The sequence below is a fragment of the Dermacentor andersoni genome, chromosome 1 (genome assembly GCF_023375885.2).
Source record: "Dermacentor andersoni chromosome 1, qqDerAnde1_hic_scaffold, whole genome shotgun sequence".
NCBI classification, from domain to species: domain Eukaryota; kingdom Metazoa; phylum Arthropoda; class Arachnida; order Ixodida; family Ixodidae; genus Dermacentor; species Dermacentor andersoni.
Window position 1 is genome coordinate 18,167,579 of NC_092814.1, and position 144,179 is coordinate 18,311,757.

A 144,179-nucleotide genomic window follows, 5' to 3' on the forward strand; every position below is an offset into this window, starting at 1 on the left:
TTCAGCCAAGGATAAACGTCTGCGTATCGTGAATCTTAATGCTCGTAGCGTGGTGAACAAGATAGATTCCCTAGAAATTCACTTGCTACAACACGATCCGCACATCGCAGTCATAACGGAAACCTAGTTGCGTAGCTATATAACAAATGAACTTGTTTTTCCACGCCATTACAATGTATTTCGTAAGGATAGACTGCGCAGAGGCGGAGGTATAGCGGTTCTAGTTAAAGGTCAAATCGGAGCCACGCTTATCGGTGATACTCTCGAACTAGAGTACCTATGCGTCAGGTTATCGTGCTGAGGTCAATGCTTTGTGCTCTTCGCATTTTATAGACCACCTGATGTTACACCAGATTACTTGAATAAACTTAAAGAGCACATGTCCCTCTACCAAAATAAGAAATTTTCTGACCGGCGATCTTAACTTACCCGGTGTCAATTGGGAGCTCCTCCAAGCGAACAATAAGGCTGATGCAAATGCTAACATTATTTTTGACATTATGCTAACGCATAATCTTATTCAAGTGGTTAATGAAGCCACGCGTGTGCAAGGGTCATCATGTTCTATATTAGATGCTATTTTTTTAAACCGAACCTTTTTCGAGCATACCGTGTCAATCGAAGATGGCTTATCTGACCGTTACCTTATTGCACTTTCCTTGCCCATTGTCAAAACTACTGTTCCTAAAACTTCGAATACCAAATGTTTTAAAGATTACAGCAGAGCGGATGACGCCAGCATAGTCGACTACATGGAAACTTGTCTTATGCGCTTTGCAGATAGTGGTAGTGATGTGTCTACACTTTGGACCGCGTTTACTACTATGTGCAGGCATTGCATAGATACATTCATACCCACTAAAGCTAAGAAAGTCAATAAAAGTACGCCTTGGATGGCGCGTGGTATAGTACTACAACTAAGACGCAATGGATGGATGGATGCAAAACTTTAATAAGATCCTGAGGTACGCAACTCAGCGCGCTGCGGGCCGCTCCCACGTTGGGACAGTCAGGCCTTGCCCGACCGCCGCATCGTGGGCCCTCTGGACGCAACTAAAACGCAAAATCAAACGAATATAAAAGAAGCAGCCACGCACAGTCGTTATCACGGAACTCCAAAAAAAAGCTGTCATGCGCCGTGCACGATTCAAAAAATGTTTATTTTTCCACAACATTGTCCAACTTTATAAAAAAAACGCACCGGATAAGTTTTGGGGATACCTTGGCAATAGCAAGAAGACTATTACGGAAATTGCTGTTAATGGAACCATTCCTAACGACTTGAGTGCCATTGCACAACATTTTAGCACTTATTTTCATAGTGTATTCTCCCGTGCACGATCACGCCCACCTTTGAGTTCCGCACTGTTTGAAGAGCATGAGGCGAACTTTATATCTTACCATGGCATTGTGTCTATGTTACTCAATTTAAAAACCAAAACAACCCCTGGCCCTGACAACCTCCCGAATGTGTTTCTTAGGCGATAAGCCGAAACTGTTGCCAAATTCTTAGTTGTATTATTCAGAGCATCTTTGTTATGCGCGAAAGTACCTGAAGACTGGAAGATGGCTCGAGTTGTTCCGGTCTTTAAGAAAGCCGATCGATTATTGCTCGAGAATTACCGCCCCATATTATTAACGTCATCTTGCTGCAAACTTTTCGAGCACATAATCGCAACGCGCATTATTGAATTTTTAGATGAACACTCCATACTAACAAGTGCTCAACATGGCTTCAAAAAAGGTTGTTCCACTACCACACAATTAGTAGGAATAATTGATTCAATTGCCAAAGCTTTCGATGCCAACGACCAAATTGATGCAGTGTTTTTGGACTTCAGTAAAGCATTCGATAGGGTAATTCACAAAAAAGCTAATTTTAAAATTAAGGAACATTAACCTTCCGGACATCATAATTACCTGGATTACAGACTATCTGGATAATCGCCAACAGTACGTTTCAGTTGACGATCACAACTCGGGATATCTACCAGTCACTTCAGGTGTTCCCCAGGGCAGTGTCCTGGGTCCATTGCTCTTCCTTCTATATATTAATGACATTGTTACCGTCGTCAAACCAGGAACACAAGTAAGGCTGTTTGCAGATGACTGCGTTGTATTCCGCACTATTAAGTCCGTGGATGATCAGAAGAAACTTAACTCTAGCTTCAATAATATATTTTTGTTGTGCTAAGAATACAGCATTGCTGCAAACATAGATAAAACTGTCTCTTTTCGCATAACACATAAAAAGAATCCCCTGGAGTACAGGTATCAAATGGGATCTGTTTCATTAAAGTAAATTGAGAGTTACAAATACCTTGGCTTAACGTTCACTAATAACTTTTCTTGGAACCTTCACATTGACAACACATGCTCTTCCGACTTTCGGAAGCACCCGCCGTGGTTGCTCAGTGGCTATGGTGTTGGGCTGCTGAGCACGAGGTCGCGGGATCGAATCCCGGCCACGGTGGCCGCATTTCGATGGGGGCGAAATGCGAAAACACCCGTGTACTGATATTTAGGTGCACGTTAAAGAACCCCAGGTGGTCTAAATTTCCGGAGTCCTCCACTACGGCGTGTCTCATAATCAGAAAGTGGTTTTGGCACGTACAACCCCATAATTTAATTTTTTTTTTCGGAAGCTAACCTATCTGTGACACAAACTAAGAAATGCCCCCTCAAACGTTAAGCTACTCACTTACCTAACCTATATCCGGCCAAAACTTGAATATGCTTGCGTTGCATGGGGTCCCTATACTAAACTAAATCTTAACAAACTTGAGAGAATACAGAGAAAATCTGTTGGTTTTAATTATTCTAAGTTCAAAAGTTCGGATTCCCCGTCAGAGTTGATGTTGGCTAACGACATTCCTTCGCTTGAACAAGGAAGACAGAAACACAGGCTAGATTTTTTTACATAATCTAATTAACCACAAATTGGCCCTGGACCCCTCACTATATGTAAGTCATCTCTCCACTAAGTATAAACGACACCATCGTCCGGATACACTGACACCTATCTATGCTAGGACAGACAGCTATAAGTTCTCCTTCTTCCCCTCGACTATTTCTGAATGGAATTCGCTGCCCGCCCCTTATAACATGTGACTGTGTTTTATGTAAGTTTTTATTGTCTTTTTTTGTATAGAATGTGTTTTTCCTGTTGAATCAGCGGGGCAGGTCCTCGGCTCTCAAACTCCCTTGCCTTTGATGTGCAGTTCCCTTGCCTTTATTTTAATCGTTCTGTTTGCACCATTAATTGATTTAGGTATTGTGTTTTGATCTTTTTCACTAAGTGTTTCTGCGAGCAATATACAATTGTGAAGTCTACATATTTTATGAATGTATATGAACGTATCTTGTATATATGTCTTGTACTCAATGTCTGCCCGTCCTGCAAGGACCACAATGTGGTCTGCAGTATGTACTAAATAAATAAATAAATAAATGTCCTGCTTCAATGATTCTTTTGGCCTCAATTATTAATCGAAACCATTTGTCATGGCTTCTGGCAACCACAGTGCAGGCGTGGAAGTCTGGCTTACATTAAAAATTTCTACAATGAATTGCCAGGTGGTCCTTCCTCCCATTGTTGACTTTGTTATTGTGTTGTCTCAGCCTGTCATTTAGGCACTGCTATTATAGCATGCCAGAACCAGAATTCCTTCAGTGCGTCCAGGAAGGCATTGACAGTATCGGCTCCCTGGCTTTTCAGAAGGAAGCTGGTATTCCGGAAGATAAATTCTTGGCCATGCTAGAACTTTACCGGGCTTCCACCTATATTGAATGGGACAGTCGTTTGTACCTGCAAAAGAGCGGCGTCTGCATAGGGTCTTGTTTAGCTCCGATCCTGAGTGACTTATTTTTAGGTCGTGCTGGCAGAACCATTTCTAGCAGTCTCGAGGGTAGTGGCGTAGTCAAAGTTTTTAGATTCGTTGACGACTTCCTAATTTTGGTAGACAAAAATTACAGTGACGCCGACATGGTCGTTAGTCAAACATTGACAACATTCAGGCAGATTTTATCTCCCATTGAAGTGACCCATGAAATTTCGGTAGATTCCTCCATCAGGTTTTTAGATCTTAGATTGTTTTTAGCAAGTAATCACGTCTGTTGGCAGTATGAACCTCGGGCTAGTAAACCTCTGCTACCTTTTAGTTCCTCTCACTCTAAGCTAGTAAAACGCAGCATTGCTAACATGTGCCTACTGAATGTTTTTAAGAAGTCCTGTCTACATCGAGCTGCGGCAAGTTTTCTTAAGCAGATTGACCGACTGGAAGAGGCAGGCTGCCCGCACCTGTTTTAGCGTCCGTAGCGGAAACAATCCTGAATAAGTTGCGAACTCGCCAACCGGACCAGGGGTCACCCCGCGAAAAAGAAAAGGTAGCTGCCATACCCTATATACACCGCATGTCGCATAATTTGAAAAAGGTTGCAAACTGAGCTAACGTAAATATCGTGTTTTCTGCCCCGTGCAAGCTCTCTAAGCTCTGTAGAATTACCAGCCCTTTTTCCCGCAAGGCACCGGCCTGTGTCACTAAACACGATAACAAATACGTAGATTGTCGGGCATGAGTTATTTATGAGATTCCTTTAGATTGTGGTAGGAAGTACGCAGGCCAAACAAAGCAGTGCCTGAATGACAGGCTGAGGCAACACAATAACAAAGTCAACAATGGGAGGGAGGGCCACCTGGCACTTCATTGTAGAAATTGCAAATGTAAGCCAGACTTCCACGCCTGCGCTGTGGTTGCCAGAAGCCATGACAAGTGGATTCGATTAATAATTGAAGCCAAAAGAACCATTGAAGCAGGAGATAACTGCGTAAGTGTTGCATCCATATCACTATCACGCAAAGAGCTGCTTTACTTGAACGTGAATGAGCACTGAGAAACTGTGATCGCGCTCCTAGTATAAATCAGTGGCATTTTTTCCTGATTAAACATTGTTGGAAGGGGCGCCCTGTGTGTGTGTTCCTTCTTCGTCCATCGTCTTTTAGCGCCTTCACTTCAGGTCATGCTAAACCAACACGCCCAACTATCCATCCTAACGTCCGACTTGTGTTAGGACGTTGTGTCGACGATTGCAACACAATCCCTTTGAGGAACAAGCAACAGCCCGGAAAAAGAGAATAGCACACATGTGCCCGAATGCTGAAGAGGGAGAAGGGGGAAGAGGGAGGCGCGTGAGCGTGCGCTGCGGGGCCTCGGAAGACTGGCGATAAGGAGGCAGTGCCGGTTCGTGGAGCGGAAAAAAGCGTGCCTAGGCAGAGCAAGGTGGCAGCCCTGCCATTTCAGGGGGCCGGACTGTTCCGGGTATGTCTAGGCACGACGGTCCACGGTCGAGCTGAGCCTGGTGGATGGAGCCAACTGGCCGGTCAGGCGAGAGGACCTGGGCCTACCGCACAACCTGGGCCCCCCTGACCGTTGCTGAGCGCTGCTCATGCGCCCCGCTCGGACCGACGCTTCCCGGAGAGCGCGGCTACGTCCCGAGCCCCAACCGTCCCTAAGTGCCGACCCAACACCCGGCATACTGACGTCTCCCGGAGAAGGCAGCTGGGAACCGTTCATGTACCGTGCTGGTCGCGACTACCAAGCGTCGCGTTGAGGCCAGCGTCGACAAGCGAGCCTGCGGTTCATCCACAGCCGCATCCTCGGCAACGACCCCGACATCTGGGCCAACGCAATTTTTCTCCGTGAACCCGCCTTTATACGATCATTGTGACTCTGACTTATCGCGTCGTAAATGGGTGAAGTAGTGAAACATGCCGAGCAACTCTATAGCTGTAATGGCGCCCAGCTTGTTGATTCTTGCTAGCTATAGGATAGGATAGGAATAAACTTTATTTGTCTAACGGTTGTTGATGGTGGTGCCCGGGGCTAGGCTGCCAGGGGTCCATCGCCCGAGGAAGATCTTTCGAGATCCTCAGCAACGGCCCTGGCCCGCTGGACGGCCCACTCCTGGTCTTCGGGTGCCTCGCTGAGGAGGGCGGCTTGCCATCTCTCAGCGAGGCGCCCCGCTTCAGAGGGTTCTGCTGTTGTATTCCCCCTTCCTCTTTGTCCTTGTTCCACGTGGCGTTGGCATTCCCAAAGCACATGGGCCATATCGGCCCATTCGTGCTCGCACCACGGGCAGCCGGGCGACGGGTGCAGCGCGGGCCACAGGCGGTGCAGTTGGTAGGGCTTTGTGAAATTGCCCGTCTGCAACCGTCTCAGGTCGACCGCCTGGGACCTGTCTAGACGCCCGTGGAGTTGTGGATATTTTCTTCGTTGTTTTCTATAGTGACCAAGCACCTCTCTGTACGTTGCCGGAAACTCCTTGACATCGAAGTCAGCGTCCGCGTGATCCCCAGCTCCGTCCGCCGCGATTTGTGTTGTATTGGTAACGACAGCGGCCGCGTCAGACGGGGTGCCAGCCGCCGTCGCCATCACTCCTCCGCTGGGGTCCCGCACAACAACGGCAGCGGCTGCCCTCTGGGTGACCGCGTCGCGGCGGGTAAGCTGCCTCGCGACGAGGTGGGCGCGCTCGTTGTGGTTGGTGTCATTATTGTCGTGGCTGTTGTTGCTGTTACTGCCAAGCTCCCCGACATGTGCGGGGAACCACTTGAGGGACTTGTTTGTAATGGTGCCGGATCCGAAGTCCCCGGCCCGGGCGTTGAGCATGCGCGCCACATCCGCGGACACCCAACCTTTGATGTAATTCCGAATCGCTGATTTGGAGTCGCTGATAATCAGGTTATCCTCCGCACCTCCGTGGAGTACCGCGAGGGCTATGGCCATCTCTTCCGCAGCTTCGGCCGACGGCAGCCTCACTGATGCCGTGACTCGGATCGTTCCCTTTGTATCTACGACTGCCATGGAGAAGGCGGGCGCCGCCGCCGTCGGCCGGCCGTGTCGATGTTGCCGTTGTTGCTGCTGCCGTTTTTGTCGTAGTAGCAGTAGTGGTGGTGGTGCTGGTAACTGCGGTTCGTCTCGCACATTCCCTTGTAGCGGCGGTGGTGGTCGACGTTCCTCGTCGCCATCAGAGTCACCGACTGGCCGCGGGTACCTGGCTGCATCGACGAAGAGGACGCCTTCTTGTCTTCCATGCTTCTCGAGGATTGCTACCGCCCTGCGTATACGTCTTTGCACGTCATGCGCCGGGTGCATATTCTTCGGCATGTTTTCCGTCTGTATGGCGTCCCTGACTTCCGGTAGCAGTGATTCTTTCAGTCCACGCGCCTCGTGATATCGAATCCCGAGTAAGTCCAGGATTCGTCTTCCCGTTACGGTGCTCGACAGCCTCTCCAGCTGCGCGATTCTCTGCGCCTCGGCGATCTCCTAGAGCGTGTTGTGTACGCCCAACTCGAGGAGCCTGTCGGTAGGCGTGTACTGGGGTACTCCCAGGGCAGTCTTGAACGCCCTGCGGATCGCCGCGTTCAGCTTGTACGTTTCGTTCCTGTTCCAGTCAGCGTATGCGGCGACGTACGCTATGTGGCTCAGCGCGTACGCCTGTATCAGCCTCGTAACGTTGTGTTCCTTCATTCCTTTCCTCCTGTTCGCGACCCGCCGCACGAGGTGTGTGGCGGCGGCCACCTTCTTCTGCAGTCGGGCAACCAGCTCGCGGTTGGCACCGTTCTCTTCCAGCCGCAGGCCGAGCACTCGCAACTTGGACACCGTCGGTATTCGGGTCCCCTCCCCCGTCGTGACGCGGACGCCCAAACGACGAGCGTCTAGCACGGCCTGCGGAAGGGGTCCTTTCTTGCGCGGCCTGTGGAGCAGGATCTCCGACTTTTCGGGTGAGCAGACGAGTCCCGTGTCTTCGAGGTGCCGTTCCACCTCCCGGACGGCCCGCTGCAGTCGGTCTTGCATTTCGCCGACGCTCGTGTTCTCCGTGGTCCACACCGTCACGTCATCTGCGTATATCGTATGATTGATGCCCTCTATCGCGTCAAGACGCTCCGGCAGGCCGATCATGACGAGGTTGAAAAGCATGGGGGAGAGTACGGAGCCCTGCGGCGTTCCCGCGCCACCCATTCGGACCGTTCGTGGTGGGGCCCCGTCGATCTTGACTGTCGCCTCGCGCTCATTCAGGAAGCTGCTGACATATCGGTGGAACCTCGCCCCGAGATCGAGTCGGCTGATCTTGTCCAGTATGGCCATGTGCTTCACAGTGTCGAAGGCGCTCTTGAAGTCTAGCCCGAGTAGGGCGCGCACGTGCGTGCTCGGAGCGTTCACGACCTGTTCCTTGATCTGCAGCAAGGCGTCCTGCGTTGAAAGGCCCTTCCGGAAACCGATGATGTGGGTGCCGAAGGCGTCCTGGTTCTCGAGCAGCGTCGTCACCCTGTTAAGGCAGGCATGCTCCATCACTTTCCCGACGCAGGACGTGAGGGAGATCGGCCTCATGTTTCGGACCTCCAGCGGTTTGCCCGGCTTTGATATCAGTATAACGTCCGCGGTCTTCCACTCTTGCGGAATTCGGCCCTCTTTCCAGCACGCGTTGATGTACTCGCAGAGCTTCTCGATGGCGTCGTCGTTCAGGTTCCTCAGGATTTTGTTGGTGATCCTGTCAGGACCGGGCGCCGAGTTGGTCTTCAGTAGCTGGAGGACCGTTCTAATTTCCTGCACGGGAAAGTCCGCGTCCAGCTCCTCGTCGGGAGCCCCGCAGTACTCTGGGTGACTCTGCCCTTCCGGGCGTGCGAGGTGCGTCTGCACGATCTCTCCCGCGAAGGCCTCTGGGTCGTCCTTGTACTTGTGTCGCAGCTTGGCCATCTCTGTACGGGTCGCCGTTCTGGTGCTTGCCGGGTCGAGCAGGTGCCTGAGAATCTTCCAGGTGCGTCCAACGCTCATGTTCCCGTTCATCGTGTCGCACAGCTCTTGCCATGCTTGCTCGCACAGGCGGGTACAATGCGTCTCGATCTCCCGGTTGATTTCGGCGATCTTCTTGCGTATCTTCCTGTTTAGTTTTTGCCTACTCGCTCTCCGTTGCATGGATTTCTTGGCCGCAACAAGATGTGCGAGCCGGCTGTCCATTCTGCTAGCTATAAAGAATTTTTATTCTGAGTGCTCCTGGATATGTGCTGTAAATATAGCTTGTTCAATGTTATGGGAGTGCAGTGAGAAAAGATCGCGTTTCGTCTGCAATCGGCTCTGTCTAATATTCGCGTAAACATGTCCTTGAGTGCACGATGTTCTCCCAAGAACCTAACATAACAAAGTGGATACATCTTGACTTGTCCTATGCCGAGTTTATTTCTCACTGATTTTATGGTGCGTCCATTTATAACTGCTTCACCAGTGTTTCTTAGGTTATAATTTCGAATATCCTTTATTTTCTCCTTTTCGATCGGTTAGCACAGCCAGACTGGAATACATGAGCGCGAACGGACACTCCAGGCCTGTCCTGCACATAGTCAGCCACTGCAGCTGCATTTATTTGCGCCTGCAGCGTGGCGTAGATACTGCGGCCGCGGTGGGGTGCCGCGACGGGCACGCTCCCTGAACTCGTTGTGGTCCGCTGGGGACAACAGCGTGTTCTGATGAGTCTCTGTGGGTGACGTGACTTAAGATCCGAGCGCCAACAACTGACAGATCGATGGTCTGCTTCCAGAGTCGCAGACCCACGAGGTGTCGCCATCATTTCGAAGGTCGTTACGTAAGGAACCCATTCAACGCGAGTGCAACATCCACCGCTTAGCCGATGTGCGCGCTGCCGACGTACACTCGCCCACAAAATATTGCGGGAAGCGCGTGGCGAAACGGCCCTCCTCCCCTTCGAGCGGCGCACCCGTGGCCCTGGTGCCGAGACCGACGCCTGCGCGCGTCCCTCTGAGACTGTAAGCGTTTCTGTGCTTCCGCCTTGCGCAGCCTTGCGCGCCGGCCGAATGTAGCCTCGAGGTGCCCCTTTTCCGATTGGCGCTGTGGCGGCTTCGACGGGCAAAACTTCCTTTATACAACGGAAATCAAGAGTTCATTTTCGTCTTGCCTTCCTCCTTTTATAGAGCGTGTTTTCTGCCACGCTCTTCTGTGGGAGAACGCCCCGCTCGTAAAAAGAAACAAACAACGAAGATTTGCCATGAAAAAAAATGACTTGTTGCGCTCGCCCCCGGGCCTTATGCGTCAGCGCTCGTGACTAGACAAAACGCAGCCGCAGCACCGTGCGCAAGCTCGCGCTTCACATAGCTTTGTCCGTCTAAGCCGCCACAGCGCATATCGCAAGGGGGGCACCTCGCGGCTACATTCGGATATCGCCGGGCGCGCAAGGAGGAAGCGCGGAAACATGCACGCTTGCAGTCCCGGATAGACGCGCGCAGGTATCGGTCGCGACACCAAGGGTGCGCCGCTAGAAGGGGAGGAGGGTCATTTCGATACCCACCCGCAATATTTTGTGGGCGACTGTACTCGCATGAGCGAACATGAACTTTGTTCGACCTTCGGAAACTGTGATTGTCGTAGATATACTCTTGAAACGTTTGCACCCTTTGGGGTGTATATTTGTCCCGCAGCAATAATTGTATCTGCCTTTCTTGCGCTTCCTTTCTTCAAAAGTTGGCGCTTGATACTTTCCTGTCGGCAATGCTATGTCATGCTGATAACGCGCATGCCGTTCGTTACTTGCAAGTACAGGGCTCGCAGCGTTAAAGAAATGAAATGCGGACAAGACAGATGGCGTTTATAGACGTTGAAACCATAGCACGGCCCCCTGACTATGCTACTCAAGAAGTCATTTTATTTTCCTGAGCTCTTGTGCAAGCTTTTGTCTTCTTGCCATTCATCAACTTCCTGATTTCCCTGTCACTTATATCCCATCTTCACGACTACAATCCCACGGAAGCTGGCAATGATGTAATGACCATCGGATTGAAGCCGTTCTACCGTGGACACTACAGCCACTTTTGCTCACTGCAAATGAAAATATTGTTTAATGAGCGCCAATCTTAAGCGTATAAATTCACAGCCTAAAAAAATATGCGGATCCCACGCACTGTGGGAATCGATGTAAGCGAAGCTTTTGTGTTGTTTGCTTTTATCGACGATAATTGCCTGTAATGCTGACTGCGAATGTATAATTTCTTCAGCGCTTAGTGCAGTACGAGAGTAGCGAGCTGATGGCAAATGTTACCGTGCGTGCACCACTGCTTTTTGTCTGCGTAGCACACAACACACAGCGAGACGTGTTTGCTTGAGGCGTTGTTGCGCGCCATTGTTTATCACTTATGAGAGGGTTGAGCATTGCCGTTGCTTCACATGGCACATCACATCGCGGCAGACCTGTTGGCAGAACTATAAGGCTCTACGTGCTAAAACCATATTAAGATTAGGAGGCACGCCATAGTGGCAGACTCCCGATTAATTTTCACACCTTGGTGTTCTTTAACGTGCACCTAAATCTAAGTGCACGACTGTTTTTGTATTTCGCTTCCGCCGAAATCCAGCTCCCGCGGTAGGGATCGAAACCACGACGTCGAGCGATACCATAGCCGCACAGCTACGCGGCGGGCAGAGAAACGTTGATTTGATGTGCGACCGCTTCCTTAGTGTTGCATAGACCCTACGGCGATTTAATGTGGCTTTGCATCGGCACGCCCTGCGTCAATAGTCCGCTTGACGAATTTGCATGGTGTTTGTTTTCGAGAAATAGCAAAAACGAACAGTACCGTACCTTCCATTTGGTCTCCAACTGGTGTCGTGTCTATAGTAGTAGGGTTTCCTTATGTGCGTTTGCTTAACGTAACCTTTCCCCTGTCACGACCTTCCCTCCTGTATGGGAACTACAAGCGAGGAGATGCAAGGCTGTTATTCACTTGTTTCGCGATTGCGCCGGTTTTACCCATTCTCTGCCTGACCTCGTTGCCCCCTCCCTACCATTCTATTTACCTCTCCTCAGGACTTGCACGTTAGTTGACCGGTAAGCACTGCAGCTTCTGCAATGCTTTTGTAGGGGGTCACAGATAATTTCAGCTATAGAGAGGCTAGTGTAACGACGCCCAGGGAGCCCCAGAGAGCACTGTGCACATGTGACGCGATGAAAGCTCCAAACGAGTGTCTCGAGTCGCCATTCCTTTCTGCCCCGTTCCTTCAATGCAGATGGACCCCCTGCTCCCCCCCCCCCCCCCCAACGCGGCGTGCAAGGTAGAAGCAGCAGCAGTGGAAAACTCGAAGAAAGAGGCAAAGAAAGCTTTGCTTTAAAAATGGATTTATTTGTTGGCGTATTGTCGTGTGTCATCATGGCGTTATCGCATACTTTGCGGGGTTTCATCACTGCGAGAGCCAACTGTCCGATTTGCCCACTAGACTTTCCATCTTCAGGAGCAACTTGTATCCCGCTGCCAAGACGCGAATGGTCTATCCAGTTTACTACAGACTTAAAATACGTTTTTTCTGTATGTTCATTATTTGCGTCATCCACAGGTATACTGTGCAGACACTTGCTTTTGACTGCACTGTAATAATAAGTGAACTTGCTTTCGAATTATATTCTCTTATAATGTTGTATTTTGCTATCACTGCCGTACGTAATCTATACAGAGTACTCAGGCACCCTCTAACGCTTTCACTTTTTGCCTGATTACACCCGCCATTCTAATGCAAATAAACATACTTTCAACTCATTTTCTCAGAGATAAACGCTGAATAAAATGCTGAGGTCATGCTGAACAAAATCAACAAGGGCTGTAGTACTCGATTTTCTGGTCTCCCTGTTCGCAAGCTCTTTTTTTTTCAGCATGTGATCTTCTACCAAACAAAAGTCCCTCGGACGTCTCTGATGTGCTCGTTTTTATTCCCAAGCACCCTGTGCAAACTGTCATCGCCGTAACTCCATGTTATCCTGGTGGCAGGCAACCATGGCGTGTCACGCAAGTATGACCACGCTGATTCATATGGGTTGGCATATACTATTTAGCTTGAAAAGGCCGTCCATTTAACCTGATTGTCTTCTTCAATCTCTTAAACACCACACGAGTTCTCGCACTAATCGATTTTTCAACTCACTCGGCCCTATAACTCTTTTCGTTTTCGCAAAGTGTGTGTCTATCGCTGTTTACCAAATACACCCAACGGTATGCGACCATTCAAGCATTTCTGGCGACCTGAGTAACTAAAGTCGCAGGCTTTCTTTAACACGGCGCTGACGTTCAGTATGGCTGTCCTCAACTACTTTTCACAGACTTCGTTCACCGCTTTCTGTTTAGTGTCACCTCTTACACCACTCGCTCGTGCTACACACAGCACAAACACGCATCGCCTTGAATGAACTATGACTTACGCTAGTTGACATGCTGTTGATGTACGTTTCCTCTAATTAGCTCTAATTACCGGGATATGAGCGCTACTCTGCATTTGGTGACATTATCGGCCTACAAGCTCGCTCAACAAGAGCGCTCGTTATTCATCACTTTTTTTGTCGATGGGAGCATACTGTATTTCCTCTGAATATACTTTCGGCTTTAGATCCGACTTTGCACGCCCGCTTATTCTGTTACGCTGACGGCGACCGTTGTCGTCAGGTCGCCGCCTCATTCTGAGCTTCGTCATCACCAGAGAGCACAGAAAGGTGTCTTCACAAACAATTACTTAAGCCACGCGATTCGAGCCCCTGCATCCGCAGCGTTCCGATATTTGGGACCTGGGCACGCTAACCACTACGCTACCGCCTTCCCCCGCCACCATCGATTTATCAGCCTTCCCACTTCTCGTTTTTGTCACTGACGCAGGCAGAATGGATGCAGAAACGAAAAAAAGTGAAGATTGCTTGAGCCGCTACGTAACACACGACTAACTTCGGTAGGCTACTCTCATCGGAACGCATGTGGACTTGCGGCTGCGTGCAGATCATCGCCTTGGCTTTATTGTAAATTTTCTTTCACTGAGTCTTTCCGGTTAAAACTGAAACGCTGGACAAAAATAAGGCATACAGTTGTATTAAAGCGTAAGCCTGTAGTGGCTCATGAGTGTCCAGGCGCAGTCTGTGGCGGACGCAGGAAAGCAGTGATTACCAGTGAGGGGAGCAAGGAGATGAGGCGTCATGCCAGTAGCGCTGTGTGAGTGGGCGCGTGGTAGAGTGAGGACATGCACGTGGGGCTGCGCGCACATCGGCGACAACCGTCGCAGCCGTATGACTGCGATTGCATCCCATGCTTGTGGCTACGGCGGCGCCCGTTCGTAGAACAGTTCAGACAACAGCAACAGAGGCAGTCATAGATGGGCTTTCGGCTATTGCAGTTTAGCTCAGCAAAGTGCCCATAGATTTTTTTGCTTGTTTTCTAGGTGTAAATCGGAAACGCTCATTCCAAACTTTACAGCAGGAACAGCTTCTTCATCAGCGACTTGATCACTAATTTAAAAAAATAAGAGTTTTTTTTAAGAAATGGCATATGGATACTATATTTCGAGAGCTTGTCGCTGCCAATACGGACCAGCACCACGTACCGACGAAAGGGCATCACACACTGCCGATACACGCAGCAGGTTACTGAGTGATGAAACAGAAAATATGACCGTTTTTCAGTTCTCGCAACTTATTAAACACAATGCACCCGTCACCATGACACTTTCTTTATTTATCATATACTTCTTCATTACTTCTTAAACACTTCTTAAAGGGGTTTAAGTTTAGTTTTCCTTGCAGAAACGCAAGTGCAGGGAGCGCCGCGCGGACACCGCGGCCACATATATGCTGGAGCCGCGTTCTTTTTCTTCTAGCAATTTGGCCGCCGGCGGCTTCACGCACTCCAGCAGGTGGCGGCTGGCATAGAGTTTCCTACAAAAATTACTAGAGGGAACTCTGGCGCTAGTGTCTACGGGAGCTGCAATGGCAGCGGTTGTCCCAGCATGGGAATTATGGGAAGTACATGGGATTTGCCTGAACTTCGTTCTTTTGGCTTCAAACGGCTTTGTAAACTCGTCATTTTGAACAGTGTAATGCGTAATAAGTAATTCAATAAACATCATTAAAATTGTCCTACGGCAGGATTCGAACACAGGGACTGTAGCACAGAAGCCTGATATTGAAACTATTAAGCCACGGACACATGTATCGACAAGCGAATGAAACGCCCTTATGAATTCATCGCGGGCATGCCTGTGCCTTGAGACGCTTGGCGCGTTTCGATTTGGCCACCTGAGCAAGCTCAATCGTTGCAACTAATAGCAATTGTACGCGTTCCCGGCGTCTTCTGCACTTCGAAGAATATAGATTGCGTGAAATATACGACAATAAGATTTGTATAGCGTAATATACAAAGCCATAGAACGTCTGAATCCACAAGCACGAAGATCAGACAAATCCATGTACTTCCCATCAGTCCCATGGTAGGACAACGACTGCAGCGCCAGAGTTCCCTCTAGTAATTTTTGTAGGAAACTATATGGCGGCTGGGACAGGCACTCCAGGGTTTGGATTGGATTTTGTAGCGAATGGACGTGCTTTTCGCGGTTCCGTGGTGGCGACGAAATCATAAGTTTTTGTGCATGCTTTGTGCTTGCTTCTGTTTTTGATTTACTGATTTTTTGCCTTTAAATAGTAAATGGGTTGTTTTTCTTTTTCTTCCTTTTTTTGTCTGCCGTATTTTGGGTGCGCTGGTGTGTTTCGTGCACATTTGGCAGGATTCTTAGAGCGTCCTTTCGCGCCACGTGCTTCAACACGTGCAGCCGGTTGGGACGTTGAGTGTTTGTAGTCTTTAAATGGTAGCTTGGAGGTGGCAAGATTAATAGCTATTAGGTGGTTTTACTGTGTGTGTTTTTGGTAGGAAAGTGAGAGCGTGGCCGCGTGGTTGAGCTCGTGCGAGAGCGTGCCATACCTTCGGTCTCCGCGGCATTGACTGCTTTTGAAACAGTGCTGAGAGTTGCTTTGCGACATTTTCAGGAGTTGGATACTGTGCGTATCGGTTCTTGCTAAAAGGCCCGTGCTGTGCATTGATATAGTGGTATAGTATTGTAGTATTTTCATCAGTAGTAGCGTTATTATAGTATTACAGTATTTGCAAAAAGTCGTGCAATACATAGCGAGAAGGCCGGGAAAGCAGGCAGTGCGCGGGGGGTCACTTAAGGCACATGAGGATACGGATGAGAATGGAGAGGGCATCGAACCAACCGGCACAGAATGTGATGTCGTTACTAGGCTGCAGAAAATGAAGACGTTCCAGGAAGAGCTTGTCAAACAGGTGCAAGAGCTCAAAAATGAGCTAAACAGGGAGCGTGATGTACGGAAGGTAGTTGAAAAGAGACTTGAAGCAGCCGAAGAAAGGCTGAACAGGGCCGCCATTGTGAACGAGAACGTGCGTGACAATGGAACGCAGACCTCCGACGCGACAGGCGAGGGAGTGTCACCAGGGTACATGGAATTCGTGCAGCGTGATGAAGGGTTAGCTGGAAAGAGCGGTAGCTACCTCGAAGCCGCCGCGCGGAAAAAGCTGGATCCCAGGGGACAATGCCCCTTGTCGAGTTCGAATCACGCGGAAAAGGACAAGGGGAAGCAGGGAGAGGTAGGAGAGAGTGAAAGGGTGATTATCGCCGGCGACTCAAACATGGCTAGTTGCTCAAAAGCAATTGTGGAGAGGGTGAAAAGCGATAAAAGAGTGGCGGTAGGGATATTTCCAGGGCGGACACTGGGTTCTGTAATGGAGCGAGCAAAAGAAAAGCTCGCTGAAAATGCAAACGTGCGCAACCTTGTCATAGTAGCATGTGGGCTAAATGACGTCCTGAACAGGAAAGGGACTGGACTAGCCCAGCGCTTGGCGAAGGGGGTAGACGACTTGCGCAATCTGTCCCCTCAGGCACAGATCGTGGTGTGCACGGTGCCGGAGGTGTCTGTATGTGACAGTCACGTACAAAGAGCCGTATTCGCTGCTAATGAGGCATTATGGAAAATGAGCCGACAGAAAGGCTTCGAGGTTGTCGAAGTAAACAGGGAAGTCAGAAGGTGTGGCGGTTTTAAACGAGACGGGATCCACACCAATTACAGGCTGCCACAAGAAGTGGGCTGGTGAATTGGTGCTCGCGCTGTTGCTTTTTAGGGGGGCGGTGGGCGCTCAGGAGGCCAGAGTAGATAGTAATGAAGGTCCCCTAGGGGAACCTCAGAAGAGCATCGCCGTCGATAGCAAGAAAAGGAGGAAAGCAAGAAAGAGAGCTCGCCATGCAATAGGATACATAAACATGCAGGGCGGCAGAAGAAAGGAAAAGTAGGCAGAGAATGAGGAGCAGTTACATAGAGAACAAATAGGGGTGTATGCGGTTACAGAAACGCACCTTAGAGACTCAGAAGAGCCGCCAGTTATTGAGAATTATGTTTGGGAAGGGTGCAACAGAACTAAGTCGGAAAGGAAGGGAGGGGGAGCCGGAACGCTCATCCATCAGGGAGCGAAATGGAAAAAGTACATTCACAATGTCAAGAGCATCTTTGGTTATCATGCACAATGAGTGGGAAAATAACTTGACTGGGCGTTACGTATTTGTGGACCAGAAATAATTGCACGGAGAAGAATAAAGACTTAGTGGAATGCATAAGCGCTGATATTAAGGGTTTCCGGAATGGTGCTGAAATTGTCCTATTAGGCGACATGAATACCCACATACAGGATTTAGATGGCTATACCGACAGCAACGGGAAGTAAATGCTAGATCTTTGTGAGCAACCTAACCTTGTTATCCTGAATACGGGGCCCAAGTGTGAAGGGCAGATCACGTGGGAAGAGGGAAACCGGCAATCGACCATTGAGTACTGTCTAATGACAAAAGGAATTTATGATAAGTTCAGAGAAATGGTCATTGATAAGGAAGAGTATAGCAGCATAGGGAGTGACCATAAACGCATCATTTTAAAAATGGGATATGTAGTTGGGAAAGCGAGCGAGGAGCGCAAAATGGCGAGTCTAAATTTGAAGGCTGAACAAATAGCAAATATAGTCACTTGAGTCCAGGAAGAAATCGGCAAATGGCCAAGAAAAGAGTGGGAATATGGTGAGCTTCTCAGCGTAATAACGACAGAAATACGGAAAGAGAAACAACATGTTCCTTGGAAAGGAACAAAGAAACCGAAAAGCTAGTGGAACAGGGAGATACGAGAAGCGATCGCAAAACGAGAGACAGCATCTCGAGAGCACAGGCAGGCAAAGAAGGCGCAGTTGCCGCAGGATGAAGGAACCAGTAAATATGAAATATACCGGGAGAAAAAGTCTATGGTTCAAATACTGGTGCAAGCGAAATTAAAACGTGAAATTGAACGTTGGTTGTCAGAAATACGTGAGAAAAAGAAGGCCGCACCTAGGATATTTTGGAACCACATAAAATTATTAAGCAGGATGTCAACAACAATACAACAACATATCCTAGACGAAGATGAAATCAGACTGGAAGGAGAAGCGGCAATAAATTACATCCGAAAAGCAACAGCCGAATCTTTCCAAGGCAATGACGAGGTTGCATTCGAAGAAAAAAAGAGCATGAAACAGACCCAAGTGGAAAAGGAGCTCGTGCTGACAAATTTCAACTGGAAGAAAGCGGAAGAGAAAATTCTTAAGCACACAGCCTTAGGGTGAAACGACGTTCCCGTTAGGCTGATTAATGAACTGGGACCAAAAAGTAAGGAAGCTCTGGTGAAAGCAGTGGAACAAACTTTAAAGGATAGACGAATACCAGACAGTTCGCGACAAAGTAGAATGAATTTAATTTGTAAAAGCAAGGGGGAGAAAGATAGAATTCACTCGTATAGACCGTTGACCATTACATCGGTAAAATACAGGCTAGCAATGCAGGCAATCAAATTAAAGCTTCAAACTTGGGCAGAGAATAATAGCATTTTAGGAGAACTTCAGAATTGCTTCAGAATAGGTAGGCATTTAGATGATAACTTATTTGTTCTTACTCAGTGTATTGAAATATCAAAAGTAGAAAGCAGACCATTATATGTGGCCTTTTTAGACATTACAGGAGCCTATGACAACGTAGACCGCAACATATTGTGGGATATTCTGAAAGGGGAAGGCTTAGGTGACAATTGTCTACAGCTTTTGAGAGAAATTTACCTAGAAAATACTGTTTGCGTTGAATGGGAAGGGAAGAGAAGCGAGGTGAAAGTTCATGTCAACAAGGGACTGAGACAGGGGTGTCCTTTATCCCCGCTGCTCTTTATGATGCACATGGTGGGGATGAAGAGGGCGCTAGAAGGAAGTATTATCGGGTTTAATCTCTCATCCAAACAGGCGGGTACAGTAGTGGAGCAGGAGCTCCCAGGTTTATTTTATGCGGATGACATTGTGTTGCTAACTAACAAGCATAGTGATTTGCAACGTCTGGCTAATATCTGTGGACAGGAAGGCAACAATTTAGGTTTTAAATTTAGTGTTAGAAAATCAGGTGTTATGGTATTCAATGACAACAGTGAACAGACAGTGGAGATACAGGGCGAGGAAATACCTCGGGTAACAGAATATAAGTACCTTGGTATATGGATAAACGAAGGCAATAGATATATGGAAACATAGGAAAAAACAATAGCAGTGAAGGGGAAGAGAAATGCAGCCATAATGAAGCACAGAGCGCAATGGGGATACAATAGGTACGAGGTCCTCCGAGGTATGTGAAAAGGTATAATGGTTCCAGGACTTACTTTTGGAAATGCGGTTCTTTGCTTTAAATCAGGGGTACAATCAGGACTCGATGGGAACCAAAGGTCAGTGGGTTGCCTCGAATTGGGCGCTGACGGGAAGACTACAAATCAAGCTGTGCAGGGTGATATGGGCTGGACTAGTTTTGAAGTGAGGGAAGCTCGCAGTAAAATTGAGTATGAAGAACGCCTGAGGAATACGGAAGAAAGTAAATGGGCTGGGAGAGTGTTCAGGTATCTGTACAGGAAAAACATTCATTCACAGTGCAGGAAAAAAACTAGGAAGCTTACCAGCAAGTATGTGGCGTGTAGGGTGGGCAACACAGCAACAAAGACGGTCAAGCGGAAAGTCAGAGAGGCTGAATTAATCTCATGGGTGGCGGCAATGGAAAGGAAACCTGCCATGAGTAACTACTTAAGAGGAAAAAACGAAATCAGGAAAGAGACAAGTTATGATAACTCAAAGGGAAGCTCATTGCTTTTCGAAGCGCGATCGGGATGCCTTAGAACACGCACCTATAAAGCGAGATATAAGAAGGAACAAGAAGCATGTGCTTGCTGCGGTAAAGCTAGGGAAACTATGGAGCATGTTTTATTAGGTTGTGAAGACGTCTACGCAGCGGTTGATTTAGGCACCACTGGCTTCCTTGAAGCCCTTGGGTTCAGAGGGAGCAGTGAAAAAGTAAACATGTCCCCAATAGGCATTAGTAAGAGGCGATTGGAGGATTGGTGGACGAAAAGTAGGGAAACGACAAAAAACGGACCAGTACAAAAGCACAGTTAGCAATAGGGGATCAGAAAATTTGGGTGTGAGAGTTCATAGTGTTTATTTAGTTTTTATTTTTTTATTGTTTAACTTAGGTAGGGCATTATGCAGTATAATAGCAAGAGCTTGGTGGCGCAACCCACCGCGCCGTTCCGAAGGGGGCGCTCATAACATCCATCCATCCATCCATCCATCCATCCATCCATCCATCCATCCATCCATCCATCCATCCATCCATCCATCCATCCGTCCATCCATCCATCCGTCCGTCCGTCCGTCCGTCCGTCCGTCCGTCCGTCCGTCCGTCCGTCCGTCCATCCATCCATCCATCCATCCATCCATCCATCCATCCATCCATCCATCCATCCATCCATCTGTTTAAGTATATAACCTCCTTGCATAGGAACGACTTGCTAAGAGATTGTTGACTTGGATATGTTTGGCATGAGGCTCAAGACGGCCTCCTGTTTTCTAACGCGCTCCTATGTTTGCGTACGCATCTTTGAATTTTAGAATTAATATTGTCAATGCCACACGATGCAGACACTTTAAAATCGCGTACCAGTTTCGAAATCGCTTCAACACCAATATTTATATAGGACGTGAAGCGATAATCATGGTCAGAGGCACAGGGAACGTAGGAGCAGTCTTCATTAGTGAACACAGAGAAAAAAAACGAATTGAAAGTTGAAGCACACTCAGATGGTGAGACAGGAACATTGTCAGCGTTATGTAATGTAACAGTATTACTGCTACGATCAGGAGAGATAGCTCGCCAAAACTTTCTAGGATTAGTGCGTAAAAGTGAGAAAAGATAGGGGGAAAAATACTTCTTTTTCACTTCAGATATTGCAAGACAGTAAGATATTAAACAATCTCTATATTTAGGCCATGACGAGGGACATTATAGCCGTTTAGCCGAAGCATATAACTTTTATTTTTATTTCTGAGTGACCCAAGCGATTTATTAAACCATGGGTTGTGTTTGTCATTATATTGACTAGTATCACATATTTATCTAATAACAGGGACATTATATTTCTAAATGAATTCCAATTTACTTCAACACACCTGTTTGTGAATAATGAAAGAAACGTTTTCGTAAAGAAGACCTCGAGTTCATAGTTCATTTGTTCGTAATTTGCCTTGTTATAATCTCTGATAACCTTACGTTCAACACCAGTAAATTTCAGTGGAATATCGTTTGAGAACTGCAGTAGGTGAAGCTCACTAAAGCCGCGAAGCTGCACGACAGTGCTTATGCTATGTGGCTTTGTTGTGAGAATACTGGGTGTTTCAGCGAACACTTTCAAATATTGTTAACATTAGGCTCTTCGAGAAAAAAAGAAAACCTCTTCAGAAGGAAACTGCAAGCTGCGGCGGATGCCAGGAGGTATCAAGAGACCGGCTAATTAGCTGATTAATAAAACTTCCCTAATTAACTTCTTAATTACCAAAATTTGGTGGTTATTGTCAATCGTGAGTTTGTAGCCCCGGAGAAGACGATGTCATATCAGTCTTTAAAACAAAGGAAAGGTCGTCGTCTAAAGCCCTGCAGCACGGGAAAACCCGACGTCTTTTTTCCGCTCAAAAACGAAACTCGGCGCTTGAGGAGCGCCGGAAATCTTGAGGGAACGCAACGTCAGCTGGGGCGCGATCGGAGATATTTTGTTCGATACGCGTTCTGTTCAGTTGCTGCAACGTCACAAAGTTGCAGTATGCAAAATTTGTGACAGCGGAGCGGAGAGAGCAGCCAATCAGGAAGCGGTGACCTCCCCGGAAGTTTACTTCCGTCGTTTGTCGTCTGCTTGCAGACAGTATACTACAAAACGAAATGTTTCTCGTCTTCCAAATGAATGAAATCGTTACCTAAAAAAACGTATTTTATCTTCTCAAGCCCAAACACGTTTTCAAATAGTAGTACGTGTCACTACTGCAATTTATAACTATTAGGTTCTTTGCGTCGTCCCTAGGTGGTGTCGCGCACAGCGAGAAGAAAAAAGAAAAAGAAAACGACGGGAGGAGTGGCGCACTTTTCAAGGGGCAGCGACAACATTGCAGTGGCTCGCTGGCACCAATGATGTTGTCGATTTATCTGTACAACCAACGAATTATTTGTTTCGAGAAACAAAAACGACGCCGGAATTCACTTTCTGCCATTTCTTCAAACGCGTTTCGCACCGCCACCCGCTCTCCTCCTTCCTCTAGAAACGCCAGCGCAACAACAAAAGTTCCCAACGGAAGCGCCATTTTCTCGAATTAAACTATGGATTGGATTCAAACGTGCTATTCCGCAGCCGAAAGAAAGCCGAAAAGGCCGCCTGTTGGATCCAATCCAATCCACCAGACGCGCCATGCGAAGCCGTATGATCGCTCCAAACTTCTCAACTCCCGTCGCGTTCGGACGAAATGCTCGGTGGGCGGATGATTGACAGGAGCGTGTCGTCATTTTGACGTCACCAAAAACGGGGCGGCGCCCCGCGGCTGGCGACGTCGGCGCGGAGTAGGCCAATCGCGCGCGCCGGTAACCGAACGAACGCGCCGAACAACCATCTCCGATCGCACCCCTGGTGACATGTTGCCGTGTCTATGGCGGCCAATTCGAAATGTACGTGCTATTTTCCCTAGCTAGGAAGCCTCGACGCTCAGCTGGCTATGGTGTTAGGCTGCTGAGCACAAGGTCGCGGGATCGAATTCCGGCCACGGCGGCCGCATTTCGATGGGGGCGAAATGCGAAAACACCCGTGTACTTAGATTTAGGTGCACGTTAAAGAACCCCAGGTGGTCGAAATTTCCGGAGTCCTCCACTACGGCGTGCCTCATAATCAGAAAGTGGTTTTGGCACGTAAAACCCCATAATCAAATTAATTAATTAATTCGACGCTCAGCAGAGGGAGGAGTCAGAGTTATTTTTTGGTTACTCACTCGGCGGAAGGCAGAGGCTGCTCATCGCCATCTACGCAGCTGTCGACTTTAATAAGATGCTGTTGGGCGCTGGCCTGGCGCTCTGCCAGTGCAGTTGCCTCCGGAAGCAGCCCTTTAATGTCCATTGCCATTATGCTAGCTTCGTTATAAGGCCACGCTTGTGTGACAGTGCATTGTTATTTTTAGCGGTGCCGGTAACGTGACATGCAACTCTCAGGAGTTATTTTTACGTGGTATGGGCTTGACAGCTAAAAGAAACGAAGGATCTGTAGCTGACAACTTCTTGGCAGAGTAGCGCGACATTATTTCGCATCAGCTGCCACCCCATTTGTTGTAAGTGCTGGCCTAGGATTAGGAAATCTTCACTTCATACTATGTTTAGTATATATTTTTGAGTCATGTAACAAACATGAATGAACAAAAATGCTTTATTTCAATCTTTCATTTGGTTGTAGGCCTATTCGGGCACTCCACGAGAGTAATAGCATTTTTGACGAAAACACAGAATATTTAAGGCGATCCCGATCTTCGTGCAATGGTGCGCCACACAGAAGAGAAAATTTAACTTCGGCGCTTGCGCAGTTGATTACGGCTTTATCACGCGATAAGAAGTCCCATCCGAGAATGACGTGATGCGAGCAGGTGGGAACAAAAATTCACTCGACGATGTAAACAATGCCGCGAATAAGCACACGTACAGTACAGGCTGCGTGCGGAGTGACGTGCTGCGTGCTTGCCGTACGTAGCGACAGTCCAGAAAGCGGCGTGGTCACCTTGCGCAGCGAACGGCACAGTTTGGCGGCTATCACAGAAACGGCTGCGCCGGTATCCACAAGAGCGAATGCAGGAAAACCTTCTACACAAATTTCGACCACGTTAGCAGGACAGCCGCGAGGACTTAGACAGTTCGAATGGGGCGCAGGTCTTGACTCTTGAACTGCGACGTTCAGTTTTCCTGGTCAGGTGGTGCGGGTCGCCGACGCATTGGGGAGAGCGAGCGTCGGCGAGGGGATGGCGAGCGACGCGAAGGAAATTCTGGGCAGTCAGCACGAGCATACGGTTGGGGGGAAGAAGCGGTGTACTGGCGAAAGGGCTAGCTGCCGTACTGCAAGGGCCGAGAGGCGTCGCCGAACGCTTGAAGGCGACGGCGGCAATATGGGGCGACGTGTCCGGGAGTGCAGCAAGAATAACAGATGGGACGATTGTCAGGCGTCCTGAAAGGATTAGGTCTCGGTGCGGTCCAAGATGCAGCATGGGCTTCCGATGGCACCGGCTGGGACTGGGTCGCGAAAGCCGCCGGTGGAGGCCTGCGTACTGCCTGCGCGTACGTAAGAGGCGCGGCCACAGGCAGGACTGGCTGTGCATAGGTGAGCGGCGTGGCAACAGGCTGCACTGCCAGCGCAGAGTTGAGATTGCTGGCTGCAGGCAGCTGATGGTGTGCGGAAGGGACAACTTGAGTGACCTCTTCGGAAATGAGGGTGGGGAGCGCGTTTGGAAGACGGGAGGTGGGCTCCTGACTGAAGGGGACTAAAGAAGGTTGGCGGGCAACTTCTTCACGGACTAAGTCCTTGGCCCGCTGAAAGAATGAGGATTTGTAGCACATGATGTCTACGGTCACTAACGAGTCGTCCCTTCGCGGAGGATGCCGAGTTGAAACACGTTGCTGCCTTAATTCATCACAGCTTTGGCGTAGACTGACGACTTCGGAAACGGTGCGCGGAATCCTGGCTGGGAGCATTTGGAATGTGCCGTCATCAATTCCTTTCAGTATGTGGTGAATTCTGCCAGCTTCGGGCATTGCGGCGTTGACTCGTTTACAAAGGTCCACGACGTCTTCAATGTAGCTCGTGAACGTTTCTGCCGTCTGTAATGCTCGGGCGCGCAAGCGTAGTTCAGCGCGCAGCTTTGGAACAGCGGGTTGGCCGAACACTTCCATAAAGGTTGTCATGAACACTGACCATATGGGTACGTCACTTTCCTGGTTGTGAAACCAGGGTTGGCCAACGTCAGGTAGATAAAAGATGACGCGGGTTAACTTAGATGGGTCATCCCACTTGTTTTGTGCGCTCACCCATTCGTCTTATGTAAACCAGCCTTCAACGTCTTCCAAAGTCTGCACCGCTGAAGATCTTCGGGTCCCGTTGTCGTGGAACGTCGGCGCAGGTGACGGACTGTGGCATCGGCGCCGTTTGGGATGAGCCATGGCGGGCGGTAGCGTTCTTGATCGCAGCTCCAAGGTTTCAAGCGACGAAGAGACGAAGCGACGAAGCGACGAAGCACCTCCACCAATTGAGAAGAGGTTTATTAACGGCTCCTTATGCAAAGGGTACAGCGACCGGGAACGGCAAGGCAGCCCGAAGCATCGTCCAAAAAGACGCCAGCAACCAGCAGTGCGAGCCCAGCCGAGCCGCGCGTTGGCGATGCGGCTGTAGAGCGAGACGCGTCTTCTTCCCAATCACAATGTTGTTCACATATAGTAGTAGAGAGTGCAAATGCAAACACTAGACTGCGTCGTGAGGCTGCGCAGATATTCAGTTTTTTCTCAGATTTCGTGTTTCGTAAAATTTTGCGGTTGACAGGACGTTCGTAGGAGCCAGTGCGTATCTCTACCGTTTCTTTTGTGGCCGTATTGATGGAGGCTATGGAAAGCTGGGTCGTAGTGTGTGTTTTTTTTTTGCATAGGTGCAATTGTGATATTGGGCATGTGAGTCGACATTATTGTTTCCTTGCCAAGAGGGCGTTTTTTTCCCCAGTTTTCGTGTAATGCTCGGTTTCGAGTACGTAGTGTATCCTGGAAGAGTTATTGCACCTATGGTTTCCAGCAAGGTAATAAAGTCTGGCTTGTGTGCGGGTGTGAGAATGAATTGAGCGAAATTGTTCTTTTTGCGACGATTGCCTGTACAGTTCCATTGCCAGACTGTTGTTTGGGGTGACGCGTGATTTGAGGTTGAATTTAATGTGTTGGGGACGTTCCTGTTTTACAGATGTCCATATTCGTGTGTGGACTCACTGTCGGTGTCGTGTATGGTCTTCTTGCTGGGACCTTCCGTTGGTGTAGTGTCTGTTCGCTTACGAGGGCATCATTGTTGCGTTTCGAGTGCATGTATAGATTGCCGCGTGCTTAAAAATTAAATATAGCGTTTTACGTGCCAAAACCATGATCTGATTATGAGGCACGGCGTAGTGGGCGACTCCGGAATTTTTGATCACATTGGGTTCTTTAACGTGTACCTAAACACGGGTGTTTTCGCACTTCGCCCCCATCTAAATGTGGCTACGTGACCGGGATTTGATCCCACGACCTCACGCTCAGCAGTCCAACACCATAGCTTTCTGCCATACGTCTGGCAGTAATGATCATCTCTGCTAGCATATTCATTTTTGAAGTGATCTCGGCATAAGATTGCTCCGAGCGCGAGGTGACTTGTTCAATGACCCCTGTGAGTTGGCTTGTGATGAGTTCATGTGATGGGGTCAATGTAATAGTCCATGGCCGTAGGTCTTGTTCTTACTCCTGATAAAAGGAGCTTTATGGATGTTCCTAGCAAATAGTCGAGAAGCTTTTTGCTTGGATATTATGGATTGTTTCCGAGGTCGTAAATATCTCGCAATGCGAGGACTGAGCTCATTGTCCTGATACCCCGGATGCTAAGTCCACCCAGGCTCGTTGGAAGCCGAAGGAGTGGACGTGCCACTAATTTCGTTTTGACTTCCCAGAGGAAAGAACCACAGAGTGAAGCTAGCATCTGTGAAGCCCTGCGTGGTGGGCGCGCTATGCATACAATGGAGTAAAAAGCCGCGGAAATGCTGGATTTTATTATGCAGCTGCGCTCGGCTACCGTCAACGAGAACTTTGATACCACTGACAGCTCCTTTGGTGCCTGCTTACACAGGTCTGACCACGCCTCCTGTGCCACCTCGCCAGACCTGAGGAAAACTACTCTCGGACTTTGGTACCTGCTACCCACTCAACTTCTCCGGCAAGGGCGGATGTAAACTTGCCAGAGGCCATCGCCTGCCTTGTTTTATCTTTATTGGGAAGGGCTCCGGATAATTCAGAGTTACACAAACGTAAGAAGTCATAGTAGCTGTCTTCGTTTCTTAAAAAGAGGGACACATCGTCTGCGTACGCAGACACCTTTATTTCTGCTTGGCCTGGAATGGGAAAGCCATATATCGCTGGGCAAAGTGGAATGCGGCGCAGCAGAGGATCAAGCAAAGAAGAAACAGGTGAGACCTCAGTGAACACCCATGTCAGAGGCCGCGTGTGACCGGGAAAAATCGCTTAGGCAACCGTTGACGAGGAGCTTGGCTGATAAACCCGTGCATAAGAGGCCGATCTTATCTACAAATTCGGCGGGAAAACTGAATGCTACCAGCACGCGAAATAGGTACCGATACTCAACACTATCAAAAGCTTTCATTCATTCACTCATTCATTCATTCTTTATTTACAACATATTTTACAAAATACGAAAGCATTACTGGACCCATAGCCATTGGCTAGTCCCGGGTCCATAGTGAACTTAGGCTATAAAACGCAACACGCGAACACACAAAAGCAGCAGACATATTACATAATAGTAATATAAGCATAGTTAACTCAGACATGAAGGTAAATATAACTCAGTGTTCTTTTATCCTCAACGAGCGCGAGCAACAAAACAGACATAATACTTAACAATGACATTGACATGCACAACTTGAGCAATTTTCATGTACAACTTAGACACGAATCTAAATTTAAAGAAGTTTCCTTTTATCGACAGTATTTTTCAAAAAAGTATTTTCTCACAGCAGACCTAAAGTTACGGGCTTCTTTTATATGTATTGGCAAAGAATTCCAAATAAATACGCCGTTAAATTCCACGAGCCTTTTCCCGCACAGATTTTGACATGGGGGCAAATTAAAACACTGATTACTTGCAGCTCTTGTATTTCGTAACGGGATTTTAAACAAGGTAATTGGAAGTGGATTATTGTTTTCGATAATACTATGAATTACCTCAGCAATTTTCAATTCATACAATGCCTGCACTGGCAACACATGCAATGAGCTATACAAGTACGTACTGGATTGTGTACACCTAGAAGAGGTGATAACTCTTAACGGGTGTTTTTGCAGACGGAATACAGGCTCAAGGTAAGTTATAAAGGTGTTTCCCCATGAGTCAATACAATACGATATGTGGCTCTGAATGAAGGAGAAGTACAGAATGCGTAGGACAGGATATCCGAAACATTCACGAGCCTTAAGAAGAATATAACATCCGTAAGCAAGCTTGGAACAAAGGTGTTTAATGTGAGTTTTCCAGTGCATGTCTGGATCAAAGAAAATGCCTAAATATTTGTAGGAGACAACTTGTTGTAGTTTTATGCCACGTAATGATATGTCCAGTATTTCAGTATTGAGCTTTTTCTTCCTGGAATGAAAAACTGTATACTTAGTCTTACTAAGATTAAGGGTCAGTTCATTGGACGTGAACCACTTAAAAACATTATCTAATTTTGCATTTATTTTATCCTGTATTTCGGGCATACTGTCTCCAGTAAATAGATGAGCGGTGTCGTCAGCATACATCAAAGCCTGTGAATGCCTAAGCGTTACAGGGAAATCATTTATGTAAAGTGAGAAAAGCATGGGCCCAAGAACGGAACCCTGTGGCACACCAGTTAGTACAGTTTGTAAAGTAGACGTATAATTTTTAAGTATTACTTGCTGCTTGCGGTTACTGAGGTAGCTTCGAAGCAGGTTCAGGATTTTGCCCCTAAGCCCTAGATTGTTAATCTTGTTCAGTAATTTCTGATGGTCAACTGTATCGAAGGCCTTTTTTATGTCGAGATAGACAACGACCGCAATTTTATTCTGCTGGAGAGCCGTATTAAGTAGGAGCGTCAGTGTGAAAACAGCGGAGGAAGTTGATTTCTGAGGTCTGAAACCGTGTTGGTGGGGGCTCATTATATTATATTTGGATATGAATTTGTTTATGTGCACAGAGAGTATCTTTTCAAACACTGTGTTGATCACACTAGTAATAGAAATCGGCCGATAACTTGATGGACTAGAGCGATCTCCGTCCTTATAAATCGGAATTACTTTTGCTATATTTAATTCTGAGGGATATGTTTCGGAATGAAGGGAATGATTAAATAGGGGAAGGAGGGGACCCGCTAATATGTCAATGTTGTCCTTAATTAGCTTAACAGGTATTTGGTCTAGCCCAGCTGCCTTAGTTCTTAGCCCATTAACAACTAGGTCCAACTAGGTCCAGGGAAACGAGGCATTAACACTAGGTCCAGGGAAACGAAGCAGCCTGGAAGTTTTGTCCTAGAAGTGAAGGTGAAAAATATCCCTTGTCAAAGCTAGAGATGAAAAAAAATTGATCAGCCTGGTACGCTACACATATCGTCTGGCTGATTATCTCTGGAAGAGCAGCACTTATTTTCTTCGTTAGCATTGACGAGACTATCTTGTAGTCCGCGTTTAACAACGTATTCGGCCGCCCAGACCATGGGTCCGAAGCCTGGAAGGCTAGTTTGGGAAGGAGAATAATCTGGCTATCACGGAAAGAATCTGGCCGAATGCCATCTAATATTAACCATGGACAAAAGCGTTTCTTTAAGGGCATCAAAAAATCGCACGTAAAATTGCATTGGGATGCCCCCCCCCCCCCCCCCCCCCCCCCATGTCCGGAAAATACATTCCTGCAATAAAAGCACGTCGACGGCCCGCGCCCGCGCGAAGTGCAGCACCTCTCTCTGTTTGTCGACGGACCGGAACCCCTGAACATTCAGAGAGGGGAAATGCACCACCGCAATTCTGCAAGCGAAAAACATCGCCATGTTTACAGGCCTAGTGCAAGGGTCCCGCCCACGGCGGAGCCCGATACGCGCAAATTTTTCGGGACTTTGGATTTGCTCTTTTTATGCGAACTGTTCGAGTCCGTTTTTGCTTCGCGTGCTCTCTTTACCTCTTGTTTATCTGTGTCCATTGCTTCTGCCATAAGGAGAAGGTCGGTAGCTTGAATTACTAGATTCTTTAATGACGAGTCTGTTGTTCGGGGCATACGGAATCCGCTGGTCTGGGCAAGTACCGTTTCTCGCGTGGTGGCAGGTGCCGGCGTCTGCCGGGACTTGAGGTCGTGCCCACGACCTACCGGATGACGCGGCTTGTCGGTGAACTCGCCGGCTGGCAAGTTGTCTTCGTGTGCTGTGAAGTCCGCTGAGTCGTCGATTGTGAGTTGTAGGGGAGAGGCCGTGTCGTTTGAGCTTGCCTCGGTTGCGCTGACTTCGGTACTGCTCTTGTCAGAAGAGGGGAGTGGTGCGAACTGCTCGTCTGCCGAGCTGTCTGAAGCCTCCGAGGAAGACAAGGGTCCTGAAAGTTCGTTTTGGCGGGGTTCTTCAGAGGAAGCCTAAACATCAGAGTCCCGGTCGTTTTCGGGTTTTTCTTTGGGGAGCTCATCATGCTCTGGTTGGTCGCCGTCTTCTTTACTGCTGACGGGAATGTTAGTGATTGCGGCTGCATCGGCACAGGATGTGGGCACGAAGCAGTCCAATGTGACGTGGTGACTGGTACAGCCGCGACAAGGCGACATGCACTTGGCAGTGTCGTGACCGAAGGCTTCGCATCTTTCGCAACGCGGTGTCTCGCATGCCATTCCTAGGTGTCTTTCCGTCCCACACCATGAGCACGCCTTCCGAATTCCTCAGTAGTCGAGCATGATGTGATGGCCTTGTATTGACATAAAATTTGGCACGGTCTTCGCCATTTCCATGCGAATGACCCTTACGCCGTTACCGATTTTGGGTCTTCGTTTAAACTATGATTCTTGAATTGTGAGGACTATTAAATATGGAGACAGGATAGCTGCAAGTGCGGCGTCTCTCACGAACGGGGGTACACGGAAGGCCGAAATGTAGAGGCCTCGTGCTCCGACTTGGGCGACTCGGACCAAGACACCATTCAGAAGGAAGGAGCACCGGGACGATAGTATGACAGCGGCTGCTGCGGACGCGACAACTGTGATGAATTTTACTCCTCCCTGGTGTTGGAGGATAGGGCTCCTGGCTCTACGGCTTCTTCGATGGCGTCGATTATTTCATCGGCGCTACTGCCCGTTGGTGCGCTGAAAGTGAAACAGTGCGCCTTGGGTGGGGTTTTACGGAACGCCATCCTCGTTGAGTTAGACGGTCAGCTGTAGCCCTGACTACCACGGTGGGACGTGCGGCATTTGGGCGTTACTAACGTTGGTCGATCGCTCGAAAGGCACGCTTATCACTGAACAAAACTTTCTGCGTTGGCGTCAAGCGTCAATCGTTGCTTCAGCGAAAATCATTCCAAACGATGCAAACCAAACCACGCATACGCAACCTAGCAGACCCTCCATGTAGCACAAAGCAGTTACTGAACTGATTTAATTTCTCGAAGTGAAATACGTCAGAAAAATCGTAAAGTACGACTTGCACACAATCTACAGACATTATGGCAGCCGATTGCAATTTGAATGTACGATAAAACATAATTCTGTTACGCGGAAACTCAAACAAACCCCTTTTCCAGCGTCTCTATCAATCATAGACAGGCCACGGCGTCCGCCATTAGCTGGCGCCAGCGCGCGCAAATCTTGGAGGCCACGAAGCGGCGCGCCCGGTTTCTTGCAACACCTGCAGATGGCGGACGCCTCCGCCACATTGCGGCCCAGGAAAAAGGCCGCGTTTCTTCCAGAAAGCTTGCCTTCGTGCATAGCTTTCGGCGCCAGCGTTTCCAGGGAAACATTACGGTTACATAAGCTGCAGTTGCCGGGAAGCATGATAAGCAATTGAGGATCTTTGAATGCTATCGCGTCTCACTGTTAAAGGCGAAGCTTAAGCGTCCTCCAAATTTTTTCACCAAGTCGGAGTGGTTGTTGACGTCCCTCTTAAAACGGCCTAATAAAAGGGAAAGAAGCAATAAGGGCAATAAAAGGGCAATAAAGGCAATAAAAGGGCAATAAAGGCAATAAAAGGGCAATAGAAGGGCAATAAATAATACTGAAAGATATCTATAGCGCTCCACAGCCACCGTAGTCCTCCATAAAGAAAGCAACAAAATCCCAATAAAGAAAGGCGTCAGGCAGGGAGATGCGGTCTCTCCAATGCTATTGACAGCGTGTTTACAGGAGGTATTCAGAGACCTGGATTGGGAAGAATTGGAGATAAGAGTTAATGGAGAATACCTTAGTAACTTGCAATTCGCTGATGATATTGCTTTGCTTAGTAACTCAGAAGACCAATTGCAATGCATGCTCACTGACCTGGAGAGGCAAAGCAGAAGGGTGGGTCTAAAAATTTATCTGCAGAAAACTAAAGTAATGTTTAACAGTCTCGGAAGAGAACAGCAGTTTACGACAGGTAGTGAGGCACTGGAAGTGGTAAGGAAATACATCTACTTAGGGAAGGTAGTGACTGCGGATCCGGATCATGAGACTGAAATAATCAGAAGAATAAGAATGGGCTGGGCTGCGTTTGGTAGGCATTCTCAGATCATGAACAGCAGGTTGCCATTATCCCTCAAGAGAAAAGTGTATAACAGCTGTGTCTTACCAGTACTCACGCACGGGGCAGAAACCTGGAGGCTTACGAAAAGGGTTCTACTTAAATTGGGGATGACGCAACGAGCTATAGAAAGAAGAATGATGGGTGTAACGTTAAGGGATAAGAAAAGATCAGATTGGGTGAGTGAACAAACGCGAGTTAATGACATCTTAGTTGAAATCAAGAAAAGGAAATGGGCATGGGCAGGACATGTAATGAGGAGGGAAGAAAACCGATGGTCATTAAGGGTTACGAACTGGATTCCATGGGAAGGGAAGCGTAGCACAGGGCGGCAGAAAGTTAGGTGGGCGGATGAGATTAAGAAGTTTGCAGGGACGACATGGCCATAATTAGTACATGACCAGGGTAGTTGGAGAAGTATGGGAGAGGCCTTTGCCCTGCAGTAGGCGTAACCAGACTGATGATGATGATGATGATGAATAAAAGGGCAACAGCGCAAGGCACTGATAGTTTGCGCGGCAGCTCTTGATCTAATCCGTCGCTAGTGGGCGAGGACAATTGCACCCGTGGATGCGTGTAGAGTAGGAGCTCATAGCAACTGCTTGCTAGTATTCACTGATAGCCACTTCGGTAGTCTGAAAACCGGAGCTGCTATCAAAGAACCTATCCGTTCAAGTAGCCTTATTGTTTTCGAACACGACATAATAACTCTTGAAAGACAACGACGTGAACTGTTGCGATAGGAGCGTCCTGGCTTTCGCGTGGTAAAGACTGTGGTAGCCATACGATGGTTGCCATGCAAAAACGGGTATTTTGTAATGAACTTTATTTAGCGCCCTCAAAAGACAAGCATAAGAAAATGAGTTGAGAGTGCAAGTAGTTATGCCAACAAGGGAAACATTCTCCACATGGTCGACAACGTGCTCTGGGCGCAAAAGTGATACAACGCTGAAGCTCGTTTTGCCGGCCAGGACGCTTTCGTGATATTTGTGAAATCGCTCGAAGCATGCTAAGGCGCAGAGAAATTGAATGACGAATAGAAGATACAGCTGGTACAGACACAGTTGACACAAGTTGGGCGTCTTGTCATTGATGCAAACGTATTATTGTGATAGCATGCAGGCGGCGCCAAAGAAGCAGGGAGTCTCGATGTCTGCTTGCTTTGTCTTTCGTGTTCTCCAATATGCAAGTCGTCTTTGATACAGTGGGACCTCATCTTTCTTGAGGTACAGGTATATGTCCCTGCCATGATTTGCTCTGCGTCTAAATTCCCAGAGGCCGTTGCTCGAGAGAGCTGCGCTGAGTCAGTTGAGAGAAGTTTGAGAGTTTTCCCTCGCGTGTTTTTTGGCGGAGCTTGAATGTGATCAAAGTGGGGTCATTGCTATCGCGACCACAACTTTTGTGCAGTGACGTTGAATCAAAGTAATTCATAGTTCCATGCATCGCGTGAGCCGCCCACGTTCATCCCTGTACAGTTGCTGTATTGCGATCGCCTCTCCGGGCTCCATAAGAAACGTGAATATGGGCGATAGTCCTCAATTATGCTTATAAAAACGAGTGGTGGAGGAGGAGGCACGCATGAAGGTAAAAGCAGAGCTTAATACACTGAATTGCACGAAAAGCGCTGGTCCGGTGATCGAGTAATTAGGAAGAGTAAAAACCAGGCTAGTTGCTCGTGACAACAGTGTGTGATATAGTAAACTCGGCCCAGTATTTGTGCCAATCGAATGGTCTTTAATGCTTTGATTAATAAACAAACCCAAGTGTTCCTACATGTAAGTGTAGTGAGTGAGCAGTCTCTACACATCATGTTAATGTGAGAAAACATTGTAAATGACATGCACATGATGATAAACCAATTTTGTAAACGCTTTTATCATAATGAGCGTAGCTGCCTAACGGCATCTTTATTGCGCTTACATTTTGTTCGCACTGAAAAGCCAAGAATCGCGGAGTTTTCTGAACCGAAGATGCAACTTTTTATGACGTCTGCCGCCATAGAGTTGAGCGACGGTGCTCGTCTTCTTTGCTGAAAGCGTGCCTATGGGTTTCTGCGCAAGTCGTCGCCGCTTGTCGACTCGTCCTCGTTGGTGCTCCGCCAATTGTGCAGCTTGATGGGATCCAGGATTGCGCTGTCAATGTAATCCACGCGCACCTTTCGGCAGGAGAAAGAACGGATGTGCTTTAGGTGAGAGCATTAAACGAATTTGTATTCAATATCACCTCCCCTATGGAAATAAAAAGCGCTTATGCATAGTAGGCCTCATATGGGAGTTCCATCTAGAAATTCATTTGCTACCATACGGGGTAAATCTCGTAGGCACCGCATGGGGTCAAGTCCCACCCGATGGCACGCATCGGCCCGCTGACGCGCCAATGCGCCGCGTCGCGCCGGTTGGAGGAAAAAGACACGCACCTACAGGACACAAGCCAAGACGCACGCCGACGCTCGCTCCTTGGCTGCGGTGCACTGTTGCTTGACCACTTTTTCCTAAATCGTTGAAGTACGGAAGTACGGCTAAAACAGCGTGCTGCAAACTGAGCTTGAAACAATAAGTTAGGGATCTGCATGCTTTTGCCGATATAAAAAAACATGGGTTGCATTAATGAATGTACGCCTACTGCTACAGTTATTTTTACCTTTGAAGTAACAACAGTGCACAAGAGAATGACATCAGCGTTCGCGCTCGCGTTCTATGCTCACGCCGTCGTCTGTCTGCGAGATCACCAAGTCGGCGCAATCGCATTGCATACACCTGCACGACCATGCCGCATCATAGCAAGAGCCATATCAGAAGCTGTCGTAAGATTTCCTTTTGGGAGGCTCATTGCAGTCAACTATGCAAGAAATAAGGTATGCATAGTATCATTAAAAAAACTCTGTTAGAAATATAGTTATGATGGGTGACGCACGCAAGAAAAGCGAAAAAGTGTGTTCTGAGAAGAACTAAAAGAGTGCTAGCGTTCACCAAAAAAAAAAAAAAACATTTAAAACAGCTAAAACTCTCCAAAGTCGAAGTTGTCTCCTCCTGATTCTTGTTCTTGCCTAAACTTTCCCATGAAGCACCTCATTCTTTCTAGGTTGTTTTGAAACATCAATAATGTAGCGAGAGCTCATCACATTGAGAGGCTAATGAATTGTAGGAAAAGCTTTCACTGTGCAAAGGTATGTTCCATTGTAGCTGGCTTCAACATGTCAAGCCCCTCTTTCTTCACATCAATGAAACGGCAGAGAGCATCAGATATCATAAACTACAGAAGTGGAGGGTACAAATAGGAGTCTTTGGTTGCGCTTTGCCAACTCCTAATATTGAAGCACCTGATCGGGGTAAGACAACGTGTGAAGGAGCACCAAGATCTGCATCTGTTTCCTTCCAATGTAGAGACGTATTCCAGGTTATCTCAGGCACACTACACATTAATTGCCAATTTTATACGCACCTTTCGAGTGCTTCTGTCACCGAGCCCTTCGCGCACGGTGACTTTCGTGTATCGATTCCCGAGAAACTTTTGTCTGCCTCACCTTTGCACTCCGATTCTTGCCATACACTACATATTAGCACAAATTAGACAAATACACTGTGTAAGCGTCACAAAGAAAGGCGATTTTACATTTATTCAACGCATAAAACGCCAGGATAGCGTAAACAACACGGCTTAAACATAGTGCGTCCCCCTTCTGAGAGTTCGTGTGTATCACAGGTGGAAAAATGCTGTAAATGCTTTTGAAGCAGCCCTATTACTTCATGGAGCATAACAGTAACGTTAAAATATGTAGAAAATGTCACACAATCCCAGCATGTTTATGATACGCACGAAACCGGCATCTTAAGTTTCCGTGTCACGGACGCTGCGTGGGGTTACAAGTTCCGCTATGACTTTTGAAAGAGGCTGTGCACGAACATAATTTTTTGCTGCCAACTGTTCTGCTATAACCCGCACGTTGAATTAAGCAAAAAACAAGAAGTCTAGGTTCTGGGAAAAAAAAAAGTTCCGTTTTCAAAATGGTGTTATACTTTAAACCAGAATCTTTCTGCTTTCAAGCATTGAAATACATAACTAAAGCTTTGGAAATAATTTTTGAGCGATGCTGTCCTAAGAAATGTACGGTGGCTGCTCATCGCATAATCTAAAGAAAGTATCAGACAGGTTAGTTTAACAATTTATACTTGTCGAGTCAACACACAAAAGATACCACGCTGTTCGCAGTTTGTCAGTCTACTATGATGTCTTCATTGAGAAAGACATGCAATTGGTTCTGTGAGGCACGCAATAATTGTTGTTTTGTATTACTTTATTCCGCAGCTTCTGACAAGTTGGCCAATCCTTATTAAACTTCAGGATTAATAGCACGATGCATACTAGTAGACACAGCATTTTACTGCACTTTTCTATTCACAGTTAAAAAAAGGCATTGTCACGCTGAAACAATATTGAACAGAAGGTACTGAACTTATATAATAAACCACATACTTCGAAACACTATCTTATACCACAATGTTATATAAAAGAACCATTCGGCATACTTTAAAAAACCAGTATTGTTTGCTTTTTATGTACCTGCATCCACTTTTCGGTCTTCAGCAGAAATGATTTGCCAGCAATAAAATTTTGATGCAACCCAGGGGTCGTATTCTAAGATGATCGCTTTCGGTGTTATCACGTTCAGTCCGTGCTGATTGGCTGGTTCAGCAAAACCACTCGAATCATCTCACGTGCCTTGTACTACGTCACCGAAAAGTGAAAGTATTGCAGAAAATAAGCGTCCGAGAACACCATCGCAGGACTCAAGTACAAAGGTGCATCATCACGACATCATGTACAAGGCACATTTTGAGACTAAACTTGGCAAGTTTATGGAAGGGCATGGAAGAATTGAAAATTAGCAGTGAATGACATGTAACCGAGAGAAGTTTACCCAATTGAAGAAGAAGCATAAACTAAGGAAGCACAGAGTGCTGTCATGGGACAGCAGTTTTCATGTGCATCCAATTTTTTTGGGTGCTACAAGCAGTTCAAGTAGTCTCCTCAATATGCAAAACACTGAGGACGTCACCAACAGCTGCAAAGTCGATAGACCCGCTTCAATATGCAGTGCATAAACGAAACATTATTAACGCATAACGGCAGCTAATGTCAACGTGCACAGAATGTCCCTAGCAGCTCCCACCCTAATTTGCGGTGCTGTGTACAGGTGATGCAGCAGTCGCGAAACTCCCGGCGTGTACTACTAACATCTCCCAGCAGTCTCCTTACGCCTTGCGGCAAACAATCTCGCAGAAAGAAATATCATAGCAGTCACATCACAACGACCCTCTGCGTAAATATAGGAAAGCCAATTCCATTGCATAAGTCTTGTAACAAGCATTCACAACTGGTGTTCCGTGCAAACAACGAGGCAATCTGCCCAGCCGTCACGTGGGTCTTAGCAGCATTGACACCGACGGACCACTGCTAGCCGATATACTTGAGTTACCTGATCTCGACAAAACGTCACGTGCTGCCAAGCTGTCCATGCACAAAAGTGGATCAGAGGGCCTTTCTTGTTCAGAAGCCGGGACGCCAATCAGAGACGATGTGGCCACATATTGGTAAGGCGGCAGTGCGAGCTTTTCTTTGATCAAAGCAAGAGACACCTGCGTCTGCACCGATACCTGCCTCTCTTTCGTGTTTAATAGGGGAATTTGGTCTGTATGGGCAGGTCTTGGGGCAGGTATGGGCAGGGTGATGCCCACAATCTTGTGGGCATCATTAAGAAGTGTGCAATAGAAGTCGGTGGTAACTCCGTTAGACAGGATACCAGTAAGCTATCGCAGGAGACGAAAGATATGATCAAGAAACGCCAATGTATGAAAGCCTCTAACCCTACAGCTAGAATAGAACTGGCAGAACTTTCGAAGTTAATCAACAAGCGTAAGACAGCTGACATAAAGAAGTATAATATGGATAGAATTGAACATTCTCTCAGGAAAGGAGGAAGCCTAAAAGCAGTGAAGAAAAAACTAGGAATTAGCAAGAATCAGATGTATGCGTTGAGAGACAAAGCCGGCAATATCATTACTAATATGGATGAGATAGTTCAAGTGGCTGAGGAGTTCTATAGAGATTTATACAGTACCAGTGGCACCCACGACGATAATGGAAGAGAGAATAGTCTAGAGGAATTCGAAATCCCACAGGTAACGCCGGAAGAAGTAAAGAAAGCCTTGGGAGCTATGCAAAGGGGGAAGGCAGCTGGGGAGGATCAGGTAACAGCAGATTTGTTGAAGGATGGTGGGCAGATTGCTCTAGAGAAACTGGCCACCCTGTATACGTAATGCCTCATGACTTCGAGCGTACCCGAATCTTGGAAAAGCGCTAGCATAATCCTAATCCATAAGAAAGGGGACGCCAAAGACTTGAAAAATCATAGACCGATCAGTTTACTGTCCGTTGCCTACAAAGTATTTACTAAGGTAATTGCAAATAGAATCAGGAACACCTTAGACTTCCGTCAACCAAAGGACCAGGCAGCATTCCGTAAAGGCTACTCAACAATAGACCATACTCACACTATCAATCAGGTGATAGAAAAATGTGCAGAATATAACCAACCTTTATATATAGCTTTCATTGATTACGAGAAAACGTTTGATTCTGTCGAAACCTCAGCAGTCATGGAGGCATTACGGAATCAGGGTGTAGACGAGCCATGTGTAAAAATACTGAAAGATATCTATAGCGGCTCCACAGCCACCGTAGTCCTCCATAAAGAAAGCAACAAAATCCCAATAAAGAAAGGCGTCAGGCAGGGAGATACGATCTCTCCAATGCTATTCACAGCGTGTTTACAGAAGGTATTCAGAGACCTGGATTGGGAAGAATTGGAGATAAGAGTTAATGGAGAATACCTTAGTAACTTGCGATTCGCTGATGATATTGCCTTGCTTAGTAACTCAGGGGACCAACTGCAATGCATGCTCACTGACCTGGAGAGGCAAAGCCGAAGGGTGGGTCTAAAAATTAATCTGCAGAAAACTAAAGTAATGTTTAACAGTCTCGGAAGAGAACAGCAGTTCACAATAGGTAGTGAGGCACTGGAAGTGGTAAGGGAATACATCTACTTAGGACAGGTAGTGACTGCGGATCCGGATCATGAGACTGAAATAACCAGAAGAATAAGAATGGGCTGGGGTGCGTTTGGCAGGCATTCTCAGATCATGAACAGCAGGTTGCCATTATCCCTCAAGAGAAAAGTTTATAACAGCTGTGTCTTACCAGTACTCACGTACGGGGCAGAAACCTGGAGGCTTACGAAAACGGTTCTATTTAAATTGAGGACGACGCAACGAGCTATGGAAAGAAGAATGATAGGTGTAACGTTAAGGGATAAGAAAAGAGCAGATTGGGTGAGGGAACAAACGCGAGTTAATGATATCTTAGTTGAAATCAAGACAAGGAAACGGGCATGGGCAGGACACGTAAAAAAAATTTAATTATGGGGTTTTACGTGCCAAAACCACTTTTTGATTATGAGGCACGCCGTAGTGGAGGACTCCGGAAATTTCGACCACCTGGGGTTTTTTAACGTGCACCTAAATCTAAGTACATGGGTGTTTTCGCATTTCGCCCCCATCGAAATGCGGCCGCCGTGGCCGGGATTCGATCCCACGACCTCGTGCTCAGCAGCCCAACACCATAGCCGCTGAGCAACCACGGCGGGTGGGCAGGACACGTAATGAGGAGAGAAGATAACCGATGGTCATAAAGAGTTACGGAATGGATTCCAAGGGAAGGGAAGCGTAGCAGAGGGCGGCAGAAAGTTAGGTGGGCTGACGAGATTAAGAAGTTTGCAGGGACAACATGGCCACAATTAGTACATGGCCAGAGTAGTTGGAGAAGTATGGGAGAGGCCTTCGCCCTGCAGTGGGCATAACCAGGCTGATGATGATGATGATGATGATGGGCAGGTCTCTGATAATAATGACCTCAGCGGTGTTGTTCTCACTGGCTTCCATCAGCGACAAATCGCTCAGCAGGGGGTGAACATCTGTGCATCCGGCCAACTAGTGCAATGAACTCCGAGTAGGTGCCTTTGACGGATCACAACATATCGCCTTGCGTATCCTGTCGACTGCACCATAATAAGTGAGACAAGCCAAGAGGCCGTTGCGCCGAACGCCTGCTTTACTTCTAACTCGCTGTCCTCTATTCCTTTCTCATTGCTTCGTGCACTTAATCCTTTACACAACGTATTTATTTCAAGCGCACCCGCTCCGTATCAGAATAATGTTGCTCTGGAAGTGTTAACTCAGTAATAATTAAAAAAAATTAAATTGTGGGGTTTTACGTGCCAAAACCACTTTCTGATTATGAGGCACGCCGTAGTGGGGGACTCCGGAAATTTCGACCACCAGGGGTTCTTTAACGTGCACCTAAATCTAAGTACACGGGTGTTTTCGCATTTCGCCCCCATCGAAATGCGGCCGCCGTGGCCGGGATTCGATCCCGCGACCTCGTGCTCAGCAGCCTAACACCATAACCACTGAGCAACCACGGCGGGTTCGGTAATAATTGACATTGTGGAAGATGCGTTACGAACTCGTTTTCTAGGTAACCTTTTACGTGACTACAGTTTATAGTCTGGCAGCGAGAAAAAGTTTAATGAAAGATGGAGGGATTTGGACAGTTCAAGCATACTGACTGCACTTTCGAAGCACTGATGACACATTTTGCTCTTCCCCGCACATCTCACACTCACACTATCCGCTCTTCAAATAAAGGAAAAACGAGATGAAACGCGAATTAAAGTTTCATTAAATTGAAACGTGCTGCTACTTACGCAGGCAATGAAGCAATTCTAGTATAGACCGTTTCATCGGGCGAGGAGGAAATGGCGCGCTGCGAGCCTTTCCTCCTCTCTGGCTTGTGCGATCCAGCGCAGCGGTGCTTGAAACTATTGCTGTCGCGTGTTGCGGAACGATTTCGAGACGTTTTAGATCGTACTTTGTAAAATTTACGCAACGTCCGTTCATATAAGGTCGTCAGGGCAGCCTTTCGGTGCATCGGTAACTACAGTACGCGGAAATATCTAATGGGGGCGCTAACATGTGACGCGCATTATCAGCCGCGGTGTGTGTATGGGTTGTGAACTATTTTGCGTACATCGGTTTTAATTGAACGAAGAGAACCGGTGTCTCAGCATTACCAGCATGAAATGGTAAATCGGTTCACCATCTGACCGCTTGGCGTAGGGACTAAAACATAAGAGCGCATGCTCGTGTACGGCCAACCTAAGGCAACCACGAAACACCTGAGCGGCAGTCGCTATCAAATATTTGTGCTACAACGGCATCGTTCTCACGCATTTCAAGTATAGTACGCTTCACATCACTGTACGTCTACATCTGCCTCCTGCATGGCGCCGATGGCGCTGCTCAACACAGCAATCATTGTGGTTGGTTAACCAGCATGATACATATATAGCTATGTGCTTCGGCCTTTCCTTTTTGCCCTGTAAAGATATAATACATGAGAGGGATCGCATAAAAAGAATGCGATGGCTATTTTTGAGGACAAAATTTCCGTAATATGTGTGACTGCGTTGTAAAGAACGGAACGAACACAACCGAAAAAAAAAAAAACCGTTATAATCCTCTTTCTCGAAAAAGGAGAAAACGGGCTAACGCCGCAATACGACCTCGCATAGTCATGCCGCACAATGTTTTTAGATCTATAAACGTTGATGCCGTCTGCTTGGACCACGTGCTATATTGAAGATATCTTTAGGATATATATAAGATAACTGTAATACCACACCTACCACTGCTTAGGATGCTCGCGCAGTTCGTAAACGGTTGCTTTGCTGGACAAGCTTAATTCACACTGTAAGGTGTGCTTTCATTACTAACCAAAACTATATTTTTCATGGGCGGAAACCTCCTCCACCGAACCAAGTGCAATGTAATGTAATCTGCAGCTAACAGTTTGGACGCTTGTCAATGCATAATAGCACAGCTGCTATAGTACCAGAACGGTACCTACGCTGTTACGATCGTCGGGTATGTTTCGTTGATCCTAAACTGCAGCTTAGAACGAGAGGATAATACTGCAATAAGATCACAATTAGTGAATGGAACTTTGAGAATTACACATTTGATCTCTGAGGTTGATTGTAGGCTCAAACATGCGCGCACACATCGCGCTGCGTGCTCCGTCCGCCTCAACGCCAGCAGAAACTCCGGCCATGCCGACTCAAACCACTTTAGCACGTCTCACAGAACCTTTATCACGTACAAGACGCACGTCATACTAAATAGACCGCTCGAGCGCGATAACAAGCGCCAGCAACTGCCGCCGAGCGTATACATGCCATGCAAAACGGTGCGCTCGCCCAAGCCAGCATGCCGACTGCCCATAGATGGCGCCACTGCTTAGCAATATGGTGGCGCCCATGAAAAAACGGTCTGTACGCGGCTGCATGCATAGGGGTTTTGTGACGCAGGTCCTCTGTTAGCCACTTCACACGGAGCCCATATTTCAAACAAATTTTTTGTCAGTGTTCAAGTACAAGGACACACAGACTCAACATGACCCAGCGCTGCTTCAGGTTTCCTTCTGTGTGTCAGTGTTCTTGAGTACTGCACGAGCGATTTATCACCAACTAGCCCATACGACGCCTGCACTTGAAAGAAGTGAGGGAAGGAGTACTGAAAACTTGCATACTGAACTGTACTACACATGCATATCGAATCGAAGAACGCACTGTCACCTGCAAGGGACGGAATGGCGGAAAATGTAAAAGGCAGATGACTATTATTGGTGTGGATAAAATATACAACCAAAAGGGTGCAACTGTTTTCATAGTCTTCTCTTGCACTTTTTTTGCTGCACTGTTCTGAAGGGCGGCATAATGTCAGGACTATTATGGAAACATTTTCTCTTTTACCCCTTAAATTCGCGTTATTGCATTTTTTTTGTGTGTCAACATAAGGACACAATGCTTGAAGGTTATTTCCTAATAACTCAATATAACCACTAACCTCCCAATCTTCATATATACCTGAAAATCCAATAATAAATAGTGAGCGCCGGTTATGTAAGGCGTTTTTTGTAACGTTTTCTATGCATATCATTGGTTTTCTCGGAAGTGTTGCTCAACAGTCAAGCAAAGGTACATGCGCAATGCTGCTCAAAATATATTCTCAACCATGAGGATATCCATTCTTTTATGGGGAATATTTCTGTACGAAAAAAATAGCTGCCGCTTTTGTTGCGATAGGAATTATATGGACAATCTAGGCGCATTTCTGCCGTCGGCGTTGCCGTGACATTGCGTAAAAGTGATGTTCCGGCGATGGCATCGTCGTCCGGTGCCGTATCTTGTATGTTCGAGTGAGAGCGTGCGAGGGTGAGCGGACGATGGTGGCTCAATCTAACGCCCACAAGGGAGGAACGCGGGGAGGAAGCGGGCCGTCTTCCGTCGCACGCAAGCCACCGGGGCGAGGAGAAAGAGGCGCGTTCTACTACGGCGGCTGCTGCCTATGGCGAAGTCGCGCTGGCCTTATCTTGAGAGCGACCTACGATGGGGAAACTGCGCCGAGTGCTGTGTCTTCGCCGCTTAGTTCGCACTGGGCAGAACGAAGGCGAATTCACTCGCTGCTGCTGCCGCGCTTCCAGCGTTTTGACAGCGAGTTTCCGCGACCATCGACGGAGATGTGTTCATTTCTGCTTCTGCGCGCGTGACACCATGCCTGTTAATTTAAATATAAGCAAATGTTTACAAGTTTATACACCCGATAAAACTACTATCCTTACTTTGTATAGCTGCCTACTAATTTGCTATCGCAATCGATGCTTCGCCTTTAGGGCGAAAATGGAAATTAGCTACAGCGATGTGGTGATATACAGTCAAAAGGAAAAAAGAATTCACGGTGCTCAGACTCGACAAGCTTAATATAGTGCGTCAACAGGCAACGCAATAAGGAAAACTAGAAAAGAGAACTAAAGCGAACCTACCAAAGAATAGCCTACACAAACGTAAATTATCAAGATGCGAATAACTTTTTCAACAGTCTATTTTTGCAAAGTAACAGAAAAGAAGTCTCCTAATAAAAGAGAAAAGTAATCGCCCAATAAATCATTAAAAATTTCAGGTATACGCACACATCTTCTCGCCTCACCATATCTTATGGGAGAACAAGGCCCAGTGAAACGGTGTTTCCCCCTCAACAGTCGTGGATCAAGATAGGCACTCTCTGGACCCTAACTTGCGTCTGCGCCTGCCACCTGGGCTCTCCCTCCATGAAACAACTTTACTGTGCCGCATGTGGTTGAGCGTCGCATTGACAAATTCCTATTAATTCCTGGTAGGAATGGCCAACAGTGCGGCGTGCAATTTGTGCGGGTGCGATGAAACTCTAGAGCACCTTCTGTGTCACTGCCCATCCTCTGACACTCAAAGACGTATTTTACAAGCGAAACTCAACCTGCTAGACAATAGAGCGCTCTCAGAAGACATGATCTTTGGACCATGGCCTATGCGTTCTTGCATGCAAAAGGCCAAAAAGGCCTTCTGCGTTTCTTGAAGGGCACTGTATTGTAGGAACGCTTGTTACTGCGGAGATTCCTCTGCGATTGACTGTGAATGACTGACTAGTACTTTTCTTTTCTCTCCTTATCAGTTATTTCATTTTCCCTTTGTCCAAGTGTAGGGTAGTCAATCGGGCAAGTCCTTGGTTAACCTCCCTTCCTTTCCCTCTTCGTTTCTCTCTCCCTCTCTCCACATATCTTTTAGTGAACTGTGAATTCGGTGTTTCCGGCGCTCTGTACTGAAGACGAAAACCGTGTTGCGGTATCCGAGCACGTTGTACGTCAGTGCATGTACTATCAGCGTCATATGAAACGTGAACAGCGGAGCTCGTGGCCCAAGCGTAAGTGAAGGTATAGTGCACGTCGTCCAGTCATCACCATTGACAGGCGCACACATCTGCTTTGGCTGTACTATGTGATCCCCCTATAGCGATTTATTTTCGCTTGTGTTCTGGTTGTTACGTTTGGAAGGGTGAAAAAAAAAACAGAGGCTAAAATATTGCAGTTTACGGCGAGTATCTATTCTCCTTCCCAAGCTGTTTTGCAAACATATCCTACCAACAAATATATTATTCTAATTGAAACTTAAGGGGAAGCTTCATCTCCGGGGCTCTGGCATGAGAAATCGGCAATCCTTACTTCTGAGCAGTCACTGCACCGAAATTGATGAGTTAGGTTGAACTTAGAAGAAACAGTTAAAATGTTGTGATTTCAGAAAGCCTATATTTTATTAAGGCTGGCTCCTTTTTCCCCACAAATTCTTAAAAATTGCGAAATTTCATGAAAGAAGACTTCAAGTATACAACTCTGTGCCTCCGCAAATAAAAACGATATCGCAGTTCTGTAAGCTGCACCTAATATTTCATCTAAAGAAGACAAAAATAATGTAGCATATGCCACCCTGAAATATACCTTTAACTTCTGAATATTACGTTTGCAAAATCTTTTCAAAGATTGTAACAAATTTTTTATTTATTGGTACCTCAAATACCCCATTTGTGGTTTTACATCACGGGTTAAATTCACATAAGTCGTAAATTCATACATGAAATTTGTCCTATTTAGTTGCTACAACGGATGCAGTTCATAGAAATGCGATATTTGTTTTTGATGCTGAGTTACGGATTTGTAAACTGCTTACTTCTATTTTTTTCAGATTTACTGATTCCCGGCAATTCTTGTAAAAAATGCCATGACCTAAATTAAAATTCTGTTTGCTGCAATCACTCTGATTTAGCTTTCTTTCCGCAACAATTCTCATTGAAACTGATTGACAGATTTTCTCATAAAAGCATTCTTGCGTTTTACATGTATTTGAGCAGCCAGCATCGGAGATAGGCCCGAGCTAAAGCTTGCTCTTAATGCATCACGCCGGTTCTACAGGAAACCCACGACACATAACGCTGACTATACGCAAGCCCACGTCCGCAGTGGTGCATAAAAAGTAAAAAAAAAAAGCAATCAAGGAAAAAAAAAACGGAAGCTTCGCGGGAGGAGGTATCTGTGATGTAGAGGTTTCACTGCACACCACCAATGTGTATTCAAGTTGGGGAAAACGTTTAGCCTGATACAGGAAAGGAGTAGGAGGAACTAGAAAGCGCCGGCCACCCATAGCACTGCGTGGTCTACGTTTACAACTAATAATGGACAAATAAGACTCACACAGCTAAAGTCTAGAACGAGTTAGCGATCGGCGTCAAGGATATAGGGACGAGCAAAAAGAAAATCAAAGCTCAAGTTACATAAATCCAGAACGTGAAGAAGGTGAAAGCCTGAAAACAGGCTCCTGCTTTCATCGTGTTCACGTTTTGCTCATCGTCTTCAATTTCCATCTCCCGCATTCCACGTGTTCTCCCTGGATAAATCCAGAAGAGGCCTTGAATCAAGAACTGAATATATTGATCTCCTAGGGCATGCTGTTGTTAACATAAAGGACTGACTGAGGTCGATTGACGCCCATCTTGACCACCGAAAGTCCTGTCTTAACAAGGAAAAGGACCGTTCGCGGCGCGGTAACATAATTCTTCGAGGCACTCCAGGTTATCGAGAACCGTGGGAACAATGTGAATCCTGGAAAATGTACACATGATAACGGGTGAGCTGACCCCTGCCAGACAGCGTGATCGAGTGCGCTCATGGCTTCGGATCGCATTCGCAAAGCAAATGCCTCCCTATCATTGTCAAATTGTAGGACTTCGAAAGTGAAAGTGCTTTCTGTAAGAACAATACTTAAAGAGAAAAATATAAGCGTTAGCCGATACATTTGTGTGGCTTCACGTGAAGAGAGGCGAACACTATTCCAGTTTGCTAATCCCCAACCTGGCGCACAGGCCCGCCATGTACGCAAGCAAAATTTAATCATGAATGAAAAGCAATATGTCTTCGATCCGATAAGCCGCTGTGTCAAAGAAGACCAGTCGTCACGATTTCCCAGAGCTGCAGACAATAGAGAGTATGCGCCTGGGCGCGCACCTATTAGGATGCAGTCGACGTTTAGAAAAAACAAATTGTGAGGTTTCACGTGCCAAAAGCACCATTTGATTACGAGGCACGCCGTATTGAGGGGCTCCGGATTAATTCTGACAATCTGAAGTTCTTTAGCCTAACTCACAGTACGCGGGCGCTTGCACTGTGAGATAGGAACGTGACAGGGTCACCAAATGCAGCCTGCTGAATACATCCTTTTTTCACTCGAAGCATTATCAACAAAGACGTTCGTTGAAATCGGCCATCGATAGATGCGTACGTGATATTATAGCCTTAAGAGAAACATGGCTTTATCGACAAATCGGAGACCAACTCGTGAAATTTTTCTGTTCACCGCTGTGATCGCCATACACGCCAAGGTGGCGGTGTACTGTTGCCGATAAATAAAAGGCTGCCTTAAGATTGCATTAAAATCATATTCAGTTTGGAGATTGCATGGGCAGTCGAAAATGTCGCTTGCCTCGAGCGACCTAAACCGATGAAAAAATCAAGGCATTTGGAAATTATGACAAGGCTGACGTTCATTCAATTAACACTGAACGCGCAGTATTTAGCGATGAATACTTACGTGAACTTGACCATCGTAATATTATTGAATTAAAAGATAAGCACACTCCTGTTTACGTGATCACCTCTAACCTAACAAATACCATGATAAAATTGACACTGTTTGTACACAAACCAAAAACAACTTTGGACAATAGGTCCTTGGCTGACTTCCTTTTCCTTAACTTTTCTAAAACTTTAGACAAAGTGTTACAACCTGCTCATTTATTAATTACGACTACTGAAGCTTGATGCCCGCATTTTAACCTCGATTGAACGTTTTCTTGCTAACTGCCCTCGGTTTGTTTCCGCTAACGGTACTAATTCAGAAGGACACACTTCTGATCTACGCCAGGGCTCAGTCCTCTGTCCGCTCGTTTTCCTCATTTATATTAACGATTTACTACTTTGTGTTTCCTCATCTGTTCATTCGTTCGGCGATGATTGTGTAATTTTACGAGAAATAACAGGGCCTAATGACGGCGCTCCTCTTCAATCTTAGAGTAACGCCGTCTTTTCATGATATAAAACGTGGTCAATGGAATCAAACATTCAGAAATGCGAATTAATGCTTGTGTCTAGGAAGATTACTAACTTTCCCATTGATCACTTAAATAATGCACAACTAGACAGCCTGCCTTCAACAGTTAAGTAACTCGGAGTTCACATTAGTAGCAATCTAGCATGGGACACTTATAACTTTCATGTTGTCTGTACCGCTGATCGTATGCTCGGATTCCTTCGTCGTAACCTCTCAAAATCACCTTCGTTTCTCAAACTGATGCTATATACGCCCTCAGACTTAGTCTTGGGATCGTCCATTTGGGACAGATATCAATAATTTGGCACATTCGCTGGAAACGGTGCAAATAACTCACTGCCTCTTATACTCTCTAATTACAATCGAATCCCGAGCATCACGTTATTGAAAGGTGACCTTAAAATACCTACTATTAGCTATTATTGCAAAAACATTGCCCTGCTTCTTTGCATATAAATTTTTTACCGTTCCCTACTGTAATGTCTGCTGGCTCTGAGGGTATTCGAGATGGCTGACTTCAGAGGCCCCACTCAAAGGAAAAACATACAGAGAATACCAGACCAGAATACTTTCTGTTTTGCGAGAAAAGGTCATAATTTTGGACCTACAGGCGTTGAGGCTAAGACCATCATTTTTGCACCATGCGGCAAACGACAACTAAGGGCCCTATAACGTAAAACTATTCCGATTTGCTTTATTACAATCTCCTGGCGTCAAATTCTCGCAGCCGCCGAAGCAAGCATCGGGCGGTGATCCGCAGCGTTGTTTCAACCGACCATTCAAACGCTCTCCTCGTTTATAGCAGGTTTGCTTTTGTTTGCTTTCCAGACAAATAGCATTGCCTATCTTGACAGATCTGATTGGTATAGAAAAGGCGAGAAGAACGCAGCTGTGGAGAGCGTTTCCGTGTGGCCGAGCTAGCGCAGTTAAAGTAAATAACCGGATGTGGAGGGTGGTGCCGGCGTCTGCGATTGTCCGCTTTCTCTTGCTTAGATTACGGTGGCTCGTCGAAAACCGCAGTGGTGTGCAACGGAAGAATCAAAATGCCACTAAAATGCATCCTGAGCAAGGAGGAGTAGGTAGAGCGATGTCATAAGCGTGCCGGGATGGCTCGACAACGTTATACTGCCACGCGAAAATGTTAATTGCACGCAAATAAATTCATGCTCACCTGCAGCTCCGAGTTCCATTGTCGGAGTAAATGGTAGGCAGATGTTTTATATTGTTTGTGGAAAGGGGGCAGCCTCCGGCTAATAAAAAAAAAGTCACTTCTGTTCGGCAAACTAGTGGCTCTTAATTGCGTACACATCACTTTGACTTGGTGAGGTTTCGCAATTTTGAGACGTCACATGACGGACAGGAGAAGTGGGCACAGCCCTAAATCTTTGGCCAATAGCGGAGGGATAATGACAAAAAAAGGTGCTTAATCGGAAGCAAATATTTTTCTTTTGTTCGGTCTAATCATGCACAAACAGTATGTATACGTCATATCAGATGGGGGGTGGGGCTGTTGGCGTTTTTCTTGTCGTCGCGTGACAGACAGCTGGAGTGGGGGTGGCCTGAAAAATTTCTGAACAATCGTGCAGAATTTATTGCAGAAATGCAATAGAAACTATTTGAAATAGCGTTGCGCTATAGGCACCATATGTGAGATTGAAGAATTTGACAGTCATCAATAGTGTGAGTACTTTTGGAAATCTTGATATCATCGTCAGACTGAAGAACAGACGACTTGCGAATAACGCAAAGAAACATTGAGAAGTACCAAGAACAGGAGTAGTGTTAAGACGCAGCTTTCAGGGACAGCGCCCTTGTGCACAGAAGATGACTGTTAATTGACGCTAACAAAACAAGGCCTCTCCTTAAGACAGCTGCGAAGGAGAGCAACAACTGAAGCATCAGCACCGTGACGAGTAAGCTTTACGAGGAGCATTGGATGGCTGAGCACATCAACAGTTTTGCTGAGGTAGCTGTACGCGGCCATCCACTTGCCCCCTCTGGAATGCTAGCGTAGAGACCTGTGTCGTCAAGGTCGCAAGATTGGTGACTGTTCAGCGACCACTGAGAAATGTTGGTTTGAAGTTAACAAGCACTTTCTACTAGAAGACACTATGGTTTGACGGGTGAGCTCAAAAATCGTGGATGTGGCAGTTAGGAGTGAAATCGGCCTGTAGTTCGATACATCTGTCTTGTAAACAGACTTGAATAAGAGAAAACACCAGCGGTTTTCCAAATGCGTGGAAATGTGCAAAAATTGAGAGTTTTTAAAAATAGGTGTAAATACCAACGAAAATATGTTGCGGTAATAATAATAATAATAATAATAATAATAATAATAATAATAATAATAATAACGTTCATTTCCACCAAAAATGCAAGAACAACACAAATAGGCCGGTCTAAGCCTCAGTTGGCTTGTAGGAGCATGCCTATGAATATGATACACATGGCGAAAAAAAATACATAGATTGAGGAGACATGTAGAATAAAGAAATAAAATGAATGACAAAACAATGGAAATGAACACGATAACATTTGGTTATTCTACTTAAAACAAAGGCAATTGAAGAAGTAAATATGATGCAAAAGTATTCTGGAGGTTAATTTCACCATAGCTCATTTATTAATTCTTTCAGCGTGCTTTTCAATGTGGCGTTAAAGATTTCACCTGATAACTTGTTAAGGATGTCCGGCACATATGCACAGCGTCTGGCCGCACCATACCTTGTGGCTGAACGAGGAACTACATAACGGACGCGTTTCCTAAGTTGTCGTGTGGCGGCACTTTTTTGTTTTAATGCGGAATTCCAAAAAACTGTTTTACGACAACTGTTTCTATACGCAATGATTGAAAATTCAGTAGACAAAGTTCATGGAAGATATTTGCAGCTGTTACTACTGGAAGTTGTAGGCAACACTTTTAAGAATATTTTTTATAATCCTGTCTCCCCTGCATCTCCGACGATCCGAACAGGAGCCGAAGACTGTAATGCCGTATCTCAACACGCTGTAACCCAGTGCATGCACCATAATCATTTTTGCAGACAAGGGTGCAAAATATTTGATGTTAAACAACAGCCAAGCGACTCACCTCAGATTAGAACAAATAATTGATAAGTGATGTTGCCACGATAAGTTACTATCGAAAGGTATTCCGAGATATTTCACACAATCCACGTATGGAATAGGCGCACATTTACATGAAATACAGTACGAATCATGTAAGTAGAGAGGCATGTTAAATAGAGTAGTTTTGAGTGGAGAGCGAAATCAAACAAGTTGTGTTTTTTGGGTATTAAAGGGAAGCTGAAGAGTCTGTCGAATTCAATAAGACGCTCATATACGGGCGCGGGAACCTTATAAACCATGAAGGTAAAATTTTGGGGGGGATTTTTCACTTAGGAGCGACGCAATCGTCGGTTAAAATTGCGCTGTAGCTCCGCCCCCCGTCGAGCGCCGCGTGCTGCTGCTGACGCTGACGATGCGAGCGGAGACCGGAAACGGCGGCGTAGTGACGTCAACACTGGTGTTCCGCTCCTTCGCAGCCTCCGCGAATGTGCCTGACCGGGCTTATTTCTGCGTGCGTGCCGTCCTAATCTGCTTCGCTCGACCCTACATTCCTTCATTTGTGCGTATATACGAGTGGTAGTTGACGTGCGCAGCATCAATTGAACTTGTAGGCCGATCATGCCGGCGATCTGTGCAGCCTACGCTTGCACGAACACCAGCGGCCGCGACGATGTTCCGATGTTCCATTAGTTCCTGCAAGACAAGACGCTTTCAGCTAAGTGGGAGGCTGCTGTGAAGCGAAACAACTTCAAGCGCTCAAGAACAAGTGTTGTGCTCTAACCACTTCCGTGACGATTACTACCGGAGTTTATCAGTAATGCGTGCTTTGGGCTCTCCTAAAAAAAAAAATAGTTAGTACGCTGAACGGAAGGTGCATGTTTATCGCCCACCCTTGACGCAGGTTTCATCGCCAAGCGCCGCGAATTTTCTATTCGCACGTGTGTTGTGAACCAGCCTGCATGCCGCTACCATAACGCAGTGCAAGCGTAAAGTTTGCATGTGTTGGAAAGCCTGCTCACGCCAAGACGCTGAACTCCCCCTTCTCTCGCACACATAGGAAACCGACCATCTCACGTAGCCCACGGAATTCGCCGGTTACGAGTAGCGTGCGGATGGCGCGCTGATGGAGGTTCTATACTACACGTGCTACAACAGCCGGTAAACTTTTCCCGCGTTTAAACCGTCTGTGTAGATTGCCGACAGCTTTGGGGCAGCGCACAAATGCTGAAGATCGCATCACCGCTTACGTTCTACGAGGAGGCATAAAGGAACATAGCACTACAGTTGTTTGCCCGGAAACGTAGTCACTGGAACGCTGAATGCAGCTTAGCAAAAAACATACTCGCCAAAGAACATTTCCAACACAAGGAGATGCTAACACTTCGCCTTCGTTCGCGTGGAAAGCAGTGCTTGTACCAGCATTTTTTGCTTCTTGGAGAGGCCGGCTCTTCGCAATCGGCTCGTACATGTAGTATGTACAAGTATGTACGTCCGTGTAGTATGTACAAGTACAAACCCCTGACAAGTGATCTTGCACGCGACAGCGACAGCGCTACAAGCGAGGCGATGGCTGTCGCGTCCACTCGTCGTCTGCAAGCCGAACTCCACGCGAGCGACGGCTTTGAGCGACGAATTCGCGGAATGAGGGCAGCAATATACGCGCCGAAACTAGCGTGACGCATGTTTTATCAATTTAAGTTGATGTATTTTACTGAAGGAGCATAAAATATTTCTGAGGGTCTTGCACTAGGTTCTTATTCTTGCACGTGCAAAATTCAATAGTTTGTTCGTTCCGTGCGACAAACAGCAGTATTTGAGTTATGTACATCCAGTTTCGGCTTCGCACAATTGCCTAGTCGCTCATAGCATTTCCTGGCGACGAGCGACGACTTCTAGATTTCTAGAAACGAGCGATCGAGCGACAACGCCGAGCGATTTGTTCAAGCGACGGCCCGTTTTGTCGCTTGAAGCCGTCGCCCGTCACTGTCGCGCGCAAAATTGCTCTCGTAGAGTTTGGACTTAACGTCGAACTCCTCACGAAAATTTCCATGACCGTCTCAGCAAAACACCACCAAACTACTTTGCACCGTCTTCGTGTGTAGCGGCAGCAGTCGGTCCGGACGAACACCATTGTCGACGTCACGAGGCGCCCGACCAATCACAGGCGGAAACGAAGCGCGCGAGCTGGGCGTGTCTGCTGTTGCACTTTTCGTCGAAATAAAATGTTTGCGCTTTCTTTCACTCAATTTCGATGCGATATTCGAATTCAGAGGGTTGAAAACCACGGCGTACTGCTCTTCACTCATTTTTTCTGGAAAACCTTTCAGCTTCCCTTTAACAACAATTCAATTATTTGTGAACCAAAGCATTGCATTGAACACGTCTTTTTGCAACATTTCAGTGGACATTTTGTAAGAAAGATGTTTTGCCTGTAACACCGTGCCGTCAGCATACTTGAACACGGAACATTTGGAAATTGCCAAATGCAAGTCAATGACGAAGTTGTCAAACGACAATGGCGATAAAATGGACCCCTGAGGAACTCCAGCTTTCAGCGACAGCGTAGAACTAAAAACGCCCTTACCAACGGCAGTGACCACTTGAAATCTGTTCCTCAAGTAATTTTCGAGATTGTTGTAAAAAGACCCAGGATATCCCCAAAAATAGTCTACTTAAGAAGATTTGGTGATTCAGGTTGTGAAACGCTTTCGCTAAATATAACGGCGCAAACGTCAAAAGATTCTGATCGAATGCCGAGAACAGTTCATCTGAAAATTCCTCAAGCAGTGCCACAGTACAATACGCTGAAACAAAGCCAAACTGTCGATCAGTCAGGATAGAAAATTTGTTAAGAAAAGAAGACAGTGTGGAAACGATATTTTTCTAAGACCTGAGCTATAATCGGCAATATAGAAATTGGCCGATAGTTTTCAATAACGACACGTGTACTTGTTTATCTTTTCCGGGTGACCGTTTGTCACCGCCTAACATGTTATCGCACAGCGCAGAACGCGCCTGCATGTATCGGAAGTTTCTGGAATGTTACCGATGGTTCCATGCGCTGTCTGTCACCGAACCATATGTAATCTGATTGCATGTATGCGCGACGCGAATAGCGTACAACTTTGTGGAAGGCACGCTGGTCCCAGCGATTAGTCTGGAACATTCAAAGGCTGATGTAAAGTCGACGCCCTTGACCTACTGATCAGATTTTCGACGATCGCCGAGAGTGTTCGTCGCTATCGTTGTTCTCAAGTGTAGCCTGTTTGAGGGCACAAGTTTACCCAATAAAACGCTAGTTTTGCAAATCACAGTTTTGCTGCCTTCTTCACCGTCACTACTACGTGACATCTGGTGGAGGTGCTAGTGCGTTCATATACCCAACGCCCCCGCAAAGCCGCGATCAAAGCCCCGCAACCCGATGACAACACCAACGTCGCCAAGGACCAACGAGCAAGCCGTAGGCAGCAAGGATTGCGACCGGAATACGGACCTCTTCCCGAGAAGACCAGAGGGATCAAGTCCAATGCAGAAACCCCAATGGCTGCGCCAGCGTCCCCCATTCTGCTTCAACAACCTCGAGACCCCCAACCTTTCATGGATCATCGTCTGAAGGTCCAGAAACCTGGCTCGAGACATATGAAAGAATCGCGACTTTCAACAACTGGGACTCCGACGACAAGCTTCGGCGCGTATACTTCGCCTTGGAAGAAGCCCCCCGGACGTGATTTGAGAACCGGGAGTCGACCCTGACAACGTGAGACCTGTTCCGTAGCGCCTTCCTGCGGACCTTTACGAGCGTCGTGCGTAAGGAAAGGGCCGAAGCTATGCTACAAGCCCGAGTACAACTACCCAACGAAAACATAGCGATTTTCACCGAGGAGATGACGCACCTGTTCCGCCACGCCGAACCCGAAATTTTCGAGGAGAAAAAGGTTCCCCTACTCATGCGTGGTATAAAGCAAGAACGTTTCACCAGAGTGATACGAAATCCACCGAAAACCGTCGAAGAGTTTCTTCACGAGGCCACCAGGATGGAGAAAACTCTGAAAATGCGGAACCGGCAATTCAAGCGCCGCGCAAGCCCAGCAAACTGCGCCGAAGTTCAATCATTAACCGCCGAGGACATACGCCAGACAAGCGGTCGTGCGAGAGAAGCTTCAAAGGTTGTTCCCAAGATCCCAGCCTCAGGTTACGTCGATCGCGAACGTCGTGAAAGATGAAATCGAGCGGTCACTGGAACTTGCCGAAGGCCAGCCCAAATCGCCACAGGCCCAGCATCAAGCGGTGACCTACGCCACCGTCGCCCGCCGTCAAAATAACACTTCGCGCCCGAGCGCTGTAACGACGGAGTTCCGCCGTCCGCCGCCGCCAGCTTGCCCACCCGTCGTCCAGCGAAGCGACCCAAGGAAGAGAGACGTCTGGCGCGCCGCTGACCACCGCCCGCTCTGTTGCCACTGCGGGGAAGCGAGTCACGTCTACCGCCGATGCCCATACAGGGAGATGGGACTGCGAGAGTACACCGTCAACGCGCCGCGACCACAGATAGGCGAACGACCTCGCGATATCGCCGACTACCTTGCCGCCACTCAGTGGAACCCTCGACGACCATCCCGTTCGCCATCACCAAGCAGCTACCTGTTGCCGCTGCGCCGTGCATACACTGGCCAAGCCTGGGGCCGGTCTACGAGCCCATATCTAGAAAACTAAAAGCAGCAACCGATGGAGGTGTGGTTGCTGTTCGTCGAACTGACGAAGATCCTCCGCCGCCGACGAAGACGCCGAAGAGACCACCTCGACGACATAACAACGACACGCCTCCGTCGCGACGATTTCTGGAAGCAAAAAATACGCCGACGAAAGACGACCTGATGATGCCAGATACCTGCAACAGGTCAACGCGACGCAGCCGTGATCCGACGCCAAGACCTAACTGTAACGCAAGACAAAGAACCACCGACCTCGACGTGCTTCTCGAGGGTCACAGGCGCCGATTACTCCGTAATGAGTGGGCACATCGCCGCCCAGTTGAAGTTAAAACTGCATGGGAAGGCCCTCAAATTCGGACCGCTGGAGGACACCTAATTACGCCGACCGGAATCTGCGCGGCAAGAATTACGGTTCATGACCGGACTTACCTTGCCACCTTCGTTATCCTCCAATAGTGTTCACGAGGCGTCATTCTTGGCATGGACTTCCTGAACCAACACGGCGCAATCATCGACCTGAATTCGAAATCGATAACGCTGTCGGAAGATCAAGCGACACCGCCGGAGAGCTCTCGTAGTCACCGCGCCTTGAGTGTGCTCGAAGATCAGGTAATCATCCCGCCGTGCTCCAGTATTATTATTTCCGTCGGCACCGAAATACCCGCTGACGTAGAAGGCGTCATCGAGGGCGACCAACATCTACTGCTCGACCATGAAATTTGCCTCGCAAGAGGGATCGCTCGACTGCACGGAGGGAAAGCGGAAGTGATGATAACCAACTTTAGCCAAGAGTTCAAGCACATCAGCAAGGGCACGACAATCGCGTACATCGAGGAAATTGCGGAAACCAGCAATGCCTTTGTCCTCTCGGATTCTGCCGCATGTACCCCGAAGACCATAGTCCCCGAACCAGACATCGACGTAAATCCAAGTCTCCCCATGAGTAAGCAGCAACAGCTCAGAAGTCTTCTCCGACGATACAAAGACTGCTTTTTGACGCCATCGAAGAGTCGACAAACACCAGTTGCAAAGCATCGCATAATAAGCGAAGCGTGCGCTCGACCACTCCGCCAGAGCCCTTACCGAGTTTTGACGCGAGAACGTGAAGCTATTAGGCAACAAGTCGACGAAATGCTGCGCGACGACATCATCCAACCGTGGAAAAGCCCGTGGGCGTTTCCTGTCGTTTTAGTGAAGAAAACGGACGAAACCCCACGTTTCTGCGTCGATTATCGTCGACTGAACAAGATCACGAAGAAGGACGTATACCCCCTTCCACGGATAGACGATGCATTGGATCAGCTCTGCAACGCTAAATACTTCTCGTCGATGGATCGCAAGTTTGTCTACTGGCAAATAGAAGTCGACGAGAGAGATCGCGAAAAGGCCGCCTTCATCACGCGAGACGGCCTCTACGAGTTCAAGGTCATGTCGGTTGGACTGTGCTCGGCGCCTGCAAGGTTTCAGGGCGTCATGGACATGGTGTTAGGAGGATTGAAATGGCAGACGTGTCTTCTTTACTTGGATGACGTCTTTGTCTTCGCCAGAAATTTGGACGATCACCTTAGGCGGCTTGCGAGAGTATTAGATGTCACCAGGGCTCACTCTGAAGCCGGAAAAGTGCCGCTTCGCTTACGATGAGCTTCTGTTCCTAGGCCACGTCATCAGCAAATCTGTAGTACGCCCCGAACCGCAGAAGATAGCTGCCATAGCAAAGTTCCCGCAGCCCATCGACAAGAAGGCAGTGCGTAGATTCCTTGGCATGTGTGCCTACTACAGGCGTTTTGTCAAGGACTTTTCACGCATCGCTGAGCCGCTAACACATATAACCACATGTGATGTCGAGTTCAAGTGGAAAACGCCGCAGGACGACGCAATTCAAGAACTCAAACGATGCATGCAGTCACCGCCGGTGCTAGCACACTTCGACGAAGACGCCGATACCGAAATTCACACTGACGCCAGTAGCCTAGGCCTCGGTACCGTCCTAGTCCAGAGGAAAGACGGACTTGAACGGGTGATATCTTATGCTAGCCGGTCGCTGTTAAAAGCGGAAGGCAATTATTCTACGACTGAAAAGGAATGCCTCGCCATCATTCGGGCTACAGCAAAATTCCGTCCTTACCTCTAGGCAGGCCATTCAAAGTCGTCAGCGACCATCACGCGTTGTGTTGGCTAGCTATCTTAAAGGACCCTTCAGGACGGCTGGCGCGGTGGAGCCTCAGACTGCAAGAATATGACGTCACGGTAATATACAAGTCTGGAAGGAAACAGTCAGACGCCGACTGCCTATCAAGCGCCCCCATCGATCCCCAGCCGCAAGACGACGAGGACGATGACGCCTTCTTTGGAAGAATAAGCGCGGAAGATATCATTAAACAGCAATGAGCCGACCCCGAGCTAAAAGGCTTCGTAGAATATTTGGAAGGGAACGCCGACGTTGTCTCTAGGGAATTTAAGCGTGCATTGGCTTCGTTCACGCTACAAAACAACCTGCTCGTGAAGAACTTCTCACCAGTCCGCGCCAGCTACCTTCTTGTTGTTCCGTCAGCGCTGCGTCCAAAAGTACTGCATGCCCTACGTGACGATCCGACCGCCGGGCACCTCGGATTCTCTCGGAGGCTGTCGAGGATACAGGAAAGGTATAACTGGCCGCGTCTGACCACCGACGTCGCCCGTTACGTCAAGGCATGCCGAGACTGCCAGCGACGCAAGACACCATCCACAAGGCCAGCAGGATTACTGCAGCCAATCGAACCTCCTTGCCGACCATTTCAGCAGATCGGGATGGATTTGTTGGGACCGTTTCCGACGTCAACATCCGGAAATAAGTGGATCGTCGTGGCGACGGACTATCTCACCCGCTTCGCTGAAACTAAAGCTCTACGGAAAGAAAGCGGAGCTGAAGTGGCGAAATGTTTCGTCGAAAACATCCTGCTGCGACATGGTGCCCCAGAATGGAATGGAAAACTTTATTGTTTCTTTAAGATATTAGCGAGTTGAGGACGAAGTCTTCATTCTTGAAAACTTTGGGTCCTCTTCAGCCTTGGGTGGGCCCCTAGTCCAGGGCACCACTGAGTCGGGCCACCTCGCTTGCGTGTGCTATGAGGGCCCTTTGGACCCCTAGCTCGCAGCTGGTGAGCCGGCTCTCCCATTGCTCCGCACTTGGTGTTGTATGTTTGTGGAATGTCTTGTTTCTCTCGCATTCCCATGTGATGTGATATAGTGTTGGCCTTGCTCCGCACCACGGGCATACGCCGCAATATTGTGTGGGGAACATCCTGCTTAGTACGTAAAGATTTGGAAAGGAACCCGTCTGCAGTCTACGCCATCCTGCGGCTTCCTCCTTCGTCAACGCTTTGTGTGGTGGGGGGTATTGGAATCTTCGCCCCCTATATAGGTTTAGCAGCTCTGAATAACTGTCCCCGCAAGTAATCTGAGGCTCTCCCGGGGGGACTGAGGCGCCCGCTCGGATGGTGAAGCCTCGAGCTAAGCTGTCCGCCCCTTCATTGCCCTGAATCTCTGCGTGGCTTGGTATCCAGATTATGTTGTGTGTAGGTTGTCCTTCATAGAGCGGTGCTCTACTAAGGATCTTGAGTGACGTGCTGCTTATTCTACCCCTGATATAGTTTCGGCACGCCTCTTGTGAGTCTGTTAGGATGTTGAGGGATTTTCCTATCCTGTATCCTTCCTCTGCTGCCAGTGCAACAGCTATTTCCTCTGCTTCGGTTATGTCTGATACCGCTGCCGTGAGACTCGTGATTAGTTTGCTTTTATTATTAGCTACTACCGCTACTGCGTGTTTCCTGTGTTCTTTTGGATAGAGGGAAGCATCTGTGTAGAATGTGTTGTCTCTCTGCCCCATCGTTCTTTCGTAGAATTCTGCCCTAGCCTGTCGCCTGCTGGTATGGAGATTGGGGTCCATATTGCGGGGGACAGGTTGTATACGTAGTTTCTTCCTTAGCAGGTCCGGTATTATTGCCCTACTACTTTGCGGTTTTTCTATTTCCCAACCCAACTTTGTCAGGAGCGCCCTTCCTGTTGTTGTGTTACTGAGCCTTCGCGCTTGTGCCTTGAGCTAGCATTCTTTTAGTTCTTCAAACGTATTGCTGATTCCCAGTTGCATCAGCTTGTCATTGGATGTGTTTCTTGGGAGATGAAGGGCTGTTTTGTATGCCTTCCGAAGGATTGCTTCGGCTTGTTCTCTTTCGGCTTTGATGGTTACATGGTACGGCAGGGAGTATGTGACCCGGCTGACCACCAGGCTGTTGACCAGCCTGAGGGTATCTTCCTCTCTCATGCCGTATCTCTTGTGCGCAACTCTGCTGATCATGCGGCCCACTTGTCCAGCTGCTTCTACTCAGCAGGCAGAGGGTGTGGCTGCACCTCCGGCTGCCCTGCAACCACATGCCGAGGATCCTGATCACCAGAGTCGTCATCACCGACAGATGAACGGCCTTTATAGCAGAGCTCACCCAAGCCATTCTGCAATACAGCCAGACAAGCCAGAGGAGGACAACTGCCTACCAGCCGCAGATGAATGGTGTCACGCAGCGCCTGAACAAGACCCTCGCCGACATGCTAGCAATGTACGTCGACGTCGAACACAAGACCTGGGATGCGGTCCTGCCGTACGTAAGGTTCGCTTAGAACAAGGCGGTGCAAGAAACAACACAGATCACGCCGTTTAAGCTCGTTTACGGCAGGAACCCGATGACGACTCTCGACGCAATGCTGCCGCAGGTCACCGACGAAGAGAATATTGACGTCGCTACCTATCTACAGCTCGCCGAAGAAGACCGATAGCTCGCCCGCCTACGGATCAAGAACAAGCAGCGTACCGACAGCCGACACTACAACCTCCGACGACGCCACGTCGAGTACCAGCCCGGCGACCGTGTTTGGGTTTGGACCCCGATACGCTGACGAGGACTCAGTGAGAACTGTTGCGACGCTATTTCGGACCCTACAAGATCATCCGACGTATTGGCGAACTGGTCTATAAGTCGTGCCAGACGGCATTTCGCATTCACAGCGGCGCCGCGCAAGAGCTGAAGTGGTCCACGTGGTGCGTCTTAAGACCTTTTACGCGCGCTGACGAACTTGCTTATTTTTTTTCTCTTTGTTACGGGTGTTTCTGTTTATTACTTTCCTTTATTTGCACCATCGGGTTGATGCTTTCTAAGAGGGGGGTATTGAAATGTGTACTTGTTTAATTACCCCTGTTACACGCCAAGATTTAATGTCATTCGAATCGAATAGCATTCGATCCATCGAATGCCAATCGGTCTCTTGCGGTGCTACACAGTAAAATATAATGGCATTCGCAAATGATAGCAACGACGAAGTGGAAAAAAGAATTTGAAATTCAAAGAAATTTTGTTCCTAGTAAACCCGTTTAAGAACTTTTGCGAGTACTTTTCAAACAGACGAAAACATTTTGACGCCAATTATTCACAACTAAAAGCACTTCGATCAACACGTCCAATATGGCCGACCGCCTCAACAGACTCCTGATGCAAAAGCAGAGCGCTTGCCCGTGGTGAAAATATCATCGCGGCAAAAATAATTATTCCTTTCTTTAAGTCTAAAAAATATCTTCTGACTTTGCTGATATACGCATTATGTTTTCGCGTTGCGTGTCGCTGTTCTATCTACGGTCAAGTGTATACATTCGGTTCGAAATCGAATGCGAATGAGTTCCCCTAACTCAGTCGATGGCAAATGTGATTTCATTCGAATGACATTAAATTTTGCAGTGTAAATCCCGATTAGTGGCATTATATGCGAATGCCATTGGATTCGAATGACATTAAATCTTGCCGTGTGACAGGGGCATAAGAAATGTTATCGCACAGTGCAGGACGCGCCTGCACGTATCGGAAGTTTCTGGAATGTTATCGATGGTTCCATCCGCTGTCTATCACCGAACCTTGTGTAATCTGATTGCATGTATGCGCGACGTGAATAGTGTACAACTTTGTGGAAGACACGCGGGTCCCAGCAATTACTCTAGAACATTTGACGACTGATGTATAAAAGCCGACGCGCTTGACCCACTGATCAGATTTTCGACGATCACCGGCTGTGTTCGCCGCTATCGTTGTTCCTTGAGTGTAGCCTGTTTTTGAGGGCACAAGTTCGCCCAATGAAAGGCTGGTTTCGTTTATCACAGTTTTGCTGCCTTCTTTACGGTCACTACTACATGACAATATTATCTTTCTTCCCTGACTTGTGTAGTGTTAGAACAACTGGCATATTTAGGCATTCTGGAATTTCGTAACCGTCCGAAAAACCATTCAGTATAAGCAGGGTAATATCTGACAGCGCATTGAAATTCCTTCTGGTGGTGTGTAAAGATATTCCATCATATCCAGTGGGCTCGTCTTCCAGATCACTCCTCGAAATAATAATAATAATAATAATAATAATAATAATAATAATAATAATAATAATAACAATAATAATAATATCGCACAGAGAAACAAATCTGGGAGCCCTTTAGGATCGTACACAGCTGTGTCAGATCGCCCTTTGTGGTACGTCTTTAATAGTGATAATCATAATGAATAAACATGTGCGGTGGAAACTGATTGCCACAATTTTTTTTACATCGCGATATGCACATTGTTAAATATGCGAATCAGCCGCCCGTATGTTGGATACTACTAACCTCGATGTCGGACACTTTCTGGAAAATGTTCATGATGGAGCTCGTGCCAGCGACGCTGGGATCTGGAGCGGCCACCGGTTCCGGGTTCTGCCGCGGCACCTTGTGCCCACTGGCCTCAACGTGCCCCGTGGACTCGCCCTCCGAGCCCATCAGGTGGCGCCAGCTTGCCAGGGACCTACAGAGTATTGCGGAGGGGCATGATGGCGTTCGCCCAGTGGGGTTGAATTGGTAGTATTTGTTTATGCCCTTTTAGCCCTTTTTTATGCTATTGTTGAACTGATGTTCGTTGTACTTCTAATGCGAGAGCGTTACTTGGCTCATTGTGTGTCCCCGCCATCATCAGAAAGCAGTGGCAGAAAAACGGCAGACAAATTACGCCATATTAATCGTAAAGGAAAGCGGCCCCTCTGAAAATTCAATCTCTGCTCCACCGCCGCGGCTACCGCTCCGTAGCCGAGCGCGCTAACCGCTGCATCACCGTTACAAGAGCCGACAGTGATTAATATCTTCGAGTCCGTGCACTGCTGGTTGGGTTCTGCATGGTGGGTGATTCACCAGATGGCGCAAGATAGGAGCGGCGCCTAAAACCCCTTGATAACTTGAAAGTAGCGACACTCTCCTCCTCACGGCGCTTTCCTCTTCGATTCTCCTCGCCCGCCGGCTGCGCACGGCGCGCTTTTCCTCCTGGGCCGCAGGATTCTATGGAGGCGTGTTATTTTGGTTCAGTTGTGCGCCCCAGTGGGGTTGAAAATTTTTAGAAATGCTAATAACAGCATCGATAATGCTGGAGGCAATGTTTATGAGGAGGTTGGTTTTTTCTTAAAGCCGTACGAACTGGGTATACCGATGAAAAGCGAGCTTTGAGGCGAGTTCTATACTCCAAACAATTTTTCTGCCACATGATTAAATGCTTTCTTCGTGCGTCTGATCTCGTATTGTTTGTGACACATCCCTTTGTGTGTGGCTCATTAAGCGAAAGCCTTAGACCTCTGTTTGAAGGTCCCGTTGTGAGCTACAGAAAATATCACGTGACCGAAGGAAGGCGGGAAGCGAACCAAAGCATGTGCAGCCGCGTATAAGAGATGATTAATGATTAGCAAAGTAATGATTGATTAGTGATTGGATTAAGATGAATTCGGGTTTGTTAAGGATGACTAAGGTGGATTAAAGTCGATGAAGGTGCATTAGGGTGAATGAAGGTGGATTAAGGTGCATAAAGGCCTAGGTTGGATTAAGGTGGATGAATGTGGACAAAGGTGCATTGAGGAGTATTAATGACGGTTATAGTGGATTAGGGTGCATTAAAGTGCATGAAGAAGCATAAAGGTGGATTAAGAAGGATTAAGGTGCATTAAGGAGGATTATGGTGGGCTAGGGGGAATTAAAGTGAATGAAGGATTAGGGTGGAATAAGGATTATTGGGAGGAACTAAGGTAGATGAATGTGGATTCGGGTGGATTAAGGAGAATTAAGGACGATTATAGTGGATTAGGGTGGATTTAAGTAAATGAGGATGCATTCGGGTTGATTAAGGAGGATTAAAGCGCATTAAGGAGGGTTAGAGTAGATTAAGGTCGATGACGGTGGATTAGAGTGCATTAAGGAGGACTTTCGGGGATTGTGGTGGAGAAAAGTGAATGAAGGAGGATTAAGGTCGGTGAATGTGGATTCGGTGGATTAATGTGCATTAGGAGGATTATGGTAGACTAATCGGTCTTAATACTCAATGAACCCTAATTCACCTTACTCCACCCTAATCCAGCTTAATGCTCTTCATCAACCTTAATCCAGCTTAATACTCACAATCCACCTTAATACAACCTAATCAACCTACATCGCCCCTGATGCACCTTAGCCTACACTATACGGTCTTAATCCTCCTTTATCAACCCTAATCCATCATAATCCGCCTTAATCCTTATTCATGCATCTTAATCCAACTTAATCCTGCTTAATAGTCCCAATCTACCTTAATGCTCCTTAATTTACCTCTATCAAACCTAATCCAGTTCCATGGCCCCTAATCCATCTTAATCTACCCTAATCCAGCCTAATCGGTCTTAATCCTCCTTTATCAACCTTAATTCACCTTAATCGACCTTAATTTTCCTTTATCCACCTTAATCGTCCCTAATCCGCCTTAATCCTCCTCCACCCACCTTAATCTTTATTCATGCATCTTAATCCTTCTTAATGCACTCTAATTCACCTTAATCTTCTTTACTACACTCTAATCAACCTTAATCCGCCCTAATCCACCTTATGTCAATCACTAATGATACATTAATTAACTTAGGTAATCATTAGAGAGTTTTAGAATTGGGGGCGCAAGGCACTGGGCCCCCAAGCCGCGTTGCGTCGGTTGCTCTTGGGTTTAGATGAGCAGCAGAGTTTGAGGATTGGGTCGAACGCAGACAGCGTTGGGTTGAGCGCTCGGGACGCCGCAGTGTGGAAAATAGAAAGGTGCTTGAAAGCAAAAAAAAATGAACCTCTTTTCATACAAGGGAAAACGAACAGAATGCATTTTTGAGCAAAAAGAGAGAACAATAAAATGTAAGAAACGTAATCACTGAGTTAGTACCGGTTAGTGTTACGACTTAGGTGTGCAATTATAAGCCAAGCAAAGCCAATCGAAGCCAAGTGCTTTTAGTTGGTGTTTTCTTGAGACCCACTGCGAAGCTGCGAGTTCACCCGCGTAAAATGGCAAAAATCAGTCGACGTACAGCAAGTTTGCTCTGCGACCATCTTCTGTACGCTGATTTGAGTTGGGCTGACATCGAAGACCTCTTTCTACCGTTGCTAGAAGTGACTTACCGACGACATGGCCGGCGGCAGTATACGTCTCGCAAAGGATGGCTCGACGTCGGAAGTATTGAAGATTACGTCTTTCGGAGAATGTTCCATTTTGAGAAGGCAAACATTGATGAATTGTCATCTGCTCTCTTAATTCCCGATACGATTGAGAGCATTCAGGGAGTAAAAGTATCCGGTAAAGAAGCTCTCCTGATTGCCCTCCGGCGACTCGCATATCCTAATAGGTGGAGCGATTTAGAAGACGTTTTCGGACGACATACCTCCGTGATGTCCAGCATAGTTGCCTCTGTCTTCGGCCACATTGAGACGACCTTCGGTCACCTCCTGTCTTTGACAAATCATCGTTGGCTGAACCTCGCCAACATCGCCCTGTTTTCCCAGATACGTATGTACACGCTGTTGCATTAAGGTTAAAACACGTACGTTATTACGATTAGGTTAGCGACTGTAGCCGTCGTAGGATACTGTAAAAACAATGTTTCTAGCTTCTTGGTAAATTCGCTATGAAAGATTTTGACAGACTGCCGTTAAAATGGAAGTGTACAGACAGCTTTTTACCTCGTTTCCTCTGACAAATATGCCATACGAGATAGGAAAGTCACCTATCGTGTATGTACTTTCTTGTTATGCATTTTCCAGTACAAGCAATTGTGACGCGCCTGTTGCCCTAGTTGTTGAAATCTTTTTAGTAGAGCAATATTGCAATAAATACTGCTGCAACAATAATCTACATTCTGAATTTCAGGCTGTGCATGATCGAGGTGCGCCTTTGACTAATTGCTGGGGTTTCGTCGATGGAACTGCCCGACCGATATGCCGACCAACGTACAACCAGCGAATGTACTTCTCCGGGCACAAACGGCAGCACGTTGTCAAACATCAGGCCATTATGTGTGCCAACGGCATCGTCTGCGACCTTGCCGGCCCATATTTAGGCCACAGGCATGATGCAGGTAAATCAAAGGCCCCTCATTTCTTCGTTCCCAGCTGCATTGTTGACACACTTGCGATATGATCACCCAGAAAAATAATTACACAGGTGTATTGAGTGCAGTTTCTGCGAAGCACATTTTAAGCATAACTGTTTTTGACATGCGACTCCATAAATAATACTTCGACTTTCATATTAAGGCGGTGCCTCAGTAAGAACACATTACTAACAAATGCACTGCTCCTAAATGTAACCTTCGCTTTGAAACAGCAAGGTGCAACATTCTATGAATACTTTGTTTAGCGCAAAACGACAGAGACAAGAAAGACGACAGGACAAGGCGCTTTGTCCTGTCGTCTTTCTTGTCTCTGTCGTTTTGCGCTAAACAAAGTATTCATGGATTCGCACCAACTAGCCCGCCAACGCATTGTGCAACATTCTGTGGCTCATTATGTTAATTCCTAATTGGTTCTCTTTTGCAGGAATACTTCGGGAAAGCGGGCTGTATGAGAAGCTTCTCCAGTTGATGCAGGGCAATACATTCACTATATACGGTGATCCTGCGTACCCCCTCCGCCCTCTGCTCATGCGGCCATATGCTGGTGCACGTCTGAATGAACAGCAGCAAGAATTTCATACTGCCATGAGCACTGTAAAGCAGTCAGTAGAATGGGGATTCGGCAAGACGATCAGTCTGTTTGCCTTCTTGGACTACAAAAAAAATCAGAAAGTCTTTCTCTAGAATGTGCCACAAATGTACAAAGTAGCAACGATTTTAACAAACTGCCACACTTGCCTTTATGGCAACCAAGTGGCAATGTTCTTTCACCTTCGTCCTCCTCCTCTGAAAGAATACCTTGTGTTACGTAACAGCTGAGAGAGAAAAGCTAGTATGAATATTGTTTATTTGTCCTATCGAAGCAATAAATGAACTTTGGCTCATGTGGACTACACAGTTTGAAGTTGTAGTGTAACCAAAATGGAATTAAGTTGCTGGAGCAGGAAGCTTTCCAAATGTACAATATTCACAAATAAACATCTTTTCTGTGAAGAACCAAAACTTTTAATTTCCTCTATTACCCAGCACTTCTTTCAAAACATCAAGCAGAGCATTTTGTTGTGTCATAAACATATTTCTTTCTGCTTCGCGTTGCCTTTGTAATGCAGCACGTTCTTCTTTTTGAATCCTCCTTTCTTCAGCGTGGTCTTCTACTTCCGCTCTCCATTCAGCAATATGTTGCTGTAGTTTTGCCTGCTCGTGAAGCAGTTTCCTCTCTTCCAGCTCCAGGCGCCGCTCTTCTATTGTGGCATCTCTTGCTCTCGTTGATTGTTCATACCGCAGCCTTCGCTCAAAAAACGCATGATTGCCTTCGGAAGGAGGATTGGCAGCTGTAATTGAAAGCACACAATTGTTACATATCCCTCTTCGAACAGCTCATAACAAGTATAAGACGCCCTAAAGTGTGTTAACGTAAGTATTCAAGTTCCCTTTAACGTTCACCCTTTGACATTAAGTTTACCTGCACAATATCGTGGAGCCCAATATCCCGCATGAAGTCATAAAAGCGGAACTGTTTTATAAGTGCACTCATGGACTACTTTTCAAGATATGTATGGGCTAATTATGAACACATGACCAAATGACTGTTTGCTGCAGCATCAAATTATTCTGAATAACATCATAAAGGTGACCTGTCAGGCATTAAATTATGAGGGAAAAAGGCTAACACTGATTTGCATAAGGCAGCACAGATATTCAGTGCAGAATGCTCCACACAGAGGAGAAAATTGAGTCGCCTGCCTCTTTTCCTTTGCTGGGTGCTACTCCTGGCGTGCATATGATTGCTTGGCTAGGTGTTCAATGGTGGAACTGTAATCCTCATTCCTCCTTGCGTCAAACTGCCTGTGTCGGGATTGGACTGTGGCCCAGGTGATTCGGTGCCATTTGGGAGGCTGGCAGCTGGAGGTTGCGGCTCGCTGTCTTGGGTTAGTGGAGAGGTGGCATCTCCTTGTGGGCTGCTTGGGTTAGTGTATATTACTACACTTGGAGTACTTGGAGGCGTCACATCTACATAATTGCCACTATATATGCTATTTAGAATTTGTGACGCCTCCGTGGGCTGAAAATCTTCCATGCCTGCAAGGAGAGCGAAAGCATGATTAACATTTCACATTGGTTTATTATTCATGTAGTCATAACTCCATAACCTTTGAATCGTTTAAGGTAAATCGTACTGGATGCAGTAGCTAAACAAACATTATATACAAACTGATAATTTGCAGGATACATGCTGCTGCTTAACAAGATTGCACAACATGCGATTAGGTACAAGCATATTACAGCATCACACTTCTCATTCCATCTTCATTATTTGATTGAAAAACATGCATTACCGTCCTCTTCTGCAACTTGGGTATAATGAGCTGCTGCTGCCGTATTCCTTGTTTGGGCTGCAGCCAATCGCTCAAAATTTGCAGCTCTGCGGTCAGTTGGAGTCCCAGGTGGTACGTCAGGTTGCGTTCGAGCAACTACCTTTTTCAAGGTGGTTCCTCTAATAACATATCCAAATTCCTTTGCGAGGGCTAAAATTTCTGTCAGAAGCTGCTCTTTTTCGGCATACTGCTCCTCGGTTCCAGACCTGCAATAACAGATAGTTAGCTTCCTATGTTTTCTGTGCGTCACATACTTTCTTTAGACTTGTTTCACTATTGTGTTAACCCTTTGGGAGTCACTGACGTAACATACGGCGCTGCGAACAAGTCTCAAATGGTCGATGCCGTTATTTACGGCAGTATCTGGATGTTTCAAATACGTGCCAATCTTTCAACTCTTTTTCTAACCCTTTGTAGTACCCTGTAGGGACGCAATAAATATTTTTCTGACGCCGTCGTCCTTGTGTTTCATTTCCCGGCGCGTCGACTACCGCTCATGTATCCGGCGTACGCGGGCGCGCGGCGATTATTGTCGAATTCGACTCACGGGCGGTTTCCCTTTGTTGCGCTGGCAAAAGCTGATATCTTACTGGTTTCTAATCCGTTAGAAACCATAGTGCCGTGATTACAGCTGTTCAGAGGTGGGTGCCAGCATATACAAGTTCCCTCGCCGCGGGTAGCTACACGTGGCAGGGGAAGCGGATTCGCGTTTACTCTTGCAAGATTACGGAGGCAGCATATCGAAGGCAAATAAACATTACATAAGGGCAAGCAAAGCACACAGCTAACCTGCGCCTACTGCAAGAGGAAGAAGTTGTGCAGTAAAAATGTACTTACTTTTTCAGATTTGCAGTATCTTTGTGCAAGAACTGTGCCATAAGCAACTCGCAGCGGTTGCGTATCGACCGCACCGAAAACGTCTTGCGTGTGGCCTCTACAAGATTTTTCGCAACCTGCGGCCACAGCCTGGCGTCTTGAAACGGATTGGTTCCCAGTACTTCTCGCAATATGCAGAGGTCATCGTCTGTAGTACAGTGCGAGCGCGCGTACGACGTCCTCGGAGCAGTCATGCTTGGCGCCTGAGAGACAACTGCTTTGGATGGCTGCGGCTCGTTCGGCTCTTTTGGCTATCTCGCGATATCTCGTCACCCGCGAGGGTGGCCCAAGACGGCTTGGGGGCCCACGCTAGCTTTCGATTTTTGGGTCTAGGGTTAACGCCAACGCAAGAACCCAAGACTGCCTTGGGTTCTGCGCATGCGCACTGGCGGCCCGCAATTTTCTTGGGTCCCCAAGCCGCTTGGGCCCCCAATTCTAAAGCTCTCTATTCTCTTATAGAGGGGTGGACATGCTTTGGGTCACATCTGGCCTTCTTGGGTCACGTGATACAGTTTACAACGCGACCTTGAAACAGAGATCTATGACAGGTGTTATAAAAACGACATAACCATCTTCAGGCTTCTTGCTGCAGTTATATGCGCAACAGCCCGGCATAGCGCAGCACATAGAGCAGGAAACACAGACAACGTTCCCTACGCCGAGCTAAAGCGCCGAGACAGCCGTGCTCAGGAGGAAATGGCGCGAACGAAAAAGAAAAACACAAGCGAAACTTAGGATCCGCGCGTTTCCGAGGGCGACGGCAAGGAGACCAATCGTCGTGCAGAAAAACGGGGGCAAAACTGGTTGCCGCGGGGGACCGCACAAGGGGCGAGGAGGTCGCGCGGCGGCGGCAAAGTTCAAAGAGTGTCGCTACCTTCAAATTATTAAGGGATTTGAGCGGCGCCTAAAACCCCTAAATGATCTAAAAGTAATGACACTCTTCCAAGCCGGCGCTCCTTCTTTCGGACTCCTCCCTGGCACCGACGGTGGCGGCACCTCGGCCGGGTGGAGCTAGTAGAGGCTTCCAACGTTCGTCCCTTTGGCGCGCAGTACAGTGCGCGCCTGAAGGATTTGGTTGTTGCGTTTATGACAGGAGAGGCTCGTAAATGAGTTACTTCAATAACTGCCGGTATCTACGTTGCACTGATTTATCGAAGCACCTGCCACTGCGATCACATCGATTTCGGTGTCAACGGTGGAGGTGGTGTGCTCAAGCGAGCTAGCGAAGTGTTTTTTCTCGAACGGCGCCTTTTGATCAGCTTCATTTGAACTTCAACGTCGCCAAGAGAAATTGGAACATCCGCTTTGTATGTAGATATTCACATTTTACTTTTCTTATAAGACAGGCGCGGGGTCTAGGCTTTATAAGAACCGATGGTGGTGTACTACTTCCATAATCTGTCAAAGCAGCGTTTGCTCGTACCACAAAAAGGCTTGGTAATGCATTGGGCCTTAATTTTTTTATGCCGTAATTCCGAAGGATTTGGCTTTCAAATTGACCTTCGGTGAAGTGATCCTAAGATGAATAAGCTAAGATTTGGTAAGGCATATCATTTTGAGAAATGACACAAGGCACGGAAGAAAATATACGACGTCCCATTTCACAAATAATTTCGAAAATAAGAACTGTTGATATGTCAGCCCACCGTGTGCGTGGCTATAAGAACTTTATCAACGTCCAACGTTGAAAATTGTCTGGGTCATTGCGCGCCCCTTCGTTAGAGGTTTGTTTTGCCCGACTTACCGGCGTTAAAGATGTTTCAACCAGCTTAGATTTGCACGACATTTTTGAAGCAAATATAATTTCGGGCGTGATTAGCCGATGTCTGTGTTATGATTTATTATGCGTGCAGATGTGGCGCACACGAGATATAGCTGCCGCTACGGTGCCTAGGCACAGTAACCGGCCGCTTTGGTAACAATGCCGCAAATACAAATACATGCACGAATGCGCGCTACGTAAAGGCTAGACCTGCACCGCGAGTAGCATAAACATCGGGGTCTCAAACGATGAGAAGTGCCGATTTAGTCTCGAGTTCGTCAGCGGAGTCCAGCTAAAAGAAAAGGAAAATACGTCTAGCAATGCGCGTCACTTCAGCATGCAATACGCGTCACTGAACGGCTGGTCGAACTAACATATTAAGCGCAACTTTCGCGTCTAAGCCTAGCAACGGTTTCAACTACAACGAAACGAGTGGGCCAAGCAATGCGCGCAACATCGTAACGTAGCCTGCCGAACCAGAAGCGTGAAGGGCGAGGCTCAGAGAACGTGTAGCATTGCTTTCGTAGCAGCGAGTGAACGTTTACAACTACAACCGTGCCGAACGTTATTTAGTGCGAAGAAAGGCTGCAGACGCTCGCGCTTCTCACCAAATCACCCGAAAAAATACGAGTTACTTCTGATGAACGGCCACTTTCCTCACAAAGGCGCGGATCCCGCGCATATTTAAAGTTTGCCCGGCCGATTCGCTGCAGTCAAATCTTTCGGCGAGCCGCGTTGCTTCTTGAGGATAGAATAACGAAAAGTCTTTTCTCCAAGGCTCCTCGGTTGTTGCACCTATAAGCACAAGATAAGTAGGCAACGCCGCAATACGTAAACGACGCCAGCGCTGGCGAAACGCTCCCCGCCAAAACTTCGCCGCCAGAAACCAACCGAAGCGCGATTTCGATACGCACCCGAGAATGGCACCGGCGTCTGCTACGGACCAAAAAAGCGCGCGACGTGACCACGGCGCTACGACCTATAGGAGGGTTGGCTCTCAGGAGGCGTGGCAGGCGAGATAGAAAGCAGCGAAGTTCAGAGGAAGTCGTTCCTTTTTGATTCAGGGACTTTAGCGGTGCCACTGTCGGCGCTATGTAATATTGGGGGTGAGCTCCACCACTGTAAATGCTGGCGCCACCATCGGCATGACATGGCATGAGGGATCACGTGGAAACAGCGGCCGCGTCGGCTGCTTCGGAAGCGCCGAAGCGAACTGAAAACGAAAGGTTAAAGACCTAGCTGCGCGGCGGTTCTGATTAAGTGGCGAGGTTTTCCCGCATTGGGGGGGGGGTATCTGCCTGACAGCATTTGAACGCACTATAATAGGTAGTGGCTGCTTTTGGAAACGTGCACCATGGCAGGCTACTGTCCGGTGCCCCGGCACCGGACGTATAGGCAACGGAGTCCGGTGTCAGACTTATTCACACGTAGCCGCAGGACAAGAAGCAGCTTGACTCGCGAAACTTAGAACCGGCAAACAGCCATCGGCTGCAACTCGGCTATGCAGCAAGCACAGTCGCAAGAAAGATTTATGATACGGCGTCGGGACTGCGATGTTAGGTAAGTAGCAGAAAACGTGCACTGAGACCCACGGCTAGTGACGTGATGCTTAATTTGGTCTATGAACTTGTTGATGCTAGAAACTGGCAAGTTCACTGGAATGGAAAGGGAGCGGTAAGAAGCACATTAAAAGAAGTCATGGCACATGGTCATCTTTGTGTTATGAATGAATGTACTGGATTACGAAAAAGCAGCAGCGGGAAATCGCACGGTGAGAAGACCGATAAACATACAGTGCGGCGCAACATGAGAAATTATGATACTGAAACATATAAGAATTTAGAAGAAAAGAAAGAAAGATTGGATCGGCGTGACGGCACATCACGAAATTATTTTTGGACAGCTCTGAAAGCGTCCACGCAACAATGGTTGCTTGTGTACTGTCAAACGCTCATATTATGCGGCCTAAAGCTCACGGCACGCTGCGAAAACGCGCTCGCAGCGAAAGCAAAACATAGTGTGCGGACGTGCGTGCAGACGCGCAGTCGTTTGCTGCGAACCCGTGCGATGGCTGCATTGAGGCTTCATTCTGTTATGCTCCATTTGGTTATACAGACATCCCACTATAAGAACGTATTTGACATAGTTTGCTCTCAGCGTTTACCTACCATTCACGCAAGAAGCCGGTTCGGGAAACTCCATCGCGACGACCGCACGCAGTGGCGCTCACTGTAGATATTCGGTAAAGCGATAGCGTCTGTAAACGATTTTGTGCTTTCAGTTTGCCGAAGATTATTATTTTGACAATAAAAACTTCCCTCGTTTTGAGAGTTCTTACAGAAATCTCCAGGAGGGCTGCCGCGTGGTGTTCTTATTGGGCGCCGTAAGTCAAACCTATGAGGAGCGCGCCGCGTTATCCCTCGATCTACGCAAGGGCGGCGCTTCCGACAGATGGCGACTCCGTAAGTCCTCGCCCCCAATGCAACCGTGTGCAACCGCTCGCTCGCTCTGCCTTCCGCGTTGTCAGGGGTTTGGATGGTGAACGTTGTCTCGATGCAGCAGCTCGCTTCGCACATTTCGCTGTATTGCGATGGTCTCGTACTTCGTGAGTGACCCAACTTAGCGACCCACTCAACAACAAGTAATTCTCTCGCATTTAAAGCGACACTAAAGCGAAACAATAAATCAGTTTAGACTCATGAAGCATTGTTTGAGAACCCTGCAGGCAGCCATTTAAAAAAAAATTCTTTGATTATCAGATGAGAAAATTAAGGTCCAAGTATCAGTATTTGAATTTCGCGCCGAAACCCCAGGGCCGGTACGTCAGCGTGACGTCAGTGTCTCCAAACTATGTTTTCGCATTTGGGCCGCGTTGGCTGAATAAAGGTTCCCGAAACTTGCCATGTTTAATATGTGGTTCCTTTAGAACCCAATTTAGTCAATCTGTGCCGCTATATATAATTGGTAGGCCCTAGAAGATGCCATCAAAATCCAAGACGTCACAGCCCCCACGTGTGGGAACTTAAGTAGGCGTCGCCACCCGTATTTCGCTCTTGCGCTTTTTCTAGCTTACCAACCGTCTTATCGTTGTAAGAGTGGGGTTTTCAGTGTTGTAGAACGGTAATTTACTGATGCAGAAGAAATAATTTTTCACTTTAGTGTCCCTTTATACATCATAAGAATCGCCTAAGCGCCCGCATATTTTTGTAGCTTATACCGGGTGATTTGGTCCATCTCATTTGTATTTTACCTATTCTAGCCTTAGTGCTGATGTGACGTTCATTGCGATATAGTGTACTCATCGTCTGGTGTTTGATGTTAGGCACCATGCATTTTAACTCGGTTTCGACGGGATCTGTACTCACAATATGTCTGAGCCTATTGTTTGGTATATTATGCGCAATTTCTTATTTTGTTTGCCTTAAGTATATCTTTGCATTGATGTATTTGTCTTTCCCTGCCATGTGTACTATGTCGTGGTACTCTTGAAGCCCGTGTAGCGGCTTTTTGACCATGGCCCTCAGTATCCCATATGTTGGAATAAATTTTGGTTTGAAGTCAGTGGCGTAGCCAGGGGGCGGCACACCGGTGTGGTGCCCCCGAACTTTGTTTCACTATGTGGCTTTCCAAGGACCCCTCCCCCTCTTCCTCCCTCTCCTTGTCTCCGGCCAAACGAGTGTCCCTCCCTAAAAAAAGATTTCTGGCTACCCCACTGGTACGCCAAGAATGGAGAACCAATTAGGCAGGTGGAGACTATTAGAGTGCTAGGATTTCTCCTGCAAGCGAATGGATTTAATTGCAGGATGATACAACGTATCTCGAACAAGTCAGAAGTCATTAGGCATCTGCGTAGAATTACTAACAGGCACAAGGGGCTAGGAGAAGACAGTACCATAAGATTAGTACACGCATTCGCCTTTTGCCTGTTCTCGTACGTGGCAGGCATGCTACAATGGACACAGGCTGATAAGAACAAGCTAAACGCTTTAATCGGACGACTTATAAAAACTGCACTAGGACTTCCCATCAGCACGGGCAATGATAGCTTATCACGCCTAGGGCTGCATAACACACTAGAAGAGATAGCTGAGGCCGAACAGGTGGCCAACCAGGAGAGACTAATGGGGACACTACCTGAGAGGGCGCTACTTGAAGAAATTGGCGTAGAAATTAACAACCACACTAACGAAGAAGAATTATTAACAGAATTGCAAGCGGGACTACGAGAAACAATAAAGACGATCCCGTTCCCTAGGAACATGCACCCGACACATAACATCGAGAGACGGAAGGCAAGGGCGAAGGCACTCCTTCAAGACATAGATCAACATAAGCAGCAGGTGGTGTTCGTTGACGCTACCTGGGTTGAAAATTAGGATGCGTATACCTCCGTTGTTGTAGACACTGAAGGTAACATACGGGTTGCCATCACCGTCTATACCAAGGACCCAACAGTAGCAGAACAAGTAGCAATCGCCTTAGCCATCCGGGCTAATCGGTGGACACATATTTACAGCGACTCTAGAACAGCCATACGCAACTTTACTAACAGATATGCGACACGGATAGCAACAAGATTACTAAAGAAGGTCAACAGTGAGAGGATTGAAATCCGCTGGTTTCCTGCACATCTGGGGGTGGTGGACGGTGCTCGGAGAAACCTCAATGCGGTGGCAAATGTAGCAGCAGGAAAACTTTCTAGCCGTGCTCTTCAAGACCGAGAAACTTACCCTTCACCCGGGGAACACAGGGATCGATTATTAACACATAAAAAAATCACGAAGCACTATTATTTAAGCAGAAGGGAATACCCATTGGCACACGGTAAGCTTTGCAGAGCACAAGCGGTCACATTACATTTGCTACAGACAAGAACATACCCAAGTCCAGATTTTATTAACAGGATCTATCCACAGAGGGAAACTCCAACCAACTGTAATAAGTGAAATGGCATCATTACTCTTGACCACACGATTTGGCAGTGCCCCGCAGTCTTCACAGACTTTGACAAGGAACAAGAATGGTCGCGGCAAATGCTACACAGTGAATCACTCTCTGACCAATTACGAGCAGTCCAGAAGGCCCGCGATGTGGCTGAAGGGCTCGGCCTGACAGTCCCAACGTGGGAGCGGCCCGCATCAACCTAGGGTTGACCTTCAGGACCCAATAAAGTTATTCATACAATACCATACCCTACTGGTTCAAGTAATTTGAAAAAAGATAGGAAAGCGAATGTCATTTTTTTATTATTTAGTTATTTATCAAACACTGCCGGCTGCCCATTAGCAGCCAAGGCAGGAGTGGGTGCAAGTGGAAAGTAGAGCAAGAAGCAAAGATACACTACTAGCGATAGCATAAAGTCACAAAGTGAATACTGTCTACGACACAGAGCAAAAAACCTTGACAGAAGTTCAGCAACACTTGACAATTCACCAATGAGGACAGAATATATAGTTTATGAATAGTAAGCGAAAGCACTCATTCTCGAAGCAACAAAAAAAGGCAGAAAAGAATACTCGCAATAACTGAGCACAACTGTGAACAAATTTTGAACAAGAGCTCAATGATTTATTCTAGAGGTCGGGGAAATTAAGACAATGTTAGCATGCTTAATGTCACACAAGTTTTCAAAGCAGTAAGGAATGAATCGATTGATGGCACGGTCAGAACTGCTGCTGGCAAAGCGTTCCATTCTGCTATGGATTGGGGAAAGAAGAAAAAGCGATAAATTCTTGTCTGAGGCATTACAATTGTTTTATCATATTTCCGTCTAGTTGTCCTGGCTCTGTTAAACTGCACGTAAGTATTGAAGTCTAATTTAGTCTTATTGTTCAATATATTGTAGAGCATTTGCAGCCGATGAATAGTTCGTCGCGTTTCGAGTGTTGGAATGCCGTTCTTTTCATGAGATTGCTAACCGATATGTGCCTGCCGTACGTGTTGAAGATGAATCTTATCGCTCTTCACTGAACACTTTGCGCTCCTTAATGTCTGACTTGGTATGCAGGTCCCAAACGATGTCATTATATTCCAATAAGGGTCCTGAACCCACGTCCTTTGAGGTCCTGACCTGAAAGGTATCTCCAACCTCGTATATCTCCTCTACAACCACAACTCGGATTAATTGACATAGGCATATTTACTGGGGAGTGGGGATAGCGGGGCATTTACCCCCTCCCCCCCACTGTCACAAGTGGGGTCCAAAGTATGCCATTTGCCCCACCCCCACCCCCCACTTCCGAAAGCGGGCCCTTTCGGCTCCACGCTGGAAAGTCCAACAAAACTACAGCTGAAGCTAGATTTTCTTCCTTAATAGAGTGGCCACATACGTAATGTTTCTCGTTACTGCGTATCTCCTGTTTGGCCAGAGAGGATTGTCTTTTGTGCCATCTTGGGACGGCGCGCGGTGTTCGTCATACACGCTCGCGTTGCGGAGGCCTGGCGCTGGGCAGTTCCGACCCTGACCAATTTCAGCTTGCGCTATTTGCGTCCTGCCCAGTTCTTTGGAGGCCATTATGACCATGTTTGAGAATACAATCACTGTGCTATATTTAACCTGCGGGCGAGGGGCAGGTCCGGACAAAGCTTTGTAATCAGCCGCGCCCAATGATTGGTGTGCTTTGCGGCAGGAAATCGTTGGATTATGAAATGCTGGAACTATTCAATCTCCGTCCAGAGATCATCTACATACACTGCAATCTCAATATATTGTTACGGATGATTGATGTTTATATACAGGTGAAGACCAGGCGCGATGAGAGGTCGCCACGATGTCGCCACCGAAATGTTTCCTTGTCTGCCGCTGAACTTGTCGTTCTCCTCTTATTGTATCTACACCTCTTCGCCACGTTACAATCCCCCTTTCGCAGACAAAGCCCAATAGGAGGGTCACTGTTCTGTCGCGGGGTGGTAGCGCTTCAGGCGTGCAACATGAGCAAGCTGGAACGCTTATCTGCAGACAAAACCCATGCAACCACGTAAGTTAGGTCGCTCAGGCGATCTAAAACAACGAACTGGCGCACATAATTTGACAAAAGCTTGCTGCACAAGCCACGCTTGCGTTATGGGGTCCATAGTAGCACTAGGTCACCTTTTTCAAAATAAATGGCTTGTCGGGAACTATTGTACCGATCTTTCGAGCGGTTTTGCGATGCCAATGTGCGGACGCGTGCTATTCGGTGGGCTTCCTCAGCGAGGCAAAGTGTCTTGGCGACGGAATTCTCAGCGTCCAGAGAAAACGACAGAATCGTGTCGAGGAAGCTTGCCTAAGCATAAAATGGATAGAAAGGGCTGTAATTTGTTGTCTCATGCTTGGCAGTCTTGTAGGCGTATGTTATGAATAGCAACACATCATCCCAGTTCTTGTGGCTAGAGGACACATACATGGATAGCATGTTCAAGGTTTGGTTCGTGCGTTTAACAAGACCGTTGGTTTGGGGACGGTGCGGCGTGAAGTGACGAAATTGTGTTCCACATAGCCGAATCAGCTCAACAATGTCGGCCACGAATTCACGACCGCGACCACTTGTGATCACACGAGGTGGGCCATGGCGTAGGACGACATATCGCAACAAGAAAGCTGCGGCGCAAAAGGCGGTAGATGACGGTACTGCTGTGGTCTCTGTGTAGCGTGTAAGATGGTCGACACAAACGATGATCTATCGATTCGTATTCGATGTCCGTGGGAATGGGCTCAGGAGGTCCACGCCAACTTGTTCAAAAGGTGCGTGAAGGGGAATCAACCGCTGCAGAAGACCTGGTTGGGCGGTTGAAGGTTGTTTTCGCACTTGGCATTGGTCACAAATAGCCACATATCGATTGCTTTGTTGTTTGACGCACGTTAGGCCAGTGAAAGATCTTTTGCACACGTTGTCGCGTACGGGCGAATCCAAGATGACCTGATGTTGGATCATCATGCACGGCATGTAGCACAGCGCTTCAGAGACTCTTCGGCACGACAAGAAGAAATCAGGCGCCACTGGCAGAGTGGTCGGTTTTATGCAAGTTGTCACGTATAGAAAAACCACCACTGGCTTTCAGACTGAGGACCATGACGAAAAGAGGTTCCAGACTGACGTCGTTGCGTTGATCCTCCTGGAAGACGGTAGCGTCCTAAAATGCCGGTGCAATAGCGGCCCGACAGTCATCGAAAGTGCCTTTTTCAGAATTTGCCGTTGGCAGTGGTAAGCGGGAAAGACAATCGGCGTCAGCATGATGGCGGCCGCGTCTGTATTTCGCTACAAAGTCATACTTTTGCAGTCGTAAGGCCCACCACGCTAGAACAACAGAAGGATCCCGAAGGCTGACCAGCCAGCATAATGAATGGTGATCAGTGACTATGCTGAATGGGCGACCATAGATGTAACAGCGAAATTTCTGAACACCAAAAACTGCCATGCGTTCCTGCTCAGTGACTGTGTAGTTTCGCTCAGCATTGCTTAAGCAACGACTGGCATAGACAACAACATGTTCAGCGTCGTTTGGCCGTTGAACAAGTACTGCTCCGACGTCTATTCCGCTAGCGTCAGTATGAATTTCGGCCGGGGAACACGGATCAAAGCGACGTAGGATGGCGTCTGACGTAAGTAAGAATTAAAATTAACGGAACGATGACTCACATTTTGATGTCCAGTCGAAGGATACATCATCCTTTTGCAATAGACGCGTCAACGGGTGCACCACGTCGGCGAATTTCGGGACAGAATGACGGAAATAAGAACAAAGTCCCAGGAAAGTGTGCTGTTCCCGCGTTGACCGCGGAGGCTTGAAGGCACTGACCACTTCAATTTTGCGGCGGTCAGGTCTGACTCAATCTTTGTCGACTAGATGACCGAGGACCAATGTCTGTCGCTCCCAAACCTAACTTTCCAGAGTTGAGTATCAAATCTGCTTTCTCCATGCATTTGAGAACCAGGCTGAGGCTCTCGTTATGCTTTTCAAAATACGGCTGAAAATATGAACATCATCCAAGCAGCCAAGACATATTTCCCACTTTTGTCCGCGGAGAATTGTGTCCATGAATCCCTCGAACGTGGCGGGCGCATTACAGAGCCCGAATGGCATAACGTTAAATTAGAATAAACCGTCCGGTGTAACAAAAGCGGTCTTCTCTTTATGGATGTGATTCACAATTATCTGCGAATAGCCTGAACGTAGATCGAGGGACGAAAAGTAGGAGTGAGAACGTAGGCAGTCTATTACGTCATCAATTAGCGGGAGCGGGTACACATACTTCTTGGTAATCGTATTTAGTCTCCTATAATAAACAGAAAATCCGCACAAGCCATCTTTGTTCTTCACAAGGATGACAGGTGCGGCCCACGGCTTGATGGTTTATTTATTTATTTATTTATTTATTTATTTATTGTACCCTCAAGGCATACAAGCATTATAGAGGGGAGGGGTCAATCATTCAACATAAATACAGTTATTTGCACATACACAATTAAAAAATTTTCAGAAATGGGAACGAATATAATCTCTTATAACAACGAAAATTCATACTGTCATGCAAGGCTTGTACAATGATTACGGCAAGAAAATACCATTGCAACCGATTGAGACACTAAAAGATGAAGTTTCCAACCAACATAGAGAAGAGAAAAAAAAATGTTGGAATGCGTTAAATTCCGCTGGAAAGAGCTTCACGAGAATGGTCACAGTTCGTAATGTTAACTAATGAGGCGGGAAGATTGTTCCAGTCGAGGCTGGTTTTGGGCAGGAAAGAGTGCGAATATGTTGCAGTGTTTTGGTGAGGGACATGGACATGGACATGGTTTTCGAATGAAATTTTTCCTCGGCATATCTTGTACCTGGTCCGCAATAACCTTTCGCTCTGATGAAGACACTCGGTAAGGCTTGTGACGAAGAGGATGTGCCGATCCTTTGTCAATGCGATGAAGAGTACGCAAGGTTGGGATAGCTGTACGGCTCTCATCTTGAGAGAAGTCGAACACAGAAGCATACTGTACGGTGCTCATCTTGAGAGAAGTCGAACACAGAAGCATACTGTACGGTGCTCACCTTGAGAGAAGTCGAACACAGAAGCATACTGGCATAGCAGTTACACTAAGGTGCCCCGTTCACGTGAAAACAGAGACTGGCTGACCATGCGCAGGATTTTCTGCTCGTAAGGGCAGGTGGCTCGTCATTCAGTGGAACCCTCTTCTCTGATGACCATCGATGCACTGCGAGTGACGTCGTCGAAGACAGCAGTCTTCATGTGTTCGGGAACACAAACAGAGACGTCAGACCAATTTAACGCCCACAAAAACGTGCTACCATAGTTAACAGATACGCTACTAATAGGTACCAGTAGGCTTTCCTTCCCGCAAGACTCACCAAAGGGTTGCACACTGGCGCGAAATGAAGCGTCTGTACAAGATGCGATGACGGATACCAGTGCTAAATACCACGGAGGCACCGTCACTGCCTCAGCAGCGGTAATTGTGTTTTGTCCAGTGGGTCGTAGGTCCACGAGTTCTGTTAATGAGGGATCTTGACAGGCATCGACTCCAAGTTTTCCGCTATTTATTGAAAACTCATCGACACCGCAATTGAGTGAAGATCTGTAGTCCTGTAGAAATCTATCCCTAATATAACATCAGGAGTGCAGCGTTCCACAATCACAAACTCGGTTGAATAACACCTGTCCACCAATAACACATTCACAGCACAGACACCAAGGGGACGCAATATTTCACCGCTTACTCCGCGGAATTTAGCATGCTTATCGAGGGACAACATCCCTTTCCGTCGAAGATGTTTCTTGAAAGAAAGGGCTCATAACTAATCTCATAGCACCGATGTCCACCAAGGCCATTGGGCATATGCCATCAATTATCACTTCCACTTTGCTTCTCATCATTGTAACCGGTAGAGGTATCTGTATCGTGCCGAGTCTGTGAGCTTACCTCCATCGGCCGCGCAGTCTAGTTTTCCGGCGGTGGAGGTGAGAATAAATGTCACCTCGGTGAAGGAGAGCGACGTTGACGTGAAGACGGTGGAGTGAGTCTGCGGTCTGAAACGGGTAAGTCACTGCGGTGATTCCGTCGTGGAGTGTTGATGGGAAAGGTCGTCAATGAAGGAAAGAAGCGTGGAGGCCAGAAATGGTCGAAGTTACGACGTTCGGTGTTATAAAACGTTGACTGTGACTCGTACCACTTCGGTGTCCAACGACGTTGCCGACAGAATCGAAAGATGTGTCCTGTGACACCGTAGCTATAACACACGGGAGGCTCACGGCTAACGTTTGGGTAGGATGGGTATTGCCGTGGCTCCGAGTAGGCCGTTGCTGAACAACGGGCATATCCCTCAGTACGCTCGTTGCCGGTTTCCCGCTGGTAGTTGTGTTGCGTTCTCATTGACCTTCTCGAGCGGTGCTTCTCGACAGTCGTTGCAGCGACGGAAAGGGGAGCTGGTGGAAGATGTACGGATGTTGACCATCATGGAACTCAGCGTTCAATTCCGTGCAACGACATAGCTACTCCCTAACAACCTGTCTGATGGTCGTCGCGAGATCGACTGATGGGATGTCGTCTTCAATGCTTGCAATAGTTGTTACGTTTGCTAGCCGGCCAAACATAGGGGTTACGAGCCTCAAAGGTACGGCAATGACGTATTACGTTGGTGACGAAGCTAAGGTCCTCTTTACCAATGAGGAAGTTGTAAACGTCCTCCGCGATTTCCTTCAACAAATGACCATCTTTGTCCTCCTCTGTATACGAGGGTTGGCCGTTCTGCATAGCTTGAGCACGTTTTTGATGTAGGTCGTTCACGTCTCGCCCGGAACATGAGCTCTTTGAAGGAGCGTTTGGTCTGCCTGCTTCTTGTTTGCGACAGAATCGCCGAAACGCTCCTTGATTTTGAACCTGAAACAATCCCATCTTGTCAGAATTTCCTCGTTGTTATCGAACCACACGAGCGCCGTGTCCATCAGAAAAAAGACTACGTTTGAGAGTCCGGTTATGCTGTTCCAACAATAGTGCTTGCTCTCCCGTTCGTAGTGGTTAGGCCCTTCTTCTAGGTTCTGGAATGAGGACGCCTCTCTAAAGCTGCATTTACCTGATAAAAATGTTTATTGTCTATCTCCGAATGTGCGAGGCTCTACAAGGTGTTGGCGCTGCCACGGACTTGCCTTCATTTGGGTCGAAGATGCCACTGGTTCGGTGCGAGTGCTGCCTCCGTTGTAGGTCATCTCAAACACCGGAAGTAATGGGGGCAATCCAGTGAGTCGGCGGCTTCGACGCACATCATGAGGTTGGAGAACCGTGTTGTTCGTGTTGCGTGGTGGTCGGGGGTACCCAACACCTCCACGAAAAACTGTCACGGATGATCGATGTTTATTTATAGATGACGACCAGGAGGGAGGAGAGGTCGCCACAATGTCGCCACCGAAATGTTGCCTTGCCTGCCGCTCAGCTCGTCATTCTGTTCTTCTTCTATCTGCACCTCTTCGCTACGTTACAATATTATTACCAACAAAATATAATAAAACATATTATAGGTCTAACTGACGAATTTCATTGTGGCATCACGAGTTGTCGCAGATATTGTCACGGCCGGTGATTCTGTGGTTGGTGCTCGTGTGACGACAACGGTGTGGCGTATGGTGTGCACGCGCTAACCCTATCATTGCTGCAGCATTGTGCGCCTTGCTTTGTAAATATATGTCCTTTGTATGTAGGTTCTCCCCGTGACAACTTTGGTGCAGGTGCGGGGTAAGTTCGCTACAACACCGGGAACTAGATCTCCGCAGCGGACGGCAGGTTTCTGCAGCCACAATGAATGACTAAGCGAGCCAGTTTGAACAACGCCCGTCACCGGTCATTCTCATACACAATCGTGATCCCGCGACAGTCAACGGCACAAGTGGCGTCGATGAGTAGCTGGCGAAGTATGAGCGCTTCAGCAACAATAACGAGTGGGACCCGTCGATAAGGCTTGCAAATGTTATCTTGTATATGCGGGACACTGCGAGACTCTGGTTCGAGATAGATGAGGGAGGTTTGACAAGTTCGGGCGCCTGTAAGCAGAAATTACGCGATGTATCTAGGAAACCTATCGGGCGACAACTAGCGGCTAAGAAACAACTCGCAATTCGCACCCAGACGTCCCGAGAGCCGTACATCTTTTATATTGAGGACGTGTTGGAACCCGCCGTGGTTGCTCAGTGGCTATGGTGTTGGGCTGCTGAGCACGAGGTCGTGGGATCGAATCCCGGCCACGGCGGCCGCATTTCGATGGGGGCGAAATGCGAAAATACCCGTGTACTTAGATTTAGGTGCACGTTAAAGAACCCCAGGTGGTCGAAATTTGCGGAGTCCTCCACTACGGCGTGCCTCATAATCAGAAAGTGGTTTTGGCACGTAAAAACCCCATAATTAGAAAAAAAAAGGACGTGTTGGCTCTGTGCCGCAAGGTCGAGAAGGGCATGTATGATGCGGACGAAGTCAGACAAGTACTGAAAGGCATAGCCGATGACGCCTTAATTCTGCTACTGTGTATGAATTGATCAGTAGTAGATTTAGTCAGCGCAGAATGCTGTCGTTTTGAGCAGGCAACAAGTCGGCGTATCACTCACCGCTTCGACCAACTTCGGCTGCCAGGTCCTCATGGGAAGTTTTATCCAGGCTACCTCAAAGCAATGAAAACTCACCCTTGTAACGTTTAACGCCCCAACCCTTTCGAGTGAAGCCTGTTTCACATCATGCGATTTTCGTCGCACCGGAAGTGCGATTTCCGTCGTTTACGACGAAAATCGCAGTCGCAGTGCCGACCCCCCGATTTTCGGCTGCGACCAACCGGTTGGTCGCACAGTCGCACCGTCACAGCGATCGCTGCGATTTTCCGTCGAAATTGCGCGGAAAGCTATTTCGCCAGTTTGTTTTGGGAAATGGCATCTCGCTCAACAAGTGCAATGTGCGGAGACGTGGATTAGCGAATTCGGTACGTACGCGAAGGGAGAATAAAAAACTTGTACCGCAGATTCTCCCATTTCTACGCGTTCGGTGACACGCTACGCAGCAAATGAAGTGCATTTTCACCTTTGCTTCGTACACCTTTGCGAATTGCCACGAGACGACATGGCCTTTTGGGGTCTTCACAACTTTCTTTTGTTGAATAGCATGGAAAAATCGCGCGCACGGAGCAGCTTCAATAATTTCAACCTCAGCAAGGGCAAATTACAAGACAGCAAAGTGCCCGAAGTTTCCACGTTATGCTGAACGCGGTATCGTTCAGTTGCATTTTCTTGTCGGTTTTCAAGCGTGAATTTTTCGATGCATCTTGAAAGGTTATCTCACCTCACCTATTAAATTTCACAGAGCAAAAGTGTAGAATATCGTAATGAATTTTCTACGATAGCATTAAATCCGTGGCTTGAATAAACAGCGTCGTTAATTTGTTTTCGCATATTACATGCACGTTAAGTTGGACCTCTTCTGGAGAATTTTTTTTCTAGCACAGAAACGAATAAACATTGAATAGGTTGCGGACTTTCTATTCTCACTGCACCTGTATGAACATTTGCTTTAAAAGGTTATTAACTCTACAGTTGGTAAATTAAGTTATTCGCTTGCTATAGTGGCACAGTGACAATGTATCCACGTGCACCGTCATGTAAATCTCGTGCAACAATGCGAAAAGCAGGCAAACAGCCTGTTTTTGTGGGGATAAAACAGTAGAAAACGACACGTTAAAGAAAAGTAAATAAAAACTGTGCAGTAAAGTCAGCCATTTGCATCCCTTCCTGTGAAACTTTGAATCTTCTAAGCACAAACAGTTCTTGCACGTTCACAGCTCATCAAGTGTGCAAAAACATTCATGTCTAACATGTTTCTAGTAACAGTTTCTAATAAGTTTGTGATCACATATATTAGTGTGTAAACCCATATAACGATTTCCGCTGTGATTACTATCTTTATAAGTAATGAAATACCATGCTACTTGCAAGAACATATCACCCGAATATTTTAGAACAAATTTCTCCATTTTCACTATACAAAATATGTGGTTTATTCGATAAGGTACCACAAACTGCTTTTTTGGAATCACCCACTTATTGCAACTTTTACCTACATACAACCAAGAACAAAAAAAAAACATCTGTAGACAAATTGTTCAATTTATTCGCCTGCCACTGTGTCTATAGCATTCTGCTGCTAACAAAAGGCGAGAGGTTGAATTGCCAGCCATGGAAGTCGCATTTCGATGGGAGTCACAGGTAAAAAAAAAAAGCTCTTGCGCTTAGATTTTGTTCATCGTCTTATATTGAACCCTTAAACTCCCAAATACTATTGCATAGGGGGGCATATGCTTATGCATAATATAACACCAATCGAACGCAAAGGGCACAATTGTAAAACAACCATCCTTCGTGATAATTCCAGTGTGTAAACATTCATTGCATCAATATGTATTGTTCAACAGCACTGCACAAATAAGCATAATCAAGTATAGCAAGTACTCTGTCAGGAAGCCGGTTGTACAGATTTACAAATGTCAAGACATGCATGCTCATACCACATCGCACACACAGCGCAAAGAAAACCGTTTTCAAGAGTTGTCCCTTTTCGCAAATATTACAGGCCCAGAAGCAGCAGAAACTTTATTGCCGGGTATTGTGTAATACCGCTTATGAAAGAATGACGATAGTGAAGAGGCTTGTAACAGCAGCACCTCATGGTGCTCTAAAAAGAGGAACGATGAGCAAAAAATTTCTGTTAGAGCACTTAAGGTAAACAGGAACTTTCTGAAAGACAGAAAATTCCAGGTGATAGTTGGAGGTACATTTGGCCCACCCACACCAACAACACAAGAATATTACAAGAAGTACTACAGCCTATGGTGTACTACAGTATATGGGAAAGCTATCTTATACAGAAATCAAGAATGATGCAACAAGCTCTCGACAACACTGCAGACTTTCTTGGCCAGTCTGACTTCTCATCTCGCTTTCTGATAAGTAACCTTACCTCGACGTCGGAAAAAAAGACTAGAATCAAGAACTACCCTAGATTGCACACTGTGCTCCACATAGCCAGAGAAACATACCCGCAAGTCAACATTCACAAATCTTCAGCTAGTGTAAGACCATGACGGCAGAGCCAGCACGTGGGTGAAACAATTGTCATGCCTGGACGCAAATTGAACGCCCGATAAAAAGAACGATCTTGAAATCATTGGGGGTGGACGACTGGATACAATGGAAAATCGCAGCTGATGCGCTTGTGTCCAAGGTAATGTACGGTATGAATTACCAGCAGCGCACAAAAAAGACAACTCATCAAACACAGGCATCGGGTAATAACAGGTCTTTCCAACTTTACCATGCTTGAAGACCTCTATGAGAAAGAGCAAGCGAACAAGCACCTAGACAGAGTAGAGTTGCAGCCTGTAGCACAAATTCTTTGCCTCAAGAGCTCATAAACTGGTCCCAAGATACTATGCCAGCAGGCATATGAGATGCAAAGACGACTACCCCTCCCTTCAGACACATCCTCTGGAGCACCTGAACTTGAAACACAACAGGCCCATACCGTGCAATATGGGGACAAACAATTAGGCCAGGAGACTATATACAACTGCCAAACACACAGAGGAGTCCAAAAACAAGAAAGGGGCTGACAGATGGAATAGCACACTGTGGTATAAAGTTTGTAAACAGGGATAAGGTGCCTCAGAAAGGCTGGCCAACGTTTCGATAGGAGGACCTATCTTCGTCAAAGGCGGCCTCGTCATCCTCGGCGTGTTAGTTTTAAAGGGTTAGTGCAGTGACGTCACGCGCGGGTGTTGTCGCTGGCGGCTGGTTTTAAAGAGAGAGATTACCAGAGGAAACAAGCGCTGTCGTCCGACGTCTGTGAGCTTCATTCCCAAGACGAGGGGACAAGAGCGTGACAGCGGACACGCGGGGAAAAAAGAAAAGAAATAGAAGCAGAAAAAAAAGAAAAAAAAGAAAGGGGGAGTGGGGGAAGCCAGGGCGGCACCAAGACAGACAAAAAAGAAGGGGGGGTGAGAGTGAGAAAAAAAAAGAAAGAAAAAAAAAATGAAATTTTTAAGAAATACGGGGGCTTGGGAGCGTGTTGGGGATGCGAAAGGTTAGGAGGTATTCCGGGGGAGTCGTTGGCGGCATGTTTCTGCGCACTGACCGCGCACTGACCGCTTGACCGGCCGTTCTAATGCCTCAAAAACATTCCGCCAACGACTCCTCCGGTATACCTCCTAACCTTTCGCATCCCCAACACGCTCCCAAGCCCCCGTATTTCTTAAAAATTTCATTTTTTTTCTTTCTTTCTTTTTCTCACTCTCACCCCCTCTTCTTTTTTGTCTGTCTTGGTGCCGCCCTGGCTTCCCCCACCCCTCCTTTCTTTTTTCTTCTTTCTTTTCTGCTTCTATTTCTTTTCTTTTCTTCCCCGCGTGTCCACTGTCCCGCTCTTGTCCCCTCGTCTTGGGAATGAAGCTCACAGACGTCGGACGACAGCGCTTGTTTCCTCTGGTAATCTCTCTCTTTAAAACCAGCCGCCAGCGACAACACCCGCACGTGACGTCACTGCACTAACCCTTTAAATCTAACTAGCCGAGGATGACGAGGCCGCCTTTGACGAAGATAGGTCGTCCTATCGAAACGTTGGCCAGCCTTTCTGAGGCACCTTATCCCTGTTTACAAACTTTATAACACACAGAGGAGGTTGCTAACCATGAAGATGTAAGCAAACATCAGGCACATATAGTACACTGATGTGGCAATAGCAGTGTAACAGTAGCATGACACAACATAAAATTACACCCCATATAAGTGAGTACCATTCCAGGTCATCCTACACATAGAAAAGCTGAACTGAAAAAGCAATCAAAGCAGCACTTGTAGTGCAAATTACATCATGCACAACACTCTGCACACCTGCATCGATTTACCAGAAACTGTCTGGGCATGCACATCACACGAGATTGTCGCGAAAATCAGGAGGTTGACACGCGATTTGGAAGCACATGGCCAAAAATTAAATTACAGGATACATAGCCATGCAGACCTTCCAGGACACAATCAGGCTTATAAGCCCTACATAAGAACTGAAACCTGGACGAGTTGGTGTGTATTCATTATTAACTAAAGCGCAACAGATAGACAACGGACAAGAATGAAGCGCTCTGTGTCTTCACTTCGTTCTTGTCCATCGTATTTCTGTTGCTCTATAGTTACTGAATTCATGAGGCTGCACAGGAGAAGAACGATACCTCCGCCAAAGGGCCCGATTTCGCATACAAATCCATGCGTGCACGCACGCACACACACGCAAGCACGCGCGCACACACAAATGTTGCAAGGGTGCATAGCATGAAGCAGTATCAGTAGGATGACACTAGAGATAGATGAGGACTAAGTTTCTACTAAGGTTCATTGTAAAAATGTGGTGAGTTATACAAATTAACAAAATAAAAGACATAGTTAAAGGCTAGATAAAAATTGGTGCTTGATGCAGCCAAACATAAATAAAAATGCTACAGTAAAAAATACAGAAATATTCCAAGTGCAGAAAAAGAATCCTTACAATTGCCAATCCTGCATGCCAGCGCCTTTCAAGAAACACTGTTCTTATTCCAATAGACAGACTGACAGCTTGCTTAGGCAAGCATACTCTTTCATTTCCATGCCATTGGAAAAAAAACGAGTTTCTCGGAAAGTAGCCGCATGCGCCCTTGGGGATCGCAATTTTTTTCCCTGGACTTGTATATTTATATGTATTTTCTCTCTATTCCCGTTTTTGTGCTTGCTTTCATCGAGCACTAGTTTTTATGAGGTTTTATTGCTGTCCTAATTTCTGGTAACCTTTATAGATCACTGCATTTTCATAATAACCCTTATAATTAGAAGTTAGCGTACCCTGTTCTTACTGCTTCACACTTTACATTCTTGCTAGATTGGCCAAATAAAAGATTTTATAAGGTAAACAGAAGTGTCATAATGGCCATAAAAGAGGCTTGCAGTCTACAAAAATAAGGAATAGCCTGGCTGCAAACGGCACCAGAAAACACATAGCACGAACAAGAAAACCAAAATGATGTAACAACGAAAAGTTTAGTGTACACACCGAGTAAATGCTGGCTGACAAGCAATAAACTCAACATACACAAAAAGGCGAACCAAAATGAATGTGTGTTTCCTGACAGGAAATGCATCCACTTCTAACGGAAGCCATGCTGACAAGCTTCTCCCAGCATTTTTAGATCTACAGCTTCCATAATTTCTCTAGGCAGCCGATCTGCACAGAATGCTAGCTTCTTTCTCTACAATGCACGCTCAGATGTCGAGAATGCATTATAGAGGAAGAAGCTAGCATTCTGTGGAGATCGGCTGCCTAGAGAAATTATGCAAGCTGTAGATGCAAAGACACTCGGAGAATCTTGTGTCAGCATGGCCTCTGTTATACTTTCAGAGATGGATGCGTTTCCTGTTGGGATCTGTATGGGCACACATCAGTTTTCGATTCTGCTTTTTGTGCATCTTCGATTTATTGCTTGTCAACCAGCATTTACTCGGCATGTTCAATAAACTTTCATTTGTTAGTACGCCTCATGATCGTCTTGGTCTCTAGCAGAAAGGTGTTCATTCTTTTTACAGTGAGACTGTATATACCTAGGCGAAACACTCGTGGTCATCACAAAAACCATAGTGCAGGGGTATGAGCCATTGTTTAGGGGGATGTGAGCCATTGCATTCGTCTTACATGATGGACGGAGAAATTTCTTGTTGGGTATACATGATGAAAAACTTTATTTATCCCTCATTAAAGGGAAGGGGGCAACGGAATAGAGGGGCGGGACGAACTACTTGAAGTAGGCCTCCCCTATCCTCTCAGCCCAGTCCAGGATGGTCTCCTGAATGTCGGGCCTCGAGCTACGCAATGCAGCCTCACACTGCTCCTCACTAGTTATTAATTGCTTGAGGAAAGGGCGAAGAGGGTGCTTAGGGCAACCCCACATGATGTGGTTTAAGTCTGCTTTGGGAGAGGCGCAGAATTTGCAAGCGGGAGAAAGGTAAATGGAAGGATGAATGCGGTGGAGGGGGTAAGGGGAGGGAAAGGTGGGAGATTGCAGCTGTCGCCACAGAATTTCACACCCGCGCGGGGATTTCCCATGTGTGGCGGAAAAGTTAAACAGTCTAATCGGTAATGTCTGCAGATGTCGTGGTAGGTAATAAGCCGATCCCGCGCTATAAACGTCGCCTCCTCCGTGTCGAGGTCCGCCACATAGAAATGCTTATGCATTTAAAACATATACATTTCATAATCATCATCAGCAGCAGCAGCCTGGTTACGCCCACTGCAGGGCAAAGGCCTCTCCCATGCTCCTCCAACAACCCCGATCACGTACTAATTGTGGCCATGTCATCCCTGCAAACTTCTTAATCTAATCCGCCCACCTAATTTTCTGCCGCCACCTACTACGATTAGAGAATAGCATTAGTGAATAGCATTAGAGAGATCGTATCTCCCTGCCTGACGCCTTTCTTTATTGGGATTTTGTTGCTTTCTTTATGGAGGACTACGGTGGCTGTGGAGCCGCTATAGATATCTTTCAGTATTTTTACATACGGCTCGTCTACACCCTGATTCCGCAATGCCTCCATGACTGCTGAGGTTTCGACTGAATCAAATGCTTTCTCGTAATCAATGAAAGATATATATAAAGGTTGGTTATATTCCGCACATTTTTCTATCACCTGATTGATAGTGTGAATATGGTCTATTGTTGAGTAGCTTTTACAGAATCCTGCCTGCTCCTTTGGTTGACGGAAGTCTAAGGTGTTCCTGATTCTATTTGCAATTGCCTTAGTAAATACTTTCTAGGCAACGGACAGTAAGCTGATTGGTCAATAATTTTTCAAGTCCTTGGCGTCCCCTTTCTAATGAATTAGGATTACGTAAGCGTTCTTCCAAGATTCCGGTACGCTCGAATTCGTGAGGCATTGCGTATACAGGGTGGCCAGTTTTTCTAGAACAATCTGCCCACCATCCTTCAACAAATCTGCTGTTACCTGATCCTCCCCAGCTGCCTTCCACCTTTGCATAGCTCCCAAGGCTTTCTTTACTTCTTCCGGCGTTACCTGTGGGATTTCGAATTCCTCTAGACTATATATTCTCTCTTCCATTATCGTCGTGGGTGCCACTGGTACTGTATAAATCTCTATAGAACCCCTCAGCCACTTGAACTATCTCATCCATATTAGTAATGATATTGCCGGCTTTGTCTCTTAACGCATACATCTGATTCTTGCCAATTCCTAGTTTCTTCACTGCTTTTACGCTTCCTCCATTCCTGAGAGCATGTTCAATTCTATCCATATTATACTTCCTTATGTCAGCTGTCTTATGCTTGTTGATTAACTTCGAAAGCTCTGCCACTTCTATTCTAGCTGTAGGGTTAGAGGCTTTCATACATTGGCGTTTCTTGATCAGACCTTTCGTCTCCTGCGATAGCTTACCGGTGTGTTGTCTAACGGAGTTACGACCGACTTCTATTGCACACTCCTTAAGGATGCCCACAAGATTGTCGTTCATTGCTTCAACGCTAAGGTCCTCTTCCTGAGTTAAAGCCGAATACCTGTTCTGTAGCTTGATCTGGAATTCCTCTATTTTCCTTGTTACCGCTAACTCATTGACCGCCTTCTTATGTACCAGTTTCTTCCGTTCCCTCCTCAGGTCTACTCTAATTCGAGTTCTTACCATCCTATGGTCACTGCAGCGCACCTTGCTGAGCACGTCCACATCTTGTATGATGCCAGGGTTAGCGCAGAGTATGAAGTCTATTTCATTACTAGTGTCGCCGTTCGGGTTCCTCCACGTCCACTTTCGGCTATCCCGCTTGCGGAAGAAGGTATTTGTTATCCGCATATCATTCTGTTCCGCAAACTCTACTAATAACTTTCCCCTGCTATTCGTAGTGCCTATGCCATATTCCCCCACTGCCTTGTCTCCAGCTTGCTTCTTGCATACCTTGGCATTGAAGTCGCCCATCAATATAGTGTATTTTGTTTTCACTCTACTCATCGCCGATTCCACGTCTTCATAGAAGCTTTCGACTTCCTGGTCATCATGACTGGATGTAGGGGCGTAGACCTGTACAACCTTCATTTTGTACCTCTGATTAAGTTTCACAACAAGACCTGCCACCCTCTCGTTAATGCTATAGAATTCCTGCATGTTACCTGCTATGTTCTTATTAATCAGGAATCCGACTCCTAGTTCTCGTCTCTCCGCTAAGCCCCGGTAGCACAGGACGTGCCCGCTTTTTAGCACTGTATATGCTTCTTTTGGCCTCCTAACTTCACTCAGCCCTATTATATCCCATTTAATGCCCTCTAATTCCTCCAATATCACTGGTAGACTCGCCTCACTAGATAACGTTCTAGCGTTAAACGTTGCCAGGTTCATATTCCCATGGCGGCCTGTCCGTCATATACATTTATCTATGTATTACTGCAGGGAAGGGACAGAGAGGGGGACGGGGTTAAGACAAGATCATGATGTCATAATTATTTCACAGCAAAGGTGTGCCTCGCCACTGGCTATACCGATAGTGAGTTCGTTTCTGTCTCGCAGTAGAGCACGCGTGCAGCAGTCTCTCTCCGACTTCCCAATAGGATAAAAAATGTGTCCCTGTGTTTAATTAAATGAAATGTGCAGCCCCGGTGTGTCGCTTGGCAACTGCAGTGCATGACCGAGTCATAAATACTATGATTAAGGCAATACGAAACACAAATACGTAACATAATTCAGAAAGACATTGATTGACCCGCTGGATTAACACAATGAACCACTCACTGCACTTTCCATGATGGTGACCTTGCGAAGCACGATGTGTGGCATTTCAAATAAACAATGTTATAAACCGAATCCAGACGTGTGCGTAACCTCATTAAGAAACACAGACATAAGCAATCATTCAGAAAGACTTGAATAAACCGTCGGAATTAACCCAGTAATAAACACCGGGGCCTCACATTTCAGCTTCGCTGGTTTACCATCTGTGCAGGGTGCATGGGCAGTAATTTTTTCTTTAATTGTTTGTTAAGTATTGTATAATGTTGTGCCAGTAAAACAAGTTGGGCTAGTTGGTGCATTGTATTGGTGCTGCTTTTTTTTGCTGTCTTTTAATTAATGTTGTGCTCTTCTTCCTTTTGTAACTACTTTTTTATTCCCCCTCACCTAATTCTCCAACCTTGGGGCCTGCGAGGTATATAAATAAATAAGTACATAAGCACATGTCATTCTTTCATCTCCATACACCTCGCACCATTCCTTGCTCAACAAAGGTCACTGTGTTGATGACTCCCAGTGTGCATCTACATTAACTGCCATTTGCATTTCGGTATAGTTTGTGAACAGTGTATTGAAGCGTTGGAAATACTTACTGAACCGTCGTTCCCCACCCCCCTTTTTTCATGCATAATAAGACGTTCCTATAGTCGGGTACAACTTTAGAAAAAAGGGAGGCGCAGATGACCGAAGCGCCACAACGGATTGCCTCCGCGACTAAAATAGTCCCGCTCAAAAAACCGTGCTTCTAAAAGGGGCAATTCTCGGTATAAATAAATACTTTTGTATTCTGATGACTGGTTTGGTAAGGCTCTCGTGACTGGAATGCTACAGCACATGCCGTATCGCGTGAAAAAAATAACCCGTGCCTGCTACAACGCTCTGCGTCGTCTGCTTTTTAGCTTCAATGGAAAGGATAAAAGTAGAAAGACCAACTCTGCATGGCTTTTGCGCTGGTTTGCATGTACACGGCACATTTACTACTCGTTTTCCGAGCTCAAAATGAATCAGTTGTTCTTTAACGAGTACTTAAAAAAACGTGGACACTCTATGCGCATTTCTGCCGTCGCCGTGAGATCGCGTATGAGTGAAAACGTGTGAGGGTGAGCCGGCGAACGCGGTTCACTTTCGTGTGCGCGAGCGAGAAACGCGGCCCGGATGCGTGCCCTCTCCTGTGGCGCGGGAGGCAAGGGAGCCAGGCGAGGGAGGATGGGCGTTCTTCTCCGGCGGCTGCCAGGGTGTCTCGATGTTCTTCTCGCTCGTCGCTTTTGGCGGACAGGCGGTGGACGCGACGGCGAATTTTTACCGCGTCGTCGTAGGGATGCATTGCCGACGCTCGTGTGTCTTGAAAGCAATCTACGATGTGGTCAAACTGCGCGCCCCCGCGGGCCTCATCTTCAAAGCCATCTGCGATGTTTGCAGAGTGCGCGTAGTGCCGGCATCTTCGTATGCGTTGCGCTATCGACGTTTCGTTCGCGCTGAAGCGACAGATGCAAGGAGACCAATTGGCTCGCCGCTGCTGCCACGACTCCTAACTCGAGCGCTGTCGCAGACAGTTTTCGCTGTCATCGTGTGAGATGCGTTCATGTTTAGCTGTGCGTGCGTGACACCATACTGGTTAATTTAGTTAAAACACGTTGACGGGCTAGTTGGTTTGAATCCATAATAGAATGGCTAAGCGCGACTGAACAAGGACGTAGAAAGAAGCAGACAAACGAAGGCAGCGCTGTCTCCGTGGGTGTTTTTTTATACGTCCTCACTGAGTCACACTTACGCATTCTATAAATGTTAATTTAGTTAGTAAGCGAATGTTTACAAGTTGATAGGACCGATAAGGATATTGCTATCGCAATCGGTGCTTCGCCTTTCGGGCGGAACAGAGAATTTTTTTCTACAAACGTTGTTAATAAAACGTCTGTTTTGCAATGAAGCACAAAAGTAACTGAAACGCGGATGTATTTCGTCATCCGCTTTGGGAATGAACATTTCGTCGAAAGTGGTGCCGTGTGTGAGAATTGCCGCACGATTCGCCGCTCGAGGCATTCGCCGCTCGCGGGCTTCGTTCACGCTCCGAGAAACGGGTTTATGCAGCACGCATAGAGCAACAGAAAGCTTTATCTGGAGTTTTTCGTGTTGCTCTAGAATTTTCTCATTGACACTTTTCACCTAATTGCAATATTTTAGAAGTTTATAAACAATTAAGGTTAATTATATAGTTAGGCGGAACGCAAAACATAATTCGAGTAGCTGCAAGCGACGCAAACATTACCTTGGTTCTGTGCACTTATGTGGCATTTGCCTATCTTTAGATATCGGTGGATGATAGTCGGGACACCTTGTTCGTGTTGGCATTCGTGTTGTCCACTTCTTTTGTGTCCTGTCTGCACGCCTCACTTTTTTGCATAATGAATCCTTACCAACTAGCTCAGCAAGCGTATCACGCCAGTTAGAGCTAGTAGAGTGCTTACACAAAAATATTCACCGACGATGACGATACTCCCCAATGCGAAATTTGAGCGCAGCTGTATACGTGTTTTCATTTAGCGATATATTGGCTGGCGCGGATAATCTGCCTCGTGCGGCACATTACAAACGGAGAGGAGTGCGGCGCGACTGCCTCGCTAATCCGGAGATCGCGAGAGCCAGCGCGCGGGTGGGCGCGATTCACGGGAGACGCCGCCCACAGACAGATGACGCGCGCTGCTCGGGTGCCATCTTTCTTTCTTTCTTTCTTTTGCGAGGAAAAGCGCCGCACGCTTTCCCTCTCACCTTTTCGCCTTATCCTCCTCCACTTTCCGCCTCATGCTTCCGCTGCACGTCCGCCTCCGGTTTCCTGCTCGCGTATCCCCCGCGTTCGCGTTTACCTTTCGCTGTGCTCGTTCGCTCGGCTACGCCGCCGACGCGGACGCTCGCCGTAGGAACGGGCGCGTGAGAGCTGCGATCTAAAAGGAAAACAAATTGCTTATATGGCTTATTGGTAATCATTCTGCCTATTATAGGAACGGCTTGCAGGAGTTATACGTTCTGCATTTCTTTATTTGTTAGGTGACTTCCCCTCCTTTCAACTCTTCACGATCGTCCTGTATGAAAAGAAACACACAAGCGAGCTGTTTGCGCTGGCCGTGCACGCCATATACTCTGCCGAACAAGTTCTCGACGTATTTTCCGCGCCGGCCGGCGTTCACGCTTCGCTGTCTGCTTCGCGCATCGGTAGCACGATCCGGCATGGACAGACTTGGGCGGCGAGCGAGCGTCGCCCCGTTGTTCTTGGTGACACCGGACGACGCTGAGCTCAAAAATCTGACGGAAACGTGATCCTTGTATCTGCGGCGCTACTAAACGCAGTCATTACACTCCCACCGTATCTGTTGTGGATGACCGTGCACCTACCTGGCGGCCTCCCTCATCAGGTCCACGGCGCCTCGGCTGGACGCGCGCAGGCCGACCAGTGGCGTCACCGCGGCCCTCTTCTTCTCGGGCTTCGCGCCGCAGCGGTGCTCCTCGCCGCCACGGTCCGCGGTCTCCCGCCGGCCATCCTGCATAGCTGCTCCTTCCTCTTCTTCGGCGGCTGGCTACGTGGCTGCTTGAAGGGAGATTTAGGTCCGCCGATCCAAGCGCAATTTGTGTGGTGTCAATTTGGGGGGTGTCATGTACGTTAAATAGCGTGGCTGATGGTTGCGCATATTTTCCGCAAATAATTATATATTCAGCGTATGATTTTTACTGGCCATCCTATGCTTGCTGCTCGTTACGGCACAACGGGAGCGGCAGCGCTGTTGCTGACATCTGGTGAAGCCATCTTTAAACAAAAATTCTGGAATCGAGCCGAGCCGTTGTTACCAGGTGAAGCCAACGTATACCCTAGAACAAACCTGCAACTAGAACAGGTAAAAACTGCCCACTGGATACTATACTCTATCTCAGTAGTTTCTTGCAGCACTATGAAAGCTGCAGGACTGTTCAGCCATTAGTTATGCCTAATGCACCTGACATATATTCACGCGCGCCTCGTCGGCTCACTGTCTTTTGGCGTTGTAACCAGAAACTGCGTTCACATGGGCGCGACAGCGGTGCTTCGCATTATCTGTACGGTTTCTCAACAGTTCCTCGCAGTCTTCTTAACCAGTAGTAAGGGCGAACGCCCCTACGAATGTTCAACCACGCCACATCGTCTCCTCGGCGTCTATTTGGCATTTGCTCGCGCCACAGTGATCACGTACCATACTATAGGGCGGAGTAGTAGATTAATGAGGCAGTGAACAATTGGGTCTTTATAGGGTTCCACATCGTTTAGGCATCACTAGTGCTAATGCTGTGGCTTCATCGGCCTTACTGGAAATCAAACCACTTTTACGGCTCTGCGTCGCCTCTGTGTTAGAACAAACAGCTGATCTCAATAAAACGACAAAACATGGCTAATGCTATGCCCTCAGCGTTAGATGTGACAAAGCGATGACAAGTTCTGCCATTGATAACTTGCTCTCACGGCAGAAAGCCAGCAACAAGCAGTAATTTGCGTCAAAGTGAAAGGTGTGAGCTGTATGGGCGCTGCCATGTTGCTGCGTTATCACAGTTGGGTTGGCTATTACTGTTACCGACGTTAACTGCCACAGTCATTCGTGGAATACGACGCGCATGCGCGAAGTGCCTGACACGGCACGTATCGCTAGAGTGTATTATCTACCAAACGAAACTAAAAATATCTAATTCCGCAATTAATGGAAGAGTAACACCCGGAACTACAGTTTGCTGAGCAAGGATATTGCCTGTGTAGATTCGCACATTCGGCAGTGCTGTCGATTACTTGTGAGATGGAGTAGAGAAGACCCCCCATCAAAGTCGGCCTGTCCAACGTCCTTGGTGAAGCGCGCGAGCATGGTTAACCGAATGTCTAGGAAAAAAAGAACAACAACGACGAGCAGCAAGATTCGTTAACATAGGCTTTACACTCTCGGGAAGACATGGATAGGGATATTAAGGCAAGAAACCTAGGTTCAGTTTAAAACAATTATCAGCAGTATCAGTGTCTTCCAGTAAGGGAGGATCATATGGTCCCTGGTGGAATTCTGACAGTGACCGAGATTTTAAACGTTGAAAAGCTGCACGGAAAAACCTTGTGTACAACCAATGCCCTGTTAATTGGGCTGAGTATAGATATGTAGCTGCCACATTTGAGCGAACTGTCTTAAAAGCTAAGGGCGATTGTGATTAAAAACACTACATATTTATTTGGATGTCTAGGTTTAAAAAGCGCTATTTAAGCTTCTTCGATCCCGTAATGTTATACCGGCACCAATGAATATCAATTCTGTCATTCTATAACCAGAAGAATTATCAGTCACCTGAGAAAACTGCTCAAGCTCTAGCGCAGCGTTTCATGCATAAATTGCCCACAGGACTATCGAAACCTTCCACGGGAGACGGCCTTGTAATTTAACATCGGCAGATTTAGCGGACATAATTAGATTATGTCTGGCGTCAGTACCAAGGCCAGATGGAATTAGAACAGTAATTCCGAAAGATTTCTTTTATGATGCGCCTTAGGACCTACTTATTATACTTAATATTTCTCTCAAGAATACCTGCGTTGCCAGAAAGTGCACACGAGGTAAGGTAATTGCACTGGTGAAAAATTAATAAATCCGCTAGACTTGACCTACCAAACATAAGAACAATTTCTCTTACTTCCAGTGTCCTAAACTTATTAAAAGGGGTTCTTCATGGCTGCATAACAAATTTTATACAGGGTGATACACTTCTCAGTCCTTGTCAGATTGGATTTCGTCCTGGGTACTCGCTATGGTGCGCCCAGGTAGATCTACAGAGCGTCATTAAAATTGCTCGCCGGAAGCGAAAGCGTGTCACTTTGGTGACGCTAGATGTTGCAAAAGCATACGACAGTGTGCAAATTCGTATTCTGCTCAACAAACTGTAGGCTGTGAATTTCCCGAAGTATATAACCGCGTGGATATTTGAATTCATGAGAGATAGGGAGTTTTATTTTTTATCAACACGGGCCTTCGACGCCTAACTACAAGCAGAAAACAGGTGTACCGCAGGATGCCATTCTTCCTCCTATTTTATTTAATGATTTGGTAAGCTCAATTCCTTTTGTCTCGGGAGTACACGTTTCTGTTAATGCGGACGATACCGCATTTTTTACATCCGCAACTAATAAACGCACACTACACCAGTTTTCACAGACTTAGGAAGGCCTGAGACATGGCTAGACGAGCTATGCATGTAGTTAAATGTTTGTAAACGTATTGTGCTAGTATTTCCGCTAACTGCACAGATACAAACATCTCTCCAATACCGCCACTACATCATTCCTCATGTTGACTCGGTCAAGTACGTTGGTGTTATCATTATGGCAAGCTCGCCTGGCGTAGTCACATTTCACATAATACAATGAAGGGCGTAGCTGTGCTCTACGGCTTCGTCACCTTCAATCTGGAATACGCAGGCATAATCTCCTAATGACGTATAGGATGTATGTTAGGCCCATACTGGAATTCGGCTACGTATTATTTTCCGCTGGCACAACCTATGAAACTAATCCTGTTTTATAAATAGCTCTATGCTTATGCTTGCCATACCGAGCATGCATTCCTAGGGTGGGGGGTGCGTGGCCGGGTCACGTCCGTATAGGCGACCGGCATGTGCGAATCCATCCCGGAGATAGTGCCATACAGGGCATGGGTTCCCAGGGAGGGTTCCTTGGCCACGTTGCACCTGCATAGACGACATAAATTTGTTAGCCGATCCCTGAGATAGTATCACACCGAGCATGCATTCCTAGGGTGCTGGGGGGTGCGTGGCCGGGTTAAATCCGTATAGGCGACAGGCAATATGCGAACCGATCCCGGAGATAGTGCCATAAAGGGCATGCGTTCCCAAAGAGAGTGCCTTGGGCCCGTTGCATCTGCATAGACGACATAAATGTGTTAGACAGTCCCGGAGATAGTGTCACACCGAGCATGCATTGCTAGGGTGGGGGGCGGGGGCGGGGGTGCGTGGCCGGGTTACGTCCGTATAGGCGACCGGCATGTGTGAATCCATCCCGGAGATAGTGCCATACAGGGCATGCCTTCCCAAAGAGAGTGCCTTGGCCGCGTTGCATCTGTATAGACGACATAAATGTGTTAGCCGATCCCGGAGATAGTGTCACACCGAGCATGCATTACTAGGGTGGGGGGGGGGGGGGGTGCGTGGCCGGGTTACGTTCGTATAGGCGACCGGCATGTGTGAATCCATCCCGGAGATAGTGCCGTACAGGGCATGGGTTCCCAGGGAGGGTTCCTTGGCCGCGTTGCACCTGCATAGACGACATAAATGTGTTAGCCGATCCCGGAGATAGTGTCAAACCAAGCATGCATTCCTACGGTGGGGCGGGGGGGGGGGCGCATGGTCGTGTTACGTTCGTATAGGTGGCATGAATGTGTGAACCGTTCGCGAAGATAGTGACATACTGGGCATGCGTTCCCAGGTAGGGTGTCTTGGCCGCGCTGCGTCCCTATAGACGACAGAAAAGTGTTAGCCGATCCCGGAGATAGTGTCACACCGAGCTTGCATTTACAGAGTGGCGGGGGGTGGGGGGGGTGCGCGGCCGGTGTACGTTCGTATATGCGACAGGAATGTGTGAACCGATCCCAGAGATAGTGACATACCGGGCATGCGTTCCCAAGGCGGGTGCCTTGGCCGCGTTGCGTGTGCATAGACGACATAAATGTGTTAGCCGATCCCGCAGATACTGTCACGCCGAGCATGCATTCCAAGGTTGGAGGTTGGTGCGTGGCCGGGTTACGTCCGTATAGGCGACAGGAATCTGTGAACCGATCCCGGAGATAGTGACACACCGGGCATGCGTTCTCAGGGAGGGTGCCTTGGCCTCGCTGCGTGTGCATAGACGACATAAATGTGTTAGCAGATCCCGGAGATAGAGTCACACCGAGCAGGCATTCCTAGGGTGGGGGGGTACGTGGCCGCGTTACGTCCGTATAGGCGACAGGCAATGTGTGAACCAATCCCGGAAATAGTGCCATACAGGGCATGCGTTCCCAAAGAGAGTGCATTGGCCGCGTTGCATCTGTATAGACGACATAAATGTGTTAGCCGATCCCGGAGATAGTGTCACACCCAGCATGCATTGCTAGGGTGGGGGGGGCTGCGTGGCCGCGTTACGTCCGTATAGGCGGCATGAATGTGTGAACCGAGCCCAGAGATAGTGACATACCGGGCATGCGTTCCCAGGGAGGGTGCCTTGGCCGCGCTGCGTCCCTATAGACGACAGAAAAGTGTTAGCCGATCCCGGAGATAGTGTCACACCGAGCTTGCATTTACAGAGTGGCGGGGGGTGGGGGGGGGTGCGCGGCCGGTGTACGTTCGTATATGCGACAGGAATGTGTGAACCGAGCCCAGAGATAGTGACATACCGGGCTTGCGTTCCCAGGGAGGGTGCCTTGGCCGCGTTGCGAGTACATAGACGACATAAATGTGTTAGACAATCCCGGAGATAGTGTCACACCGAGCATGCATTCCTAGGGTGGTTGGGGGGTGCGTGGCCGGGTTACGTTCGTATAGGCTACAGGCAATGGGTGAACCAATCCCGGAGATAGTGACATACCGGACATGCGTTCCCAGGAAGGGTGCCTTGGTCGCTTTGCGTGTGCATAGACGACATAAATGTGTTAGACGGTCCCGGAGATAGTGTCACACCGAGCATGCATTACAAGGGTGGGGGGGGGGGGGTGCGTGGCCAGGTTACGTCCGTATAGGCGACAGGAATGTGTGAACCGATCCCGGAGATAGTGACACACCGGGCATGCGTACTCAGGGAGAACGCATGCATACCCTAGCAATGTATGCTCGGTGTGACACTATCTCCGGGACCGTCTAACACATTTATGTCGTCTATGCCTTGGCCGCGTTGCGTCTGCATAGACGACATAAATGGCTTAGCCGATCGCGGAGATAGTGTCACACCGAGCATGCATTCCTAGAGTGGCGGGTGCGTGGCTGGGTTACGTCCGTATTGGTGGCTGCATGTGTGAACCAATCCCCGAGATAGTGCCATACAGGGCATGCGTTCCTAAAGAGAGTGCCTTGGCCCCGTTGCATCTGCATAGACGACAAAAATGTGTTAGCCGATCCCGGAGATAGTGTCAAACCAAGCATGCATTCCAGGGGGGGGGGGGGGGGGTGCGTGGTCGGGTTACGTTCGTATAGGTGGCATGAATGTGTGAACCGATCCCAAAGACAGTGACATACCGGGCATGCGTTCCCAGGGAGGGTGCCTTGGCCGTGCTGCATTCGTATAGACGACAGAAATGTGTTAGCCGATCCCGCAGATACTGTCACGCCGAGTTTGCACTCCAAGGTTGGAGGGTGGTGCGTGGCCGGGCTACGTCCGTATAGGCGACAGGAATGTGTAAACCGATCCCGGAGATAGTGCCATACAGGGCATGCGTTCCCAAAGAGCGTGCCTTGGCCCCGTTGCATCTGTATAGACGACATAAATGTGTTAGACGGTCCCGGAGATAGAGTCACACCGAGCATGAAATCCTATGGTTTGGGATGCGTGGCCGGATTACGTCCGTATAGGCTACAGGCAATGTGTGAACCAATCCCCGAGATTGTGCCATATAGGGCATGCATTCCTAGGGAGGGTGCCTTGGCCGCGTTGCATCTGCATAGACGACATAAATGTGGTTGCCGATCCCGGAGATAGTGTCACACCCAGCATGCATTCCAGGGTGGGGTGGGTGCGTGGTCGGGTTACGTTCGTATAGGTGGCATGAATGTGTGAACCGATCGCAAAGATAGTGACATAGTGGGCATGCGTTCTAAGGGAGGGTGTCTTGGCCGCGCTGCGTCGCTATAGACGACAAAAACGTGTTAGCCGATCCCGGCGATAGTGTCACACCGAGCGTGCATTTATAGAGTGGGGGGCGTGCGCGGCCGGGGTACGTTCGTATAGGCGACAGGAATGTGTGAACCGAGCCCAGAGATAGGGACATACCGGGCATGCGTTCCCAGGGAGGGTGCCTTGGCCGCGTTGCGTGTGCATAGACGACATAAATGTGTTAGACGGTCCCGGAGATAGTGTCACACCGAACATGCATTCATAGGGTGGGTGGTGCGTGCCCGGGTTACGTCCGTATAGGCAACCGGCATGTGTGAATCCATCCCGGAGATAGTGCCATACATCGCATGCGTTCCCAGGGGGGGTTCCCCTTCCACGTTGCATCTGCATAGACGACATAAATGTGTTAGCCGATCCCGGAGATAGTGTCCCACCTAGCATGCATTCCTAGGGTGGTGGGGGGTGCGTGGCCGGGTTCCCTTCGTATAGGCGACAGGCATGTGTGAACCAACCCCGGAGATAGTGACATACCGGGCATGCGTTCGCAGGGAGGGTGCCTTGGCCGCTTTGCGTGTGCATAGACGAAATAAATGTTAGACGGTCCCGGAGATACTGTCACACCGAGCGTGCATTCCAAGGGTGGGGGGGGTGCGTGGCCAGGTTACGTCCGTATAAGCGACAGGAATGTGTGAACCGATCCCGGAGATAGTGACACACCGGGCATGCGTTCTCAGGGAGGGTGCCTTGGCCGCGTTGCGTCTGCATAGACGTCATAAATGGTTTAGCCGATTGCGGATGTAGTGTCACACCGAGCATGCATTCCTAGAGTGGCGGGTGCGTGGCTGGGTTACGTCCGTATAGGTGGCTGCATGTGTGAACCGATCGCAAAGATAGTGACATACTGGGCATGCGTTCCCATGGAGGGTGTCTTGGCCGCGCTGCGTCCGTATAGACGACAGAACTGTGTTAGCCGATCCCGGAGATAGTGTCATACCGAGCATGCATTCCAAGGGTGGGGGGGGGGGGCGGTGCGTGGCCGGGTTACATCCGTATAGGCGACAGGCATGTGCGAACCAATCCCGGAGATAGTGACATACCGGGCATGCGTTCCCAGGGAGGGTACCTTGGCCGCGTTGCGTGTGCACAGACGACCAAAATGTGTTAGACGGTCCCGGAGATAGTATCACACCGAGCATGCATTGCTAGGGTGGGGGGGGGGGGGGGGGGGTGCGTGGCCAGGTTACGTCCGTACAGGCGACAGGAATATGTGAACCAATCCCGGAGATCCCGGAACCAATCCCCGGGGACTATCGTGCGTGCTGGTCTGCCGAAGAAGTGGGATCCAATTCCTGGAGTGCCCGGCACTGCCGTGGGGGGCTGCAGCGGGTCCATGGAGCCTCGTTCGAACGTCGCCGAGGTCGACGGCCACAGCCTGGGTCGCCAGCGTCACGGGCCTGTCTGAACCTGCATGGGTCCCGTCGCCAGTAGGAAGCTGGCGCTCCAACCTTCTTGGCCCAGAGCCACGTCAATAATGCCACCTTGGCGCCGCTTCTCCTCCGATCACACCTCGGGTCACGCGCCTCGAGGGCTCGTGCCGTTCGGACCGGTCGGCGCGCATCGTCCTCGTCTTTTATTTTTGTGCCACATGCCTCTTACATATGACACTCTGCCCCCTAGGCCTGGCGGAGTCAAATCCAACTCTAACAAGGCCGTACCGGACAACACCTATACTGATGCTTGGCCCGCGCTACCAAAGCTACAGCCGCCGCTACAGCTGAAGCCACAGCCAAAGCACCAGCCGGGGCCACAGCGGATCGCAGAGCTGAAGCCACAGTTGAAGCGACAGCCAAAGACAGCCGGAGCCACAACAGATGCCACAGCGGGTGCCACAGCCGGAACCACAGTGACATCAAAGGATACAGCGCACTGCGGTAGAGTCCACAGCGCCGACTCTCAATAAATTGTCCGAAGACCAGCAAGTGGTTTTGATGCTTCGGTCCTTCATTAATAAATACGCTTCGTGTACTTTTCAGCAAGTTGCATCCTCCGTCAGCGCTAAGTGCAGTGCAAGTGCTGCATGCTCTTAATCCAGTGCTTGCAAGTCTCGAGGAAGCCCCATGGCTCACCCGCCGCCTCCTACTCGTGCGACGACCACTGGCCCTTTGGTCGTCCCAGATGTCATGAACACCGATCACCAGCTATAGAACTTGACTTTGGTGTCACGGCGCGTCACTCCACACGCAGTGATCACTTCCTTCCTCTTTTCTTCTTTCTCTTCGACCTTTCCCTTACCCTCAGTGTAGGGTAACAAACCGGATGCTCGTCTGGTTGATCTACCCGCCTTTGCGCTCTTTGCTATTTCTCTCTCACGGCCGCGTGACGAAAAACACAAAAGGAAAGGCCATCTTTGGGTGTTTTTTGTCTCGCGCTGGTGGACGTATTGCTCTATGATTCTGTACAGCTGCACTCCGCCGCCGTGTGTCTTTTAACCCATACGGAAGAAGCCCAGTCAGTTTTGTGGTCTATTCCTCTTCCAATAATTTACACCATTAAAAGCCGTTGATATCAAAGTTATCACTTAGCTGTTCGCGGACGATTGTGCTTTATGCGCTATCTTAGCGTTTCAAAGCGATCGAAACAGATTCAGTAAAAGCGTCTGGCAGCTGTGAAAAACTATGAACTGGGCGTAAAGATTCAATGAGTGCTCAATGATGCTCAATGATGGGACTGTTGGCCTACTCCATTCGTTTTACTAAAGTAATGAAGCCAGCATATAAATACGTAGGAGTATGTGATGCTGATAGTATGTATTAGCACAAACATGTTGATAACATCTTCAGCCGCGTAGTAAGCTCACTGCTGAGCTTACTATTCTGGCCAGGCCTCGTCTCTAGTGTGCCTGTGGGACCTGTATAATAAACAGAAAATATTAGTGCATTAAGTCTTAGCCGGGTGTATCTGCAACTGTTTTTAGTGGACTGACAATGCATCGGAAATGGCCAGTTTCCTTGACTTAGAATCGGGATTCGATCGAGACATGGGAAACAGAGCCTACAGGTATCGAACGAGATACATGACGACAAAATAAAAGCCAACAAGTCTCTTTGCTTGTGCGGTCTATTGCGTTATCATAGTGTCAACACTCATTATAATCATATAATGTCAGAACTGCGTGTTATTATCGATACTTACAAACATTCTTTACAACGAAGGCACCAAATAAAACAACAGACGAAGGAAGGCGAGACGGGACAACCACGTAGACACCTACGTGGTTGTCCCGTGTCGCCTTCCTTCGTCCGTTGTTTTATGATGCAAAACCAACTAGTCCACCAGCACGCCCTGAGTACAAACATTCGTTTATTTCTTTTTCAGGACTGTAGGAGAATGGAATTTATGGCCAGCAATTGTCAGCGAATATATGTACGCGTTTCTCGAAAATTTGGCGTAAGGTCATGTGTCGGTTCTCTCATAATTTCATCCTGCTTAAGTTATGTACTTCCACCTTTTCGAAATTGCATCTGCTTTTGTTCACTCCTAATAGATCTCAGAGAAGTGTGCAGCATTAATAAAGAAAAGAAAATATGAACTTTCTTTTTCGCAGAGATTTGACAACCTGCCGTTCATAAATTGGGAGCGCCTACTTAATGTGCTTGAATGTTCATTTATTCGTCTTGAAATGTCTTTCTTCAAATCTGCGACCCTGTGACTAGTTCTCCCAGACAAAAGAGCTGTTTCACTGCCGCAAGACGCTAACTACCAATTACGAATTCTGGATATAGCCGATCAGTCCGCTCACCCACAGATACGCTAAAAATAACACACCACTACAACGATGGCTTTTCGGGCTAGGGACAAGTTCGTATTATTGAACGTGTGTTGACCGATCACCGCTCATTAGCATCGATTTCCGTTCGGCGCAGGCACACGCTTACGTTGCTTGAGCCAAGCTGTCCCGACAGCTTTCGACTGCTCAGAGGAAATTGTAAAATTGCAAGGCCATCGTAATGGTCGAACTTTTGATATACCTCCCCCACCTTCTCTGTTCCCTAAACGGTTTACTTATGTCATTTCTCATGTGCCACCCACCAGCACATGCAACGCTTCGAAGCAATGGAAGTAAATTCAAATGAGCCGCTAAACCACCATGTGCGGTGCTGTATATTGCAGTTTTCGAACAAGGATTTTTTTATTACTGGAGATTGGCTTAGTCCTGCCATTCTTTAACAGCTCTTGATCGCGCTGTAACAAACAATTAAATCCAACCACATCGACGTAGGTCAGGATCGCGGTTATGTGTAGACAATTACTAACACAAGAAAGCTACGTGCGAATAAGATCCAAATTAACAAGCGAATGGCTAAAAGTGCCTTCCACGACTCTCTTTAACTTTCTTCACAGGTACATTAAACAGACCTGACGCTACTTTTACTGAAGTACGTCCAACATATTTCGTCGGTTTTGGAACGTTTCACTTTAAGGTACGTCGTGCATAAGCACGCTGAACAACTAAATACGAGGGCAAATAAAAAGTACAAGTAATTTTCCCATAGCATCTGTAGTGCCACAAAGGAAGAAGAGCTACGCCTATCATTTTTTCACATATGCCCCCTGCACCGAAGTGCAATTTTCGTATCATGCGACCAGTTTTTGTATCCCATCTTCGAAGGTTGTTCGGGTGTTCGCGAAACCAGATCTGCACCGCTTGCTGGACCTCATCATCTGACCTGAACCGATGACCACGCAGCGCCTCCTTCAAGTATCTGAAGATACGGTATTCCGATAGCGCCACATCAGTTCTGTGCGTAGGATGGGGAGGCGCTCACGGCCTATGGTGGATGCCCACAGGTTCGACTCCTTTCCGACCACAGAAAGCGCCGTATACTGCGTGCTCTTCCTCGTTGGTGCATTCGTGTAGCTGTGCGTTCATACGTGTTACCTTTTTGCTCCGCCACACTCGACTGAAAGGAGCAGTGATTGCTACTTCTACTTCCACGCCACTCCAACGATACATGTGGTGACGTGAGACAAACGCAGTCTTTTAGATTCCCACAAAAGCACAAAACTGTATTACAGTGTAGCTGTAATATCTAAATGTAACTAAATACGAGGGTAAATAAATGCACAAGCAATTTTCACATAGCACCTATATTCCCAAACTGGATGAAGAGCTACACCTATCACTTCTACACATATGCCTCAATCTATCCAACGCTATTCACTGAAAGCTTGGAAGAAGTATTCAAGCTGTTCAACTGGAAAGGCTTGGTAGTGAGGATCAACGGCGAATATCATCATATTATACATCTCTCCACATGTATCGTAGGAGTGGCGAGGTAGTAGAAGTACCCATCAGGGCCCCATCCAGTCAAGTGTGGAATAGAAAAACGGTGACACGCATGAGCGCACTACTCCACGAATCCACCGTCAAAAAACTGCACAAAATGTGAAATGTGAGCAAGAAGCTAGCTGTGGAGTCTTTGTAGGTAGTTCCCAAGATATTCGCGTATGCCTTCTTTACTCCTTATTTACGTAATGCCTCTATGACCGCTCGTATCTCTACTTAATTAAACGCCTTTTCACAATTTATGAAAGCTATATATAGAAGTTTAGTGTACTTTGCAGGTTTCTCGATTACCTGATTTATGACATGGATGTGATCCATTGTAAAATATCCCTTCCTGAAGCCAGCCTGTTCACTTGGTTGAATGAAGCCAAGTGTTGCCCTTATTCTATTCGAAATTATCTTGGTGAATATTGTCTTGGTCGATACTGAAAGCAAGCTAATAGGCCTATAATTTTAAGTTCTTTAACGACTCCCTTCCTGTCGATTAGTAAATGCTAATCAAAATTGTTAGGCGTCACGTTAAGAAACAAGAACAAAGCCGTGTGGATCAGAGAGCAAACGGGCGTAGCCAATATTCTAATTGACATTAGGAGGAAAACATTGAGCTGGGCAGACTATGTAATGCGTAGGATGGATGATAACCGATGGACCATTAGAGTTGCAGAATGGGTGCCAAGTGAAGGGAAGCGGCAGTCGAGAGAGAGAGAGCTAAAAGGAAGTCAAGGATGTTAACCAGCCAAGAGTTCTATTGGCTACCCTGCGCTGGCGAGCGCAGTCGAGAACGGCGGAACACTAGGTAGGGTTACAACATTAGGAAATTTGCAGGCGCAAGTTGGAATGGGTTGGCGCAGGACAGAGTTAATTGAAGATCGCAGCGATGCCTTTTTCCTGCAGTGCACATAAATAATATAATGATGATGATGATGATGAGATATATGGCTCATATCCGTGCTTTTGTGGCGTCAGCGAGCACAAATTATCATCATCAGCAATGGCTCGAACGTCGTCGTCTTCTTCGGTGGCGCCCCTCGGCGCAACCGCGCGAACGCACTCGTGCCACTGCCCGTGCGTTCGTGGTCACCGTCATCTTCTTCCACAGCTGGCTCCGCTGTGCAAACACTATCATCAGCAGCAATCACTCTTTGCGATGGCACGCGAGATGGCCGCGAGATGGCACGCAAGCGACTAGCGAGAACCGACGAAGCGTAACTTGAGTCAGAGAATGGCGCGAAGAGCATTCAGCGTCAAGGGGTCAACCTGGATGAGTTCGAGGGTGCGAACGCGAGGTTCCAAAAAGACTTCCTTGATCGTCATTCCGGCTCCACTTATAACATCTGGGACGGACTACGGTTCGATAACGACCGTCGTCGTAACGTGGTGGCCGCTTTTACTGAGGTATAGCCATTACTTGTAGTGGAAGCGATGGCGTAGAGGTAGACCATCCGTCTCGCGTGCGAAGAGGCCATGGTTCAAATCCCGTTGCCGCAAAATTTTCCACCGCATTAAATAAAAATGCGCGCTTTGATAAAATTGCATAAACAGGCCTGGAGTGCGGCCTGACCCCGGTGACAAGAATGGGTAACTCACTCCCTCACCAGAGCAGGATTGGCCAGCCTGGTGCCGTACTTGGCCACAACCTCCTATATGAATACAACAATCAAACCCCGGCCCTCAGTCCCCAGCACCTGCCAAGCAACTAACCACGGCGGCGGTCAGACCTGTGACGCAGTAGAGGGTGCTAAGAATCTCTGGATCCGGACAGGCCGCCATTGGAATCTGAGCCTGGCAACGTTTAACGCTAGAACGTTATCCAGCGGGCATTAAATTAGCGAGCATTAAATGGGATATATTATAGTTCAGTGAGGTTAGGGGAACAAATGAAACATATACAGTGCTAAAAAACGGGCACGTCCTATGCTGCCGGGGCTTAGCGGAGAAAAGAGAACTAGGAGTCGGATTCCTGATTAAAAAAAGATGTAGCTGGTAACATACACGAACTACATAGCTTTAACGAGAGGCTGGCAGGTCTTGTGAAACTTAATAAGAGGTAAAAATTGAAGGTCGTACAGGTCTACGAGCCTACATCCAGTCATGATGACCAGCAAGTCGAAAGCTTCTATGAAAACGTGGAATGAGCGATGGGTAAAGTTAAAACAAAATACACTGTACTGATGAGTGACTTCAATGCCCGAGTAGGCAAGAAGCAGGCTGGAGAGAAGTCACTGGGGGAATATGGCATAGGTTCTAGGAATAGCAGGGGAGAGTTATTAGTAGAGTTTGCAGAACGGAATAATTTGCGAATAATGAATAACTTCTTCCACAAGCGGGATAACCGAAAGTGGACGTGGAGGAGCCCGAATGGCGAGACAAGAAATGAAATAGAATTCATACTCTGCGCTTACCCTGGCATCATACAAGATGTGGACGTGCTCGGTAAGGTGCGTTGCTGTGACCATAGGATGGTAAGATCTCGAATTAGCCTAGACTTGAGGAGGGAACGGAAGAAACTGGTACATAAGAAGCCGATCAATGAGTTAGCGGTAAGAGGAAAAATAGAAGAATTCCGGATCAAGCTACAGAACAGGTATTCGGCTTTAACTCAGGAAGAGGACTTTAGTATTGAAGCAATGAACGATAATCTTATGGGTATCATTAACGAGTGTGCAGTCGAAGTCGGTGGTACCTTCGTTAGACACGATACCGGTAAGCTATCGCAGGAGACGAAAGATCTGATTAGGAAACGCCAATGTATGAAAGCCTCTAACCCTACAGCTAGAATAAAACTGCCAGAACTTTCCCAGTTAGTCAACAAGCGTAAGATAGCTGACACAAGAAAGTATAATATGGATAGAATTGAGCATGCTCTCAGGAACGGAGGAAGCCTATAAGCAGTGAAGAAGAAACTAGGAATAGGCAAGAATCAGATGTATGCGTTAAGAGACAAAGCCGGCAATATCATTACTAATATGAATCAGATAGTTCAAGTGGCTGAGGAGTTATATAGAGATGTATACGCTACCAGTGGCACGCACGACGATAATGGAAGAGGGAATAGTCTAGAGGAATTTGACATCCCACAAATAACGCCGGAAGAAGCAAAGAAAGCCTCGGAAGCTATGTAAAGGGGAAAGGCAGCTGGGGAGGATCGCGTAACAGCAGATTTGCTGAAGGATGGTGGGCAGATTGTTCTAAAAAAACTGGCCACCCTGTATACGCAATGCCTCATGACCGCAAGCGTACCGGAATCTTGGAGGAACGCCAACATAATCTTAATCCATTAGAAACGGGACGCAAAAGACTTGAAAAAATATAGACCGATCAGCTTACTGTCCGTTGCCTGCAGAGTATTTACTAAGGTAATCGCAAATAGAATCAGCAACACCTTAGACTTCTGTCAACCAAAGGACCAGGCAGGATTTCGTAAAGGCCACTCAACAATAGACTATATACACACTATCAATCAGGGGATACAGAAATGTGCGGAATATAACCTATCCTAATATATAGCTTTCATTGACTACGAGGAAGCGTTTGATTCAGTCGAAACCTCGGCAGTCATGCAGACATTAGGAATCAGGGTGTAGACGAGTCGTATGTAAAAATACTGAAAGATATATATAGCGGCTGCACAGCCACTGTAGTCCTCCATAAAGAAAGAAACTAAATGCCAATAAAGAAGGGCCTCCGGCAGGGAGATATGATCTCTCCAATGTTATTCACAGCATGTTCACAGGAGGTATTCAGAGAATCGGAGTAGGAAGAATTGGGGATAAGAGTTAATGGAGTATATCTTAGTAGCTTGCAATTCGCTGGTCATGTTGCTTGCTTTGTAACTCAGGGGACCAATTGCAATGTATGCTGATTGACCTGGGCAAGCAAAGCAGAAGGGTTGGTCTAAATTAATCTGCAGAAAAATAAAGTAATGTTTAACAGTCTTCGAAGAGAACAGCAGTTTACGATAGGTAGCGAGGCACTGGAAGTGGTAAGGGAATACACCTACTTAGGGCTGATAGTGACCGCGGATCCGGATCATGAGTCTGAAATAATCAGAAGAATAAGAATGGGCTGGGGTGCGTTTGGCATGCATTCTCAGACCATGAATAGCAGGTTTCCATTATCCCTCAAGAGAAAAGTGTGTAACAGCTGTGTCTTACCAGTACTCACCCTACGGGGCAGAAACCTGGAGGCTTACGAAAAGGGTTCTACTTAAATTGAGGATGATACAACGTGACATGGAATGAACAATGATTGGTGTAACGTTAAGGGGGTGGGTCATAGAAGAGAGCACATTCGGTGAGGGAACAAACGCGAGTTAATGACGTCTAAGTTGAAGTCAAGGAAAAGAAATGGGCATGGGCAGGGCATGTAATGAGCAGAGAAAATAACCGATGGTCATTAAGGGTTCCGCACTGGATTCCAAGAGAAGGGAAGCGTAGCAGGGGGCAGCAGAAAGTTATGTGGGCGGGCGGATGAGATTAAGAAACTTGCAGGGACAACATGGTCACAATTAGCAGATGACCGGTGTAGTTGGAGAAGTGTGGGAGAGGCCTTTGCCCTGCAGTGGGCGTAGCCAGGCTGATGATGATGATGAGTGAGCGCTTAAGGGGGTATGGGCCATTCATTGTTTTATGTGACGGACACATTTAATAACAGATGTTATACATCAATGTGTGTGCGTAACTATATCGTCACGATAATCACAGATCAGAACAATAAATACGTTCGTACCTTTGCTAAATTCTGTGTCACCCCTGTGTCATGTGCTAAACAGCATCGCTTGCCATCCACCTTCACAGAGTGGAATGGCTCATCATTTTTTTGGTTTTTACTTACCCTCGTAAATGTTTCAGCGCTTATTCTATGTGTCTTGTGGTGAAGTGTTCCTAATTCGCCGCAGATCAGCGTGCTCACAGTTGCAACTACCGCATCTGCTTCCTGAGTATTGATGCGCGCTTTCACAGCAAGAACAACGCATTCCACTTGGTGCTCTTCAACTCTAATGTGTGCCTTTCGCTAACAGACCAATAAGGCAACCCCATTACCGATCTACTAAAGTGACTGGTGCAAATGCATCTGCGTTGCAGCATTTCGAGGTGGTGGATCTATAGGACAATCCTGATTGCTGTCCCCCAGATTTTGTACCTTGCCGTTGGGTGCGGGCTTTGGCCAAGGTTGAGGAGGACTTTGACATGAAAACTGGAGGTTCATTTACATTATTTAAAGTGAGAGTACAAAGAATTTAACAGTCATAAAGTCATTACGGGCTGGCCGCAACTCAGACGCTGCGGCCCGTGGCAAGAAGCTCGAAAGAGATGAATGAAGGAATGCCCTTGCTGCTCCCGGTCTGTGTCTTTTGCGCCATTCGGTGTCTCGAAGTCACGTCACGTTCGGTCAATCGGCGAGCCCGCTCAGGTGACGCCATTTTCGGCCAATGGTACGCGTCCGTGCGATTATGTCACACCCGGCGCAGAGAATCGCTCCTTGGGCTCCAATTGTCCGAGGGCTTACTTCTCTCTGCGGTATTGCCCTGCTGGCTTGCAAGCACCGTCACAATAGGCGGAAGGGGGCGACGTTTCAGTGCTGCAAAGCAGCTTTGCTTGGGCCCTGCGTTACTTGGAACTGTGCCAGGCTCCCGCTACAATTTCGGGAAGAGTGAAGCAGTGAATAGCTGCACCTGCGGCGCATGAGGTGGGGGACGCCAACTCGTTTGCACGTGCCGCGCCTCGGGAACGGGGTAGATGTGCTTCTTCGATCCTTAATTAGCTGGGGCGCGATTCGATGTGGTCTGGTGAACTCGAAGTAGACTCAGGAAAAGATCCTGTATCTAACAGAGGTTACGAAGATGTTCAAGTCAAAGCAATGATTCACAAATGAATAGAAACGTTAACTAAACGAAGCCGAGCAACACAACTCCTCTCGGAGCGACTAGGTCCACTGAGCCGCTTCTCAAGTCACCTTCAGTTCTTTTTTTTTTTTTTTTGCGAACCGGCGCCAGTGACATTAGTGGTACAGTTTGCTTTGTCATTCAAAGCAGTTATTTCTTAGCGCTTCTTCGGGAGAATGCTTTCATAGAGCTATGCACACTAATTATAGAAACTGAAAGATTTGTTGAGTGAGTTGCGGCTTTGTATGAGACGTCGTAGTTCTGCTTAAGTTTGCAAATATTTTCTGCCGTTTCCGTTTATACACACTTCTAGTTGGATGCTGTTTCGTTGACTTAAAGTAGCGAATGCTGAGTAGATTGAGTTCTGCGCCAACTTGATGTAGACTCACTTCGATGGTTATTTGCGCAACCGAGGCTGAGGGACGCTTTTCTGTACGAACTATGCGGTACCTGTGTGTGTTATAAAGTTATAGATAAAATCTTAGAGTAGAACATAGGTCAAGCACACAAAAATTGTTTTTTATAAACGCCGATATCAAGAAAAACAGTGCAGCAGAAACCTGAAAAGTTGCCAGTCAGTGTTGATATCACCAATATAGAAATTATCGCAAGTCGGCTGTTTTGTTAGCGTAGCGGTAAGATATCCCATCGCAGTGCCGGGTACCTCGGTTAGATTCCATTTTACATTTTTTTAAACGAATATCTTTCTTTCGCTCTTTCAGCCGTTTTCATGTTAGGTCGGTAGTACGACGGTGGTCGGGCTTAAGGAAAGGAAGGCGAGGAAACGCGCAAAAGGAAAGGGCGCGTGCTGTCGGGCGACCGGGTAATGAAGGCGAGGGGAGGCGTCGTGCGTGAGCTCTTGCGCAACCGAGTGGTGTGTGAAGGAGGGAAGGTGGCGCACAGACGCTCGTTTGTCGCCGGAAGGCGAAGGATAGGGTGCTAGTTCTCGGGTGAGGGTGTGGCGGGGAGGAACTGGAGTGAGGAGGAGGCGTTCGCTCGCCCGTTGTTCGCACGTCTCGCTGGCCGCTTGGCGGTAGCCAGCCCGTCATGGATGATGCAGCGGTCGAGAATGCATAGCGGACTCCTGCTCACGAAAAATACCCACTGACATATGTGTTCACGTCAAGCCCCTTGACGCAGAGCGAAGCCAGACACTAAGGATTGCAGGAATCCCAGATGAAAGAGCCTTCATGTACTTACTGGTCTGTCCGGCTTCTAGCTTTTCTACAACTCGTGTTACATATACGCAGATTGCCAACTACTTGCACATGCGAAGGGATTTCGTTTCAAATGACGGTGTGCTGCTGACGTTTATGAGGTTACAGCACAACCAGACAGTTTAAGTTTCATGTGTACTCTTTGATGTTCGTCGCACCACGGCAGCCGACATCTTTAAATCAAGTGTGACGCTCCTTGAAACAATACTTTGAAACAAACAATACCAATAAAAGAAGCTGTCGTTGACAATATGACGGAGTACTTTAAAGATTACACCACAGTTCGGGCAGTACTTGACTGTACCGAGATTCCATTTCAAAAGCCCAAGGACATTACAGTTGGTACAAAGGCACATACACAGCTAAAACTCTTGTCTGTGAGATGCCGGGAGGACACATTTCAGCAACGTCTATGGCATAAGGGCATCTGGTTGCGTCATAACTAAAGAATGTAAAGTGTTGTAGAAGTTTCTACCTTCTATAGGCAGTGTTATGGTAGATAAGGCTTGTCTGACTGACAAAGTATGCCTTGAACACCACGTTAAAAGGGTGCGTCGACCTTTTTTGAGGAATAAAAATCAGCTTTAAGAAAAAAATGATGCTGAAAGGAATCAAAGCATTGCTGTAGCACTAGTTCATGTGGAGAGGGCTGTCAAGCGAATTAAATCATTCAAGGTTTTGGGAGGAAACGTAGGAACAGAGCTATTTCCTTTTATTGGTTACATTATGCCGATAACACTTCTTTAATGTAAAATATGCTGCCTAAGCAACCATCTTGCGGCAGATTACTCAACATGGAGCTCAATAGTGCAATGAATATGACATTAGAGTTGTTTGCACAGTTTGCAGCTTTGCAATCAGTTTTCTGGTCATAGTCAAAAGAAATGGTTATCTCTTATGTCCTTTAATGAATTATGTGCGGGAGGTCATGATACTTAAACAAATATACAGCTCGCTCTACAACAGTGCTAAAAAGTTTTTATCCAAATTAGCAGTTAGCAGCAATACATGTTCGCTCTCCTGGAAAACAAAGAAATCTGCCGGATCTACTTGTACAAGTCCCATTTGCACTTGGCAGAAGTATCTGCTTGTTTTCTTAAGGCTGAAAGTGCCATTGCTCAGTGTTGTGAGCTTCTTAGCCTGAAACCTTTCCACATTAACTGGGAATTTCACTTCTAGCACTCTGGTAAGCACACTACTTTCTAATGATAATTCCATCTGGAGTTGCTCCAATGCAAGGGTGTTCTTTGTAAATTACAAGAGCTATATGCTTTCCAGTTGGAGGTTTTCGTGTGTTGTGACTAAGTAGAAGTCTTCTGCGTGTTCTCAAGCAAGGATCTTCTTGTCATAGCTGGCGTTTGCGCCGTTTCCTCCCTCCTCACTGACTTAAGGAGCGGGCTCACATCATAGCGGCCAATCTTTGTTTTTAGTGTATGCGCTCACGCGTACACCGAGGAAGCAATACATGCTGTTATGCGTTCTTTCCCGTAGATCATCCAGTGTTTCAATTCCTTTTGTTGTTTTGTCAAACGTGTGATTGCCGCAAAGTTTGATTTTGCAAATGCCTGCTGCAATCTTATACAAACGTATTCTGTTGGCAGTGCCCCCGCTTCTACTTCCCTGATGACAGCTTCTGTCAGTGTTGGTAGCCCTGGAGACTTCCTTATTGTGCTCCGGTGTTTCTGCACCTACACTGCTGATTTGGCACTGAGGTTGTATTTGCTGCATCTCCAGCTCTGCTGGCTTGTTTGCCACTTCAAGAGGAGCAGCTAGTTACATCTGCTGTATGCTTGTACTTTTCTGGAACGCAAATACAGCTGTACGTTGTGCAAGTCCCAAAAATCACGGTGGCTGTTCGGGAAAATGGTAACATGGGAATGTATGATGTATTGCTCTGCTGTAAAGGTGAAACATGCATGGACCTTAACATGAAAACTTAGAAACAAGCACAGACCGTCTTAATGTCCTTGTGTGTGATGCCTTGCCTGTGGAGCGCAACAATACAGCATACATTCACGCCCTACCAACAAGCCCGGGTCGAAGCACTTCTGACAACACATGTGCAGTACAGTTCTTGCTCATTGCACATAATCGGCCTTGTATTATTATGTAGACATTTACAGTATATGACTGTGACTGCATTATGTCCATAATTTGTACAAGTGCTTGCTCTATAATTATGATTTTATATATACCTGCAAGTTCTAGCAAAAAATGACTACATGCGGTGCATTGGTAATAAATGCAGTAGGCTAATTACTAAAACATTATTTGTCTGTGTTTTCCTGCAAACGTGCGCTCTAAAGTGCATCAGGCAAGAAGGTTTACAGGTCATGGAAGCAGAGATATAGTTGGAAAAAACTTTCAAGTTTTAAAGTCTGCCTGCAGCTTAAGTGGATAACAAAAACACATAAAAAAAATCAAACTCACTACCTCTGCAAGTTGTATTTGCAGCAACCTGCACTGAAATGTGTAGATAACATTAGGTTATGTATGTGGAAGAATGTCTGGTCAGCCTTAACAGTTTAATGGAGTGTACGCTGCTGTGCACTGTTAAAAGGAGCAGGAATTTAAGTGGTGCAACTAAATTGCACGTCTCAGCAAGTTTCAAAGTGCCTGGGTTTGCTGCCTGCATCAAGCAAGGTGAAGCAGTGATAGTTTATCTCTGTATGGTTGTGCAGTATGTTTTCACAGCCTCGGTTATTACGAAGAGCTGGAGTGTTCTTATGATGAGCTATCATACTGATTTTGCTGTACAACCTAGCCTCTGACAGTGGTTTGTACATTTCTTTTAGTCCGCACTCATCATCATCATCATCAGCCTAGTTACGCCCACTGCAGGGCAAAGGCCTCTCCCATACTTCTCCAACTACCCCGGTCATGTACTAATTGTGGCCATGTTGTCCCTGCAAACGTCTTAATGTCATCTGCCCACCTAACTTTCTGCCGCCCCCTGCTACGCTTCCCTTCCCTTGGAATCCAGTCCGTAGCTCTTAGTGACCATCGGTTATCTTCCCTCCTCATTACATGTCCGGCCCATGCCCATTTCTTTTTCTTGATTTCAACTAAGATGTCGTTTACCCGCGTTTGTTGCCTCACCCAATCTGCTCTTTTCTTATCCCTTAGCGTTACACCCATCATTCTTCTTTCCATAGCTCGTTGCGTCGTCCTCAATTTCAGCAGAACCCTTTTCGTAAGCCTCCAGGTTTCTGCCCCATATGTGAGTACTGGTAACACACAGCTGTTGTACACTTTCCTTTTGAGGGATAGTGGCAAACTACTGTTCTACTAATGCCTGCCAAACGCACCCCAACCCATTCTTATTCTTCTGGTTATTTCAGTCTCATGATCCGGATCCGTGGTCACTACCTGCCCTAAGTAGATGTATTCCCTTACCACTTCCAGTGTTTCGCTACCTATCGTAAACTGCTGTTCTCTTCCGAGACTGTTAAACAGTACTTTAGTTTTCCGCACATTAATTTTCAGACCCACCCTTCTGCTTTGCCTCTCCAGGTCAGTGAGCATGCATTGCAATTGGACTCCTGAGTTACTAAGCAAGGCAATATCATCAGCGAATCGCAAGTTGCTAAGGCATTCTCCATCAACTTTTATCCCCAATTCTTCCCACTCCAGGCCTCTGAATACCTCCTGTAAACATGCTGTGAATAGCATTGGAGATATCGTATCTCCCTGTCTGACGCCTTTCTTTATAGGGATTTTGTTGCTTTCTTTGTGGAGGACTACGGTGGCTGTGGAGCCGCTATAGATATCTTCCAGTATTTTTACATATGGCTCATCTACACCCTGATTCCGTAATGCCTCCATGACTGCTGAGGTTTCGACTGAATCAAACGCTTTCTCGTAATCAATGAAAGCTATATATAAGGGTTGGTTATATTCTGCACATTTCTCTATCACTTGATTGATAGTGTGAATATGGTCTATTGTTGAGTAGCCTTTACGGAATCCTGCCTGGTCCTTTGGTTGACAGAAGTCTAAGGTGTTCCTGATTCTATTTGCGATTACCTTAGTAAATACTTTGTAGGCAACGGACAGTAAGCTGAGCGGTCTATAATTTTTTAAGTCTTTGGCGTCCCCTTTCTTATGGATTAGGATTATGTTAGCGTTCTTCCAAGATTCCGGTACGCTCGAGGTTATGAGGCATTGCGTATACAGGGTGGCCAGTTTCTCTAGAACAATCTGACCACCATCCTTCAACAAATCTGCTGTTACCTGATCCTCCCCAGCTGCCTTCCCCCTTTGCATAGCTCCTAAGGCTTTCTTTACTTCTTCTGGCGTTACCTGTGGGATTTCGAATTCCTCTAGGCTATTCTCTCTTCCACTATCGTCGTGGGTGCCACTGGTACTGTATAAATCTCTATAGAACTCCTCAACCACTTGAACTATCTCATCCATATTAGTAACGATATTGCCGGCTTTGTCTCTTAACGCACACATCTGATTCTTGCCTATTCCTAGTTTCTTCTTCACTGTTTTTAGGCTTCCTCCGTTCCTGAGAGCCTGTTCAATTCTATCCATATTATAGTTCCTGATGTCCGCTGTCTTACGCTTGTTGATTAACTTAGAAAGTTCTGCCAGTTCTATTCTAGCTGTAGGATTAGAGGCTTTCATACATTGGCGTTTCTTGATCAGATCTTTCGTCTCCTGCGATAGCTTACTGGTTTCCTGTCTAACGGCATTACCACCGACTTCTATTGCGCACTCCTTAATGATGCCCATGAGGTTGTCGTTCATTGCTTCAACACTAAGGTCCTCTTCCTGAGTTAAAGCCGAATACCTGTTCTGTAGTTTGATCCGGAATTCCTCTAGTTTCCCTCTTACCGCTATCTCGTTGATTGGCTTCTTGTGTACCAGTTTCTTTCGTTCTCTCCTCAAGTCTAGGCTAATTCGAGTTCTTACCATCCTGTGGTCACTGCAGCGTACCTTGCCGAGCACGTCTACTTCTTGAATGATGCCAGGGTTCGCGCAGAGTATGAAGTCGATTTCATTTCTAGTCTCACCATTCGGGCTCCTCCACGTCCACTTTCGGCTAACCCGCTTGCGGAAAAAGGTATTCATTATCCGCATATTATTCTGTTCTGCAAACTCTACTAATAATTCTCCTCTGCTATTCCTCGAGCCTATGCCATATTCCCCCACTGACTTGTCTCCAGCCTGCTTCTTGCCTACCCTGGCATTGAAGTCGCCCATCAGTATAGTGTATTTTGTTTTGACTTTACTCATCGCCGATTCTACGTCTTCATAAAAGCTTTCGACTTCCTGGTCATCATGACTAGATGTAGGAGCGTAGACCTGTACAACCTTCATTTTGTACCTCTTATTAAGTTTCACAACATGACATGCCACCCTCTCGTTAATGCTATAGAATTCCTGTATGTTACCAGCTATTTCCTTATTATTCAGGAATCCGACTCCCAGTTCTCGTCTCTCCGCTAAGCCCCGGTAACACAGTACATGCCCGCTTTTTAGCACTGTATATGCTTCTTTTGTCCTCCTAACCTCACTGAGCCCTATTATATCCCATTTACTACCCTCTAATTCCTCCAATAACACTGCTAGACTCGCCTCGCTAGATAGCGTTCTAACGTTAAACGTTGCCAGGTTCAGATTCCAATGGCGGCCTGTCCGGAGCCAGGTATTCTTAGCACCCTCGGCAGCGTCACAGATCTGACCGCCGCCGTGGTCAGTTGCTTCGCGGCTGCTGGGGACTGATGGCCGGGGTTCGATTGTTGTATTCATATAGGAGGTTGTGGCCAAGTACTGCACCAGGGTGGCCAATCCTGCTCTGGTGAGAGAGTGCGTTACCGGTTCTGGTCACCGGGATCAGGCCGCACTCCAGGCCTGTTTGTGCAATTTTCTCAACACACGGGTTTTTTTTTTGTATTTTCCAGTGCAGAATAGCGCGGCACCGGGATTTGATTCTGTACATAAATGGTGTTGGCAGCCAGTCATGCCTTAATGATAGTACAGGTACGCCTACTGCTTTCAGTGCGCCGAAATGCTGTAGTAGTGTCCGGCAAAGCATGCAGCAGCCTGTTTAAGGTGTCCTCCGTTGGAAGGTTTACATGGGCATTCTTAATGAAACGTTTCAAGAATGAACATACATCTTACTTTTACTTCGTTCTGCTTTATTTTACTGCTGCTATAACTTTATCGTCCAATTAACCAAGGTGAAAATAATTTTTGGTTGTTTTTTTTTTGGACACGGAAGATCCACAAACTTACTTGGCGCATAGTTATCTTTCACGCCTGCCTTAAGCTATTCGCTTCACAGCTGAGGAAGATCAGTGGAAGGCAGGATGTCAAACATGTTTCTTGTATCGATGGGAAGGAGGAGCGCTACCACGTGCTTGCATTTGTACAGCCTGAATGAATACATGCAGAACCAGCTGTTAGCTTGGAGTAATATACATGATTACTGAAGAAATCCATACCATGCTAACAGCCATATACACGCATAAGAATGACATTTTATCTTGTCTTGAACATAGAGGAGCGAAGTCAGTGGTGCTTTCTTAGGCTCGCAGACATGCACGAGGTCTGCGGTCATTTTACTCACATTTGTAGAATACATTATTTTGAGTTGACAGGAAGGGTAACCGAAGGGCCAAATTTTTGTTAGTCCCAACCACATGAAAGCAGCAGATAATGAAGCCATGGAAATCACGGAAAGTTATTTGTAGCTTTTGTGGTTCGAATATAACACGAAAGTGGTCAAATGACTTTATTAATTTTTAATGGTTTAAGTATAAGCTGAAGGTGATGAAAGTACTCTATAAAAATATACTTTTCAAATGTAATATGTTACGACTTGCCTCTCGAGCGTACGATGAACTGGCCTTTTATTCAGGCAACGGTACAACCATATGTAGGGAGCGAGGTATGACGTTACAATACAGTGTCTTGCCAAGCGTCGCACACAGCATCGCGCTATAACATTTCCTTCCCCGGCACATTTAAAATGGTGTTCATTTAAACTCCTTGTGTCTGAACCAGTCCGATGGCTTGCGCGGACGGGTGCTCCTGTGAAGCGGTGCAGTCTGTGCCGGGTCAACAGGTGTCGGCAGCGATGCTGGGGCTGGGAGGGGTTGCGATGAGGAATCGAAGCCCCCACAGGTAGAGACTTCACGGTCTTCCAGAAGCGGCTGAGGAGCGGCTTGGTTTGGATTTTCCACCGGTGAAGCTACACAAGGTCTACTGGAGGCAGATCGCATGATGGTGACACATCATGCCGTAATTTCGTCGTGACACGTCACCCTAACGCTGAATTTGGGTCGAGATAGTGTGATCGCAGATTGTCGACGTATGTGAATCGAAGCTGTCCTTGCAGTTCCAGAACGTATGTCACCGCACCGACCACTTGTTGCACAACACCTTCCTCCCAATAGGCAAGTTTCCTGCGCACTGTTTTAACGTACACGCGATCACCCACGCAAAACACACGCTCCGGACCACGCGTCAAATCACGCTTCTCTTTTACATCTTGTTTAAGTTGGATGTCACCGACGAAGCTGGGCTTCTGCAAGGAAAGCTTTGTACGTGGTTCACGTCTTATAAACAACGGCGCGGTCAATTTCCCAGTGACGCTGCTCGGTGCATTTCGCTAGGCAAAAAGAAAACTGTATATACATGTTTCAGACAAGGGTGATGAATGTTTTCACTCGACAGTATATCATTGAATGCGGCCGATATGGCCAAAGCCACAAAACGACACCTGACCTTGAGCAGTGTGGCCGAATTGACCATAAATGGCTGGCCAAATCAATACCCCGAGGAACTTAAAGCACAGCACTTGCGCCGCAATGAGCTGTCACTCAAATAGGGCTGTATAACATGGGGAATGGGAATGATGATACCAGAACAGTTTCAGGATTGTGTGTTGAACTTGTTCAAGACGAACATCCCGGTACCACGCGCATGAAAATGGTAGCCAGGAGTTTCGTATGATGGTCTGCAGTCTCGACACGTAGTAATCTAGATAGCGCATTAGCTGCTTCTAGATGTTTGCTTTTGCGATACTTGAGCCGGTAACTGTATGCAGCAAGAAGCATGGCCCAACGATATATCCGTACTGCGGCTAGAGTAGGCGTTGGTCTATCTTGCCCCAGCATTCCTAGCATAGCGTGTAAAGTGTCTACCGTGTAAATAACGATGGAATTTCTTTAGCCCAAAAACCAAAGCTAAGCCCTCGCGATCACACTGCGGGTATTTCTATTCCGCTGTTAGTGTGTGACAGGGAAACGCTATAGGCCGTTCGTTTCCATCCTTTGACTCGTTAAATATGACGGCTCCCAAACCATGCGATGAAGTGTCGCAGAGCCGGCCAATGGGCTTACTAACACTGTAGAAGGTCAACACGCTGCTGCTGGTGAGCAGCTTCTTTGTGCTCCTGAAAGCGTCACTACATTCCTTTGATCATGACCATTTTTATTTTTCTTTAGAAGCCGATAATGTGACTGTGGATACCTTTCTCAAAACTCTTGAATAAAAATTTAACAACCCCAAATACGCCTTCAGTTCGGTGACTGAGCTTGGCTCCGGCGCTTCCAAAATCGCTTTGATCTAGGCGTCAGTGGGATAGATACCCTCTTTAGTTACTTTGTGACCCAAGTACGTCAGTGAGCTTTGGAAGAAGCGGCAATTGTCCATATTCAGTAGGATGTTATAATCACCTAATCACTCCAAGACACGCTCAAGAAGCTTTTGGCAATCCTCTATATCCAAGCCTGCCACGATGACGTCGTTAATGCAGCATCCGATTCGCGGGGTTTTCCTCAGAACTTCATCAATCAAGGATTGAAAAATAGCTGGAGCGCTTGCCACACCGTACGGAAGGCGGTGAAATTGAGATAGCCACAAACTGCTATTGATGGTCAAAAGTGGTTTGGCTTCTGGAGCTAGTTGCACTTGCTGGTAGTCAGCCAAAAAATCTAACACACAACAAATTTTGCCGCCTGCCAGCGTAGAGTACAGATCTTCGGGCCTCGGTAGCGGGTAATGCTCAGTCTTCAACACTGGCTTTGCAGTACGCCGCCGCAGCAGCGGCAGCAGCGGCGGCGGTGGCGGCGGCGGCGGCGGCGGCGGCGGCGGCGGCGGCGGCGGCGGCGGCGGCAGCAGCAGCAGCAGCAGCAGCAGCAGCAGCCGCAGCAGCACCAGGCCACTGCCGCCGCCTATTCCAACTAGCGCCCACGAATTTCCTAATTTCATCGCCCCACCTAGTTTTCTGCCGTCCTCGACTGCGCTTCCCTTCTCTTGGCACCCAATCTGTAACCCTAATGGTCCAACGGTTATCTAACCGGTGCATTACATGACCTGCCCAGCTCCATTTCTTTCTCTCGATGTCAAATAGAATATCGTCTATACTCATTTGCTCCCTGATCGAAACCGGTCTCTTTCTGTCTGTTGACGTTATGCCTAGCATTCTTCGTTCTACCGCTCTTTGCGCGATTCTTAACTTGTTCTCAAGCTTCTTTGTCAGTCTCCAAGTCTCTGCCCCATATGTCAGCACTGGTAAAATGCACTGATTGCACACTTTTCTTTTCAACGATAATGGTAAGCTTCCAGTTAGGACCTAACAATGTCTACCGTATGCATTCCAACGCGTTTTGATTCCTCTGTGAATTTTCTTCTCATGGCCAGGGTTCTCTGTGATTAATTGTCCTAGCTAAACGTACTCCTTCACAGATTAGAGGCTGACTGGCGATTCGGAAGACTTGTTCCCTTGCCCGGTTATTCATGATTATCTTTGTCTTCTGCATATTATTCGTCTACCCCACTCTTACACTCTCTCTGGCAAGGTCCTCAATCATTTGTTGTAACTCGTCTTCAGTGTTGCTGAACAGAACAATGTCATCTGCAAACCAAAACTTGCTGATATATTCGTCGTTGATCCTTACTGCTACATCTTCGCAGTTTAATAGCTTGAATACTTCTTCCAAGCACGCATGGAATAGCATTGGAGAGATTGTGTCTCCTTGTCTGACCCCTTTCTTTATAGGTATCTCCCTACTATTCTTGTGCAGAATTAAGGTAGCTGCGGATTCTCTGTAGAGATTTTCGAAGATACTTACGTAAGCGGCCTGTACTCCTTGATTACGTAATGCTTCTATGACTGCTGGAATCTCTCCTAAATCAAATGCCTTTTCATATTCTGGGAAAGCCATATGGAGAGGTTGATTTTACTCTGCGGTTTGTTCGATTACATGATTGATGACATGGATGTGATCCATTGCAGAGTATCCCTTCCTGAAGCCGGCCTGTTCCCTTGATTGACCGAAGTCCAGTGTGGCCCTTGTTCTATTGGAGTATATCTTGGTGAATATTTTATATAACACTGGAAGTAAGCTAATGGCCCTATAATTTTTCAGTTCTTTAACGTCTCCCTTTCCGTGGATTAGTTTAATGTTTGCATTCCTACAGTTTTATGGGGCCCTTGAAGTCGATAGACACTTCGTATAGAGAGCCGCCAGTTTTTCAATCATTAGGTCTTCTCCATATTCAATTAAATCGACTGTTATTCCATCTTCTGCCGCTTTTCCTCGTTTTATGTCCTCCAATGCCCTTCTGATCTCATCGCTAGATATAGGAGGAGTCTCTGCAACCTGTTCATTACTGCTTCGAATGGAGGTATCGTGGCTCCTCTGGGTGCTGTACAGGTCAGTACTATACCTTCGAGATTGCTGATGATATTACCTTGCTTATCTTTCCGTGCATACAGCTTGGTTTGTCCTAACGCACGTTTTCTTCTCACTGACTTCTGGCTGCATCCAATTTTTATGGCTCCCTCACTCTTTCTCACCTTATAATTTCGAATATCGCTAATTTTCGCCTTGTTGATCAGTTTCGACAGTACCGCGAATTCTTTCTTATCTCTTGAGTTGGACACTTTCATTCTTTATAGTTTCTTTAGTAGGTCCTTTGTTACTTGGGAAAGCTCGCTTACTGGTTGCCTTGCCTCCCACTTCAATTGCTGCCTCTGAAGCCAGTCTAGTTACGGTTTCGTTCACTACCTCTATGTCATCTTCATCTCTCTGTTCGAAGGCTGCATATTTGTTTGCAACTACCTGCCTCAATTTGTCCGCTTTTGCCCTTACTGCATCTAGGTTGGCCTCTTTATTCTTGATCCATTTTCCTCCCCCTCTCTTCAAATTGAGGTGAATCCTAGCCCACACTAACCTATGATCACTGCACCCTTTACCCTACCTAACACTTCTACATCCTGCACTGTGCTGGGATCGGCAGAAAGTATGAAATGATTTTCATTTCTTGTTTCACCATTAGGGCTTTTCCACGACCACTTTCTGTTGCTACGCTTCTTGAAGAAGGTGTTCATTATTCGCAGCTTATTCCCTTGTACGAATTCTACCAGCGTCTCTCCTCTAGCATTCCTAGAATTGGCGCCGTAGTTGACAATGTCTGCTTCACCTGCCTGCTTTATCCCCACTTTTGCATTGAAGTCGCCCATTACTACAGTACACCGAGTTTGCACTTTTCTCATCGCTAATTCAACATCTTCATAAAACTGTTCTACTTAATCGTCATCGTGAGTGGATGTTGGAGCGTAGGCTTGTACTACCTTGTATCTATACCTCTTAATAAGTTTGATTACGACTACTGCTACCCTCTCACTAATGCTGTAGAATTCATTAATGTTGCCCGCTATATCCTTATGGATTAGGAATCCTATCCCGTATTGATTCTTATCTGGGAGACCTCTATAGCAGAGAACATGGCCGTTAGTAAACAATGTATAAGCCTTCTCTTTTTCTTTCGTTTCTACTTTGTAGCAGAACCACCGTTTTGGGAAACATAGCCTTGCATTTGCGTGAAGTGTAATGAGTGGCTGGGTGCCCTAGTGCTTGCTGCTTGTATCATGGGAACACACGATGGAAGGCGGCGTTCGGATGCAAATCGAGCGCTTGAAGAGGGGCAAATACCCGCATGAATTCGTACTTTACATCATGAATGCTGTGCTTCAAAAAATGCCTGGCGAGCGAGGTCCCAAGGAAGACGCTACGACCAAACCATTCATAACCATGCCCTACATGCACACGGTATCATGCCAATTGAAAAAGGCAGCTGCTAGCTACGGCGTACGAGTGGTCCTCACAGCACTACAACAGCTAAAGAGATTGAGCTCAGAATGTTACGGGACTTTTGTCACACTTGGTTGTCGGGCCGCGCGATGAGGAAAGGACGCAGAAAAGTAGTCGAACACATGATGGAAACACAACCTTTATTTATAAAAAGTAAAGAAAAACTACATTTATGAAACCCACAAATACCAAACTACAATGACAAAGGACATTAAGGTACATGACATGACATGACTAGGCTAAATGTCCTAAGGCTGACGTGTGTGCGAGAAACAAACAGTTAAAAGTAGCTCACGGTACAGTGAGGGTGCCGTAGTGAGGGGCGACGACGTGACGACGTAGAAGACGCTTCCATGCTAGACAGGGGGAAGAAGATGGCTCTCCATAAATGAGGGACGACGCTCAGCAGACAGCCTGCATCCCAGCCGCAGTGCTTCTTGCAGGAACGGTCAGCCAGCCTAGCGGACAGCTTGCGCGCGAGCCGCAGAGCTCGGCGCATATGCGGCCATTAGCCAGGCCACGAGCGCTGCTCCGCTGAACAGCCGACGCCTTGCCCGCGATTCGCCGAGCTCGCCGCAAAGGGTGACAAAGCAGGCCAGCCACGCTCCGAGCTACAGTACTCGTGCTGGCCAAGGCCAACGGTCGGGCGCAGCTCCACGGACGGCCACGTTCCCTGGAGCCTTGATCGCCGGCGTCCGAAACTTCGGCCTGCTGTCTTCCGTCTCCCGCTGACTGGGCGCTTGTATCGCCACGAAGCATTCACTCATCACACCTACATGCACACGGTATCACGCCGATTGAAAAAGGTAGCTGCTAGGTACGGCGTACGAGCGGTCCTCACAGCACTACAAAAGCTAAAATGATTGTGCTCAAAAGTAAATTGAATGACCAGAGAGAGGAACAGCCAGGATGCATGCACTACAATCCATGACAAAAGATTTATTGACTGCGCGGCGGGAGTAGTCTACAAGATACCTTTTTCACGTGGATCTGATTACGTGGGCCGAACAGGCAGGTGCGTAAATGACAGACTGCGCGAACATCGTTACGACTGCATCATGATACAAGCACCAGGGCGCCTAGCCACTCATTGCGCTTCATGCAAGTGCAAGACTATCTTCCACAAGACGGTGATTCTGCTGAAAAGTAGGAACCAAAGAAATAAAACGCATTGCCCTTCTACTCTGTGGAGAAGGATGACCAGCGAATTTATTTATTTATTTATTTCCTCAAACGTCTCTTGTTGAGACATTACATGAAGGAATAGGGCGTTAATGGCAAACAAAGACACTACAAGTTACAATAGGATATTTTCGATGAGCCGCTTTAATGCAAGTGGTTCGATGATAGTGGCAACTTCGGTGGGCAGGCTATTCCAGTCTCGTGTTGTGCGCAGAAAAAATGATTGCTGAAAAGTCACGGTATGGGCTTGTGTGGGATATACTGTGTTAGAACGACTGGTGCGGGCGATGCGATGTGTTCCTTTTATGTACGGGTTGTCAAAAGGCAAAGAATGTAAAAATTTATGAAAAAGGTTAAGACGTCCTATTCTACGGCGTGAGGCTAGAGCGCGTAAGTTTATTTGGGCTTTTAGAACCGAGATGCTTGAATTGTACGAATAAGTTGACAGAATAAATTGTGTCGCGCGGTTCTGAACCGACTCGAGGGCGTTAATAAGGTTATTGTGGTGGGGGTCAAAAATAGCACCGGCATACTCCAGCTTGGGCTGCACTAAAGTTAGAAAAGCAAGTTGTTTATTACAGGTAGGAGCGAGGAAAAGGTTACGGCGTAGATAACCTAGAGTACGATTAGCAGAATTTATTATGTGGTTAACATGACAGGTCTAAGTTAAGTCACGCGAGATATACTCACCAAGATATTTGAATGAATCAGTTGTTGCAATCTGCATGTTATTGATGCTCTAATGAGGTATATCGTAATTACGACGACGATGAATAGACATTAACACGGTTTTAGTTACATTAAATGACATGAGCCAAGTGTTACACCAGTTTTGTATGCGTGATAGCTCATTTTGTGACGCGAAATGTACGGTGGGGTTAGTAACTGCTCGGTAAAACACACAATCATCTGCGAAGAGTCGGTTATGAAAAGAAATATTACAAGCCAGGTCATTGATGGGTATTAAGAAAAGGAGTGGGCCAAGTACGGTACCTTGAGGTACGCCTGAAAGCACGGGTGTAAGGATGAAGACGGTGAGTTAGCGTATACGAACTGCTGACGGTTAGTTAAAAACCCTCGAATCCAGTTTAGAACACAAGGATGAATTTTAAGATGGTATAATTTTATTAAGAGACAACCATGGGGGACCTTATCGAGTGCTTTTTCGAAATCTAAAAATATTGCGTCAGTCGGGATGTTACGATATAAGTTTAAGTGTAAGTCGTGCAAGAAAAAAGTAAGTTGGGTGCCAGAGGAATAATTTTTGCGGAAACCATGTTGACTTGGGTGAAAAAATTGTTCCATTATTTTAGAAGAAACGCTTGTTATGTAAATAGGGAGGTGTTTACTCGGTGGTGACCGGCTTGCTTTCTTGAAGACTGGGATGACCTTGCCCACCTGCCAGTCATGTGCAACTGAAGCGCTGTTAAGCGATTCCTGGAATATTAGCGACAAAAACAGGCTACACACATGGTTAGTGTTTTTAGCACTTTGGCATTGATGCCGCCTACTGCCGTGGATGGTGACTTCTGTACACATCGTAGTACTGCGTTGCTTTGTACTTACTGTTGTTCCCCCCCCCTATTTAATGCATGCCTGGGCCTTTAGGGTATTTGAATAAATAAGATGGGTGTTGATATTTGCGAATTCCGCGTAAGAATAGGTTATTTTGTGCCATTTGGGAGGGATACTGTGTCATTTTCACCAGTGTGGTGTCGTCCAGGCTGCGCTGCCTCTAGGATATGCGTAGGCGCTCGGCTGACTTTGGCTGTGTCGTGTATATGGCTCCTGCTAATCTGTGCTGGTAACGTTGAGACAAAGCCCGGCCCAGATAAATCTGACCAAGTTCTCGCTGTAATTAAAGAAATGAGATTAGCCAGTGAAAATTTTCAAAAAGAAGTTCTTGGAAAAATCAAAGACGTATAGCTGAGCGTTACAGAAATCAAACGGCGCTTATCTAAGCTAGAAGAAAGCTCGGCCGCCATTACTTATGCCTCTAAGTCAACACCTTGGGCTCGATGCTGAAAAAATCACAAGACAGGCTTGGAAACTTGTTGATGACTTCAATAATAGAATGCGTAGAAATAACTTGATCTTCAAAGGCATTGCTGAGCAGACAACGGAAACATGGAAAGACACCGAAGATATGACAAAGCTTGTAACCAAGTCCCACAGAGAGCTATGCACTCAGCGATGGAATGAGGTTTGTAACGCAGTGGACGGCCACATGCACAGCGGCAAGACGTTGAGTATGCTGAGGCATCTTTTGGATGCGACCACGACCAAGTCCCACCAGCACCACAACCTGGCCAAGATCATCCACAGGGCGCTGACCGAGCACGGGGAAGACGAAGTGAAGAAACGCCTCGACGACAAGTACCTCCCGGTCACTCCCACAGAGACGCACCCGGACTACGTAGGCGAAGCAAACGAGTGGCTAGATCGAGACATTGAAGTATGGGAAGTAAGGGTTGCCCTGCACGATCTCAACAGCAACTCCGCCGCTGGTCCGGACCGCGTTACGAACAGAGCGCTAAAAAATCTTAACGAAGCGGCCATCGAGAACCTCACTGCATACTTCAACACTTGCTGGCGAGCCGGGTCACTACCCCGGCAGTGGAAAGCAGCCAAGACCATCTTGATTCCCAAGCCGCGCAAGCCACCCAACATTGAGAACCTCCGGCCGATCTCGCTTACGTCCTGTGTGGACAAAGCGTTGGAGCATGTACTCATGAACAGGCGGCAGAGGTACCTGGAAGATTCGGGGCTCTACCCAAACACCGTCATCGGGTTCCGAAACAAGCTCGGAACTCAGGACGCCATGATACAACTGAAAAATGAAATCCTCGATGACACTACCAACGCGAAAGACAGGTGAGCCATCTTGGGTTTGGACTTGCAGAGCGCTTTTGACAAAGTGAGACACTCTGCGACCCCGGCCCAGGTGTCACGGCTAAACATGGGCAAGAGAACATACGCGTACATCAAAGATTTTTTGACAGAGCGGACTACCGAAATCATCGCCGGTGACCTGCGGCTCCAAAAGAAGAAGCTCGGCAGTGTCGAAACTCCCCAGGGCTTGGTCATCTCGCCATTACTTTTCAACCTTGTAATGATAGGGGTGACCGAGCGCCTCTCGCAAGTCGCTCGGGTACGACACACCATCTATGCCGACGACATAACGCTCTGGGTCCCATGAGGAAGCGACGGACACATCGAGAGTACATTGCAAGAGGCGGTTGACGCTATCGAGGAGCAGCTGGACGGGTCTGTGCTCGTCTGCTCCCCAAGCAAGTCTGAGATGTTGGTGATTCCTCCGAAAAGAGCAGCTAGAAGACGAAAGGCATCGAACCTGCGAGAGAGCAAGAGACAATGAAGATCAAGACGAGCGGCGGTCACACGATTCCGGTTGTCGAGAAGATTCGAGCGTTGGGGATGCTGATTGAGCGCAAACGAGTCAACGGCGAGACGGTCAACCGTCACCACGGCCATCCGCCTCATTGAGAGGGTGTCACAGAACAGCAGGCATAAAGGAAGAAAGCCTCACCCGGCTAGTGGAATCCTTCGCTATAAGCCACATTACATACGTTGCTGCTTTCCACAACTGGAGGCAGTGCGAGCGAAATAAGATCAATGCGCTCATACGCAATACGTACAAGGCTGCACTCGGACTTCTCGACTGCACGAGCACCGACAAGTTCCTGGCCCTGGGAGTGCGTAACACCCTGGAGGAAATCGCCGAGGCGCAGAGAACCGCTCAGCTCGCGCGGCTATCAGAAACAAGAACGGGCAGACAAGTGCTGCGTGACCTAGGCCTGGGGCCAAAGGAAAGGGGACCCGCAAATACAGAAGTGCCTGTACCGGACGCAATTAGCAGACGGCTACGGGTATGTCCGGTGCCAAAAAACATGAACCCTGAGTTCCACAAAGAGCGGCGGGCGGCGAGGGCCAAGGCGCTCATCGAAATCCATGCCAAAGACAGGGGTGCCATGTTTGTGGGCGCGGCAGAGTATCCACATGACAGGACGGCATTCGCCGCTGCAGTCGTCGGGGCATCGACCGGTGCAACGAGAACAGCGGCGAGTGTGCGGACTCGAAGGACGCATCCAGCTGAGGAGGTGGCCATTGCCCTGGCCATCGCCGACCGCGAGTGCACGACTGTGCTCTGTGATTCTAGGACGGCAGTGCGAAATTACGCCAGAGCAAGGGTGTGTGGTCAAGCCGCGCGTGTGTTGCGTGCGGTCGATCTGGCGAGTGAAAATCGGTGTGTAGTGATAAAGTGGTTTCCGGCCCACATGGGCAGTGATGTGTCGGATCGCGGCAACGCAAACCACAAGGAGACGGCGAACGCGGCGGCGCGGCGACTAACCAACCGTGCCGCTGCTACTGCGGTCGACCCGTCGTGGTGGTGGGAAACTAAGGACAAAATGACTTCCTACAACGAAATTGCGGAATGGTACAGACTAGAGCGAAGAACTATGCCGCCACCTCATCCAGGCTTGACCCGTAAGGAAGAGGTTCTATATCGACAACTTCAAACGGGGTCGTTATTCACCCCGGCGCTGATGAGGCACGCGTGTCCAAGTGTTTGTGTAAGTGACCTGTGTTGTGTGTGCCAAAAGGAAAGAGCCACTGCAGCTCACATCATTTGGGACTGTGCTAAGAATCCGCACGAAGCTGCAACGATAAAGCGGGAGACACATGCTCCGATTCGGTGTCCGATCCGGCGTCCGATGCGCCGGAACGGCAGCCGGAATCGAAGTGTTTTGCCATGCCGAAGCGCCGGATCGGACGTCCGGCGTGCAACAAACCGGGCAGATTTTCATCGTCTGACGTGTCCGACAACGGAATGCATCATGTAACCGCACAAAAACAAGGGACAAAGAAGGAACACACAAGACAGGTGCGGACAGGTGTCCGACAACGGCACCGTCGTCTCGCTGCAGCCAATGGCGACGCAGCTGACATGTGACGTTCCCTCCACGGAGGCGGCGCTGGCTCGCCGGTTTCTAGCAGTGTTTTTTTTTCCCTTGCCTGTTGCAGTTTATTTCCGACACGAAATAGTTACCAGTTACGTAAAATTACCTCGAACGTGTGCCTGTTACGCAAAGCAGCGTCTAGTACACTAGCACTAAGCTACTGGCGAGATCGGGAGCCGCGACGCGAGGGCATTTCGCGGGCAGACAGCACACACCGACCGTCTGGGCGAGGCTGCTGGGTTGGCTTGCACGCTTGCCCTTCGCAATGACTGCGTCTAGTAAACCAATTGTATTTGATTACGGGTGGCCTAAGCGTACAGGGTTAATTGTTTTGGCAAAAATAAGCGCTCCTCGACAAGCTCGGGTTGGATCGTTAGCGCCGTCGACCGCGGCGACCGCCTAGCTAGGCCTACCAGCCCTGTTAGCGGAGTCGTCGTGGACAACGCGCCGTCGTGAAATGTTCTGTCACTCGCAGATGCATAATTTTATTGACAGTGTTCGCGTAAAGGGAAGCAGTGTTGTGCAGAGTTGTTTATATTGCGTTTCTCGACGTGGATATGAAGTCAAGCTGGGGGGCTGGATCTGGGTGGAGCTTAAGCGCCGCTCGATCTTTCGGATGCACGCACCGTGTGGCCCGAATTGTCGTATGCCGCATGCCGGAGCAAGCGGCACCGCACGTCGGATCGGACGCCGGACCGTACCGTGTGTCCCCTGCCTAACAATGATCCCGCCGCGGCTCGAGGCCGCAACGAGGTGCTATGATCAAGATGTCCAAGCCCAGGCCGTCCAGAGATCTTGGCGGCCCTCGAAAGGCAACGACCGAGCGAAACCAGAGGGAGGCTGCCACCCCAAAAGAGGGGCAGGCGCGGTCGACCAAAGGAAGTAGTGCGGCCGCGGCCGAAGTAGAGGCGCCACACGCCGCGAAGACGTCATGGCCGCGTCACGGGGACGCCTCCCTAACAGGGGAAGGCTAACCGTTCTGCAGGCATTCATAACAAAGTTTCTTCACTCACTCACTCACTCACTCACTCACTCACTCACTCACTCACTCACTCACTCACTCACTCACTCACTCACTCACTCACTCACTCACTCACTCACTCACTCACTCACTCACTCAACCAAGAACTTGGGAGTCTCAACTGGCGAAATCGAGCGAGCCCATAGAATAGGAGAACGAAGGGAGCACTACACCCGCCCGATAATTGTGAATTTCTTAAATTTCAAAGTTCTTCAAGGATTCAATTACTTTTACAATGCCGATGGGATCGAATGCGATATTTTGCATGAGCGGATACGCGAAGTATGGTAGATCGTGCAAGCCATCAGGTAATTACTAAAACCGAACTAAATGTGGTGTTAAGAAGATCTGGAACCTCAGTCTCAGGGATCGGAAGTCCAGAGCTATTGCTAAGTAAAATATCATTCCATTGATTTGCATTATAGTTACCCAAAATCACTTCGGTTTAGTTTGTAGCAGAGTTGGTAAAGTGGTAGAAAGAAACTTGTGTTTAGTTTGAGAGGTCAACTTGTCATATTCTTTCTCGACTGCGTAATACTGCCAAGTGGATGAAGAATTAGATCGTTTGGCTGATCGAAACAGCCGTTTTTTCTGATTATTTAGTCGCTTGAGGGATACATGAAATCATGGTGATGGTGTTCTTCCTGGTATTGTAATGGCGGGAATGTAAAGACGTATAAGGTGATGCATCTCTGCTTCGAAAAGCAACCAGTCCGATTCGAGAGAATTTAGTGGAAAGTCAGCGACGAACGTATCGAAGTACTCACATAATTCTCGGTTCATGCTGACATTGTCCCCTTTATCATAGAGTGTAAGTGTTCTTCGATTTTAGTTTCTTTAGTACGTTGCAGTGAAACGAAATATGTACTGTCAGGTGGTCGCTCAAACCGCGCAATAAGGTGACAGGGGTAAAGTTATCAGAGTGAGTTTTTATTACAAGATCTAAAACGTTGGACGAGTGAGCAGTAACGAGTGTTGGGTCAGTGATGACCTGCGTTAAGCCGAAGGTTAAACACGTTATTAAAGAATTGCTGGTGGGGCTGCTTTTAGATAATGTAGAGGCCGGATAGGACCAATCAACAGTTGCAAAATGAATATTGCCAAACAGAAGGACAGGGCTGTTAGGATATGTTATTGTGAACGTATTTAAGGCTTCATGAAGTAAAAGCCGTGAAAGAACTGTCGGCACTAGGGGACCGATAGCAAATACCAATCAGAATGTGCGAGTGTGTAGCAATGCATCGAATCGAAATCATTTCCAGTTGTGAGGCGAGGTTTACAAGTGAACAATGTAGGTTCCGCTTAGTGGCGATTAATACACCCCACCGCGCGAATTATCGGGTCTATCTTCCCGGAAAATGTCAGAATGCGAGAGGTAAGGGAGAATTTCGGTATCATCGATTGATGTGTTAAGCCATGTTTCTGTTAGTAGTAAGACATCGCAAGAAGATGAGCCTATTAGACTGCACAGTGCATCACGCTTGGGAATACACTTGCAATGATAGCGAGCAGGAATGATAAAGGCTGACAGTTACATGGACGCGGTGTACAATTTGGTCTTAATGATTGCTAAAGGCGTTTCTCAATGACCTCGTTAGAAGTGTGGTCGAAATAGCAGGTTTTTTCACCTGCGACAAGCTTCTCATGTCGCAACTTATACCGCAGTTTACGAGCCCTTCCAAACTCCATGAGGCGCTTCTGGGCAAGGCGCGCGCAGGGGGCGAGATCTTGTGCAACGGCATAGGTCGTATCTTTGGACATCCGCGCCGAAGAAAGGACATGATCTTTGCTTTTAAAGTGAGGGAACCTCCCAATTATAGCCCTGCGCTTTCCAGTTTGGAAAGACCCAATGCGATGTGCACGCTCATTATCACGCGGTTCTATTTGTACATCTCGATATTGCGTACAATGGGCAATAATGATTTTCTCAGAATCCGACCATGATCCTTTTGGTTTATCGTTGATGCTGTAGAAAACAAGAATATTTCTTCTGAATCTGTTTTCAGCATCGTTTATCCAGGCCGAGACTATACACCTATCTGTGCCGTATTTTCGATGCTTATCTTATGAAGTTTACCCAATCCAATCTGCATATCTTCGATACCTGCGAAGCTATGTGGGCCCCTTAATGGCGAACAGCACCTCCGCCGCGGGTCGGCCAGGCATTGCACTAACTTCGGGATCGGCCCCCGTATGGGGAGTGCTTAACGCCTGGTTCACCTCCGCCGCGGGTCGGGTGGGTATTGCACTATCTTCGGTATCGGTTCACGTATAGAAACGTAAACCATTTTGGCAGTAGTGACGAGCGCGTCGGAAGCATCCTAATCTCGTCTTGCCTTCATCGCAGGTTACTGCAAAGAACACATTCATTACACGCATTGCTATTAGTCGCTTGTCACTGCTGCCAAGTGTTTCGCCAACTTTTGCTGTTTTGTTCGCCAACTTATCGAGTGTGTTCTTTGGCTGTAGGGGGAGGGCACGCAAGTCTAAAAATGACTTGCAAGGAAGTGGCAAAAATGAAAGAGGATTTCAAAGCTGATGTTGCAAAGTTCAGAGAAGAAACCAAAGCTGAAATCAAGATATTTCGTGAGATGAGAGAGCGGGAAATGCGGAATGAAATTCGAGAACTAAAGAGTGAAAAGCAAGGCTTAGTTAAAAGCCTGGAGTTTGCACATGACTCCATTAAAGAGCTTGAGGGAAAACTAAAAGCGAAAATTACTAAAAGCAACAACCTTGCTGCTGAAAATGAGACGCTTCGATCAATGCACACCAGTATGGAAAAAAAAGGTGCTCGATTTGGACAAGTCACTTGTTCTGTCCGAACAATACTCAAAAAGGGAAAACCTAGAAATACAAGGAGTTGTCAAAAGTGACAGTGAATCTGCGGTTGACTTAGTCTCAAAGATAGGAAACGCAACCAGTGAGTCAATTCAAGAATGTGACATTGAATCCTGTCATCGGTTACCAAAACGAAAGGCAGATAAGTCAAATATTATAGTTTAGTTCCGGTCTCGAGCCAAACGTGATACTGTCCTGCAGAAAGCCAAGAAGATGAGGCTAAAAAACGCTGAAATCGGACTGGAAAATTCTGATCCTGTATACGTCAATGAGCACCTCTGCTCGGCACAAAAGAAACTGCTTGCTTTCACTGTTGAAAAAATGTATGAGCATCACCGGAAGTCAGTGTGGTCACAGAATGGAAATATTTTCATGAGGAAATCCGATGGTTCGGCGGTTGTACCAATAACCAGCGAGAGAGACCTTATCAAGCTCTTCTCGATGGAAAGCAGTCGTGCAGAGCCAGTAATAGGCGATAATCATAGCTTACCTGGCAATTGAAATCTGTCGTCGTCCTGCTCTGTGATCACAAAACAAGTAAACAAAAATTACCGATCACGAATTAGCCCTACCCCAACAGGTGAAGCTAATAGACCCAAACTGTAAAACGGCTTTGCGCCTTAATGCCCGCTCGGTAGGTAACAAGCAAGACGAAATAGTTCTGCTTCTAAAACAATTTTCTTTTGAATTTACGGTTTTTATGCTCACTGAAACGTGGTATCAATCGGATAGCAAGATGCTACAGATGCCTGGTTACGAAATGTTTTTCATCAACAGGTCTAACAAACGTGGTGGCGGTGTCGCTATCTATACTCTCGCGTGTAAAAGGTCCCACATTCTGCCTAATCTTAGTGACGTTACCGATGATTATGAAGTTCTAACATTACAAAATCGAAATCAAATCATTTCAGTGGTATACCGCACCCCAAATGGTAACATGAAAAATTTTACGGATTATTTCGACCAGATTCTAGAATATGCGTCAGTAAACAATTGTTCGTTTCATGTAGCGGGGATTTTAATATTAATATTATAGACCATAACGCTACTGTACATGATTTCAACATGAAGATTCTCTCCTGTGGTTTTGTCAACTTAATAGAAACAGCAACACGTGTCACATGCGCTACTGCGTCGGCACTAGATCTAATAATTACGAACATTGAAACGAGTAGGCTCTGTTCTGGTACAATCGCTTCTGATGTGAGCGATCACTGTCCGGTGTTTGTCGTTTTTCGGCATTAGCATGCTAAGCGAAACAATATGAAAAATCTATTATGGTGCAGCGCATAACTGATGCCGCTTTGGAAGCCTTGAACACGACATTATGAACTTCGACTGATCCGGTGTGCTGCAGAAAACTGATGTCAATGATGCGTACGACCTTTTTTTTTTCACCATTTCCTTCGTTTCTATTCCAAGCACTTTCCACTCGAAACGTGCACGAAAAATACGAAATGATAAGAAAACCATGGGTAATAAAAGAACTTTTCAAAATGATCAAGGAAAAAATTGTCTCTATGAAACGTTCCTTCGAACACGTGCAGAGGATACACTCCTTCACTTTAAAGTTCAGAAACCGATTAAACTCTGAGCTACGGAAAGCAAAAACATCATTTTATCAGGAGCTCTTTTCTAACGTCAGTTCAAGGAGACCAGATATTGCCTGGAAAACTTTAAACGATGTCCTAGGTAGCCGTGCGAATAACTCTGTCACAAAATATATGCTAGTAAATGGCAACGAAATAAAAGGGAGCGGACTTGCAGAATACTTTAACAAACATTTTCTTAATAACATTTCTTCATCTCAAGACATTAGGGACATTACAATCTCCACTTATCCTATAGTCAGCTTAGTGAGACTATATTTTTCGAGCCTACTGATGCAAATGAAGTTTATAACGTGTGCATGGGAATTAGTAACAGAAAGCCTTCGCTATCAACAATATGCAGATGAAACCATTGAAATATGTGTTACCCATAATTTGTCCCTTGATTTCACACATCTACAATCTTGCATTTCAGTGCGGGGTTTTTCCCAACGCAATGAAAACTGCAAAAGTATCTGTCATATCTAAAGGGGGCGGCCAAAATGTACCAACAAATTATATACCGAGTTCAGTACTACCTGTCTTTTGCAAAAGTCTGGAAAAAGTAATTTCTTCAAGCATAAGTAAGCTTTTTGAGAAACGTAAGGTAATATTTGAGTCACAATTTGGTTTAAGAACTGGTAAATCTACAGAAACAGCATTATTAACAATGAAGGAAATAATTTTCAGCAATATTAATAAGAATTTGTATACGGTGGGCCTTTTCCTTGATTTTAGTAAGGCTTTTGACTGCTTAAATCATACAATTCCTGTTAACAAACTTAAAATGTACGGAATCTGTGGTAGACCACTCACATTGCTTGAAGAATATCTCCAAAACAGAAGCTAGTCGGCGTCTTTAGATAATGAACTTTCATCACTTTTGCCTATCAGTTGTGGTGTCCCACGAGGGAGCATATTGGGACCCCTTTTGTTCAATACGTACATAAATGATAATGTAAACATAGATCCTTCCATTGATTTTGTGATATACGCGGACGATAGCACACTACTTTTTTCAGGCATTAACCTTAATGATTTATTGGTGAAGTGTAATGACCTACTAATTTAATTGTCTAGGTGGTCAAGGATGAATAAGTTAAGAATTAACCCTACAAAGTCCAAGGCTATCATATTTCGCGTAAGAAACAAACCGATAACACCGCATTGCATGCTTCACTTTGAAGATCACCAAATAGAAATAGTTGAAGTGCACAAGATACTTGGAGTATATTTTTCATGTTATTGAAACTCAGATGCCCATCCTGACTTTGTCTGCAAGAAACTCTCTTCCGTGTGCGGGGTTCTGTCGTAATGTCGTAAAACTTTACCCTTGAAATGTAAATTACAAGTTTATTACGCACTTTATTTCCTCACCTTAACTACTGCAATTCTCGTACTGCAAAAAATTCTTCGAACAATCGCCAATATTGATAATACAACTACCTCCAAGTATGCTTTTGAAGCACATAACATTGTCCGGGTCAACGATTTGTATCACGTTAAGTTACAAAAAATGTATTTTTCGACGGCATCCATTGCTGATTTTCATTCGACTCTGGTATCTTTGGATATGAGTCATGCTAACATACACACAAGAACTATTATTACATGAAATATGCCACGTTTTTGCACTTATTATAAATTACAAATGTTGTCTTACAACCTTCCCCATGTTCTAAACACGTATAAACACACAATAGGATATACCAAGCTGAGCTACGGAAATATTTCGTGGAAATGTGGTTATATGTCTTATTTATGTTTTGCTTGATTATTCTTATTTAATTCTGAACATTTGTATGACCATTTGAGCGTTTCTATTTTCGATTTTATTGTTTAAATTTTTGTGCAATAGATTATTAGACTATAACTGGTGAATATTTTCTCTTTATTGACTGTAACTATTGCATGTGCGTCTGATTTCTGTACCACTGGTGTACTACTGCTTGTAAGGGTTTTCTGGACATAGTCAAGCTGCTCGCGCAGCTTTTTGCCAGAAAACCCTCCAGTTGAACCTGGAAAATAAACTTACTTTCCTCCGCCGCAAGTCGGGCCGGTATTGCACTATCTTCGGAATCGGCCCATGCATGGAGAGTGCTTAACGCCTGCTTCACCTCCGCCGTGGGTCGGCCCGGCATTGCACTATCTCCGCGATTGGCCCACGTGTGGGGAGATTTTTGCTTAGCACACCAACAACGACATAAAAATTTCCTTGGACGGTAGAGGTAGACAGCTTCGCTGTAAAAGAGAAGTCGTGGAAGCATACAGCATAAAAATGGACCCACAGGGCTCATTTGTCAGCGCGTGGTCTATTTCACTCAGCAATAAAGATTATAAAGATAATAAAGATAGCTGATCGATCAGCTCGAAGCAATACAAAATAAAGTAGCAAGATATATCACAAAAAAATACTCGCGAAACTACAGTGTTACGGATATCAAGAATCACTTTCATTGCCGTCTAATAACATTGTTATCAGATTTTCACGCGCTTTATCGTAGTAGATCCCCGTTGCGCGAATCTTACATCAATGCAGCTCATAGTATTTTTCAGCATTTTTATCACCCATTTAAAGTGCAACCCCTTTTTGCTCGTACTAATCTGTACCGTCATTCACCATTACTTTTGGCAATATATCATTGGAATAAACTACCGAGGGACATTGTATGTGCCATTAACCATGATGTTTTTGTTAATAAGTTGAAGGTTTTTCTAAGTGTGTGATTATTTCTGTGTTGAGTGCTTACTTGCGTATGTTATTCTTTCTGTATATCATTATGTCACTGTATCTTACCAATGTTCTTTTCTTACACGTTTGTAATTCTAACTGGCTCCCCCCCCCCCTATATAATGCCCGAATGGGCCTTTAGGGTACATGAATAAATAAATAAATAAATAGCGTAAAAAGAAAGGAAGAGGACGATATGGGCGGATCGGTCCGAAAGGCACGAGCCCTCGAAGCGCGTGACTCGAGCGGTGATCCGGAGAGAAGCGGCGCTGAGCTGGGATTATCGACGTGGCTCTGGACGAAGAATGTTGGAGCGTCAGCATCGTACTGGTGGCGGGAGCGAGGAAGGTTCGGTCAAGCCCGTGACGCTGGCGAT

At 47.1% G+C, this 144,179-nt stretch overlaps 1 protein-coding gene and 1 pseudogene across 1 annotated transcript; one reads left to right on the forward strand and one right to left on the reverse strand.

The window, feature by feature from the left end:
- Nucleotides 1-34,698: 34,698 nt before the first annotated feature.
- Nucleotides 34,699-98,742, reverse strand: LOC129380400 (uncharacterized). The gene is made up of 3 exons (XM_055061236.2): nucleotides 98,425-98,742; nucleotides 63,405-63,579; nucleotides 34,699-34,964 (listed from the first exon to the last, which is right to left on the reverse strand). Exons 1-3 carry the CDS (start codon nucleotides 98,574-98,576, stop codon nucleotides 34,851-34,853), a joined length of 441 nt encoding a protein of 146 aa, XP_054917211.2. The 5' UTR covers nucleotides 98,577-98,742; the 3' UTR covers nucleotides 34,699-34,850.
- On the forward strand, nucleotides 66,284-68,098 carry LOC140215195 (uncharacterized; annotated as a pseudogene).
- Nucleotides 98,743-144,179: the final 45,437 nt, after the last annotated feature.

What these genes read in the sequence shown, in the direction of transcription:
- LOC129380400 (XM_055061236.2), bottom strand. Translation starts at nt 98,576, where the DNA reads ATGCAGGATGGCCGGCGGGAGACCGCGGACCGTGGCGGCGAGGAGCAC. An exon ending in CTGATGAGGGAGGCCGCCAG is followed by an intron (nt 63,580 to 98,424) that starts GTAGGTGCACGG and finishes AATACTCTGTAG; the next exon opens with GTCCCTGGCAAGCTGGCGCC. An exon ending in AGAAAGTGTCCGACATCGAG is followed by an intron (nt 34,965 to 63,404) that starts GTTAGTAGTATC and finishes TCCTGCCGAAAG; the next exon opens with GTGCGCGTGGATTACATTGA.